General features: G+C 39.3%; 10 protein-coding genes across 10 annotated transcripts in view; 7 read left to right on the top strand and 3 right to left on the bottom strand.

The window, feature by feature from the left end:
- The window catches only part of LOC128360372 (tyrosine-protein kinase receptor UFO), a 26,584-nt gene extending 13,388 nt beyond the window's left edge, over positions 1 to 13,196 (bottom strand). The window contains exons 1-7 of the mRNA XM_053320786.1: positions 12,627 to 13,196; positions 9,035 to 9,245; positions 8,560 to 8,660; positions 8,262 to 8,444; positions 4,926 to 5,006; positions 4,640 to 4,755; positions 2,217 to 2,412 (exon numbers count right to left, since the gene is read on the bottom strand). Of these exons, the coding sequence (XP_053176761.1) occupies positions 2,217 to 2,412; positions 4,640 to 4,755; positions 4,926 to 5,006; positions 8,262 to 8,444; positions 8,560 to 8,660; positions 9,035 to 9,245; positions 12,627 to 12,786 (1,048 nt within the window). The 5' untranslated portion in view covers positions 12,787 to 13,196. The remainder of the gene's footprint in view (positions 1 to 2,216; positions 2,413 to 4,639; positions 4,756 to 4,925; positions 5,007 to 8,261; positions 8,445 to 8,559; positions 8,661 to 9,034; positions 9,246 to 12,626) is intronic.
- Positions 13,197 to 21,323: 8,127 nt separating this feature from the next.
- Positions 21,324 to 23,759, top strand: si:ch1073-83n3.2 (uncharacterized). Its single transcript, XM_053321250.1, has 3 exons — positions 21,324 to 21,408; positions 21,665 to 21,851; positions 23,247 to 23,759. The coding sequence occupies exons 2-3, from the start codon at positions 21,671 to 21,673 to the stop codon at positions 23,600 to 23,602; spliced, it is 537 nt and encodes a 178-aa protein (XP_053177225.1). The 5' UTR covers positions 21,324 to 21,408; positions 21,665 to 21,670; the 3' UTR covers positions 23,603 to 23,759.
- Positions 23,760 to 26,435: 2,676 nt separating this feature from the next.
- LOC128360846 (cytochrome P450 2G1-like) lies at positions 26,436 to 30,866 on the top strand. Its single transcript, XM_053321373.1, has 9 exons — positions 26,436 to 26,711; positions 27,276 to 27,438; positions 27,628 to 27,777; positions 28,385 to 28,545; positions 28,797 to 28,973; positions 29,264 to 29,405; positions 29,513 to 29,700; positions 30,174 to 30,315; positions 30,546 to 30,866. Exons 1-9 carry the CDS (start codon positions 26,541 to 26,543, stop codon positions 30,725 to 30,727), a joined length of 1,476 nt encoding a protein of 491 aa, XP_053177348.1. The 5' UTR covers positions 26,436 to 26,540; the 3' UTR covers positions 30,728 to 30,866.
- Positions 30,867 to 36,562: 5,696 nt separating this feature from the next.
- On the top strand, positions 36,563 to 41,772 carry LOC128360845 (cytochrome P450 2F5-like). The gene is made up of 9 exons (XM_053321371.1): positions 36,563 to 36,817; positions 37,189 to 37,351; positions 37,625 to 37,774; positions 38,766 to 38,926; positions 39,588 to 39,764; positions 40,026 to 40,167; positions 40,565 to 40,752; positions 40,878 to 41,019; positions 41,138 to 41,772. The coding sequence occupies exons 1-9, from the start codon at positions 36,647 to 36,649 to the stop codon at positions 41,320 to 41,322; spliced, it is 1,479 nt and encodes a 492-aa protein (XP_053177346.1). The 5' UTR covers positions 36,563 to 36,646; the 3' UTR covers positions 41,323 to 41,772.
- Positions 41,773 to 43,370: 1,598 nt separating this feature from the next.
- On the bottom strand, positions 43,371 to 46,726 carry LOC128360543 (cyclin-dependent kinase-like 1). The gene is made up of 5 exons (XM_053320988.1): positions 46,427 to 46,726; positions 45,676 to 45,758; positions 45,531 to 45,587; positions 44,975 to 45,127; positions 43,371 to 43,972 (listed from the first exon to the last, which is right to left on the bottom strand). Exons 1-5 carry the CDS (start codon positions 46,719 to 46,721, stop codon positions 43,877 to 43,879), a joined length of 684 nt encoding a protein of 227 aa, XP_053176963.1. The 5' UTR covers positions 46,722 to 46,726; the 3' UTR covers positions 43,371 to 43,876.
- A 772-nt stretch (positions 46,727 to 47,498) lies between these two features.
- Positions 47,499 to 52,919, top strand: LOC128360183 (cytochrome P450 2F5-like). The gene is made up of 9 exons (XM_053320553.1): positions 47,499 to 47,728; positions 48,059 to 48,221; positions 48,594 to 48,743; positions 49,672 to 49,832; positions 50,491 to 50,667; positions 50,929 to 51,070; positions 51,477 to 51,664; positions 51,790 to 51,931; positions 52,050 to 52,919. The coding sequence occupies exons 1-9, from the start codon at positions 47,558 to 47,560 to the stop codon at positions 52,232 to 52,234; spliced, it is 1,479 nt and encodes a 492-aa protein (XP_053176528.1). The 5' UTR covers positions 47,499 to 47,557; the 3' UTR covers positions 52,235 to 52,919.
- Positions 52,920 to 55,461: 2,542 nt separating this feature from the next.
- On the bottom strand, positions 55,462 to 62,681 carry LOC128360247 (cyclin-dependent kinase-like 1). Its single transcript, XM_053320640.1, has 10 exons — positions 62,321 to 62,681; positions 61,956 to 62,144; positions 61,559 to 61,680; positions 59,973 to 60,045; positions 58,829 to 58,919; positions 58,257 to 58,457; positions 57,485 to 57,567; positions 57,340 to 57,396; positions 56,784 to 56,936; positions 55,462 to 55,784 (listed from the first exon to the last, which is right to left on the bottom strand). The coding sequence occupies exons 1-10, from the start codon at positions 62,345 to 62,347 to the stop codon at positions 55,689 to 55,691; spliced, it is 1,092 nt and encodes a 363-aa protein (XP_053176615.1). The 5' UTR covers positions 62,348 to 62,681; the 3' UTR covers positions 55,462 to 55,688.
- A 3,608-nt stretch (positions 62,682 to 66,289) lies between these two features.
- tgfb1a (transforming growth factor, beta 1a) lies at positions 66,290 to 77,416 on the top strand. The gene is made up of 6 exons (XM_053320987.1): positions 66,290 to 67,960; positions 72,418 to 72,702; positions 72,833 to 73,058; positions 73,652 to 73,802; positions 75,907 to 76,017; positions 76,134 to 77,416. Exons 1-6 carry the CDS (start codon positions 67,630 to 67,632, stop codon positions 76,179 to 76,181), a joined length of 1,152 nt encoding a protein of 383 aa, XP_053176962.1. The 5' UTR covers positions 66,290 to 67,629; the 3' UTR covers positions 76,182 to 77,416.
- Positions 77,417 to 91,791: 14,375 nt separating this feature from the next.
- ppp5c (protein phosphatase 5, catalytic subunit) lies at positions 91,792 to 102,163 on the top strand. Its single transcript, XM_053321142.1, has 13 exons — positions 91,792 to 91,888; positions 93,841 to 94,082; positions 94,762 to 94,909; positions 95,139 to 95,260; positions 95,340 to 95,405; positions 95,499 to 95,597; positions 95,778 to 95,883; positions 96,110 to 96,252; positions 98,822 to 98,909; positions 99,024 to 99,064; positions 99,180 to 99,358; positions 99,448 to 99,529; positions 100,976 to 102,163. The coding sequence occupies exons 1-13, from the start codon at positions 91,792 to 91,794 to the stop codon at positions 101,036 to 101,038; spliced, it is 1,476 nt and encodes a 491-aa protein (XP_053177117.1). The 3' UTR covers positions 101,039 to 102,163.
- Positions 102,164 to 103,834: 1,671 nt separating this feature from the next.
- Positions 103,835 to 109,659, top strand: LOC128360162 (THAP domain-containing protein 5-like). Its single transcript, XM_053320527.1, has 5 exons — positions 103,835 to 103,994; positions 106,022 to 106,205; positions 107,088 to 107,905; positions 108,888 to 109,074; positions 109,296 to 109,659. Exons 1-5 carry the CDS (start codon positions 103,921 to 103,923, stop codon positions 109,416 to 109,418), a joined length of 1,386 nt encoding a protein of 461 aa, XP_053176502.1. The 5' UTR covers positions 103,835 to 103,920; the 3' UTR covers positions 109,419 to 109,659.
- Positions 109,660 to 110,667: the final 1,008 nt, after the last annotated feature.

Below are 110,667 nucleotides of genomic sequence, written 5' to 3'. Positions count from 1 at the left end.
AGTGCCTTGCTGTGTGCTCTGGAGGGACAAATCACAGGTCATCTGAGGGCAAAAAAAAAAAAAAAAAGAGGGGGAAAAGAAAGATGAAGGAATGAAGCTGACTGGATTCAGAAAAAAGAATCTTGTTCAGCTTGTTTGGAGATGCAGGAAAATAAACTCCTCAATAGTGTTTTTATTTTTTTAGGAAAGAGGTTGGAAAAGACCACTACAACTAAACGAGAAGAAGAGGTTAACCCAGTCTATTCAGAGGAAACTGAGGAAGAATATGAGAACAAAAAGAATTGGCAGGAGTATGTAATGAAGTGAACAAAAACTAAGAATTAGGGAGGACACTGAGGAGCAGCAAATGGGAATGTTTATGCCAGGATGACACATGTAACAGATACTGTATTCCAGCGAATATCCGCACAATTTATTAATAAAAAAAACAAAGGGAGCAGAAAGAGACTCAAGAAAAATTTTAAACAATGGCTTCTTTTGGGAGTTTTGTCACAGTCAGAGGCATGGAAAATAACCCTGAGCTGTTTTCAGTCTACCTCTCCTCTTCACTCTCTCACTCCCTTTGACCTTCGGTACCTCCTGAACTATGTGTGACCAGCAGCTGAATCGTATCTTTTTTTTCTTCTTCTTTTTTTCTTCTTCTGGCTCGTTAGGACAAGTGCAGAGAGAGCTGCCAGAGCAAGAAAGGAACAATATTGTCCAAAAGGAAGATACAAAATTCAGCAACAGTGGCTTTTTCCACTGAAACGAAACAGATCCTATAACTTTTTGAAATAAAGAACTGAAACTTGACAATCCTCTCCGTAGCTGGAGAATCTCACAACCACTTTTTTCTTCTTCTCCATTACTGTGGCATTTTTAAGGAGTGCTACTTCTCCCCTTTTTTCAGTTTATGAGAAATGTTGCATTGAAGTGTTTTTAGATTATAAGTAGCTTCCATTATGGAAAGCCCCCATCATTCCTCCCATGGCATATCTCTCCTCTTACGCTATTTCCATTGCTATTCATCCAAGGATAGAGACAGCATGAGCTGGCATGGAAAATCCCACCTCAGTTTAAACTCAAACACACAGCAGCCTAGCATTACAGTTTGGATAGAGTGCTGTGATCCTAACTGAGGCCTTTCAGGAGAATTTAACGTTCGCCCTCCCTCCTTCCCCCATTTCTGTCTCCACCCTATCCCGTCCCTTCAATACCAGCCCGCCCTCCATCTCAAGAGTTTACATTCAAAGCTGGCTTAACAGAGGCACAGTGACTTGTGTCTGGTATTCTTCATAAACACAGACTAAGTTAGAGCGGCACAAGGAGGAATATTATGACTAACAGTCCATTGTAACTTGAGTCGATGACTCGTTGTTATCATACAGAAGTTTCTCAGAAAGTCAAACTGAAAAACATTCGACAGAATTACAACTGCAGTGAATAATATTTGATCAGAAAAATGTGTCACGGGGCAAATGCTTTAAGAGCTCATGATACAAATTATAATAACCCTTTTGAGCATTTCACCTTCTTAAATAAAGCTCTCAAAAAGTCAGCATGAGGAGCTTATGACAGCTTGATTTGTAGGCAAGGCAGCAAACAATCAAACAAACACCTCAAGGCAATAGAAATCATTCCAAAACAGCTACAACACAAGATTGAAAGGACAAACACTCACATGCCTTTCACCACTGCATGAGCGAAAAGTAAAATAAAGTTAATATGAGCTCTATAGACTTGAGACTAGAATCAGACTTAAGTCACTCCCTTCCAAAGCCATAACCTTTAAAGTTATTTAAATTAATTAATTAACTTAATGTACACCTATGCATTAAAGGAACATGTCTCTGTGATGTAAAAACACACATGTTGAAATACTTGAAACTTGAAACTTGACTTGGACATGTCTCATTTAAACTGAGACATGCACATACAAGTTTGTCTTTATATCCTTGTGTGGGAAATCATTGACATAATGTATCCCCGAGCCCCTTACCATAAGCTTAACCAGCACAACTAAATGCCTAAACCTAACTCTTACCCTTAACTGAACCTCAACCCAAGTCATAACCCTCATATTGCCCTTTGAAGTTGTGAGGACTGACAAGAATGTCCTCATAACACAGAAATGTCTCTCAAAGATAGAAAAACATGCACACAGACTCTCTCTCTCTCTCATCAGACACACACATGCAGGTTGAAAACAAACATCTCTTCACTTGAAAGGCTCTCACCTCCTTCTAATGTTTGCAGCTCCACCCAGAGAGACCACTCAGACGGGCCCTGGCTGCTGTGACAGGCCACCCTGACAGCGTAGCGACTGTGGGGCTTCAGGTCCCCGATGAGGTGTGTGGCTGGTGGGATGTTCACATTTTGGTTGTGGATCATCTCATCTGGGCCTGCTGTGAAGGTCTCGCCCGCTCGTTTGGCCTGGAACATTCAAATTATAAACTTAAATATGCTGTACTCCAACTTTTTAAAATTTTATACATAAATATAACATGAAAACAACTACCGCTAATAAGATTTAGAGCCTCTTCCTGGGTTTCAGATTATAAGGTCAGGTTTGGTGGGTAATCTATTTTTATTGTTTTATGGCACAAACAGGAAGAAGACTCTGTTATTGTCTCTGCAGGCAGAGTTCAAGTCTTTGAAGTAATGTAGATGGATGAAGACGGAGCTATAGGCTTCCACATGTTTATCATTAGTAATGTCATGTTTGTATTTTTATCATTTTTATGTATGTAAATGAATTGTGTACAAGCGATTCTGGGTTGTTTCAAATTGCTCCTTGAGGGACAAATAAAGCAATTAAATCAATGTTTAAAATGGATTATTATATGTCAATACATGTGAATTTTGACTTTTAATTTGACTAATATTAATCTAACATCAGTATAATTTGTGGATTTGAGTCGGTCTGTAATATATGAATAAGCTTTAAGTTATTTGAAGTTATTAGCTTTAGAGGATAGATAGTAAAAATGTACCATTATGTCAAGGTTTGGTGGAAGAAACTTATAATTCCCATTTCCTTTTCTAAAGTTCCTTATTTTGCATTAATTTTAAAGCAGTAACTGCCTGTACTGGATAAGAGGTATTGTGGAAGAAAAAGCAAGAGGTTGGACTACAGTAAGTGTGTGATGGTGGTTGGGGGGAGGGTCATTAAGTGTAAATTTCCAAAACAGTGTAAAAGTGCATCATTGCTGTTTTGAACACGATCCAGACACAGCAAGGTGCACTGAAAGCAGAACTCCTTGACCAAAATTCACAGGCAGGAACCTGCTGTTCTTGCAAAAAAATTCAGTGGTAAACACATTTAAAGGGGAACACAAGACTGGAAAAATGCTTCATCGCAACAATCTTAAAACCACATTAAAGTTGCCACAATCATTGTTCTCTGCTGTTGTCCTCGTAATCAAGCTGATCCAGCAGGCTACTGACTGGACTTCACATGCTAGGCTTATAGTCTGAGCTGAAAACTTTTCAAAAACAAACCTAAAAATAAATAAGCAGCCACACAAAAAGGTTTAGGTGTGTGAGTGTGTGTGTATGAGCAGATGATTTTAGGCGCTGCTTTGACAATGACTTTTACTGTATTCAGAGGTTGCATAAGTAGCCTGGAGGCCTTATGGTGTGCTTCATGATTCCAAGGACTATTAAGCTGTATGAATGAGGAGCGTATGAACGTGTATGAGAAAAAGAGAACCAGATTGAGTCATTCCTGACTCAATGAATCAGCGTCCAGCCTGTAAACAAGTGTGTTTAATCTAATTGTACAGCTCAGCCCTGAGTCACAATTGAGCCTGCATTCTTTTCGCATGGCTCAGACCCACAATACCTGCTGTCACTGCCTTTTCCTGTTTTCTTTGACTGATTTTCTCCCTCTGTTTCTCAGTTTCTCCAGTTATCTCTCTCTCTCTCTCTCTCTCTCTCTCTCTCTCTCTCACTCTCTCTCTCTCAGTCTTTCTTTCTTTCTGCTCTTCATACTCCCATTTGTGGAGCACAGTAACATCTTTCTGTTCTCTTCACTGTAGCCTTTTTCATGTTTCTCTTTGCCACACAATGAACCGTTAAATTCAGATTTTTGCCCCATTCTGCTGAAGCCGGCCCCTTGCCTTGTTCCTCTGTGAGGGTGAGGGGTGAGGGAGGGGTGAAGGGAGGGGTGAAGGGATTGGGGGGAGGGTATGAGGGGCAGCTTTATTAGAACCAGACATTTAGGGGTGGTGCTGCACTGCTCTCTTCTCCAGGAGAAAATGTGCCTCCTCTCAGCTACGAGTTGCAATGGCCACAGAGCAGGATAGTGGCAGAGAGACTCCAGCGGACAGAGTGAGGGAGGGAGTGGTGCTACATAAGATTAGTCCAGGAGGCCACTTTCCCAGAGTGAAACTTGATCCACTGGTACACGAATAAAGCAGGGAGGGGTAGAGGATGAGTTAAGAGAAGAAAAGAAAAGCAAGCGCTTTTTTCTTTAAAACTAGGGGCTTGCAAAAGGTAAAGGCTCTGGTTTGTGGAAATCAGAGTCAAGCAAATAGAGGAAAGACTGATGTGTTTGTTTAACATGAAGGTCAAACAGTTGCAGGGATTTTTTTGGGACTTGTTTTCTCAGCCAGTTGTTGTGTTCTCCTCCTCTCACGTTTATGTCATGTTGTCTCACCTGAACAGAGCAACGGATTATTGGGTAGTCGCCTCCAAAACCAGGCTGCCATGACAAACGGAGAGAAGTCTGAGTGGTGTTTACAGCTCTCACATTCTGAGGCTGGGATGGGAGAACTAAAGAAACAAACAACAAACAAACAAAAACCAAACAAATAAAGAAACAAAAAAAAAAAAGAAAGAAAGCAGCCAATTAACATAATTCATAACATATTCAAAACATATCCAAAGTTAACAAAGATAGACTGACAGAAATGCTCTTCCACAGTACAAAGTACAACACCTACCAGTGATGGTACCAGATCCAGAGGTAGCCACACCCTTGCCATTATGGGCCTCACAAGAAAAAGTGCTGGTCCTGTTCAAACCTGGATGGAAAAATGAAATGACACATGCATGTGAAGTGGGGTCTTTTTGAAACCAGAAATCCTTGCTCAGCATGCTGAGTCCGACATAATTTTAATGTGTGCGATGGTGTGAAAGTTCACGCTGAAGTCAGAATAGTTGTCAGGGTAATAAGGTAATGTGATCACTCTTGTCAACAGTATTATGATGAGTTTTGGAGTTACTATGTGCTTGGTTGGAGTTTGGTCTGTAAAGTAAAAGTATTGCTTTTAGTGAGTCATTACTGTTAGCCTAACTCAAACAAATAAAACATGTTTGCCAGAAATGATGCAGGTCACCTTGCATCTTTCCACCACATTCCATCAAAATCAGACCGGCAGTCATAACCTCTTAAACGTAAATTTCAGCAACCCCTCAATCCAAGATATTCTTGATTAAACATTGCTCCCAGTGTTTCAGAGTTATCACACTCAATTTAAAACTCTTAAATTCTTCTACTGTCAGGAAAAAATACAGCGTGTGTAACCTTTTAATGTTAGAAGTTTGTACAAGCATGTAAAATCCCTCCATGTTTTGTCAAAATGAGACCAAAGAAAGTTTAATCTGACATCTCACAGATACACATCACTGTGGATTGGATTCTTGATCCATATATTTTCCTAGCTGTATCAACATTTGTTTTAACCTAGCTATGTTGTCTTGACTGATGTAGAAAATAATCAATATACACAGTAAGCACTGATTTGGTTGATTGATTTCCAGGTCAAAAGACACCTGGGATCTAAGATTACATACAATTGTTGCTTCAACAGCATTTTAAATATTACATTTAAATAGTTAATTATGGCTTGCTCCAAATTGAAATACAGTCATTGAGATACTGTTTAAACAATGTTATATGTAATCCAGTCTAGATTGCATTTTTATACATATCAGTTTTACACAAATTCCAACTTTAATGGGAAATCTAACTTAATTTGAACCACCAAAGAATTACTCTTAAACTTAAGCATCTTTAACCCGCACAGTCAAAGTCTAACAGGTTGTTGTTATTCATGCTTTCAGCTTACTGAAAATGAGAAGTGGAACATTTAGTTTTGAAAGCAAAAAAGGGTTCCAGGTGTAAAAAAAAAAAAGGCTGAGCTGCTGCCTTGAAGAGGCTGGGGCTCCTGTAAAGGGGGCAAATCACTGTGACAGACACTGACATTCAACAAAGAATGACTCCTCTCAGAAAGTGACTCACAGTATGCTCATGCACTCGAAGCATTCCACAACACAGGCTTACTCATACACACACACACTGAAACATGTGACATTCAAGTTTTATCACTGTTATCTAACACCCCAACATTGTCAATCAGCCACGAACTGCGACACGCACAGAATTACGCAGTGTGTTGCTCTGCGCCGACGGCACCATGCCTCCATTGTGTCGCGGCCGGAAAAAGAACAGAGGGTACAGGGAAAAGGAGGGAGGGAGGGAGAGTGCGAGGGAAGGAGGGGTGAGGGATGACCGCTGGCTGTGTGGGTAAATGAACTGCTCATCAGGCCATCTCGAGATTGCGCCACCTGCCCTTCTGTCTCCTTCCTTCCCCATAAGCAAACCACAGCACAACATCCCCCGATCAGCTGCAGGTGTCAAAATAGCTCACTCCTGCATTAGGACACCAGTACTGACCAACAGTGTTAATACCAGCCAGGAAATACAGTCCAGGCCTGGTGCTTCCTTTTCTGAACACATACAATGCAGACAGAACGCATGTCTACATGACTGTCTGTATGTATACTGTATTTCCATAGTTTTGTCTCTACTCTCCAGCATACTGGATTTAACATTAGGGGCGTCATTTGACTCTTCATTTGACTACTCCAATGTTGCAGCAACCACTACTAAATCAAGTGGCATCAATGACCTTCATAACAAGGTAAAATACCTAAGACTCCCCAACAGTTAGAAATCACTTCAAGTGTCTACAAACAAAGTCCATTTGCCCTTGTATGACCTTGATGACTTCACAGACATATTAGATTTGAGGCTACAACTACCAGTTATTTCCATTAATGATTAATCTAATCATTTTCTTGATTAATAAAATAAACATTAGTCCACAACATGACACATGACCAAAAACTATGGTTTAAACAAATATGGTCTGGCCTTTTGTGCATGATTAATAAGGGTGGTCTGACATGGAGAGGTTGCACACAGAAGGCTTCAGTTCTACACAATGGAAACCACCTCATATTTGAAGTTACTGAGACATGTCTTGCCCTCAATTCCTTAATGGTTAAATGTACTTCATGCCTTTCTCTTTATGGGCATATTGAAAGATGATTTGTGTTTGCCTCATTTTGGACCTGTGGTCTTGCCAGAGCAGCTGTCCATTCCAGAGATGTGAGTGTAGTTACTATCAAACAGGTCCTGGTCAACAACAGTCAGCCAGCTCCGATGAGTCAAACCAGATCTTTCAAACCGACCGCTGCCGCCTCTTCCTCCCTCCTTGTGTCTGACTCAGCCGGGCCTCCTACTACTGGACTTAACACAGGCCAGCTATCTGGCAGGCAGCTGTGGTTTGCATTCAAGCAGCAACCAGAACCCTCCTCCTTTCTCTCTGTCTTTCTTTTATCTCTCTATGTCTTCTGCACATCTATTTTCCTTCCCCCAATAGTCTCTCTTGTGCATGCTGCTTTGCCTTTACCCGTAAACCACACAACCACAAGACACATCCTCAATGGATCTGCTGGCACAGTGCCAGGCAGCCTGCTCTCTCCGGGGAGGGCAGTAATTTGGTGGTTGTGTTTAAGCCAAGAAGGGGGGATTTTAAAGTCTTTGAAACTATAGAGGAAAGTTACTGTGGAGCTTTTGAAGCGGTTATTATAATCAATCTAAATGGATTAAATTAAAATGTCGATTTTGAAGTTGTATTTTTTCTAGTAAGCTAAAAAACTTTGCTACCTGATTGCCAAAAGCTGCTGACAACCGCTTCTTACTTGACCAACTGAGTGCTGAAGTAAATTCATTAATTAGTTAAGACTGCGGGTAGAAATCATCAATAATAACTGATTACATGTTTAACTCATTTATGAGTTACAGCTTTTTGAATGGGTGTTTTCTGCTTGTTTGTGGGTGTTTAATAAAACTATAAACATACCATTGGGCTGGATCAGTACAAAGTGGGAACACTTGAGTTGATTGAGGCCGCATGTTTTAATGGATCTGACTAAGCTGTCTACATATGGTGTTGAGTGTTGAGGTATTACAGACTGAAAAATGATACCTGTGAGGTTTAGTGTGGAGGGCGACAGGGCCACCGGGTCTGTCAGGGAGTTTAGAGGAGCGCCATCCTGCAACCAGATGACCTTGACTGGCTCTGGAGGTCCGTGGGCCACACATCGCAGACTCAGGGAGACGTTGGCCACGACAGACATGTGCTGAGGCTCCGTGGAGAAGTGAGGAAGGCCTGAGAGAGAATGAGATCAATCAGGTTTTTTACCTTTTTAACAAGCCAAATAAAACTGTAGCACTTTTCTGTAGGTCTTTTTTGTGTCTATGACAGGAAGTTAAGATGAACTCACCCTCCAGCTGAATGCCCCCCTCATCGGAAAAAGTGTTGTGGCCTTCTGATAGAACAGCACATCGATAGGAGCCCATGTCTTGAAGCTGGACCTTCTCAATACTGTTATGTGTACAGAAAAAGGTCTAATTTAACAGATTTTACGAAGATCAAGCAATGAAAAACAACACAGATAAAACCAGGAGATATGGACACAAACCCTGATTACCCATCCAATCATACTGCGATTAAATACATTAAGCTACAGCAGGGGAGATATGAGCTTCTGCTTGGGTTTCATTATTTCTTTCAAACCTAATTTCAAACAGCTCCACATTAGCTGAAAGTTAATAGAGTGACACAATCCAGCAACAGTACCGGTTAAGCTAGTTGAAGGTGTAGAAACAGGAAATAAACAATCCGTAGGTGCCTAAGCAACATTTTTTCAGTCAGGTGTGGCTGCTTCATGTTCATGATATTCATCATTAAATGCCCACCTGAGCGTGCTCATGATCTTCCAACTGTTGCTGCCAGTGTGGCCTTGGAACTGGTTGGTGTCGGCATACGGAAGCACCACACCATCTCTCATCCAAATGACGTCAGGGGGGTCTTCTTCCTCGCCCCCTCTACCCTTCAGGGCGCAGTGCATCTTGACAGGTTTTCCCAGGGAAGAGATGACAGTAGTGGGACTCCGCTCAAACTCCAAATCTTTGATAAAGCAAGGGAAGAAGCAGGATTAGGTGTTAGTTTTTCTGTCATGTGTTAAAATCATGCATACATAAAATCATCAACATATAGTGCACATTTAGCAAAGTGACTGTTACAACAATAAGCATACTGTATGGCTCTAGACCTGAGGATATGTAAAAGTGATTAATAAATGTCTTAAATGATTAACTAATTATCAGAATGGCTGTTGACTTGTCTCTTAATCAAATAATTGTTCAACGACTAAAAACTTTCATTTGCTTGTGTGCTTGCTTTGATAAATGTGTTAATTTATGCTGGATGGGCTTGGTTTCGCCTTCAGTGAGATACGATTATAGCTGGTAAACCCAGAGTTTATCCACCACTACTCTGCCATTTGAACAACTCCAGTTATCTTGTGTCTCTCACTGATAGAGGGGCTGACCTGAGAAGGACAGAGCTGATAGTAGAACAAAGGCTCCTTGTTAGAGTACGGCTGCTCCTGCAGCTTTAACAGTGTCAAAGCGCAGAGAGTTCAACACAAACACTAAACATATTCAGGGTGTCTCAATGATAGGCCTGCACGTTCAATCAATCTCAATCAATTAATCAATCTTTATTTATATAGCGCCAAATAATAACAAAAGTCATCTCAAGGCACTTTACACATAGAGCAGGTCTAAACCATAATCTTTAAGATTTAATTTAAAGAGACCCCAAATTTAACCTAGCCTGCCAAGAAGTCTGCAAATCTGTTCAATATCCCAAAAATGACACGAAATAGTCATAAATATGATAAGTATAAACTTTTCTTGCTGTCTCTGCGTTTTCTTACATTGAAGACATTCATCAGAAATGACAGGTATTCCCATTCCTGTTGATGTTGAGTGCTAGGCAGGCATGCTGTCTCAAAGATAAAAGAAAAGTTTGAGCTACTCTAACACACTAAGCTGGCCAAGATGCATAAATATGATGGGCATGGATCTTTTCAAAGGATTCCTTTTCTTTTACACCATCAAATAAAAATGCCAAGGCATTTTTAGCTGGCCAAGGCGAGGCATAACTATGCCTTTTGTTGATAAAACAGAAGAAAGATAAAATAATATACAGAACTTGGCCTGTGGTCTTGAATTTCAGAAGAAGAATAAATCCAGCTTGTTTCACTGACTGATGCCTGTAAAGATTTTCTCAAGCTTGTCAACCCGCCTTCCCTTTCTGTTTCATGGCCAACCTTAAACCTTTGACCCCTTCACTTTGACCCGAGAGGACTCCACTGCAACCAATCCCATGGAAAAAAAACACACATAAACACCTATAATTGAACTGCTGAAAACATAGATTTCTAGTGCAAAAACTGCACTTTGGCAGCATTTATCTGAGTCATTAGTGAATCATAGCCTTGATTTATTTATTTTTGGTAAATGTGCATGTATTCCCCATACACTCACACAGATACACAACCCAGCTTTAAAAAAAGAAGATTGTTCTGGGAGCATGCAATAAATGAAGGGGCCTGCTGAGTCTCTGCTTCACCGCCTCTCTGTCTCTGTGTGCTTTTTGGCGTTAGCAGTCATTCCTCCCTTTATTTTTAAGCTTGGCTGAGCTCTTTCAGAAATCTGCGTGGCCTTGACTTTGTTTTGTTTTGTTTTTGTTTTTTTGTTCAGGGCCATATTGAACAAAAACAGCCCTACTTTCTTTCTCTGACTCTTGGTACTGCATTCATATAATGACAAGCCTCTAGACCTTTTAAGTGAATGCAGAGGTAGACAGACAGAGCAGGCTGAGGTTAAGCAGTGTGTGTGTGTGTGTGTGTGTGTGTGTGTGTGTGTGTGTGTGTGTGTGTGTGTGTGTGTCTGTGTGTGTGTGTGTGTGGGTGTGGGTGTGTGTGTGGCCTCCAGTGTTTCATTTGTGCGTAACTTCTCCATCTCCTCCCTTCTGTCCCCTGAATTCCCCCGAGGTCCCACACTTTTTTTAATATAATCTCTCTCTTTCTACCCACATCTACTCTTCTCCCTTGTGGAAAAATGCTAAAAGATGTTAAATGTCAGTGGACATGCACATACCAAAAATACTCAACACAGTACGTGCATTTATCTTCTGTTCACGCCCTCCTTTATCTTCCTGGCTTTTTAATACAGCATAACTCAGCCCCTCCATTCACAGCCTCGCCTTTGCCCTTCTCTCATTTAGCCCCCTTTTCATGCTATTCTTTGGATTCATCGCTACACATTTTGCCACCCCCCCCCTGACTCTTTCTCTGCCACTTTTGCCCCCTTACCCCATCCATCATTTCATTGCTTGAGTCTGAGTCAGACCTGCTCTGACTCACAAACCCAAGCACCCCCCCTAAAAAAAAAATCCTCCTCATCCTTCACATCCTCTCACTTCTGGGCCTGAGCCTGTTCCTACATCAGAATAGGAACTTAGACATCAGGAAAACTTCTCCTTTGAAGCTATCAGTCTAAACTAATAAATCACTGCAGTGTCAGTGTCCCTCTTGGTCATACATCTGCAGAGGGCAGAGGTACAGCGTGACCATAATGGTCAAAACACATGAGCTGACAGGTGGAGGCCTCCACAGGGACTCCATGTCATCCACAGGCTATGGTAATGGATTGCAAGTCTTAACCAGTTGATTTTTTATAGCAGATAAGGATTACTGAATGATTGTTAGAAGGATTTCCTCACTGGTGTTCCTCGTGTAAAAGGAACTGAAATGTAAACATTTTCCTAAAATTCCACCATCGGGTTTCCACCTATTTCTACACAGAGAGATGTACTGCATGTTGCTGCTGCCTTATGCTTGTGTAGTGGGTTGTGTGTTATGATTCTCTCAATTCCCAGCAGGATTTATTTTAAGTTACTGCCCCTTCTCTGTCTGGAATACATCTCTTAAAACTTTCCGGATACACCATGACTGTTGGGAATCCTGGTCTGGATACCTGGTTAAGATAACTTCTCAGCAATATTAAAAAGCAGAGGTGTTCGTGCAGCACTGGAAAACATGACTAGCTATTGAAAACACTGAACGAAAACAGCAGCCTATACCTGACAACTACTGCAGTCTACATTGTACCTGCTGATGAATGATCAACATCAGCTGAATACAACTAAAGTATTACAAATCTCAGCCTGATCAGACTAAATGAAGCAATAAAACTAATAGTTTATTTGTTTTCTTTGTTCACCTTGTTTTAAATTTTTTTTTAAGACTGAAGTGAATTCCTTCATGTTGGCCAGATGTTGACAAACTTGCAGCTGTGGTTGCTCTCCACCCCAAAGCAAATTAATTTAACGAGTTAGGAGGAGAAAAGCTGGCTGGGCTAATTGCTCATTACGATGTTTTTCCTCGCATTTAAGTAGATTAACAACAGTCCAGATGGATACATGCTTCTAACTTACCTGTCAGTGTGCCTGCGGTTATTGGCCAAGCAGATAAAATGACGATGAGGATCAAAAACGACCATTTAGACCCGTTTATGGTTTTTCTTGACAGGAGATCACATCTGAAAACGCGCTTGATGAGAGGAGCAGTCATCTTAGAAACATCACCGGACTCCATCACCGCATCCCAACAGCGCAAAGATTCAAAGTTGTGCGCAGAGAGAGAACGTTTTGCTGTGATTTGGGCAGATGCTGAAAATGAGATTATCCACAGATGGGGCCAAAGCAACGCAGATCCACTCGTTTCAGTTCCTCTTTAAAGAAAAAAAAGTGCTGCTCAAACGTCTTTTCTTTCTCCTTGTGTGCGGTTGTTTTGGTTGATCTCAATACTGGGTCCTGTCCTTTACGCAAAAAGCACACAAGCAATGGGTGCGCCAAACTTTTCTGCTGCTGATAAAGTTGTCCAAAAAACCGAGTCTATTTCTAGTAACCAAATGAGTATTTTTAACTCTGCGTTTCCTGCACCCTGTCTTCCAAACTCTCTCCTGCCCACCGGTTCTCTCAGACACCCTCAGACATTCCCCTGGCGCTTTCTTTTCCCCTCTCCCCCCTTGAACAGGATTCAAATTCCTCAACTCAAGTTCTTTCCACCCTGCTCCTCCTCCTCCTCCTCCTCCTCCCTCTCCCCCTCCTCCTCCTCCTCCTGAGTCCCCCTCCTTTTCTCAGAGGATGTAAGAAACCCCGCGGCATGCTGATTGTCTCAACACAATCCCCCCATTCGCTTTTTAATTACACGGATCCCCAAAGGTTGTAAATAGTAAATCACTCGTTTCCCGCTTGAAACAAAGTGTAAGTGTCCACTATGAACTGACCAACAACATGATGGACATCACTCTGTCCAGGCAGGATATGAATTAGTCTGTTTCCGTGTAAACAAACGAGACAATGAGCTTAACGTTTTTGATTATGTCTATTAAGGAAAAGTAACAATAGCTTTATCAGCACCATTATTAGTAAATGAATCCTAGAAAGCCACATTAATGTCAATTATAACCACATTTGTTTTAATCTTTGCAGGTGACCTGGTTTAATTTGTTTTGTTTTTTAATTTAATGTGAATGATAACTGGCTGCTTTTTATAGTTACTGCTGTATTACTTCACGATGTCTTGATACTTATTAGTAAAGGTTTATTACCTCTTTTTTGCACTACGTTTTATTACTGTGTTTTGTTCATGGTGTGTGCCTTGTAATTTCATAGTCAAAGTCCAGTCAATGGCAGAATTGACTTTGACCTCTTCCTCCCAGTGACTTTTAGTTGGAATGAAAGGTTAAGATGTGTTTAAAACACATAAAACTGTTTAAAATGTTTCTATAAACTTAATTTAGCCATACCAATGACCCATACCAATGAGGCTGTGGGAAAGAGAAATAATGGAAAGTAAAAAATATACTTATTCAACCTGTTAGTGTCTGTATTTATTGCTACTCCACATTACCAGGATTATGTCATCAAGATGTCTAGGAATTTGTTTGAACGCGCTGTCTCAGCCAAAACAGACTGAAGCATCATCAACCGTAGTCTAAATAAATTCGTCTCTCCCTGATGCCCATCAGGCATTCGGAGTTGTAGAGTGGGACTTTTTTGTGCCGTAGTAGACTCTGATGTCTTGTGATTGTGTGTGTTTGGATGGAAATGATGCTGGTGCTGCCTGTCCGGGAGAAGGACCCAAAGAGTTCACATAGCGTTCATAAATAATTGATTTGTAGCATATGTTGTTTTTTTTTCTTTTCCCATGAAAATGATGGGAGGTGCTGGAACTCAGGTTGCGAGGACCTGGGTCTCACTGGCCCTTTAAGAATGGCCCTGTGGACAGTGTTGTGTTCCCAGGGTCTTTAATGGAGACAGAGAGGGACTGAGAAAGACCCCATTGTATACACTCTCTTTTCAATAGGAGCTTGAGCAATGGTGCTCTCACTGCTCCCAGATAGAGGCACAGAGAGAGAGGCAAGGAGGGAGGGAAGAGGGTCACTGAGGGGGTCCTGTACAAGAAAGAGGGGTGTTCTACTCCAAAACACAAAGTTTTTGGGGCTGGATGGGTCTGGAAGGAGTGAATGTTTGGGTTTTGAGGGGGATGGGCATCAGATCTGAGGCTGTGTTAAGGTTTAAGTCACACCAAAATCCATAAAACCTGTTTCACCAAACACCAAGACTTTAAGACTTGGGGATTTTTAAGTGAAGCTAAAGTGGATTAAGAGAGTTGAGAGCGCATGCTTCCAGTTATAAAACCACCTTATCAGCAAAACAAGTTATATGGAAACCAGTTATTGTTTTATTGTGTTCTTCCTGGTGGACAAAACAACTTATTAGTTTCTGAGGACAGTCTCCACTGGCCATCAGACATGGGAAACACCTCACTTCTGCTCTCCTAGCTACAAGACCACCTGGAGTGATAATACTGAGCTAACCGCTTCTTCTTCTTCTTCTTCTACTTCTTCTTCTTCTTCTCCTCCTCCTCCTCCTCCTCCTTCTTTTCCTTCCTCTTCTCCTTCTTCTTCTTCTTACTGCAAACTGGATACATCCAAAGACAAACTACTTCCCCCAACCTGTTGATACATCACAGGGTCTGTAATGACACGTGACAGGACTGCCTGAAGTTTTTAGAGACTCTTCTGCCCCCTGTTGGTAAAAAAAAAGCAAAACCCTCATGCTGCACACACAGGTATCAGTAAACAAGTGCAAACACACACACACACACACACACACACACACACACACACACACACATACATATATAGTATAAGTATAAAAATAATAGATTATATGTACTTTTGATTACAAACACATAACATATATACTTCTTAACCTTCACTAGCTGTTCATATTCTGACTCGTAATTAGTCTCTACATCAATTCACATTCATAGATTTAGTCAGTCATTAATAAATATTTGATCAATCAAATGAAAAAGACATTCACAATCACCATTTTATGGTCCAGGTGAATATTTTTATAGTGTATGAATACAATGTGTTTGAATGCTGTTTTTTTATTTCTTTCTTTTTTGTAATAAACACAAATCAAATTTGTACATTTGCACATGTGAAAATGTGTATCAGCTGCACAACAACAACAAAAATGTGTTACCCAATGTTGGTAAATTTTATTTCCATTTTTGTATACTGTGGGTACATTTGGAAAAGTCTCGCTAAAAGAAATGTGTATATAATAATAATAATAATACATTTTATTTGTAATGCACTTTTCATAAAAGCAATCTCAAAGTGCTACAGAGTAAAAACGACACAATGTATGTATATATGGTGTTTTCAAAGCTCTCAAATGTAAAAAATGGTTCAAATTTGCCCCTGAACAGTATGTAAGGATTATATTATATGTATATTGTAATACTCTATTCTGAAAATACATGAAATGAATAGCACTGTATATATTCATAAATATAACTTTTCCAGCATTTCTTTAATGCATACAAATCCTGTATCTACTGCAGTCGCTGTGCAAGGAAACACTGAGTATAACATTTTCTGTATGGGGCCATTTGTCAACACCCATGCAACAATGTACCTGCAGTATGTACACAGATCCCCCCAAAATGGTTTAGTGTGAATAAGGTGTGTAATGATTTAATTAGATTCAACAGTCTAGACTGGCAAATGGAAAGTTGGAGTTAAGTAGTGTCTGTTGATGAGATGTGAGAATCAAATTAAGCAAAGAGAGATAGAGAGGGAGACTTTTTTTCAGGAGCTGGTGGACCAAAAAGAGCTTTAATATCAGCCACACAGCAGATGTCTGATGATCTGAGCCATAACTAAGAATTTGACCTGGGATTTTTAACATCTGATTTGTTTTAAAAGTGTATACAGTTCAGTTCACTTGATTGCACAGATCTGTCAGATGGAAAATGAACAGTCACTGTAGGGGAATAAGGCCTGGTTTTCAATCATTATTTGGCTTGTAATAACTAGCTCTGTTTTGGATTAATCATAAATACTGCCAATTATCACTGTGAATAAACTCCCAAAGTCACTGAAATGAGAAATTAGCTTTAAAACAAACATTTTGACATCATGAAGTACATTTCAGGTTTTTCCTAAGTATGTTGATTTTTAAAAAGTTTTAAAAATCAATGTTTTTCGTTGTTTTTTGTTTTTACAGACCTTTTCTGTGTATTTAAGTTATATTTATATGTTTCTTTCATATGATGATTTTGATGTCCTGTCAACACTTTCTTTCAGTTGTTTTTTCCTTTTTCTATTAGGTTGTCAAGAGTGCTTATTTGTATTTGTCACATAGGTGTGAACGCATTCAATTTGCATGTGTTATAATCCTCTTGACACCACGGGCACTCATTTCCCAGAAGAAGACCCCCAGATAAGTGCATATTAGGTCAGGGAGGCGTCTCTGTTCAATGAGTTTTCCCCCCTGAACTCACAGTTTAGAAGATTTTCACTTATAAATCTCCACAATGCACAGGAGAAGATGAGATTGGGAGGAAAAATGTAGTCAGAATTGCTAAGTAGAGATAATTTCGGCTTAATATAAGTGTATCTTAGCTTAGTTTATTGCGACCCTGCGTCCTCATATGGGGACATTACATTTTGGGTTTTCTGGACTTTATACTTCATTTTATTTAACTTTGACCTTGTTCATATTCAGTTATCTGTGCCACCTAGTGACCAGGTACAAAACCTTATCAAATTTATGGTTGAAACTTAACGAAACAGTTTTATACAGTGGGGAATCAATTGTGTTATACAGTAAAATAAATTCATTGTCCCCCATATGAGGACATTCTTTTTTTCAAAAACTACTTCCTGTTCAATGACAATGCTTAGTTTTTGAACTTATCAGGTCCTACTAATCCCAAATATCTTTGAAAGAGGACCCAAAGTCTCTTTAAGGAAGAGACCTTTGGGGCCAATCGGAAGATTACCATCTTACTGTAGACACCATTGTTTAATTGTCACGCCTGCTGAAGCATCCTTGAACAAATCATTGAGCTGGTTTTAGCTGCAGGGGGGCTCTTCTACTGTAAATGAATGTGACCTCTGACCTCCCTGAATGATGACAAAGTGAAAATGGACAATGTTTATATTCATGCAGCCATACATTTATTTATCTATCTGTTGAGTAAATGCTATTTGTCTTCTCTTGCTGAATTTAATTTCCTCACTGTGTCTCATCATCTTACAACCCATTTATCCCTGAACATTTGACCCGAGTGGAGTGGTTGTGGTATGTCCCTTCTTGATCCCTCCTGTTACATAATGTTATTCTAACTGTGATAAGTGAACACAGGCTGATACAATGAGTCACTTTTAATCCAGCTTGGATATATGACATTGAAAAACAGTTAATATCTTGGAGGTTGTCGCTTGGAAAGTGGGGCACACATCCCAGGTCTGAACAGATTAAATAATCTTGGTTGGGCCTATCCACAGCACTGCAACAACAGGCTTCCAGCTATGCAAGAATAATAATCCCTCTGTTTTAATCTGCCTGAGCAGGAGGTGATCCAAACCCTGGTTCTGAGGCACAGAGATACACCGGCAAACAGGTTTGATGGCACTTTAATGATAAGCTATTATGAATCTGCCATATGTTGCTTGCAGGACTTGAAATAGAGGCTTATATCTGTGCATGTTTTTTTCCTGAGAGGAGGAATGGGAAAGTCCAATATGACATCTGGTGATGGACGCAGTGACAATCATTGGATATTTTTTGGTAGGATTTATCCATCGTGTGCTATGATTATTTCGGCCTCTGAAGCTCATATGATGTTTATGTGTGCATAAGCGGGCATCGGCTCCAAATCCACTCGCAACAGTGCAGGTTTAAGGGAGGAAGGCCTAAATAGTGGGGATTACTCTCTCTCTCTCTCTCTCTCTCTCTCTCTCTCTCTCTCTCTCTCTCTCTCTCTCTCTCTCTCTCTCTCTCTCTCTCTCTCTCTTTCACTCACTCTCTCTCTCTCTCACTCACTCTCTCTCTCTTTCTCTAACCCTATTTTTCAGCATCAAATGCTCAGCCTCACATTGCAGTCCCTGTTGCTTTGATGACCACAGACATGAGCACGGCAGGCGTTCATCGAGGCTTCCTCCGGAAATATGGTAGGTCTGCTTTAATTCCTTCATCTGTGTGTGCAGTTGTCATGTAATGGGTGTATCTGTTTGTTGTTTCGACATGTTTGTGCCTTACAGCACAAACATGGCTTTTTTCTTGAAATTAAATCTGGGTTGCTTGATGTTACTCATGGAAAGTCGATTAAATGTTACTGCACCTTCTACCTGTATCGAGTGAGTCAAGTTATCTGTAGTGTTGCTTGTTGAGTTTTATACTGCAGGTGTTACAATCTGGTAAGCAGACAGTGGATGATCAGAGTCAATGATCTCAAATGAGCTACAGTACTTCCCATTAAAGAGATAAATACATCTTTTTAAAAAAGAGCCAAACATTTTAAAATGAATCATTTTTGAATGATCTCAGTTCTTCTATTCTTCTAAGGCCTATTGACTCATCAATTACTAAAGAGGAGTATTGTCTCAGATCAGCACTCCAGAGATGAGTGATATCAGTCTGAGAGTCACTCTGTCTGATATGATCACTCCCAGATGTGTTTTTACAGAATGACGAGATGTACATTTTCCGAGCCAAGTCATGATACAGAACTCAGCCAGTGTTTCATGCCTTTGTGCATATGTTACATCTGTTTTATATCTCCCTTGATTTCATTTGATAGAGGCGTTGTGGTGACTCAGGAGAGAGAGGCAGAGGATACTATACTTTATCAGCAATTTCAGGAGTTCAAATATTTTTCTTTTCTCTCCTGACTCTGTGGACTAATAATAGTAAAATCCCTAAATAATAATGCCTTATAATATAAAACCTCCAGCATCAAATCTAAACAATACCTCTATACCTCTCTCTCGCTCTCTTTTCTGCAAAATCCACCTGTTCATCTTTAATCCTCTGTATGGGGAACTAGAGCAGACCTTCCCTGTCCATCAACATGTGCTCTCCATCTATTATCATTATTAGAGGATGGACGGCTGTCTGGGACACTTACTATCAATTGCTGTGCATCCTGTTCCGAAATCTGTGTTCTAAAAACAGACACTTTTGTTTCAGCTAAAGGTTCACTTTAAGAAATAGATTTTACAATCAAATAGCTGCTCTGGATGGCTAACAGGAAGTTACATTTTATAATAATTTAACTGTAACATTCACACATTGGTGCTGCTTTCAGCTCTGAGATTGCAATTAAATTAAATCAAGTTAAATTGAATTGAATTGAATTGAATTGAATTGAATTGAATTGAATTGAATTAAATCAAATTAAGTTCAGCTCAGTTCGGTTCAATTCAGTTTAGTTCAATTCAATCTAATTCAATTCAATTCAATTCATTGCCTTTATTGTCATTGCACAGCAGTACAATGAAATTGGGTTGTTTGTCCAGTTATTTGGAATTTCAGGCCACATTCATTTCAATTTTCTTGTTTTAGTAATTGTTTAACATTTATATACAGGTTTGGAAAAGCCCTAACTTGAAATCAAATGCTCTGATAAATAAAACCCAACAAGAAGGGTTCAATTTGACAAAGACATAAAGCAACATTATGTTTTCAGCAGATTATATCTATTGAAATGTTCATGTATTATTTTTGCTGTTTTTGCTGATAAATTACTCTCTAAGAATTACATAATAGGAAAACAGAAGGTTTGTGTTTACTGTGATGTACAATGTAGCTCAGGCAAATCTCATGGGCCTTTTGGCTTAAAAAACAAAATAATAGCAGAAAATGGTTAAAAGGAAAACAAACACAGACTCTCCACTATCCGCAAAGATGACAGGCAGTCATACAATTGTGAGTAATTTCAACCATGATTGGTAGTATTGAAAAAAAAGAAACTTCATCTTTTCACATCTTGTCCTCTACAGGTTGTTATCTACAGTAGTTTAATGTTAATCTTCTAGTTATTCTTCAATCACACAAGATAACTGCAAATATAAATAGACTAACCCCACAAGGCTCCCTCTGTGATACTGTTTTTGCTGCAGGGGGCTTCATGTTTAAGCAGTGGAAGGAGAAGTACATTGTACTGACAATGGAAGGAAGTCTGCTGGTGTGTCGTGATGCAGAGTCCCCTCCAGACCAGGTGATAGCACTACACACCAACTGTGAGTCGATCGCAGAGGGACGAGAGATCCTTGATCTGCCTAAGTTGCCTCCAGGGGGCAGGAGGGACTGCTGCTTCGCCCTCATCCTGCCACAAAACAAGTTTCTGCTGCTGCTAACAGACAACCCAGATGACTGCAAGTGGGTCTCTTTCAAATAAGCTTATTGTTAAGTGTTTTAACTTTGGTTGTAGCAAGCTTTTTACATATTTTGCCACCAAAGAGCTATTTTGCTGCTTTCTCAGCTTTCTCGCCTTTCTCAGATAGGGAGGATTACTATTTCACCTCCATACACACTGGAACTCAAATATCCTTTGCCCCACTCGTTATCAGATATTGATGCACATGGTAACATATTGGCACACACACACACACACACACACACACACACACACACACACACACACACACACACACACACACACTCACACGCTGGAATGTAGGTCTCCTTTGTCCAACTTGTTATCATGAAAATGTTTTATCAGACTGGGAAAACACACTTGTTGATATGAAAGTCTACAAGCCTGGCTCCGGTTCAGTTGTAATGACTTGTCATATTTACCTTTCACAGTCTTTGGCTGAAGTTAATCAGGAAAGTGAGAGAGGTGAGTCAGCAGTTCTGACTGCAGTCTGGTCATGTTGCGTCATTCATTCAACCCTGTTTTTGTTTCTTCATTTCAAGATCTCAATTCTCATTTATACATGAGTGTATCTAACTATCTCAGTATCTCTTATTTCCTGATGATATCTGAGAACACACAAATCTACAACGATACAGTATATCATGATATATGTGAGGCTTCTGTGTGTTTGTAACCTAGTTTATCTCTGTGTTAATTATGTATTTGTGTCATCTTCTAGGGCGTCATGTCACCCATGACCCTTCAGAGACAGCGCAGCATCACTCCTTGCATCACCGACAGAGACCCCCTACCCGACTCCTCCAGTGATAAAGACCCTGTGTCGCCCAGGGTTTGTGAGGGCACCCCTCCTTTGCCTCGAGTCACTGAACGGGGAGGCTCCTTCAGGGACGTAGGCAAAAATCAAGGTTCGCTATCAGGTCATTTGTACTTATTTGACATATGATATGAAATAGTTCAAATGTTAACCCTGTGTTTGGGGTCATAGAGTGCTAGCTTAGAGAGCTCAGGGAAGTACAACTTCAGGAAAAAACAGTAAAAAAAAACATGAGAAAAAACTGCAATTTTGCAATTTGACGACACATCTGTGGCATTAGGAAAGGTGCTGTAATGCTTGCAATACAACAAAAGTGAGTGACAACTGAGGATTCTCTGAAAATGATACAGGTGTGTGATTTGTGGACCACTCGACAGCTTAGTATGGGCTCAAGCTCATCCGTTTTTAGTGTGTTTAGATAAACTTAATTGTTGTGTACAACTTGCAGCATTTCTATATTCTGTAATGTATTTTTTCAAGAAATGTAAGGGCTACTTTCAGATTTTCCTCTTCTTGCTGAGTTATTGAGACATCTGAACATTTTTGGGACATACTCCAAACAGTAAAGTCTGTATGGAGTTCGCTTAGTGTCATTAATATACAGCATATTTAAAATGAAATGTTGTTCTTAAGTTTTTCTGTTATTCAGTGATTGTGATTAAGTCAGAACCTCTGTAACTTCATTAGGTCACTGATTGTGTCTTACTATCAGGTGTGAGATTTTTATATAACACTGTGTCTGATGCTTTTTTCAAGTGTGGTCAAAATGTCATCTTCTCTTTAATATAAACCCAGGAGACACATATCAACATAGGCATCCCATTGGAGTCATACCATATATGTTTTCACCTGATAAATATATAGTCCAATATTCACATGCACTTTAAATATGTTTACATACATCTCTTTAAAAAATGCTTTCATTCTTTGCAGTGCTCCTTTTTAGTTTAACTTTCTTTTGTTTCATTGTGGGCAGATCGTTGACACTAGCAGCTTGCAGCCAGACAACCAAAACAATGAACAAAAAGAGGCTGAAAGCTGCAAAACTGTGGATTAGTGATTCATAAGTAATTTGATTCATTGTTATTGTCAAAAATATTGCTCAACTGGGCTTTAAAGGTATGAACAAAGAAATTAAATTGGCTCATTAGTTGTTGATGTGTTATCTGATGCACATAGTTAATATTAGTGTTCATACAGTTATCCGTCACATCATGTAAAAGTAGAGTTTGCTGCTACTTGACCTACACCCATCCAGGCATCCTGGAAGACTTTGGGATTTTGTAACAGCTCTGCTTAAAGCCAGGGTGAGCCAGGGTGACATCTGACTGCAGACAAAATAATCTCCAAAACCTAAACTACAGATTAAACAGTTCATTTGACAGCCAACCAATATTCCCTAATGTTTTGTGTAATCAATAAAAACAGTTACACACTTTATTTATTTTTATTTGCTGTTGATATTATTTTATCATTTCTCTTGCAGTCGGTGGACCACGGCGGCCTCTGCGCAGCGTTTCCATGGCCCCCCCTCATCGTGTGTCAGATTGTCTTCGCCATGGCAACAGCAGTGATGCTCGGGCTGTGAGGGCAGTGTGCCTGCTGATGGGAGGGGCAGCGGCCTCTTCTGCTATGGGTTACCTCAACTCCTGCTCTCCTTCCTCTCCACTTGCCAGCAGAGCCCCGGAGCTGGCCCATGGCGCTGGAGGCTTATCCGAGCTCACCGCAGGAAGCTCCTTTCACGCCTGCAGCCAAGACGTCGACTCCCCGCACTTCAACAGCTTTGACTTTGAAGGAGACTCCGACTTTGATGCATTTGACTGTGGAGGATTTGCTTTTTAATCATGGCCAGAAAAAGAGATAAACTGTTTGAAAAGACCTTTCAAAATCCCTGTGTTGGTATCCTTTTATAATATAAGGGCATTGTTATCAAGTAACCACTCACTGGGTTATCTACATGTCTGATTTATAAATTAATGAAGGTGTCCCTCCTGGATTTATGCCCATGCTCCTCAGGTGAATCATTCATGATCTTGACTCCTCTGAACACTGTCTGTCTCTGTTGTATCACTCTTTCCATGCTACAGGACAGCTTGAGTTTAACTGGGTAAACAGTATAAATGATTCCCACACAGCCACACAGGCATTTCTGAGGTAATTCTAATTATAATATTGTTTCACCAGTGTATGTCTCATCTCTTTAATTTATATATTTTTTTAAAAAATGTGAACACTGTAAATACTTCCTCCTCATTATTTTCATTCCATTGGTGCTTGATTTCCCTTTACCCTGCTTTCAGAAATCAACCCTTCACCCACTATCTACTAATGCCAGTATCTTACATGAAAGGTGAACTCAGAATAAATCCTGTCACCATGACCGAGCGTCTTTCTTGCATCTGTCTAGTGTTTGTTGGGTGGTATTAAGCAACGATGCAGACAGGCAGGCCATGGTTTGGAAAGGATGATGATGATGATGATGATGATGATGATGATGATGATGATGATGATGATGGAGCAGATTTGCACAACAGGGGGATATACAGAAAATTTGTGTCACATAAAAAACAATCTCTCTGTGTTGCAGTGGGCTCTATGAGGAGACAGGAGACAGTCACGGGGTATGCAGTGAGAGAAATCTGTTGAATAATGCAGAGATAGCAATAAGACCAAGTGTAAGGAGCATTTTCTGCAACAGTGATTTTTGTAGGGCTGATCTTAGCTCTGCTGCAGCTGATAGAAATGATAATTTGCCTCCATGGTTGACAAGACTCAGTCCTGTACACAAAGCCTGCCACAGCTGCACAAAAATGCTTCTTTCAAAAGCCTTTGCAAGGTGAGAGTTTGGCTATTAATTCATAGCATTATTCATAAAGGTTTAATGTGGTGGAATAAAGAACAGTACAATCTGGCTGGTCATACTGAACTTAACCTTTAACCTTTGACTTTTGTCAAGGTGGATTTTGTTTGCAAATGAGCAATTACATTTAGATTGAAAAATAGCTGTGTTCTGTTTTGCACCTGTTCAGAAAAACTAATGAGCCTGTGATGTCATTGAATGCAACACACGAAAATAGGCCCTGGTGGAAAATGCTTTCTAATCAAAGGCATCAATTATTTATTTTTCCTGCATTTATCTTTGGCTTCCTGAATGTCCACTGGTGTGTGGCTAAAGGGTATCGATCACATTGAACAGTGACCATTCAATCACATCTTCTTTGCTTCTTTGACTGCTTCCTTCACATTTAATCTAAAGTTTAAAGTTATCTAAAGTTGGTGGCATATGAAGTATTTCACAGTGGCAATGCTAAGATATTATATAAGATAGACTAATATTGATCTGAAGGTAATTTCACACGGATTTGATCAATCAATCAATTAATCAATCAATCTTTATTTATATAGTGCCAAATCACAAAAGTTATCTTAAGGTACTTTTCTCATAAAGCAGGTCTAGACTGTACACTTTAATTTAATTTAAAGAGACCCAACATTCCTCAATGAGCAAGCACTCGGCAAGGAAATGAGGAGATGTGAAATGAAACACCTTTACACGTAGCAAAACATCAATGAAGCTGAGGGGGGGAAATTTGTATTTATGGCCACACAAGTTAGTCATATACATGTCTGGTGCAAAGAGAAGCAGCCAAACAAAGAGTACATAGGTCTGAATATTCACCAAAAACACTTACTGAATGAACATGTTAATAGATGGATGATGCATGAAGCAATGTGTCTGCAGACAGTATCTGAGAAGAGAATGTGAAAGCTTTGTTGCACTGCTCAGCCATTTATCCTCGTCTCCTCAGCCACACTATTTAATCCTTATCTCTATCTGATTGCACTGTGTACAATGCAAAACATAAAATGTGTTACATAACCACACACTAAAGCTCCACTCATAGACTTCAGATATTAAGATTCAACATATATTATGCTTGAGTACATAACATGCATGGAAAATTCAACATCTAAAGCCTCTGTGAGGATTTTGTGTTAGATAATACGTACAGTACTACTCTACAATCCTTTTTTTCCTCATCATAATGCAAGTATGAGAGCATGTATTGGCAAGTCTCAGATTAAGCTTTTAATTGTCTAGGTGTCACCGCTGCAGTATGTTCCCTTTTCCTGCAATGCCTGTTTGGCATTGTGCTACTGTATGTGGGCCTTTGGCATATTAATAATTGCTAAGAACAAAGCTATTACAAATTTTTACTGCTTTTGCTGAAGAGGTTTGCAAGTTTGACCACACTTTAAAACATGTTCAAAGGAGTTTCTTGATCATCTATAGCCTGATAAACTATGTCATATAGGGAGCCTAAGATGTCATACTGTCCTCTCAGTAATGTTAACACAGCCATGACTACTTGCCTCTTGTTGACAGTGCAGAGTACTCACATTTAAACAACTTCAGCATGTCAAGTATATCTCAAAGTTCAAGTTTCTGGGGTTTAACATGAACCCAGCTTTTAAAAAAATACAGTAACTTAAAGTTTTAATAAAACTTCTGAATTTCTACTTTCCTGAGGAAAACAGACAAACAAGTGCATGTCAATGTAAGTCAAGTCAAACACTCTAACAAATTGCTTTGCCTCTGCTCATGCATGGCTGTTATCCAGTGAAAAGCAGGTGAGGGTGCACTGAAGTAAACAGAGAGTCACATGACTGAGCTATGGCGCAATTAAGCACCTGAAACCAGCTGCTTAAATCACAGGGAGGAAATCAGTATAATAGAGATCTGTTGACCAACAAGGAGACGAAAACTGCAACAAACATTATGGAGTTTTTTGCAACAGTGAGCATAGCAGGGGTTATCTTAGCTCTGCTTTGGTTACTTAGTGTGAAAAACAGCAGGAAGTATTGTTTACCTCCAGGACCTACAGCACTCCCTCTCATAGGAAACCTGCCACAACTGGACAAATATACACCTTTTAAAAGCTTTGTCAAGGTGAGTTTTTAGGAACAAATTTGTTTTGCATTATTGGTTTTGATGCTCTATCATAGGCTACGTTCAAACCGCAGAAACTTTTAAAAGTGACCTGAGTCCGATTTGTTCGCTCAAATGTGACCCATATCTGATTTGTTTTTGACAATGTGAACAGCACAAGTCTCATTGAATCTGACATTTCCAAATCTGATTCAGGCCATTGTGGTACTGAATCGGATACATATTGGATTTTTTTTTTAATGCGACCGCAATCTGAACAGTCGTCACATTTAATGCGACTTTGACGTCATTCTGGACCAACACACAGCTAATGCTCCGCATAAAGACATCATTAAAGTATTAATTTTCTTTCTCCTCTTTCTCCTTTTTAACATCACCCGCTCACAAATTTACCGGCTGCCGCCACACACTGTTTTTAACATTAGACCATAAATGAGACTACCAGTAACTTCACCAGCTATTGCTGTGTGTTATAGTGGGGAGATACCTAACACATGCTGGGCAGTAGCTCTCTAGGAACATGGTGTTTCTTCATCTAACAAGTATGTCTCTTTTTTTGTCTAGTTAAGTGAAAAATATGGTCCTGTGATGACAATGTACCTGGGTTGGCAACGGGCGGTTGTTCTAGTAGGATACTATGCAGTGAAGGAGGCCTTGGTGGATCAGGCAGATGAATTCACAGGGAGAGGGCCCTTTCCATTTCTGATCAAAGCTACTCGTGGCTATGGTAACACAAAACACTTCAAATCTGTCATCTCTGTCTTGGAATTTGTGTGTGTGTGTGTGTGTGTGTGTGTGTGTGTGTGTGTGTGTGTGTGTATTTTCATGCCTACATGTCTCTGTATCTGGTGGCCTTCTCCTGTCTGCCTCCACTAGATCAACAAGCATCACTTATTTTCCATATTGTGTATGTCAGGTTTGGGGGTCAGTAATGGAGAGCGCTGGCGTCAGTTGCGACGTTTCACCCTGACAACCCTGAGAGACTTTGGGATGGGACGCAAAGGGATGATGGAGTGGATCCAAGAAGAGAGCAAACACATGAGGGACCAGATAGATACATTTAAAGGTGTGTTTTCTGCTGTTGTTGTGAGAGCACATGAGGTTGATGTGAAAGAGAATTATTTTATAATCTCTCATGACAAGTTTAGTTTGTATGGTGCTACAGTTCCAGTGGGTTTGCCCAATGAAACTTATAGCCTACCTTTTTGCAACAAATACTCTAAACAAACAGGTAAAAAATGTAAAATACTTGAAGTAAAAATTAAGAAGTGTGTGAAAGTGAGTGTTATCTCTTCTTCTGTTGGCAGTCAATTCAAAGTAAAAATGGCATCTGTCAAATAAAAAAAATAAAAAAAGCCTTAAACTTTAAAAACTGCATTTTAATTTTAAAAGATATTAAAGTTAGGTCACGCGAGGTGTATGTGATTTTACTGTAAATTAGTGTTTCATTTGTTATTTTAAAATGTATATTTTGTTGGTTGAATTAAATTTCTAAAATTGGCCGAGATCATGAACAAATATCTAAATTCACCTTTGCCAATTGTGCTACCATACAAAACCAATGGTTGTGATGCAGGTTTTAGTTAAGTTGAGTAGATAATTTATTTAAACAAAATAGTTATAATTGTAGATTTTAATTGATTAGTCTAACATGTTTTTCCTGTCTCCTTCAGGTGCGCCCTTGGACCCGACTTTCTTGTTTAGCTGCTCTGTGTCCAATGTGATCTGCTGCCTGGTGTTTGGCCAACGGTTCAATTCTGATGACAAGCAGTTCATGCGCCTCCTCACCAACATTCCTGAAGTGATGAGATTTATAAGCAGCCCTCTGGGTCAGGTAAGTGGGGTTGGGGTGAGTCAAATAATCAGAGGCTAATGTCCTATAAGTACAAATCATGTACATGTTTTTTTTGTTTTTTTGGTCCAATTGTCATATGGTGTCCAAAACATCTTACATAAGACTATTCTGTGATACTTTCCTACATTTTATGCCAAACATATTGGATTGAATGTCCCAACCTGCTGAACACAATGTTATTATGTCCTGTGAAACAAAGCTGCAGTCTGCTGTGTGCTTTCCTCCCACAGATGTACAATCTCTTTCCCTGGCTCATGGAGCGTCTGCCCGGCCGCCAACATACAGCTTTTGCCTATGTTGAAGAGGTGAGAGCGTTTATCAAGACAAAGATCCAAGAGCACGAAGAAACACTAGACCCCAGCTGCCCTAGAGACTACATCGACTGCTACCTCATCCGAATGAATCAGGTTAGAAAGAACTTGAGGATAATTAGATTTTGTTTTGAGTACATAAACCAAACAATTTCATCCTGAGGGTTTCAACCTAAAGCTCCTTTTGTATCCATTAAAATAATCCCTGACTATTACAATCGGGCACTTAAAATTGTCTTTATTTGGAATGAAATATTTCATAAAAATGAATTATTCAAATACATAATATTGTTTAGGGAAACAAAAGCTCATCTGCCACCTGCTGAATATTTTATAATTTTGACTATTGTGCATCTTACAGCACTTTTACCACTTTGTCCCCGCAGGAAAAGGACAATCACATGTCTGAGTTCCACTATGACAACTTGGTGTCTACAGTGTTGAATCTGTTCATGGCAGGAACAGAAACCACCAGCACAACACTCAGATATGCTCTAGCTGTGTTGATCAAATACCCCGACATGCAGGGTAGGTCCCTTTTTTACAGAAGAGAGTTTTTATTTTTCATCTTTTCAATACATTGCACCTGTCTGATAACATGCATAGCAACACTTTTTGCTTTATATCTCTTACAGAGAAAATGCAGCAAGAGATCAACACTGTGATTGGACAAGAGCGTAGTCCCAATATGGAGGACAGGAAGTCCCTCCCTTTCACAGATGCAGTAATCCATGAGGTGCAGCGTTTTCTGGACATTGTCCCATTTAGCCTCCCTCACTACGCACTCAAGGATATCTCTTTCAGAGGTTACACAATCCCCAAGGTATCCTTCCACAATGGCATTAAAGGATAGGTTCAGTCTGTCTTGTCTTAGAGACAATAAATAAGCTTCATTGGCATGACAAATTAGAAACCTATATTGCCAAAGCCATACAGAAAATTATTAACATTGACATATGGTTACCAAAAAATATGGAAATATCAAATGCAATAAGACAAAAAGAAAAAAAGCCTGTTTGTCTTGGGGTTTGATCATATTTAATATATTTTGCAGCTATAATAACTACACATACATAGGGTAGTTTCTGAGGATTGGGGGGATGGATAAACTTGGTACATTATTAACTTTCTTTCTAATTCTTTATATTTCTCTGTTTCAATGTTCACTTGGGTTCCTGGCTCTTATTTTAAGACAGATTTGAAAAAATGTAAACCTGTCCTTTTTGTTGGAGTGTACCTTGCAATATAATGTTCAGTGCAAAAAAAGGCATATGACATGATATCTTGTCTCAATAGGACACTGTCATCATTCCTCTGTTACACTCTGTGCTGAAAGAGGAAAAGCAATGGGCAACTCCCTCCTCTTTCAACCCACAGCACTTCTTGGACCAGAATGGCAACTTTAAGAAAAATCCAGCATTTGTGCCATTCTCCGCAGGTATATCACACAAGTAGTTAGTTGATTAAAAATCAATGAATATGAATGTAACTATTAGATGCTGGCATCTAAAAAGTTATTTTTGGAACATTAGATGTTAGGTGTGCTAACATGCTAACAACCTCATTAATCACAGTACAGTGTAATATCTCACATTTTTCTTCTTTTTAACATCCCAAGCAATTTTCTTTTTTAATCATGCAGCTCCTTGTTTTTGATTGTTTCCTCAGGTAAAAGAGCCTGTGTCGGAGAATCACTGGCTCGAATGGAGCTTTTCATCTTCTTAGTGTCACTGTTGCAGCATTTTACATTTTCCTGCCCCGGAGGCCCTGACAGTATAAACCTCATCCCAGAGTACAGCAGCTTTGCCAATTTGCCACGTAGGTATGAGGTCATTGCCACGCCACGGTGAAACGCACGGTTTACCATTGCTTGAAGCTCTGAGACACTCACCACAACCTCTATACAACACGCACTGCTGTATAGAGACTCAAAATTTAAGCAAACTGTGTCTCTTATCCATTAGGATGAATCCTCTTTTCTTTTTTCTTTTTTTAAATAACAAAACTTAGAGTGTATTTTAATCAATTGTTGCTTCCTGTGTTAATTGCCAACATGTATTTGTTGTACACAACAAAAATAAATGTATTTTCATAAATATATTGCTGCTATAAAAGTAACATGTCTTTTTATACAGATGGCAATAATCACTTCCTACCGAGGAATAAAGTTGTGTATCCCTGTTAAGAAGTTGTTTTTCTTTATAATGTATGTGTTGTATTTCTACATAGAATTTGATTGGAAGAATAGCCATTAAACATTTTTAATGTATCCACTTAGAAATGACATATAAACTAAAACTTGGGTTTATTTCATATATTTAATTTTGTACCCTTATTTTGTACAATTTCCCACAAACCATTACTTGTTCTAAGTACCAAGACCTCAAATTCATCACCTCTGTTAAAAAAATAAACTGTATAAAAATGTCAAGTACCCATGAAATGACCTCACATGACTCGCATATCTTAAAAGGTGACATCATCCTGCATTATTGTGCATACATTCAAATTTAAACCAATAAAACTTTCATAAATCTTTGAATCTCTTGTCTACCTTTCCCTTAAAATAAACATATTTTTCTCTCCCAAACTGATCTCTTATTAGTTTACACTTGTGAATGATCCTTCCATGCACTGTAGCACCCCGACATCCTGTTTGAGTGTCACACATGGACAAACTCACAGAAGATGTGTCAAGGTGAGATCTACAGCTAAAACTTTTGCTGCAATGGTAGGATCTCACCATAAAAATGAAAGCACATTGTAATTTACACTCACATTTTCAAGACATTTATCAACAATAATAATGATAGTATGTATAATATTATGTATGTAGCAGTCCTGTATTTACAGAGCAAAAGAAACTGCTGCAACTGTAAAATGAATTGAGGACAAGATTACAAACAAACCATCCAAATAATCAAAGTCCATTGTATTTAATATGTTTACTACTACTACTAATGATTATAATAATGATAAAATAATAGGTGCCATCATCACAGTTTGTGAAGCATGACTACAAAAAGACTCACTATCCCAAATCATGTGAATCTTGGAGAATGTTTAGTTGATTAAAATGGGGTTGGCATGGTTTCCTCAAACCATGAAGGTGACTTTTCCTTAACTTTAATAAAGTTTATTAAGGTTTTTGTTATCCACTCTTCATCATACCTTTACCAGAATTCATTTGAAAATTATTCTATAAACTGTAAACACTCATAGGAGATGGTATTCAAACAAAACAATCATCATCAGATGGCAGCTGTAGCTCAGGTGGTAGAATGTGTTGTTCACTAACCAGAAGGCCGATGGTTTGATACCCAGCTCCTCCAGTCCGCACTTCGAATTGTCCTTGAACAACAAATTGCTCTGCCATCAGTGTATGTGTGGATGAATTTAATGTATTATAAAGTGCTTTGAGTGGTTGGAAGACTAGAAAGGTGCTACATTAATGGAGTCCATTTTTTTCTAGAGAGATGGCAGATTTGCAAATGCTCATATGAGTGTTTCTGAAGTGTGCCACAGTTCAACCTACATATTTTCAGTCAGTTATCTTTAAAAAAACATGTTGGCTGCAGGTATCTAAGGTGGTCTGATAAAATCTTCTGCACCCTGAATACAGCCAGTGACACTTATCAGTAAACACAGCGAATTGAGCCAGGAGCACATGCCCTTATCAAAGGATTAAGATTTATATCCATGGCTTTGATAAAAAAAATATGCATAAAGAATCACTAACTAATTAAAAAAGCATTGTAGATGTCTATTCTATGTCCCCTAACCTACATCATGCTAGCCTGATGAAGAGCTGTGATGGTTGAATAAAAACCTGCCATCATTACTGGTCCTATTTATTGTAAAATTGAGTAGGTTTTGATTCATATTGTGAGAAGCAAGACTCCTCCTTCCTTTTATTCATGCATTTATGATCTACTGTAGATCAATGTGCAGGGAATTACAAACCAACCTGTCCAGGATAACATAAAATAACAAAATATGTTACATAATCTTATCATAAATCAGTTTATGAGACTGGCATGACATTTCGCCTGATAACAGCACAGTGATCTTTACCATACTGCTCTTTCTACTGACAGAAGAAAATAAACAGATGACTGTGATTCTCTGCTTACACCTGGGGCCTGTTCAGTTTATATTTAAGAAAAAAAGCAATACAGTAGCAGCAGCAAAAGAACATCAGCTGGTGTGGCAGAAAATTACCAACCGAGTCAATGTGTGAGTATTAATGAAAAAAAAGAAACATTTTGTCTCGAGTGGTCCACACTGTGTGTGTGTGTGTGTGTGTGTGCGTGCGCATGGCACATTTAATATTCATGCAGACCCCAACAGGTACAAAACGTAGGCCTAGTTGGCAGCAACTGAAGATGAAATATAAAAATATAGCTCAAACAAGTAAGGTATAATTCCATTACAAGCAATTGTGATGTTGTTCAGCCTGCCCTAATTAAACAGCATTTAGTGGCTTCATTCAACATGCGATATATGTCAGTAGTTAGTGAAATCTCCTAAGCAAAAAAAGAAATTTCAGCCATCCCAACACTGCCAGTATTTAATACTGTATATTTGAAAGCAACACCTAAATGCCTTTGTACACACAACACTACAAACATGTAAACGTTTCAGTGCAAGAGTCAAATTCCTTTTGTTTTAAAGATTTATGTTTGTGCACTTTAACCTTAATTTAACAGTAACTGGGATAGAGGCCGACAGGAAATAGAGAGAGAGAGAGAGAGAGAGAGAGAGAGAGAGAGAGAGAGAGAGAGAGAGAGAGAGAGAGAGAGAGAGAGAGAGAGAGAGACCTGCAGCAAAATTTCCTCATTGGAATCAAACCAGCGACACAATCACTATGAGACATGCGCTATAACCACTTGGCTACCAAGACCGTGATACATGTCAGACAGACGGTTGCCTTGGAAACATGCTCAGCGTAAACAACAAAACAAAGTACAACACAAAGAAGTGTCGTACAGACGATACGAAGCTGAGAATCTGAAGTAAATGATCGATTGTACAGAAAAACGGAAACACTCAAACAGAACATCATCAGAGAATGATAAAACATCCCAGCAGGTCTGATCACAATCACCCTCTGATGGAGATTTGTGCTTCGTATTTGTGCTTCAATATTAACTGACACACCATGTCTGACACCTCCTTCAGTCTGTTAAAAGGAAGAGAAACTCAGGGTTAGTTGAAGAAAACCTGCCAGCGAGCAGGTTAGGTTCACGGAGTATGTTGCCTTGGTATTTGACTCAGAGTTAAGCTGAACTGGCTTTGTGAAACCGAAAAGCCAGAGTCTCCCTCATCTCAGGGTTAACTAACTCAGAGTTTTCACTAAACCTGCTTTCTGAAACAGGCCCCCTGGGGGGTATTCCAGAAAGCGGGTTATGTGGACAACTCAGAGTAAGTTAAACCTGAGATGAGGGAAACTCTGTGTTATCAGTTCCAGAAAGAGAGGTAACTGAAACTCTGAGTCAGTCACCATGGTAACTGACTCTGTGAACATAACCTGCTCGCTGGCAGGTTTTCTTTAAGAAACTCTGAGTTTCTACCTGTCTCCTCCTACCTGAAACAAGCTACCAGACATGGGTTGTTGTCCGTTTCTTCGCAATCTGATAGATATCGAGGCAGAATTAATTCACAATGCCTTACGTCCAGAGATCCATTCAGGGCTCAATTGGATGTGCTTTTATTCTGAGATGAATATCTGTTAGAACGGTATCACTGTTCATTACACTCAATCATTTCTTAACATTCTCCGGCCATATCTGCCTTCTTGTTAATCTTATTTTTAGGAAGTATTTTATTTAATATTATGTAGCTACACATTGTCACATTTCAGTCTTAAAATCAATTACTCCAATATGTATAATAAGTAAAATTGTGTTAAATAAAAGTGTTAAAATAGTGTAAAATGTGTGTGTTAAACAGCTTTCTGTTGGTGGCTTAAAGTAGGGGAGAACGGGGTTGGTAGTCACACTTTTTACTTTCCTTTGAATTCCTCATAATCCATAAACTGAATAAATTCCCTTTTAATTTGTGATGAAAGCCTAAAGTGTCAGGTAGGAATAGAGCGTTCTTACTCTCCTTCAGCTGATTCTGTTCAAAAGATATGGGACGTCAAATATGTCTTGTAAATGTATTATAAACACTGACACTGATTGGAAGAATTAATGCTGTGAAAATTAATATCTTGCCCAAGTTCCTTTTTTTGTTTCAATGTATTATATTAACAAAAAAAATCTTTAAAACTATTGATGAGGTCCTTTCAAATCCTGTGCTACTTCTCTTTTTCCAAACTACCCCCTGATATAGATTGTTAAAATGGGGCCCTCAGAGTTTCCCATCTCAGAGTAAATCAACTCAGAGTTCAGGGTTAGACTCAGAGTTTGTTGAACCTCCTATCTGGAATATCCCCCTGAACTGCAACTTTAAAACCAGTCCTGCACTCATGTGATTATCTGCAGGTAACATAAGTGTAACATAAGTTGCAGCAAAGTTGACTGCTACTATTCTAATGCACACCTGATGATAGCAGATGATAAAAAAAGCTCTGTTTAGTGACCAAACATGAGCAGGAGAATGTGTTTCAGAATCTCAGTATCAATGGTTGCCTGTTTTTACTTTTCTCATTGTAAAGTTGCATGAGTTGGGGGTGTGATGACCCCTGGTGTCATCTGTGTGCCTACTGTGTACTGTGCAGCTGAGGAGGTTCTGGCTCCCTCCTCTGACTGATTGTTACTGCTGTTATATCTGTTTTTGGTTTGATTTAGTTATATTTAGTTATTTACTTTGCTTTCATGCACCTTAAAACACACACACACATTTACCATGCACGCAGACTGACATCCTCATCCCATACTGTTAATATTTGGTTATTTAGTTTAATTTGATTCAATAAATTATTTATTAACTCTTCATCATGGTGTACCTCCACTTTGTTGTGAACACTTAAGCCAGATCATAACAGGGGTAAAATACTTTGTACTACAGGTGGAACTCAATACATACTATATCTTACATCAGTGATATCCTTACAAAATTATAACTTGTACAATAACCTGACATATTAATTTAATTACATTTTTAACAACTGTGGGTATTAAGAGTCTTACAGCTTGCACCTTTTATATTTTCTAATGTTCTGAACTTGTGGTTGGAAAAAAAAAGGTCTCTAGGGGAATTTTTGGAACAGGAAAATCTGAACACTTTACATATCCAGCTATTTTTTGGCAGCTTTTGGTGATCACACCAGTTGTAGTTTTGACTTGCAAAGTAGGTTCACTCTTGCTACTACTAAATTGATTCAAACTTTTACAGGTGGGTTCATTTAAAACCTAAGTCCTCCTTTTCTCTGTTTATGCAAAATGTCCTCACAGTCTTTGTGTATTTTCTAAGTGGTTTTCTTTCTGATTTAGATTTTCTTGATTAGGTCTGTACAGTTGGATTTGTAACAAGTGGAATACATTATTTGATCTGTGTCAAGGTGCTCTGGCAAAGTGCTCTCAGCGAAAGCCTCGGCCTGTGGAAAAACATGCTGCTGCAGCGACACTGACCTCTCACTTCCTCCCGGCTTGGCTGCATGCCAAAGCTCAGCATGAAAATCAGGTGAAAGGGTTGTCTACCTAAACAAGTGATGACTATAAAAGCTGCGCATACTCGCATAACCTGGTTATCTCCTTGACAGATTGCACCTTTAGTCAACTGCAGAGGACAAAAGTAGAATATTTCCTTTCTTTTGGAGCATTATGGAGTTTTCTGGAACATTAGTTTTAGCAGTGCTGATCATTACGTTGCTGTGGCTGTTGAGACTGAAGAGTCGTAGACAGTATTATTTACCTCCTGGACCTCCTGCCCTGCCTATCATAGGAAACCTGCTGCAGCTGGACAAAATAGCTCCATTTAAAACTCTGCTTAAGGTGAGTGTGGGTGAGAATGATAGCTTGTTATAGCTTGTTAGATATTTGTTCTTGGCACTGTGTGTATGTATTTCAAAGCAAATCACAACCAGATTCATACAAATCAAACCATATATGCCCATGTGATTGACTAAAGCTCATTCTGATTGAAGTGCAGAAAACCTTGTAGGAGAAACACTTTTGCTTTTGTTGCAAAGCCAGGTTTTGTGTTTGTAACCTATACATCCATCATTTTTGCTGCATTTATGGGTTCAATCCTGCTTTTATGAGTCACTGCTTTATTCTGGCTGTGTCTTCATTTGTTTTGTTTTTTCTCCTGGCATGTCAGGACAAGAATAAAATGTTTCTCTATTCACCTGTTTAATCTCCAGCTCAGTGAAACCTATGGCCCTGTGATAACTGTGTACCTGGGCTCTAAGCGAGCTGTGGTTCTGGTGGGATACGATGCTGTAAAGGAAGCACTGGTTGATCAAGGAGATGACTTCACTGGCAGAGGACAGCTTCCTTTCGCGGTCAAAGCTACCAAAGGCTATGGTAATGTGGACATTTGTTATGATGTGTGTAACATTTGAACATGTCTGTGTCCTAGCACTTGGCTGCAAATCCAAGTGTCATATTTCTCTTCTGTTGCACCTATAATGTATTGCTGCCAAAACTCTTCAAAATGGTACTGAGTTTTTCTTTATTTTAAAGGTTTGTGTTCTTGTTAAAAAAAATTATGGGCAGAATACAAGCTTTTCTTTTGCTTTAGGAGAACAGTGTTTTAAGAGTTTCTTTTTTAAAACTATCATGTCTATGTCCTCAAAGGTTTGGGGATCAGTAATGGAGATCGCTGGCGTCAGTTGAGACGTTTCACCCTGACAACGCTAAGAGACTTTGGGATGGGACGTAAAGGGATGGAGGAGTGGATCCAGGAGGAGAGCAAACACCTGATCGCCCGCATAAATAGTACCAAAGGTATGTGTTTGCAAGAGTGACTGTGCTTGCTTTGTTTGTGTTTTAAAAATCATGAGGAGGTGATCTTTGTCTTGTTCCAGTTAAACCAGAATTTATGGGCTGTAAACTTGCTCAAATAAGATTTTAAAGACAAATGCACAAATGTGTTCTTCAGTTTGTAAAGCTGAGAGGAAAAAATACATGATTGCAAAGAAACATGCAGTTGTGTGTGTGTGTGTGTGTGTGTGTGTGTGTGTGTGTGTATTCCTCACAGTGTTGTGCTAGAGTGTGAAATGTTTTGAGCTTTTAACAGTGTACCGTTATTTATAAGTTATTTGCCTTCATTTTCCTGCAAAAAACAAAACTACAAGAAGTTTTATTAATAGTAGTTTGTTACTTTGTGTTTGACAAATTGGTTGAAAAATCTGAACTGCAATCTATGTATATTCAAAATGTCAGGCGGAGACAGATTTAAATGAGCAGGGACAAATGAGGTCTGACTTTATGCACTCTCTGCTCTCAATGCCAAAATTCTGCTTTGAAGACTCAATCTATGTGACCCACATTTTGCACAATCATCCAAGACAGACTTAATTACATTATCTATGTGTCTATCTATGATTTATGTGGACGTCTGCACACTGAAATACTACTTCCTCTTTGAGGTTACTGATAACACAATAGATTAACTTTAGAAATATATTTACTTATTCATCTAATAACATTGTATTCAAAATGGAAAATATATAAACTTGTAAACATGATAAAGGCTCACTTTCATTTTATAATTACTGTGATTTATGTGAATATTCAAAATACCACAATTGCATACTTCTCATGGATAAGCAATGATGAAAAATATGTATTTGTACTTGGGGGATACTGATTATGGGAGTTTTTTAAGGATTAGTCCACGGCAGTCATATTAGTCATTAATGATTAATATCTACTTTATCGCCCTCAAATTTTTAAGGCAAAGTTGTATTAAGGGCTCTCTCTTTTTTCCTTTTAGCTGCACCTTTTGATACCACATACTTCTTGAGCAGCACCGTGTCCAACGTGATTTGCTGCTTAGTGTTCGGTCAACGCTTCAGCTATGACGACGAGCACTTCCTCTCCCTTCTGCAGATCATCTCAGATTTGCCGCAATTTGGCAGCAGACCCAGCGGTCAGGTAGGAGAAGAAGGTGCACAGAAAGTGACGCTTGATGGGTGGGTGAGTGGTTTGGAGGACCACTGCACTCCAACCACTCTGTAGGGACTCTGCTCATCTCATTACTATTAATCAGGAATGCACAGGTGATAATTGATATTTCAAAGGCTCCCATTTAAACTCACTATTTAACCTCACTATTAATTAATTTCGTAAGCTATGTATAGGACTGTTACTGCCTCGAAAGCTTTTTGATACCAGTTAATTATCATTTTGTGATTTGTATACATTAACCTAATACTTAACAAGATGTGTTGATAGTCAGAAAGATCAGAAATGATAAGACCCCCCCCCCCCCCCCTTATTATCAACATGTACAATATATACAGTGTATTCTACGATGGCTGACAGGGCAACTCATAGCAAGTGAAGAAAATCTACAGATGGACAAAGAACAAGGAAATAAAGAAAGTCTTAAGTCTAACCCACGCATAGTTTTAGGTGTGTTTCTCCAGTTAAGTTGGCTGAATGTACTGTATAGTGCTTTAGGGAGTTATTTGAGGTTTGTGTGCAGGGAGCGTTTTATTTGAGAGGCACCTCAAAGGTTTCCAGATTCTCTCTACTCTGCTAAAACTGGTTGTGAGACATATTTTTCATGAGCCCTATCCATTCCCCATTACAGTTGTATAATATCTTCCCCTGGTTGATGGAACTGCTGCCGGGTCAACACCACACCGTTTTTGCCAAAGTTGAAAAGCTGAGAGGATTCATCATGAAAAAGATCCAGGAGCACCACAACACGTTGGACCCGAGCTGCCCAAGAGATTACATCGACTGCTTCCTCACCAAATTAAATCAGGTATGAAAGAATCAGTTCATGAGCCAGAATGAACTACTGTGGACAAAAGTAATAATATTTGTTCGATTTACTTTTAGCATTTTTGGCATTCTTACTAAGTTCTTACCCGGTTTTACATGTGAACAGTACTGTAGTTACTGAGCACTTTGAAACATTAAGTGCACCAATGAGGTCCCTCAAGTACATGTTAACATCTTGAATTTTGATCCTTCAGGTTTTTATTGTCAAATCGGTGAGCTGGTTCTCGTTTTGTTTTTGCAGGAAAAGCACATTCCCACAACAGAGTTCCACTATGAAAACTTGGTGTCAACAGTGTTCAACCTGTTCCTGGCAGGAACAGAAACCACCAGCTCCACTCTCAGATTTGCAATAAATGTTCTGGTTAGATACCCCAAAATACAAGGTAGGACACACAAAAGATTGTAAAAGAAAAGCCGTACACACTAATCTAATTACTTTTACATCAAGTGATTTATTAACTTATTAACACGTGTTTTACATGATCATTGTAACGTCACAGATTTACTTTAGTAGACTCAAGGCACTATCGCTCTTAATCTAGCACCTTGTCACTGGTTGCATGATGATCTGGGCATCCTCTCCTGTTACATTCCTTGTACTCTGATTTATACTTTAAAGTCTATTGTACTTGTATTCTTGACATGATTGTCAGGAAAGTCTAAAAAAAAGAAAAGCTGAGAAATCAGAGTATCAGATCCTCACAAATGAAGAGGCTGGAAGAAGCGATTTGATTTTATGTTGATTTACTGATTGATTAATTGACCACTTTCATTCTGCAGAGAAAATCCAGCAGGAGATCGACACTGTGATTGGACGGGAACGTTGTCCTTTCATGGAAGACAGGAAGTCCCTTTCGTTCACAGATGCAGTCATTCATGAAATTCAGCGTTTTATGGATCTTGTCCCCATGAATGTCCCCCACCATGCACTAGAGGACATTTCTTTCAGGGGTTACACAATTCCTGAGGTATCCTGGTTTTAGTTTCTGGTATCAGCAACAGCATTGATGAAAAAACAAAAAAAACAAAACACTGCATAATATTTACAGGTGATATAAAATGCTCTGTTTGATACAATGTTTCACCTCAACAGGATACAATCATTATACCTTTGTTGCACTCTGTGCTAAAAGAGGAAAAGCATTGGGAAACTCCCTGGTCCTTCAACCCCCAGCACTTCTTGGACCAGAATGGCAACTTTAAGAAAAATCCAGCATTTCTGCCATTCTCTGCAGGTAGATTATTAAGTAAATATGTGGCTGTTGTCATGCTTATCTCAGCTATGATGTGTAGAATAGGCCAAAGACAAGAGTAAAATTAATCTCAAGTCTATTTCTTCTGGTTATCTCTCAGGAAAGAGATCTTGTGTGGGAGAGTCCCTCGCTCGCATGGAGATTTTCATCTTCCTGGTGTCACTTCTGCAGCAATTCACCTTTTCTTGCACCGGAGGACCCGACAGCATAGACATCAGTCCTGAGTACAGCAGCTTTGCTAATGTGCCTCGCAGGTACCACGTCATCGCCACACCACGGTGCTAACAGATATTTTACAGCATATGCCTGTGTCTTCAACCCTTATTGTGTTTTTACGGGGTCCCAAAGAGGGCACACGTTGTCACATAATTTCAAAATGTAGAAACCAAATGGCTATCTGTGATACTGTAGGTCCCTGGACTGCTCTAATGATCATAATTGAGTGAAATTACAAACAAATAAGCCTGATCTATGCTTACCAGCACAGCACAGTCAACTCTGCTGTCATTTCTTTAAATGGTGTTACTGGTTCTACAGCTCATGTGCTTAGGATTGAGCTCCTTTAAAGCACTTTAAATTTAAATTTTTCATTTGCACTGTATGTTCTATTAACAATTTTAATGCTAATCATTATTTTGTGCTGCACTCATATTTTATATTCTATAGAGCTTTTTATTTTCTTTCTCTCTTTCTATTTTTCTGTACTTTGTTTTATTTTTTATTATAATTGGATTCTTTTTTTTAAAGTATGTTTTAATGTTTCCAATTTTTACTGTTCAATGGTACTTTTTTTCTTTTTATTATAATCAGAGTTTTTTTTTGTTTCCAATTCTTACTGTTAAATCATCTGATATTTTGTTTTTATGTGAAGCACATTGAATTGACCCTGTCTATGAAATGAGCTATATATAGAAAGTTACCTTGACTTGCCTTACTGGTACTCCCAATAAAAGACCTTATGAAAATCAACACTTTGTGAAGTGTACATTTACTTTGTGTGTCAGCCTTATAGTAGCTGCAGTAAGAATGAAACATTCACATCCAACATGCAATGGTTGATTCTACGGTTGACTATAAAGATGACCAAATGTTAAAAAGGGTTTTATCAAAGCTGTCCCATCTCACAATGGTTTACTTTTTTCAAAATATTTTGAGTTGAGAATACAAAGTGCAGATAAAGATCTTTTAATAATCTTGTGAATGATGCCTGGAAGCAAAATGAGTCCCGACTGTCTTATTTCTGCCTAATTTCTATAAACCACCTGTCAATGCATGGATACCTAAATGCAGGAAGATTGGCTTATTCTGCATTACGAGACCATCAAAAGGACCAAGATATGATATCATACAGTAATTATGTGTGTGCATTTTTCATCAGTGATTGCACTCTGTATATCTTACTAACATCATCTTACTACTGTAATCTGAATTTATAGGTTTAAAGGTTTAAGTAAATTTTGTTTATTGTCCAGTCTCTATATACATGTTTGTGAAAAAAATACATTAATCACACCATAAAACATGAACATAATTGTATACTTGTTTTATTTTTTATTGGTGAAAAAGTGCTGAGAGTTTGTCCATATTCATCAATTCATGGTGTGACCACCTGTAGGATTCTTAACGGAGCAGAAGGAGCGGCTATAATGAAGAACAATGAGTCACGTCTGTAATTTGATGAGTTCGAGGTCAGGTGATCAATCAAGCTGTGTGTCAAGCTGTAAGTATGTTGATGCATGCTCCTGTGTATTACTGTCTTGTGTCTGAGCAACGGACTGGATGTCCATGTTAGGCTCAATGTCAATACAAGGGTTGCAATATGTTAAGAACCCATCAAATTACTCTCAGAGAGTCTCAGCTGTCATGGTAGCTTTTATTAAACCCTAAAGGGAAACATCTTTTTGTGTCTAAAGTGAGTAATATGGACAATTATATCTCTGTATGGTTACTTTCCATAAAGTTATCAGACACATAATACCAATATGAGCCTTTTAATGGACGTACATTGATGGCATGATATTGTCCCGTCAGATTATACTGCAGCCCGTTATGCAGCTGCTGCTCACTCAGTACTGACCAGTTTTAAAAACCTTTGTCCCCATTAGTCATTTACACACAAAAAGATGGGAGAACAGCGCCCAGGTTGAAAGATACCAAAGTTTCCTTTTAACAAGACTCAGGCAAGAACTAACACAAATGTTTAGTACTGTATATTGAACTCTATTATATATTCACCTCTTTCAGTTTTATAATACAAAATGTAAATGCTTAATAAGCCTAAAGCTGTGTAATGTGTTAATTTGAATTCTTTAGAAAAAATTATTTCCTGAAAATAAATACAATTAAAATATTGTTAATAATAATAATAATGATGTGTCTTATCTTGCTCATCAGATTAATTTCAATTGTACTATATAGTACATATTGTCTAGCCTGTATTTACCTATATGGGGATGTTTTGTTGTCATTGAGTGCACCAGGAAACTCAATTCACTTTCACCAAGTGATGATGGCACACTGGTGACTTTTATCAGTTATTTTATACCATTAAATTGACCTTTGAAAATGCAGAACGCACATATTATACATTCTTTGGCTATTCTTTTGCCTAACCTGCATCTGTAAACACCTTAACTATAGTTTGTTTTGTCACCAGTATTAAATAAGTCTGTGGTCAAGTGAAAGTGATGGAATTAAAATATACTTTCCAACTCTCACACCAATACACATCTTTAAATTGGACTGTATTCAAATGATTGCACAGAGCAGAAAACGAGTCCTGCATGTCTCCGTTCTGCCACGATGTGTCACTCTTCAGTCAGTTCAAACCTTGCTTTTATTAGATGTTGGGCAGGTGATATTTGTGCTTCACCTGTTTCTTGACGTCTGGTGCTGGTGAGATGTTGCTGTTTGGTAACTGAGGCAGGTACTGAGCCTGGAGAAAAAGAGCAGGAAAAAGAGAAAGAGTGAGAGAGAAGGAAAAAAAATGTACATGAACTCTCTCCTGTGCATGTCTCTAACATGTTTTTTTCTTTAATAGCGAGATAATATTTAAGCATGGTGCAACTGATGTAAAAACAGAGAGAGGAACTATCCTTTAAAAATCTTCTACGCTTGAAAAGTGGCTGTTAAAAGTTGGTACTTTCTTACTTCAGAGAACCGCAGATGCTGTCTGTTTGAATCAGTCGTGATGTTTGGCAGAGGAAAAGACGTACCTCATACATCTGTGATTAATAGGTATAAGGTGTGTAACATATTTTCACTGTCTGGAATATACTAAGCATATAAATGTAGATACCAACTCTACATAGCATCTTTCAAGCATTAAAGGGGGTGAAACTGTTATACTAAAAGTAGGTCTAGGTATATTTTTTTTAAAAATGACCCTTAAAGTGATACTGACACCAGTGGAGTACTTCATATGATCCCATTTTTTTTCATTTGATATTTCAAGCATCTTGGCACACTGAACCGCCAACTCCAACAACCACCACAGTCTTTATGGATTGTAGCTGCTGTGGTGGAGGGCCAATCACACGTCACATTCAATCGACGCTTGCAGTGATTGGCTGAGGCTGAGGACCATACAATTAGTCTTTTTTTTTAATAGACTTGAGTACAAAAAGAATTGAATGCAGGTACTGTTTCACTGGAGAAGTTTTGATATTATTTGGTACGGTTATCCCTCTCAATAATGTTTATGTATCGAGTAGTACCATGCCCTAACTAAAATATAGATTTTGGCCTGTGCATCTGTGACACTGAATTTCGCCTAGCTTTTATTTTATCTGTGGCTCTCTGCTATCGCTCCAGTGACTTAGCAACTAAAAAGTGACAAACTCAAGGACATGCATGGCTGTAGCGGGGACACAGTCAGTACATTTTGTGTATCGGGGATGGTTTCTCACACCATTAAGCCACTGTGTTGCATTCATACCCCTGCCTGTCTGCGTCGGGAGCCTTTGTCGTGTCGTCTTCCTGGGCGCTCGCCCTCTCGGCCCCAGTTGGCACCTACTTCCTCCTGGAAGTAAGGCAGCTCCAGCAGCTCCTCACAGGACAGCCTGAGGGAGGGGTCCATCACCAGGCATGACTGCTCACACATAGAGACACACAGAGGTGACAGTTCAGAGCTTGTTTGTCATCAGATACTGGGCTTTGAGGTTGATCAATGTATTTGAAAGTTTAGAAAAATCTGATAATTATGTCAACCAACTTAAGTGTTTCTATTGTATTGTGTATATTGTATTATATTGTGATCAAAATATGTACTTAAATAAATATTTTACTGTTGAAAAATGAATGTGCCAGTGCCCCCAATGGACAAACTATGTAATAGCAACACTATTTAAGAATGACCTCAAACATATAGCAGGTTTAGCTTTTCTGTACAGCAACTTCTTTTGTACTTTCTTGTACCAACATATACACTGATACTGATTCATGTGCTAAGCTAATATATCAGTCCAACTCTATGACATGTAAACATAACGGACCTTCATGACCTGGAGAGCATGAGGTGACACTTCATGGTAACGCTTTTCCAAAGGCTCCTAAGAGGGAAAAAAAGGAAATAATCACCAACCATACTTATTGGTGTCCTTTGACAACATGCAGTCTCAATGATAACAGGATTCATACCATCGTGTCAGGTTCAGGAATACAAACTCCACTGAAGAAAACATTGGAGCGGAAGACCTGCTGGTGACGAGGGATCAGGTCACCTGAGGTCAGAAATTAAATAATCAGAATCTGCACTTGGTATTGGATGTTTTGGGAAATGTTTTGCAACCTATCTAAAACTGAGCTAATATTGACAGTACATGTGAGCTTTTGGTGTTATCTCCTCAAAAAAAAGAGCAAAGCCTTCTCTCTAACAATTCTTTTATACATTAAACAATCCAACAAGAGAAAAAGTCCATCACACAGGAGGTTTCCCTTTAAGTTTCCCTTTAAGTACATTTTCCCCAAATATGGAATTGTTTCTCAAAGGCACCTTTACACTTAACCTGCCCGGTTTGGTACTGATTAACTCTGGTGTGTTTCCTCATCATGTTCAGCTCATTTAGGCTATTGTGAGAGCTGTCAAAGGAGCTCAAGTGTGGACAAAACAACTGGACCAAAATAGCTTGAAAAGGTAGATTTCGTATAGTGCAAATCATTTGTGGAGTGAATGCAAAGCAGAACAACCACAAGGCTGTGTGTTACTGTATAAGATATGTGACTTGTGCATGTATTCAAATGCTGTGATCTGTATATACAATCTAGATAACTATGCAATTGAGTTTGAGTTTGATGAACAATGACTACACCAAGAATACAACCCTCCATCGTGAAAAGTCTAACAGTGCATCTTTTAAGCACCTACTGATACGACCTCTTGTTAGTGTACCTAGAGTTTTTCGGATGAGGTAGAGCTGGTCAACGTCAGATTTCCCGGGCCAGAGTGGATTCCCGTGGAGCAGCTCAGCGAAGACACATCCCAGCGCCCACACGTCCACAGGGGGACCGTACTGTGTGTCCCCAACCAGTAGCTCAGGGGCCCGGTACCAGCGAGTCGCAACGTAGTCTGTGTAGTCATCCTCTGGTCCCGCTGAGTATACCGATACACAGACAGATGGAGATGAACTTGTAGGGACACACATCCACTTGGACAATGAATAATGAACATTAAATAACATGTACATTGTAGAGGAAGGGATTACAAGGCATGGTGAATGACCACATGATGTTAATATATGGTAACAAAACACCGTCCGGAGGTGGAACTCAATACATACTATATTTTACATCAGTGATATCCTTACAAAATTATAACTTGTACAATAACCTGACATATTAATTTAATTACATTTTTTTTAACAACTGTGGGTATTAAGAGTCTTACAGCTTGCACCTTTTATATTTTCTAATGTTCTGAACTTGTGGTTGGAAAAAAAAAGGTCTCTAGGGGAATTTTTGGAACAGGAAAATCTGAACACTTTACATATCCAGCTATTTTTTGGCAGCTTTTGGTGATCACACCAGTTGTAGTTTTGACTTGCAAAGTAGGTTCACTCTTGCTACTACTAAATTGATTCAAACTTTTACAGGTGGGTTAATTTAAAACCTAAGTCCTCCTTTTATCTGTTTATGCTAAATGTCCTCACACTCTTTGTGTATTTTCTAAGCGGTTTTCTTTCTGATTTTGATTTTCTTGATTAGGTCTGTACAGTTGGATTTGTAACAAGTGGAATACATTATTTGATCTGTGTCAGGGTGCTCTGGCAAAGTGCTCTCAGCGAAAGCCTCGGCCTGTGGAAAAACATGCTGCTGCAGTGACTCTGACCTCTCCCTTCCTCCCGGCTTGGCTGTATTCCAAAGCTCAGCATGAAAATCAGGTGAAAGGGTTGTCTACCTAAACAAGTGATGACTATAAAAGCTGCATGTAGGCTACTCGCATAACCTGCTCATCTCCTTGACAGATTGCACCTTTAGTCAACTGCAGAGGACAAAAGTAGAATATTTCCTTTCTTGGAGCATTATGGAGTTTTCTGGAACATTAGTTTTAGCAGTGCTGATCTTTACGTTGCTGTGGCTGTTGAGACTTAAGAGTCGTAGACAGTATTGTTTACCTCCTGGACCCCCTGCCTTCCCTATCATAGGAAACCTGCTGCAGCTGGACAAAAGAGCTCCATTTAAAACTCTGCTTAAGGTGAGTGTGGGTGAGAATGATAACTTGTTTCCCCCCTACTTATGTGACTGTACATAAAAGTTAAAAAGTTTCTTTACTTTTGACTGTAGTGTATTTTTGTATATTTGTTCTTGGCACTGTGTGTAAGTATTACAAAGCAAATCACAACCAGACTCATACAAATCAAACCTTATATGCCCATGTGATTGGCTAAAGCTCATTCTGATTGGTTCAATCCTGCATTTATGAGTCACTGCTTTATTCTGTTTGTGTCTTCATTTGTTTTGTTTTTTCTCCTAGCATGTCAGGACAAGAATAAAATGTTTCTCTATTCACCTGTTTAATCTCCAGCTCAGTGAAACCTATGGCCCTGTGATAACTGTGTACCTGGGCTATAAGCGAGCTGTGGTTCTGGTGGGATACGATGCTGTAAAGGAAGCACTGGTGGATCAAGGAGATGACTTCACTGGCAGAGCACAGATACCTCTCTTGGTCAAAGCTACCAAAGGCTATGGTAATGTGGACATTTGTTATGATGTGTGTAACATTTGAACATGTCTGTGTCCTAGCACTTGGCTGCAAATCGAAGTGTCATATTTCTCTTCTTCGTTGCACCTATAATGCTAAAGAAATATGGAAGAGACTTAAATACACAGTAAAATGTATTAATGTATTGTCTTTATATAAATATGTTACAAAATCACAAGGTTGGAAAAATAGATTACATTTGCTGCCAACATTCTTCAAAATTGAGTTTTTCTTTATTTTAAAGGTTTGTGTTCTTGTTGGAAAAAATTATGGGCAGAATACAAGCTTTTCTTTTGCTTTAGGAGAACAGTGTTTTAAGAGTTTCTTTTTTAAAACTATCATGTCTATGTCCTCAAAGGTTTGGGGATCAGTAATGGAGATCGCTGGCGTCAGTTGAGACGTTTCACCCTGACAACGCTAAGAGACTTTGGGATGGGACGTAAAGGGATGGAGGAGTGGATCCAGGAGGAGAGCAAACACCTGATCGCCCGCATAAATAGTACCAAAGGTATGTGTTTGCAAGAGTGACTGTGCTTGCTTTGTTTGTGTTTTAAAAATCATGAGGAGGTGATCTTTGTCTTGTTCCAGTTAAACCAGAATTTATGGCCTTTAAACTTGCTCAAATAAGATTTTAACATGACTTTAAAAAATGCACAAATGTGTTCTTCAGTTTGTAAAGGTGAGAGGAAAAAATACATGATTGCAATGAAACATGCAGTTGTGTGTGTGTGTGTGTGTGTGTATTCCTCACAGTGTTGTGTACCGTTAATGTTAAGTTATTTGCCTTAATTTTCCTGCAAAAAACAAAACTACAAGAAGTTTTATTAATAGTAGTTTGTTACTTTGTGTTTGACAAATTGGTTGAAAAATCTGAACTGCAATCTATGTATATTCAAAATGTCAGGCAGGACAAATGAGGTCTGACTTTATGCACTCTCTGCTCTCAATGCCAAAATTCTGCTTTGAAGACTCAATCTATGTGACCCACATTTTGCACAATCATCCAAGGCAGACTTAATTACATTATCTATGTGTCTATCTATGATTTATGTGGACGTCTGCACACTGAAATACTACTTCCTCTTTGAGGTTACTGATAACACAATAGATTCACTTTAGAAATATATTTACTTATTCATCTAATAACATTGTATTCAAAATGGAAAATATATAAACTTGTAAAAATAATAAAGGCTCACTTTCATTTTATAATTACTGTGATTTATGTGAATATTTAAAATACCACAATTGCATACTTCTCATGGATAAGCAATGATGAAAAATATGTATTTGTACTTGGGGGATACTGATTATGGGAGTTTTTTAAGGATTAGTCCACGGCAGTCATATTAGTCATTAATGATTAAAATCTACTTTATCGCCCTCAAATTTTTAAGGCAAAGTTGTATTAAGGGCTCTCTCTTTTTTCCTTTTAGCTGCACCTTTTGATACCACATACTTCTTGAGCAGCACCGTGTCCAACGTGATCTGCTGCTTAGTGTTCGGTCAACGCTTCAGCTATGACGACGAGCACTTCCTCTCCCTTCTGCAGATCATCTCAGATTTGCCGCAATTTGCCAGCAGACCCAGCGGTCAGGTAGGAGAAGAAGGTGCACAGAAAGTGACGCTTGATGGGTGGGTGAGTGGTTTGGAAGACCACTGCACTCCAACTGCTGTGTAGGGACTCTGCTCATCTCATTACTATTAATCAGGAATGCACAGGTGATAATTGATATTTCAAAGGCTCCCATTTGAACTCACTATTTAACCTCACTATTAATTAATTTTGTAAGCTATGTATAGGACTGTTACTGCCTCGAAAGCTTTTTGATACCAGTTAATTATCATTTTGTGGTTTGTATACATTAACCTAATACTTAACAAGATGTGTTGATAGTCAGAAAGATCAGAAATGATAAGAACCCCCCCCCCCCTTATTATCAACATGTACAATATATACAGTGTATTCTACGATGGCTGACAGGGCAACTCATAGCAAGTGAAGAAAATCTACAGATGGACAAAGAACAAGGAAATAAAGAAAGTCTTAAGTCTAACCCATGCATAGTTTTAGGTGTGTTTCTCCAGTTAAGTTGGCTGAATGTACTGTATAGTGCTTTAGGGAGTTATTTGAGGTTTGTGTGAAGGGAGCGTTTTATTTGAGAGGCACCTTAAAGGTTTCCAGATTCTCTCTACTCTGCTAAAACTGGTTGTGAGACATTTTTTTCATGAGCCCTATCCATTCCCCATTACAGTTGTATAATATCTTCCCCTGGTTGATGGAACTGCTGCCAGGTCAACACCATACCTTTTTTGCCAAAGTTGAAAAGGTGAGAGGATTCATCATGAAAAAGATCCAGGAGCACCACAACACGTTGGACCCGAGCTGCCCAAGAGATTACATCGACTGCTTCCTCACCAAATTAAATCAGGTATGAAAGAATCAGTTCATGAGCCAGAATGAACTTCTGTGGACAAAAGTAATAATATTTGTTTGATTTACTTTTAGCATTTTTGGCATTCTTACTAAGTTCTTACCCGGTTTTACATGTGAACAGTACTGTAGTTACTGAGCACTTTGAAACATTAAGTGTACCAATGAGGTCCCTCAAGTACATGTTAACATCTTGAATTTTGATCCTTCAGGTTTTTATTGTCAAATCGGTGAGCTGGTTCTCGTTTTGTTTTTGCAGGAAAAGCACATTCCCACAACAGAGTTCCACTATGAAAACTTGGTGTCAACAGTGCTGAACCTGTTCCTGGTAGGAACAGAAACCACCAGCTCCACTCTCAGATTTGCAATAAATGTTCTGGTTAGATACCCCAAAATACAAGGTAGGACACACAAAAGAGTGTAAAAGAAAAGCCGTACACACTAATCTAATTACTTTTACATCAAGTGATTTATTAACTTATTAACAAGTGTTTTACATGATCATTGTAACGTCACAGATTTACTTTAGTAGACTCAAGGCACTATCGCTCTTAATCTAGCACCTTGTCACTGGTTGCATGATGATCTGGGCATTTTGTGCTTCCTCTCCTGTTACATTCCTTGTACTCTGATTTATACTTTAAAGTCTATTGTACTTGTATTCTTGACATGATTGTCAGGAAAGTCTAAAAAAAAGAAAAGCTGAGAAATCAGAGTATCAGATCCTCACAAATGAAGAGGCTGGAAGAAGCGATTTGATTTTATGTTGATTTACTGATTGATTAATTGACCACTTTCATTCTGCAGAGAAAATCCAGCAGGAGATCGACACTGTGATTGGACGGGAACGTTGTCCTTTCATGGAAGACAGGAAGTCCCTTTCGTTCACAGATGCAGTCATTCATGAAATTCAGCGTTTTATGGATCTTGTCCCCATGAATGTCCCCCACCATGCACTAGAGGACATTTCTTTCAGGGGTTACACAATTCCTGAGGTATCCTGGTTTTAGTTTCTGGTATCAGCAACAGCATTGATGAAAAAACAAAAAAAACAAAACACTGCAGAATATTTACAGGTGATATAAAATGCTCTGTTTGATACAATGTTTCACCTCAACAGGATACAATAATTATACCTTTGTTGCACTCTGTGCTAAAAGGGGAAAAGCATTGGGAAACTCCCTGGTCCTTCAACCCCCAGCATTTCTTGGACCAGAATGGCAACTTTAAGAAAAATCCAGCATTTCTGCCGTTCTCTGCAGGTAGATTATTAAGTAAATATGTGGCTGTTGTCATGCTTATCTCAGCTATGATGTGTAGAATAGGCCAAAGACAAGAGTAAAATTAATCTCAGGTCTATTTCTTCTGGTTATCTCTCAGGAAAGAGATCTTGTGTGGGAGAGTCCCTCGCTCGCATAGAGATTTTCATCTTCCTGGTGTCACTTCTGCAGCAGTTCACCTTTTCTTGCACCGGAGGACCCGACAGCATAGACATCAGTCCTGAGTACAGCAGCTTTCTTAATGTGCCTCGCAGGTACCACGTCATCGCCACACCACGGTGCTAACAGATATTTTACAGCATATGCCTGTGTCTTCAACCCTTATTGCGTTTTTACGGGGTCCCAAAGAGGGCACACGTTGTCACACAATTTCAAAATGTAGAAACCAAATGGCTATCTGTGATACTGTAGGTCCCTGGACTGCTCTAATGATCATAATTGAGTGAAATTACAAACAAATAAGCCTGATCTATGCTTACCAGCACAGCACAGTCAACTCTGCTGTCATTCCTTTAAATGGTGTTACTGGTTCTACAGCTCATGTGCTTAGGATTGAGCTCCTTTAAAGCACTTTAAATTTAAATTTTTCATTTGCACTGTATGTTCTATTAACAATTTTAATGCTAATCATTATTTTGTGCTGCACTCATATTTTATATTCTATAGAGCTTTTTATTTTCTTTCTCTCTTTCTATTTTTCTGTACTTTGTTTTATTTTTTATTATAATTGGATTCTTTTTTTTAACAGTATGTTTTAATGTTTCCAATTTTTACTGTTCAATGGTACTTTTTTTCTTTTTATTATAATCAGGGTTTTTTTTTGTTTCCAATTCTTACTGTTAAATCATCTGATATTTTGTTTTTATGTAAAGCACATTGAATTGACCCTGTGTATGAAATGAGCTATATATAGAAAGTTACCTTGACTTGCCTTACTGGTACTCCCAATAAAAGACCTTATGAAAATCAACACTTTGTGAAGTGTACATTTACTTTGTGTGTCAGCCTTATAGTAGCTGCAGTAAGCAGGGACGTGCACATGATTATAGAGGGGCAGGGGCTCAAACTCAGAAAAGGGTAGCATGTGTGCGTGCAGAGCGCACACCGAAATGTATTTCCAGTCCTTTACACAGTATGGAAATGAATGTAAAATTAAAAACTAAAGTGCTAATAGGAAGCTAACTACTTAGCTGTGTGTCCTGTGTAGGTGAAAGTGATGCATTTGCTCTTTCTTTTGTGTCAACAAATTAATGTCAACATGAGTTCATTCACATTATCAAAGTCACAATAAACTTTATATCTAAACCTCTGATACCCGTCTATATACCCCCCTATATACCCACCTATATAACCTCTGACCTGTACTTCAGACCTGTAGTGAGGGAAATATGATCCACCGTAAACACAGTGCATTTTATTTTGAAAGTTAACTCAGTGTTTTATTTTCTATTTTGTACACGATTTCCTGTCCCGCACGATCTGCTCTGTGCTAAATTGACGTCCGGCAAAAAAAGAAGCTGACACATTGACTAAAATAGAGCATTTTTCTGAAATATTAAACATATTTAAGACTAGTTAGACCATAACTCACAGGTTCAAGTTGCTCCACTGTCACGTCTCCTCAGTTATCCATGGGGCAGCTGCCTCTCTCTCTCTCTCTCTCTCTCTCTCTCCAACACACACAACAACCCCGTATTACAAGAAAATGGGTACGGTAGAATACCGTGGAGTTTTTGTACCGCCGCCGTTTGTTTGTTTTTTTACATCCCTAACAGGTATGAATTAATGTTATTTTTTTTAAAAAACAAAAAACACACACACACACACACACACACACACACACACACACACACAGGGCACTTTTTAATACGAGGCAAAAAGGGCAGGGGCTCAAGCACCCCTACGGCCCTATGTGTGCACGTGCCTGGCAGTAAGAATGAAACATTCACATCCAACATGCAATGGTTGATTCTACGGTTGACTATAAAGATGACCTAATGTTAAAAAGGGTTTTATCAAAGCTGTCCCATCTCACAATGGTTTACTTTTTTCAAAATATTTTGAGTTGAGAATACAAAGTGCAGATAAAGATCTTTTAATAATCTTGTGAATGATGCCTGGAAGCAAAATGAGTCCCGACTGTCTTATTTCTGCCTAATTTCTATAAACCACCTGTCAATGCATGGATACCTAAATGCAGGAAGATTGGCTTATTCTGCATTACGAGACCATCAAAAGGACCAAGATATGATATCATACAGTAATTATGTGTGTGCATTTTTCATCAGTGATTGCACTCTGTATATCTTACTAACATCATCTTACTACTGTAATCTGAATTTATAGGTTTAAAGGTTTAAGTAAATTTTGTTTATTGTCCAGTCTCTATATACATGTTTGTGAAAAAATACATTAATCACACCATAAAACATGAACATAATTGTATACTTGTTTATTTTATTGGTGAAAAAGTGCTGAGAGTTTGTCCATATTCATCAATTCATGGTGTGACCACCTGTAGGATTTTTAACGGAGCAGAAGGAGCGGCTATGATGAAGAACAATGAGTCACGTCTGTAATTTGATGAGTTCGAGGTCAGGTGATCAATCAAGCTGTGTGTCAAGCTGTAAGTATGTTGATGCATGCTCCTGTGTATTACTGTCTTGTGTCTGAGCAACGGACTGGATGTCCATGTTAGGCTCAATGTCAATACAAGGGTTGCAATATGTTAAGAACCCATCAAATTACTCTCAGAGAGTCTCAGCTGTCATGGTAGCTTTTATTAAACCCTGAAGGGAAACATCTTTTTGTGTCTAAAGTGAGTAATATGGACAATTATATCTCTGTATGGTTACTTTCCATAAAGTTATCAGACACATAACAATATGAGCCTTTTAATGGATGTACATTGATGGCATGATATTGTCCCGTCAGATTATACTGCAGCCCGTTATGCAGCTGCTGCTCACTCAGTACTGACCAGTTTTAAAAACCTTTGTCCCCATTAGTCATTTACACACAAAAAGATGGGAGAACAGCGCCCAGGTTGAAAGATACCAAAGTTTCCTTTTAACAAGACTCAGGCAAGAACTAACACAAATGTTAAGTACTGTATATTGAACTCTATTATATATTCACCTCTTTCAGTTTTATAATACAAAATGTAAATGCTTAATAAGCCTAAAGCTGTGTAATGTGTTAATTTGAATTCTTTAGAAAAAATTATTTCCTGAAAATAAATACAATTAAAATATTGTTAATAATAATAATAATGTGTCTTATCTTGCTCATCAGATTAATTTCAATTGTACTATATAGTACATATTGTCTAGCCTGTATTTACCTATATGGGGATGTTTTGTTGTCATTGAGTGCACCAGGAAACTCAATTCACTTTCACCAAGTGATGATGGCACACTGGTGACTTTTATCAGTTATTTTATGCCATTAAATTGACCTTTGAAAATGCAGAACGCACATATTATACATTCTTTGGCTATTTTTTTGCCTAACCTGCATCTGTAAACACCTTAACTATAGTTTGTTTTGTCACCAGTATTAAATAAGTCTGTGGTCAAGTGAAAGTGATGGAATTAAAATATACTTTCCAACTCTCACACCAATACACATCTTTAAATTGGACTGTATTCAAATGATTGCACAGAGCAGAAAACGAGTCCTGCATGTCTCCGTTCTGCCACGATGTGTCACTCTTCAGTCAGTTCAAACCTTGCTTTTATTAGATGTTGGGCAGGTGATATTTGTGCTTCACCTGTTTCTTGACGTCTGGTGCTGGTGAGATGTTGCTGTTTGGTAACTGAGGCAGGTACTGAGCCTGGAGAAAAAGAGCAGGAAAGAGGAAGAGTGAGAGAGAAGGAAAAAAAATGTACATGAACTCTCTCCTGTGCATGTCTCTAACATGTTTTTTTCTTTAATAGCGAGATAATATTTAAGCATGGTGCAACTGATGTAAAAACAGTGAGAGGAACAATCCTTTAAAAATCTTCTACGCTTGAAAAGTGGCTGTTAAAAGTTGGTACTTTCTTACTTCAGAGAACCGCAGATGTTGTCTGTTTGAATCAGTCGTGATGTTTGGCAGAGGAAAAGACGTACCTCATACATCTGTGATTAATAGGTATAAGGTGTGTAACATATTTTCACTGTCTGGAATATACTAAGCATATAAATGTAGATACCAACTCTACATAGCATCTTTCAAGCATTAAAGGGGGTGAAACTGTTATACTAAAAGTAGGTCTGGGTATAATTTAAAAAAAATGACCCTTAAAGTGATACTGACACCAGTGGAGTACTTCATATGATCCCATTTTTTTTCATTTGATATTTCAAGCATCTTGGCACACTGAACCGCCAACTCCAACAACCACCACAGTTTTTATGGATTGTAGCTGCTGTGGTGGAGGGCCAATCACACGTCACATTCAATCGACGCTTGCAGTGATTGGCTGAGGCTGAGGACCATACAATTAGTCTTTTTTTTTAATAGACTTGAGTACAAAAAGAATTGAATGCAGGTACTGTTTCACTGGAGAAGTTTTGATACTATTTGGTACGGTTATTCCGCTCAATAATGTTTATGTATCGAGTAGTACCATGCCCTAACTAAAATATAGATTTTGGCCTGTGCATCTGTGACACTGAATTTCGCCTAGCTTTTATTTTATCTGTGGCTCTCTGCTATCGCTCCAGTGACTTAGCAACTAAAAAATGACAAACTCAAGGACATGCATGGCTGTAGCGGGGACACAGTCAGTACATTTTGTGTATCGGGGATGGTTTCTCACACCATTAAGCCACTGTGTTGCATTCATACCCCTGCCTGTCTGCGTCGGGAGCCTTTGTCGTGTCGTCTTCCTGGGCGCTCGCCCTCTCGGCCCCAGTTGGCACCTACTTCCTCCTGGAAGTAAGGCAGCTCCAGCAGCTCCTCACAGGACAGCCTGAGGGAGGGGTCCATCACCAGGCATGACTGCTCACACATAGAGACACACAGAGGTGACAGTTCAGAGCTTGTTTGTCATCAGATACTGGGCTTTGAGGTTGATCAATGTATTTGAAAGTTTAGAAAAATCTGATAATTATGTCAACCAACTTAAGTGTTTCTATTGTATTGTGTATATTGTATTATATTGTGATCAAAATATGTACTTAAATAAATATTTTACTGTTGAAAAATGAATGTGCCAGTGCCCCCAATGGACAAACTATGTAATAGCAACACTATTTAAGAATGACCTCAAACATATAGCAGGTTTAGCTTTTCTGTACAGCAACTTCTTTTGTACTTTCTTGTACCAACATATACACTGATACTGATTCATGTGCTAAGCTAATATATCAGTCCAACTCTATGACATGTAAACATAACGAACCTTCATGACCTGGAGAGCATGAGGTGACACTTCATGGTAACGCTTTTCCAAAGGCTCCTAAGAGGGAAAAAAAGGAAATAATCACCAACCATACTTATTGGTGTCCTTTGACAACATGCAGTTTCAATGATAACAGGATTCATACCATCGTGTCAGGTTCAGGAATACAAACTCCACTGAAGAAAACATTGGAGCGGAAGACCTGCTGGTGACGAGGGATCAGGTCACCTGAGGTCAGAAATTAAATAATCAGAATCTGCACTTGGTATTGGATGTTTTGGGAAATGTTTTGCAACCTATCTAAAACTGAGCTAATATTGACAGTACATGTGAGCTTTTGGTGTTATCTCCTCAAAAAAAAGAGCAAAGCCTTCTCTCTAACAATTCTTTTATACATTAAACAATCCAACAAGAGAAAAAGTCCATCACACAGGAGGTTTCCCTTTAAGTTTCCCTTTAAGTACATTTTCCCCAAATATGGAATTGTTTCTCAAAGGCACCTTTACACTTAACCTGCCGGGTTTGGTACTGATTAACTCTGGTGTGTTTCCTCATCATGTTCAGCTCATTTAGGCTATTGTGAGAGCTGTCAAAGGAGCTCAAGTGTGGACAAAACAACTGGACCAAAATAGCTTGAAAAGGTAGATTTCGATCTGCTTTTATAGTGCAGATTATAGTGCAAATCATTTGTGGAGTGAATGCAAAGCAGAACAACCACAAGGCTGTGTGTTACTGTATAAGATATGTGACTTGCGCATGTATTCAAATGCTGTGATCTGTATATACAATCTAGATAACTATGCAATTGAGTTTGAGTTTGATGAACAATGACTACACCAAGAATACAACCCTCCATCGTGAAAAGTCTAACAGTGCATCTTTTAAGCACCTACTGATACGACCTCTTGTTAGTGTACCTAGAGTTTTTCGGATGAGGTAGAGCTGGTCAACGTCAGATTTCCCGGGCCAGAGTGGATTCCCGTGGAGCAGCTCAGCGAAGACACATCCCAGCGCCCACACGTCCACAGGGGGACCGTACTGTGTGTCCCCAACCAGTAGCTCAGGGGCCCGGTACCAGCGGGTCGCAACGTAGTCTGTGTAGTCATCCTCTGGTCCCGCTGAGTATACCGACACACAGACAGATGGAGATGAACTTGTAGGGACACACATCCACTTGGACAATGAATAATGAACATTAAATAACATGTACATTGTAGAGGAAGGGATTACAAGGCATGGTGAATGACCACATGTTAATATATGGTAACAAAACACCGTCCGAAACCTAAGGCAGGAAGGGTAAACAGAGACATACCGCAGAGAGAGAGGCACTAACTGGCTGAATGGTCTTCCTATGCAATGCATTATTTGAAACACTGAAAGTGAGGAGGCCATCGGCAGGAGCTGATATAGGCTCCGTGCTGAATAAGTCATTAAAGGCACAATAGCGCTAAACGCATGTAAACACACTCTGGCTCTCTGGACCTACTCAGGATGCGGGCGAAGCCAAAGTCGCAGAGCTTGATGACTCCGGTTTTAGTGAGGAGGATGTTCTCTGGCTTCACGTCACGGTGGATGCACTGCAACAAGCGCCCAGCATCAAGGATTTAGGCAACATGGAAGAAAGAGGCTTATATTAAGGCTGACAGATTAGGAATCAGAAACATATACACATTTTAATATTGAAACTGTATACTGCGTAACAGTCACGACGGATAATTCCCACTGGAGGAATTTGAACCTCAACAAAGTCAGACTGTGGCCTGGAAACATGATTGATTTTTAGATAAAAAGTATGAGTTGTTCACATGGTTTGTGTTATGAAGCAGTACAGATTACTAACTGAAAACACAGTCATACTCGTGAGAAAAACCATCTGATCAAGAGCTTCAGTCAATTCTAAGAAAATGTTAATTTAGTGTAAAATAAGCTTGTCAGATTTAAGCTAGATCAAAACAAGACACATATATTCTACACTTTAACGACATATTTCAAGTAAAGCTATGAGTAAATTAGCACTAAGCAGTAAGTGATTTAACTACACTGGAATAAAACTGCTTTTGGAAGTTTTTAACTGGTATAATATTCAATCAATTTGATAGGATCACTTCACAGCCAGTATGGAGAGGAGGAATGATTAATGTGAGTATTGTTTTTAACCCTTACATACTGTTCATATTCTGACTCATAATTAGTCTCTACACCAATTCACATTCATAAATTTACCGTCAGGCATCAATACATGATTAATCCTTCTGTTTCATTAATCTACTGGAAAAAAGACATTCACAATCACTATTTTATGATACGGTAGAACATTTTATAGAATATCATGAATACAACATGTTTGAATGCATATTTTGTATATTAGCATATATTAAAATGTGTTTCAGCTGCACAAAAATGTAAAAAATGAAGCTGTTTATTTCAATGTTTGTACACTGTGGGTCATATTAGGAAAAGTCCAGCTAAAATAAATGATATTTTTACAGCTCCCAAATGTAAAAATTGATCAAATTTGACCCTGAACAGTATGTAAGGGTTAAATTAAACAGAAATCAGGAAAAAAAGTGGGAATAAATCAAAGGTTAAGTACAAGAGAAAACATTCATACCAGATATAAATATACTGACATTGTGCTTATGACAGAAGTTGACGGCCTGTAGAGTCTGCCACACTATACTCTTCAGTTGAGCCTCAGGTACCCTGCGGAGAACACGAGACAGATGAATATTGATTGTTGTAAGAGCAACACAACAAGCGCAAACCTATTTGCTCGTCATGTTTTCTCATCTATTATTCCAGCGATTTCTCAAAAGAAGTGGTGCTTTACACGGCCCTCTTGTCGCCTGGGTAACCTTAGGCCTGTCTCTAACGGCAACAGTGCCTTTGTTTTCAGGAGCAGCTAGAGTTTCTGCTCAGCGGCCTTATGGGAAAAGTAAAAATAGTCAGACAGCAACTAACTATTGGTACAGGTCTAAAATCTTATGTTGTGACCATAGATTGTATGAGGAGTGCTCAAATCATGGAGCAGAGAGAAGAATCTGAGTTATCTTCTACTTTAGACTCGGCTGTTCCTTCCTCACTCCACTGCCACTACTCTGCGTTTTTGGCAACAGTCTTGACTTCCTGTTTTTGATTTACTCAGTTTCCCTCTGTTGCCCGTCTCTCATCGGCAGTACTCTTAAAGGACAGGTTCACAATTTCTCACGTCTGTCCTAAAACAACAGTCAGGAGCCAAAATGAACACTGACACATGTTTTTTCTTGCTGCCTGGTCACACTGGCCATTAAGAGATCCCTTCATAATGAACTTTCAGTGTAAGTTACCAGGGACAGAATCAACAGTTCTCCTTCTGTGCATAAATGTTTTTTTGATGCTAATATGAGAGTTGTTTTTTTTTTTCAAACTTAAGTCATTTTAGTACCAAATTCTCTCTTTGTTAAACGATCCTTCCACTGCTGCTGAACAGGAAAACACTGTGAGAGACACAAAGAGGACATTTTTTAGATTTCCACTTTATTTGAGAACCTCAGACAGGACTGGAAACAAGAACTGTGGATTTTGGCCCCCATCACTTGCACTGTAAGCACTTATTGAAAAGGGATCTTCTTATGGCCAGCATGAACAGGACCAAGTAAGAACTCTTTCACTGTTCACATGGGCATTGTGAACCCATCATTTAACAAATTTTAAAAAAAGAGTTGTATGGTCAACCAAATAGATGACTCCTTAAAAAGATGTTGTGAACCCATCATTTAACAAATTTTAAAAAAAGAGTTGTATGGTCAACCAAACAGATGACTCCGTAAAAAGAGAAGTCATTCATTAAAGAAGAAGAAAAGAGAAGTCAATCATTGATAGAGAAGGGCAAGCAAAACAGATCCTTCAAGTTAAAGATTATCTCCTATTTTTGTATGTTGTATTTGTGTCGTATATGTTTTGCATGTGGCCCTTTGCTATCTAACATATCTCACTTCTCTAATTCATACTCCCAGAGTGTAAAAAGGTTTGTCTACATGACCTCTACATGTATCTCACAAGTGTTACCTTTATTATGATACCAATATTATTCATATAGACCTTGTAGTTACAGAGATATACCATATTCATTTTGCGTATGTAATTTTCGAGCAGGACCCTGAGCTAGAGGCCTAGGGAGGAAGAGGTTAACAGATCATATGGCTTGGTCTGAACCCCTGTGTGTCCCCTAACCTACCCTCGAGGGTGTTTGTCCAGCTCGTTGAGGACAGTCTGCTCACAGAACTCAAACACCAGGTGGAGCCGTCTTTTCCTCCTGAAGACCTCCAGCAGGTTGACCAGATTCACATGTTTCAGCTGCTGCATAATCAACAGAGGACATGGACACCGTATCAGCACTATAAAGCACCCGGTGGATGAAATGTTTAATTAAAGATACTTCTACTGTTACAGTCCCAATTACAACAGCTAAAGAATAATGATAGCAAACTGCATGACACGTGCCTCACAAAGACACAAAAGCTGCAGAAGATCAGACTCAGTGAGTGCATGGACCTGTGTGAGTGCACGTGTCCATGTGTGGCAGTAGATGTGAGCAAACTTGATACTATTAGGTGATACTCATGTCTGCTCACCTTCAGCATACGTATTTCTCGCAAGGCTATCTTCTTAATGACAGGGTCGTCTTCAGACTCCACAAACTTCTTGATGGCGACTATCTGGCCGGTGTCTCTGTGTCTGCATTTAAATACCACGCCATAGGAACCCTCACCAATTTTGGCCAGTTTTTCATATTTCTCCATTGGGCAGTTGGTAGCTGTCACCTGTCAAAAGGCAAAATATACTGATGACTACTTAGAACTGCTGATGTATAATAATCTAGAAGATGTTGTGTGTGCTGTTTGTTACCAAAACTAAGTCAGGTACACTTATAACTACAGGGGTGTCTTTGTAGTGTCACATCCTGCATGTGCACGGTGTAAAGGTGTAGCCTACTCACCTGTCCAGAATCTGAAAGGCTCCTCATCGACAAGTCAGCAGTGAGCTTGTGGATGATTTAAGTCCATCAAAAGTCCGCACAAAGCTGCAAATATATGTGGGCAGCTACTCCTCCTTAACGCTGTTTTTACAGTAATTATTTCAGAGGTCTCTCTCCCTCTCTGCTCCCTCTCTCTCTTTCTGTGATGTCTCCACGTCCTGCTGTGCGTCGTCTGCACCTTGGTTACCCTGTCCCCTTATTTACCTTCAAAACAATTCACTGAGTCAAGGTTAAATCTTCATCTTAATCCTTTTTTTAATGCTGTGCCCTGTATCTATATTCATGAAAACAGAAGTAGTGACCCTGCTCACTCATTACGACGTTTAACTTGCCCCAGACTGAAAGAAAAAAAAAGCAATAATAGTGCGGCAGCGGCACGATACAGGATAGCAATTCACAAAGCTGCCTACGTACGTTAAAACACGCATGCGTTGTTACTAGGGACAGGTGTTACAACGTGAGGTGGATGACCGTTGATAAAATGAGCCTGGATCACTATATTTCTTCTTCTTTTTCACATCAAGGATCCCCCAAACTGACACAAATTAGACCACGGACCCCCACCTGGTAAAATGTATGCTTTTAGATGCATTATTACAGGAAGTGTATGAAACATATGATCGAAGTAGTCATACATTATGTAATTGTGTTGTTTTTAGAATAATTTATGCAATTATAGGCTAATGAAAATAAATGATGTTGCGTTTGTTACTGAGGACCCCCTTAAGGACCCCTGAACTAGACCATTTTCCTGATCAATAGAATAAATAAATAAATAATAAATTCTGCAATTACTGATGATACTTTTCGTTCGTTTTAAAAAGCAGGTAGTAGTAAAATACTATAAACAGAATAATTAACATAGTGGATAATGAAAATATAGCCAATAAAGATGCATAGGCTAATCTACTAAATTGAAGCAAATTCATCCTCTATAGTAATCTATAGCCTAATCACTAATTGGACACATCATGTAAAGACAGAGGAGAAGTATTTTGGCATTAAATAATCTGTTTATAACTTTTCAGTCACATTACTAATAATATCTAATGCAATATCTATCTAATCTAATAATAACATTAGCCATCTAGAGGGATAATGTGTAGGCCTACTTTTACTTACTTACTGATACTTTAATTTTGCTGATAATACTTCTACACTTCTACTTCAGTAAGATTTTGAAGACAGGTATTATTAGTTTTGTTTCTACTTTTATTTGAGTGAAAGTCTGAGTCCTTTCTTTTACTCCTGCTTGTAATGTACCGAATATTGTGTACTTGAACTGCTTTTATATAATGTCAAAACTGTAAAAACAGGCCATCAGTATATAAGGTGTCCAAACAAATTCCAGTAATAGTCTCATCCCACTTCCAATATTCTCACCAGTTGCAAAGAAGCTGACATCATGTTACTCTGTCACAGATGTGATATATGGAGGAACAACTCTGATGTGGTTCTATGATTTGTGGACTATGTGTTCTGTCTGTTGACTGTGAATTTTCCCCCCTCAGCGCCCTACCTTGGCTTGCCTGACTCAGAGACATCAGGGTTTGCCGCAGCTCTTTGGGATTATTGCCGATTCACAAGAAGAATCGCTTAGGACTGCAAAGTGAATGATGGGAAAAGCAGACACCATGTTGCACTCTTGTGATCAGAGACACACAGACACCTCGAGGCACTGGCACTGAAATGCTGTGGTGAAGGGTATGAAATGCCCCATGGCAGACTGGTAAGACATGCTGGTGACACAGGGTCAATAAGGCATAGATGTTGTGTTCAGAGGACCATGCAGAGAAAATAGACCAGAGTGTTTACTTTGGATTGTGAATCAGGTTTTATTTGCATGCCAGGAACACTTGAATTGCTCTCATTATATAAAGACTAAATGTTAAATTTGTTATATAAATAATCACAAGCATGCATTAAACAATATACTGAGCCAAAATACCTCATTTAGATCTGTGGTTTTACATTTTCTGTATCATTGTATTTTATATTTAACAGGCCTGGAGTTTCACAATGTAATATGCAAACTGTAGCTCAATTTCGTATACAGATTTAATATTTTTCTTTGTATATCAGAGCTAAGAAGCAATTCATTTTTATCACAATAAATACTTCTTATCTTTGATTTGATGAAATGCATGCCTGCTATGATAATCAGATTTTTTAAAACAATATGATACAGGAAGAAGATGTAATAAGGACTGAAGTTATTGGCGTGTCACGGAGAAGAGGACATGATTGTTGAGGGCCTGAGGGCTGAAACGTCATCTGAATAAAAGAGGATATTAAGCCACAGTTTGCAACACTTTCCTTCCTACTCTCAAGTCCTCCTCCAGTGATCAGCTCCTCATCACAACCATTGGTGTGCGTTACTTCTCCATATCGCCAAGAGGCCAATCATCAGCTCTAAGAGCTCCTACAGATAATGTACCATCTTTAACCACCAGATGGCAATGCATCACACCTATCAAAGCTCCTACACACCCATAGACCAGGACAAGTTACAGATATACTTGTTGACACTTGATAGTCACACTCATTTTACTTTCAACCTCTTATCATTAATAGTAATCAGAGATACTTTGCTGTTGACGCTATGAGGAAAGTTTCCGTCTTTTCTTTGTTTGAGAGGTCGTTGCTTTCTGTTTGTATCCTCATTGGTATTTCAGGGGATTTTCTCTCTGTCAAATGTCATATTATATTTCCAGTGTTTGATGAATAGCTTCTTCTTCGTAACTGTTCCATTGAATTGAAAGACAATAGGCACCTATAGGTAACATAATTGGATGAAACCTTTAAAAGACAATCCAAGATCATAGACTGTATTATAGCAATTAACTATCTTTACTTCCCTGATGAATCACCCTTCAGACAGAGACAAAATGATTTAAACCATCACCAGTTTGTTTTAGTCTAGCCCTCCTTTTGAAAATACACAATCCAACCTCTAAAAAGCACCCAGACCTGGGGCAGCACACCACAAGGTCCAGCCCTGTTGGCTCTCCATTCCTTGAAGTCCACTATTCTACTTTTAGACTTGCTAGTTACAAGTGTCTCAGTTCTTTGGCCTGGCAGCCCTTCACATTCACAGCCAACAGGTAAAATGTGGTCAATTGAGACACTAGTGCCATGCAAGGCTTGCTGACATGCCAGTCATCACTGCCTCAGTGGCATACAGGCCAGAGAGTATGAGAGAGCTGGAGCCTCACAGTCATTCAGCTCCTGGCTTCCTGATGTGGACAGAAGGCAGGCAGCGAAGCTCTGTTAAACAGCAGATGTTTTACACTGCGGCCGTTACCCTCATTTCCTGGGCGGAGAGCTCTTCGCTCTATTAGACGAGTAACAGGAACCACACAAAAAAAGTTAGAGGGAGAGAGAGAGAGAGTGAGAGAAAGAGGCAGAGCGAGTGAGTGCAAGAGAAAAGTTAGCTCGGCTCACAGCTCCCACAAATCACATTGTCACCAGCAAGCTCTGACAAGCACTGTGAGAGAGGGGAGTGCACAGGGAGAAAGGGAGAGAGACAGGGAGTTAAATAGAGGTGTGAATAGGGAGTTGTGTCAGAGGAGACCCAGGAGGGAAGGTGTGAAGGAGCTGCAAAAGGGCATGAATGAGGTGATCTCGATGGATGGATAGAGGGAGGAGAGGACAGAGACGAGACTCCGATTCACAAAACAATGTGAGCTGAGAGGGACTGTTACTACCACTACTGCTGTCGTGTTTGGATGGTACACTCATGTAAGAGAAGGTGTGTAACACTTAAGATTTTGTTATAGGAGGACAGTGTTTCACTGACAGACAGAGAGTTTTGCTGTGTTTTTATAGATACATATATATATAAATATATATATATATATATATATATACACACACACATATATATATATATATATATATACATATATATATGTATGTATATAGTATATCTTCATCCATTCATATCTAGCATCCTTGAACTTGAACTGTTTACATCTGAGGCTTTGTACACAGGGAGCCGTACACAATCATATTATTGTGTTTGAGGATGAAGACACAGTTAAGGAGACAGCTGCGCTATGTGTGAAGTAGGCATGAGTCGGAGGCGTTGAAAGCAATTTCTGGTAAACTGCAGCTGTACACAGATCACATGCTGTTATTGCTTTAAAAAAAAAGGGTAGTCAGAGCAGAGAGCGATAAAGTTTGTCAGATGTTTGTTTTTTTCTACAGGAACCTTTTTCTTCATGGCTTCACTGCTTAGGTTTGTGACTGGAATAGAATAGGTTTGTGAATGTGAGATTGTACTCTCTTTTCACCGTGGATATTTGATTAACTCTGGGCTGACTGACACAAAGCCCCTGAGAGTGTTTATCAGGGCTGTAAAGGAAGCCCGAGGTCATCTGATCAAACTTAAAAAAACAGAGCCATATGAAGCCCATTTTTATTTAAACACAGGACGTAACAATACTGTTTTCACTTCCCTATAGAGACATTTGAGAGGACGTGTTTGATTTCATGTTTATGTAAAGAATAAACCTGAATGATCTGTGAAGAGACTGTGTAGGTCAGGGAGGACAGGAAGTAGTGTCAGCTGAAAACCGTTAGAGTCAAATAGTGAGTAAGTGTCACACAGTTTCTCTCGCAGTCGCTCGGCTGGTCTCTGAGGACATGTAAAGAGAAACTGCCCGGTGAGCCGTACACCACTGAGCTGACACGTGGAGGTGTATTTATTTGCTTCAACTAAAACAGGATTCAGTTTGATTACAAGTTACGAGTGTGAGAACTGGATTTGTTGAGTTTATGTTGTTGAGTGTTGATAGATTGTTTTGGACTGATAGGTCCTGTATAAGTCCTCTAAGTGTTTGGAACACTGTCTGTGTACATGTTTGGCTGGGCTCTGTTAGCATTTGACAGCTCCGCTCTGGGCTCACTTCAGTGTCTGAGACGTCATTGTGTTACCTGTGTGGGTGAGTCAGAAGCTGGCTCATCACTCTGCTGTCTGTCTGCCCACACGGATTCTCCACCTGCTCCTGTGCAAAGAAGACACAAGTGTTAGGTGCTTTCACAGCGGTGACACCAGTAAACCTGAACTTTCATAAGTCTTCCACACTGCTGTAATTGTTCTGCTGTGTGTAAACACCTTGCGTCAGGCACACCTTTCCCTTGAGTGATTCACTGCTCCGTAAGCATCCCAGGATTGGAGGCGGGCAGTGAAGAAAGAGGTGAGAGAGGACTTGCTAATAACCGGAGTTCATCAGTGGTTGCAGAGCTGCAACAGTGAGGGTGGCATCATGAAGCTGGCACTCTTGATTGCCATGGTTGTGTACATGGTGGGCAGAGCATGCAGTATGTCTACGTGTAAGACGTTGGACTTGGAGATGGTAAAGAAAAAGCGCATTGAGGCCATCAGGAGCCAGATCCTCAGCAAACTGCGTCTGCCAAAGGAGCCTGAGCCAGATCAGGCTGGAGATGAGGAGGTGATCCCTCCCCCGCTGATGTCCCTCTACAACAGCACGAAGGAGATGCTGAAGGAACAGCAGACCCAGGTCCAGACAGACATCTCAACAGAACAAGAGGAGGAGGAGTACTTTGCCAAAGTGCTACACAAGTTCAACATGACCAGTGAGTACCAGATAACTCAGAATACATTTTACAATAAATTGGTCAATGTATTAGTCCTGTACAGTGCACACATGGACAGCCATTGCAGGTAACTATTAACTACAGCAAGAGGGTCAAATAATAGTATGATTGATATTTATGTTACAGGATAGCATATGTTAAGGCACATTGTGCAAGACCCACACAGATCCTGATAGATAATTTTGACACTTTTAACACTATATTAGCAGCTGGGAAAGTACACAAAAATACCCAACAATTAGGTTGATGGACTAAAAGTGAAAGTGAAAAAAAACCCTGTTAGAGGTGCTACTTCAGAAATGGGAACAAGTATATATAAATGTACTAAACAACAAAGATGCTTTGAAGCACTTTTTTTGTTCCGAGCCAATGTTTCACAGTATTATTTTGTTAAAGTTGCCCATTAGATTTCAGCATACCCAAAACTTCAGTAGATATATTTAGATTTACTGGCTAGAGCTCAAATTAATCAGCATCAAATTAAATAGCTGGTATCACGTCCAATTTGGGCCATAAATTCCCTCCACATGTGTACCCCTTCTGATCTCCACCCAACATCTTTAGGCAGCTTGAAGAGTTCAGAGATCACAGGCGTTACAAGTTAGCAGGACTGTGTGTTGCATCTGGTCTGATGCTCTGTGCTGCTTTCGTGGTATCTATGGCATTTTTACTGCTTTATTAGCACTGTTTGTTTGGCTAGCCGGCATATATTTGTTCAGCCAAATGGCTTTTGGCTGTAATTGTGCAATAACTCCCTAGCTGTTATGATAAACATTTTTTATTTTGTTTTTTTTCTTCCTTCCATTGTTCTCTACATGTCTATACTCCTCACCCTATCAGGCAGGCATCCACACTATCCCTACTTTATCCGCAACTTCAAAAGAAAGACTTGAGTGGATGGACCATGCTTAGGAGTGTGCAAACCAAAAGAGGAGAACAAAGGGACTTTCAAAATGAATAGCATTATTTTGTTCTGCTCAGACGAAAACCTAAGAACAGGCGACGAGAGAAGCTCTGAAATGCACTCTTTCACCCTCACCCTGTCTCATTCTCTATTTAGTTTTTTTTCTCCTCTCTCTCTCTCTCTCTCTCTCTCTCTCTCTCTCTCTCTCTCTCTCTCTCTCTCTCTCCCTCTCTCTCTCCCTGTCCCTCAGGGATTGGGGGTTTCCTGTAACTTGAGTATTGGGTTCTCCCTTGCCTATCCTGTCACTTGTTCACGATATCTTTATTTCTTAATTCCATCTCTATCTTACATGGCTATTCCTTCTGTTTCTTCCTTTGTCTGTCTTGCTCTTTTCTTTGCTGGGTTTCCTGAGAATATTATCAGTGTGTTTGCGTGTTCGTGTTTGTGACAGGGCAGCTTGGCAGGAAGGAAGGCAGGCTGATGGCCACTGAGATCTTGAGTGACTCAGGTCCGGTGTAAGCGGTGCCCATGGGGAGCATGTGTTTCCTACCTCTGTGGAATGCCAGAGAACACCCATCCACTGTCCTAAACCCTCAGCACAACTTCCTTTAAACAGAGTAAAACCTCCACACACACACTGGGGGAGGGTGAACCCAAGTATATGAGTGTTCGTGTGTAGACCTAGCAAGAAATGTCTTGCATTTATTATCACCCCCCCCCCCCCCAAAAAAAAAAAAACAACCTCACATGCACTAGGGTGTGGGAGTGAATGCAGTTTCTGCTCTTAAAAAGTAGAGAATGAACAAAGTTTGACAACGCAATTAAAATAAAATCCAACACGACAACAACGTTGTTTATAATATGCATTAACAATCCTGTTCGTCATTTCAATTTGTGGTTCTTTTTATGGGACTAACACTTTCCTGATACGCCAAAACAGCCAACAGGGATGCATATTTGGGTGCATTTAATAACTTAATAGTTTTGTTCTCCATCATGGTAATTGTGTGGTGGATTGGGGCTAAATTCCTTCAGCCAGTTAGCATAGTAAATGGTCCAAATGTAACTCAGCATATTTACAGAGGGAACTCTTTTGCCTTTGGAGAACAGTCACATTGCATTTGCAGTTATAATATTTAAGAGTAAATTAAGCTGCTACTATCCTACGATGGGCAAGAGTAGCAACAGGGGTCGCACGACGGAGTGATTTGGGTAACGAAGCACATCAATGAGTGGGCTGTGGGAGGGTGGAGCCGAGCGTATGAAGGAGGCAGGTATTTAGCCTGTTGCTGGAATTTGGTTCCTCCCACTTGTAATTACAGAGCTGTCTCTCTACCTGTCACAACAGCTGTCCCCGGCTTACCTGTGGATAGGCCCTGATTCAACACACAAATCCCCCCACACCCATATTTGTATGCAGGCTAGGGTGTTATCTTTACACCTATCTGGAAGAGCAGGGCTCTTTTCTCAGCCGAGCATGGAGGAGAAATGTCATACTTTGTTCCCTCAAAGATGTATTTTGATCTCATGAACAGTTCAGTCATATGCCCTTAGAGACAATGCAAGCTGTGTTAATTGGAAAGTAGAAGCAAGGATAAAGCTTCACTATAATTACAGCACTGCAGCCAATATGCTTCTTAGGGGAAGTGACCTAATTTCCTGTTTCGTAAACACTTCTCTAACCCTTAACACATTTATCTCAGTTTACTCAAACTCGCTGGAGACGGTGACTTTCCATGCTGAGCGTTTCTTGGTCCATCACTGCCATTTCACTGCTGTCCACATACTGTGCAGTGTTGTGACGCTCTGTGTTTCCATTCATGCACTTACAACTAAACATTTGACTCTTCTCTGGGTGGGACCAGTAAAATGTCATCTCATTTCCCTTTACACTCCACACCAGCTCGTTTCAGTTTCAGTTTGGCTTCACTAAAAAGGGGTGAAACACTACCTAAGCAGCGGCACAGATGGTGATACTGGTAAATGATACACAGGCAGCCGTGACATGCGGGACTGTGGTACAGCCTGGACTGTCTAGGCACAGCAAATATGCAAGGCTGGGTTGTAGCTGCTGTCAAAGAGTAATTCCCGGACTTGAGAGCAAAGAATCACGGCTTTGGCAGGCTGAGGCAAAGTAGAAAGTTTGGGCCTGGGCCAGACCCCAGGCTCCATTGATACACATCTCCAATTTCCCTGCACCCCCCCACACACACTTCTATCTGTCCCTGTTATATTCATATGAGAGCATACTTCACTCTGCTGTTTTCTTTGCATTTATGGTATTATAACCCCCCCCCCCCCTCCCGCCCCCTCCGCACCTCCTCTCACTTCTCTCCTTCTATGCTGTCGTTCAGTCTTGTGTATCTTTGCATGTCTCCGTCTGACTTAATCCTGTGCAATGTATCGCAGGTAGATTTATGGTGTTAAAGCCTTCAGTAGCTTGGCTCTGTTTTCTATCAGGCTCTGTGTGGGGAATGTTCTTGCTGTCATGATATGAGCAGGCTCTGGGATACAATTTGCAAATATGGTCAGGAATACATTAAGAAGACAAAACACTCTTTATGTCTACTTTACAGCAGCTGGAACAGATAGGTGTTTTATCTGTAGTCAAATTTATTGACTAACACTGTGGACCCATTTTAGTGATGGGTGTAAAAACAATGGTTAAAAACATTTATTATGATAAAAAATATATATATATTTATGAAAAAAACAGACATCTTTCCATGTAGTACATTCCAGCATGTATGCAACACGCCAGCAAGTGTAATACAATACTAATATTAAGTTTGAATGTTTGTAGTGTAATGCAGCAAAAAGTTCATAGATAAAATAATCTGAGTTTGCAAATTTTAAGGACCTACAGTAATTATTAGTAAGTATTTGAACCACATGTCCATTAACTGTTCCCAAAGAGCACCCATTTCTCCCATCGCCATGCTCCATTAATTAAAAAAATATACTTTTCCATACCAAAAGATATTGCAAATTGTATTGTAAAGTGTATTACTGTATAGATTATAATTATGGTCAGCAAACAATCTAAATCCATTAAAAGAGGTCCCGAAAAACTCACAATCCCTCCACAACCACAAAATGCATTTGTCTCTACTCTTCCTTAGTAAATCTGGTCTTTGACCCATATGTAAGTGTTTTAATATATAGTGTATGTAGATAGCGACTCCTAATTAATCTACATTATATAGCTCCAGATTGCTAATTTTCTTAAAATTTTGAACACAATAACAAATTCTGCAAGACTAAGAAATATCATAGGTAACTTTTGCTTAACAGAAAAGCATTTTCATTACAATTACACTTCAAAGTGGTTCCCCTTGTTTATGGAGGAGGATGGTTTAAGACGCCAGATTATATGAAAGCTCTTGTGAAATCAAATAATCAGAACAAACATTTAAAATATGCCTTGATCAGCTGTGATAATCAGGCGGATTATCACCTTGCCTGAACTTGCATGTCTTAAATAGCTGTATGAAGTCTCCAAATAAGTAAATGTCCATTTTAAATCACACAGAAAAAAATGACACCGACAGGCCCAAGAACACCAACATAATATCAATGTCCTTCAACATCGCCGAGATACGGGCAAGTGTGGGAGATTACCGCCTGCTGACCAGTGCAGAGCTGCGGATGCTCATCAAGAATACGGTGATACAAACTGAGCAGCGGGTGGAGCTGTATCAGGTTCAGGGGACAAAGCCTGTTTACCTTGCTTCCCGTTTGATCACTAACGAGTGGAAAGACAAGTGGCTGTCCATTGATGTCACAAAGACCTTGCAGGACTGGCTCAAAGGGACTGGTGAGTTAAACAAGCAGTTTATCCAGTGATCTGTTTATCCCAGTTGGGCCCATGTGCAATCTCATGCAAACACAATGACGCAACCAACCACTTTTAGATTGCTGATTTTTGTACATTTCTCTCTTATCAGATGATGAGCAGGAGTTCCAACTTCAGCTGCACTGTCAATGCAGTGACACAAATGGCCTCGGTTTTGAAGTTTCTGGAATTCAAAATGGAAGGGGAGACACAGGAACGATGCAGCAGTTGACACAGCAACCGCCCTACATCCTGACCATGTCTATCCCTCAAAATGTCAGCAGTCACCTGTCCTCACGCAGTAAACGTTCCACTGAAACAAAGGATACCTGTACAGCGTAAGCAATTCTACATATCTGACATCCTTTTTTGGTTGGGTTTTATTATATTTGTTTTTCATGCTTCACTGGGCAAACTTAAACCTCTGGCAGATTTGGAATGAAGTGTTGAAACTTTAACTACACTTGTTGAGCCACCTGACAAGCCTATACATGACAAGTCATTAAATGCTTTATGGTAAATGGATGCTTTACATTGTGCCACCCATTCACCTACACACGCTCACACAAGACAGCGTTCGCAGTGCGAGGCATCTGACTAGGAGCCATTGCTCAAGGACACTTTAACATGTGGACAGGAAGAGCCGGGGTTCCTCATGAGCCAATAGAGTGCTAGTCACTTCCTTTGGGTGGAGAAGTGACTACAGCGTATCACACATAACTTAATTCAGGAAACGAGAGTGAAGGTTCTTGTTTAGGATGGAAAATACCTCTGAAAAGACATATTATTACATTAAAACTGTCCTTATTCAAGGATTAACACCTACATTAAAACCCAGACATCTCAATATATAGCAGCTACGCTCTAAAAACATCTATGCTGCATGACACACTTCACTTAAAAGATGTTTCCCTGATCTCTTCACATGCAGCCAGACTGAGACCTGCTGCGTGCGGAGCTTGTACATCGACTTCAGGAAAGATCTGGGCTGGAAGTGGATACACAAGCCGACGGGCTACTTTGCTAACTACTGCATGGGGTCCTGCACCTACATCTGGAATGCCGAAAACAAATATTCTCAGGTAGGGTGCAACACCTTGCTGTGTGTGTGCAATCCACATCTGATTACATGGTGGCATACGTTACGGTGGTTTGGCAGCTCAGACTGGTGCTTTTCTCCCTCTGTGGTTATTGAAGGACTGTTTTGACTCTCCGGGCTGAAGCCGATTGACAGAAATGAAAAATAATGATGATTCTGATACATTTTAACAAACATTGCCAAAACATTCTTTGGTTTGCAGCTTCTCAAATGTGAGATTTTGCTGCAGATGGTAAGAAAGCATTGGGTTCATTGAGCTTGGGCTCAGGGAAATTGTGATGGTTTTGCACAAATTTTTTTGACATTTTAAAGGCAAATTGTTAAACTTAACTGACTGTATTGGCAATTGGGGGCGGTGGAAACATGCTATGAAGAGAATACTGGCCTATCATCATCTTTTAAGTTTATATGTTAAACTTGCCAGCGAGCAGTTGCTTATTTACACATCCAGCAATTACAGAGCAACACTGTACATGTAACTCCAATATTTACTCTCTTTTAGCTCTGTTTTTGCTCTCAACCATCTCCTGAGGGAAATATCTGGCTCTTGCTGCTAAATGCTCCATTATGTTCACCAGCTAGTCTACAGCTAACTGTCTGTTTGCTATTTGGTGCTGAGGGCTGTTTTAAAGCTTTTTCTTTAGACACATCTTAAAACGACACTATGAGAGTGCTGAGAGTCAACCAAAACAGTAAAATTGCAACTGAACAACTAAACAATGAGTTTAAACTCATTGTAAAGCTCTCTAAAGCTGAGAGGAACTGCAGTCAGTTAAAGTACATAGGTTCATCAGGACAAGGGACACTTCTCACATCACAGTCATTTGATAGATTTGATAGATGTCCATTGTAGTTGCTTTAATGGCAGTAGTCATATGTTAGAGGCCTAACTCAAATAATATAAGATTTTGACTAACCCTAACCCTAACCTTTAGCTATGCTCTAGAGATGGTAGTGTCAGTCATTCTGTTGGTTGGTCGATCTATCGATCCAAAACTTTGGTCCACACCGAACTATCTCAACACCTAGATTTTATTTATTTGGATAATCATGGTACCCAGAAGATTAAGCATACTGACTTTGGTGATCCCTTGACCTTACTTTTTGTACCACCAAGAGCTTTACATTTTGAATAAGTGAAACGTCTTCACAATTATTAAATGGGTGTCCATGAAATCTGGTACAGATAGGCTGTTCATGGTGCCCAGAGAATTCATTATTGTGCCAAGAGAAGTGAAGTCAGGGCACTGGGGGTTAAACTAGAAGCCAAAATTTTTACTTTTTCCAGAAAATATTTAATTATCTGCTGGATAGCTGAGCATTTTTGCACACACATTCATGCTGTGACTTTTCCTCTGGCACCAACATGAGGATCACATTTGTGGTTTTGAGCGACACATCTCATCAACTCTTGGATGCACTGCCATCAAATGTGGTACAGACATTCATGCCCCTCTCAGGATTAACTGTAATAACGTTCACGATTCCCTGATTTTTCATTAAGCTCCATCATCTAGTCAGTGTTTTCATTTGTCCAATACTTTTGGTTTATAACTAATGATCTGTGCTGAGTGCAACTTACCAAATGTTAGTGTACTATTACACAAAACTAACATTGTAAATGTTGTACACATAAACATTGGTGCGTTAACATTAAATGAACATCAAGCTCAAAGCACAACTGCTAGCATCACCATAGACAGTTAGTCGTGTTAAAATGACACGCAGCTAACAGTTAACAGTTAATCACAAAATGTTGTATTGATCTTATTTCAATTATTCTAATAAATTATTTTAATTACTAATTATTTGCAACAAAAAATAATTTAATGGAATATACTAAGATTGTTCAATAAACAAGACTTTATAGCTGCTGTCTGGATTTAAAAAAGTTAGATATCCTTGTTTTGGTGTTACCTCGCCATGAAGCAGGCACTAAGTCATTGGGACCCATGTATCTCTGGGCAAACTTATACAACTCTACAATTTGGTCCTTTTGTGTTACAGTTGCTTTGGCACATGCCATGTCAGTGATGAAACTCTGAGCTGAGTTCTCTGTTTTCATGTCTTTCCCTAATTGTTTACAGATTTTGGCCCTGTACAAGCATCACAACCCGGGAGCCTCGGCCCAGCCCTGCTGCGTTCCCCAGGCGCTGGAACCACTTCCAATCCTCTACTACGTGGGCAGGCAACACAAGGTACCCATACCGCAACTGAGTAACATTCACTCTGAGGTGAAATGTTTACAGAGCATTTTAGGCGAAAGCAACACTTACAGATGATTCATCACATTATTGTTGATTTTCACTTTCAGGTGGAGCAGCTGTCCAATATGATTGTGAAATCCTGCAAGTGCAGCTAAAAATACACAGCTGTGCCTCCCCTCAAACACAAATTGAGATGGAAGAAGTCGTGTTTGAGACCACAGACGAGAATATCTTGCTGAGAGTGAGAGAAAGAGAATAATGTAAGGAGCAGACAACGGGAACAAATGTTTGAATTCATCAGGATTTTTGTTGTCTGGCTTTCCTCCTGCGAGTCCTGCCATTATCATGTTGGAAGCACATCAAACCATGGATTCTTAATATAGATATCATAGGTGATTTTCTTTTTCTATGTGAATATACTTTTTCCTTGCAGTAGTAAAAAATATCTGTCTTGAAATGAATTAATTTATTTGTTGGCTGGACGGATCTGCTAAGAAGTGATACCTGGTTAAGGTATTAAAAAATGATTTATTACACACACAAAAAGGTGTATAAAGGATACCAAAAGACATGAGGACCAAAAATGACCTCGATGGAAGAACACTTTTCTTTTCACAGGTGGTTGTCTGGGACATTTTTGTTTGCCACGTCATCCCCCTAAAGAGGTCATAGTTAAAGGTGCTAAATCCCAGGTATGGGAAACAGTGACTGTTGGTGTTTCCCTGGAAGATATTGCTGCAGGTGTTTTTGGAGAGAGCAACACCATAAAGGACAGCAGACAACCACAGGGACAGTCCAACCTGGGGAAACTCCCTCTAACTGAGAGGCTGGAGTTTTTCAGTCAACCAAGCAACATTTCACATCAACCGTCCATCAGGTTTTTGTTTGCTTTTTCAACCCACATGATTTTTACAATGCTTTTTTTGTCACTCTGTTTGTGTTCATGATTGAATGTCAGCTTGTCCTTATAACGGCTCCTGAGATGTCAAAGCCATGAGTTATATCAGTGGTTGCAAGCGTGGTGACACCATGTTTTTCTTCCCTGCGGCATTTACAGCCAACTTGTTTTCTTTAGATGGTGAGGGTCAGGCATGTGGTTGTGTTGCTGGTTTTAGGGAGGAGTCATTCAGGCACAATACATACATTTGCTGTTTTTTAGTAAATTAGGGGCGATTTATTGCCTTTTTTATTTCCGGACAATTTCTTACTCTCATCTGAAGTGTGATGCTTTTTGCACAACTCAGTAATTTCCAAAGAATTCAACTTTAGTGATTTGTTTTAGAAATAAAGCAACACATTTTTTCTGTTTACCTTATTTTTATAATGCACTTAACATTTGAAATTGTGTAAATACAAAAAAAACCCTGAAATAAACATTGATGTTAAATTATCACGTTGGAGTGGAAAATTTTTGTGAGCTGTCAGAAGGCTGTGTATGTGTTGCACTTGTCAGAGCATGCAAATGATGCGTTTTAATTAAGTCAGGGAGTCACAGAGAGAGCATTTTATGAAGCAAACGAAATCACATGTAGCATTTAGACTTGCAGCTTTGTCTTGTTAATCACATGAAAGCACGCATGCCCTTTGTGGTTAAACAAGTTTTGATCTATGATAAGTAGCAACAACAAGGTTATGCTTCGGTAAAAATAATTTTCTAAAAATATACACTTTCCAGAAAACTGTGACTTGAAATGAAAACTGAGAGTGGGTTTATGTTCGTGAGTGCAGTTCAAACACAGATGTAAAAGGCTCACACCCCCACATTCCTCCTGTTCTTCCTACACTTTTTCAGTATAACATCACTCTTCTACTCATATCTCTCTCATGTAGTACTTTGATGATTGGGGATATACCTCTCTGTGCATGCAAAGAACATACACCTTGGTTTTTCAGCAAATTTTATAAAACCAGGTTGTGCATTGACTGTCAGAGGTCAGGAGAGAGATCCACCGGTGGAAAAGCGTGGCGTATGCCAGGTGTGTGTGGTCTATTTCTGGGCAACCACTAGGTGCCTGTTTACTCTGGACTGACTGAAGAAGAGCAGCGAGAACTGCCGGGCTTCATCCACGGCTAACATCAGAATTCCCGTACGTGCAGGCCTGTTCTTGGCACTGCCTTTAACTGTATGGATGCATGCCATACCAACATTTTTTTTACTATCTCCATACACCCCGTCCATCCCAACCCCCACCCTACCAGCCCCACCCCTCTGTCTCAGTACTCATGGGATTACTGGCAGCCCATGAGGCTGAATTGGGAATGAGGAGAGCAGGTCCAGACCCGTTGGTAAGTCCCAGACTTAAGGGCAGTGACAACATGGAAAATTAAACACACATACTGTACACATGCACATGAAAACACTGAACCCACTGACACACAGCCACGGCTCAGGCACATCAATGTCAAAATGCCTTACATAAGCTTTGTGTGAGTGAGTGGTGGAGGATGCTTGTGCTGCTAACAAGGTGACAGTGATCTGTGCTATCTTGTTCCAAAGCTGGTCATGTTACCCAGGGTTCCTCTGGAAAGCACAGAAATTTTCCTCCTGCGAGCTAACACAGAGAGTGCCTGTTTGGAAATGCTCTCTGAAGGCAGATAAACAAAGTAAAATGAAACATGATCAACATAATTGAATCCCCTTTTGTCTCACCTCTCAAAATGATTCAGACTGATCTGTTGCCAGGTCTTGATTTTAATGGTGCCGAGGCACATTATGTACAGTGTTATCTTGGCAGGGCAAATGTAATTGGAATGCTAAAAGGTTTTTTTTCTTCTTCTTCTAGAAAACAGGATAATTACCAAACATAAAAAAGCAAAACACAAGTTCTTTTGGAGGAGACAAGATCATTAAAATTAGTTTCTTAAAATGCCAACAGTTCCACCTGTTTTACTTTCCCTGTAATGACCAAACAAAGGGTATGAATGTCAAGAGGCTCATAAATCTATCATGGTGTTAATGGAATGGTCCCAGAGGGAAGTCAAACTCAAGTAGGCTTGTCCTTCTAACCAATGTTCATTTCTCAGCAGCTGCTTCCTCTCGAGCCCTCAGGCTTTTTATGGCACGAAACAACTGCTGACACCTCCTGCCACAAAGCGAAATACATCCCCGAACACGCTCTATATCCCCAGAGAAAAAAAAACAAAAAGAAAAGATGGGGCACCGCTTGAATCCATCCCACCATGTATGAGTGTTACACAAGAGAAACAAGTGAGGAATGTGTGCTGCATTTCAGAATCAAGCAGGTGTTCTTTTACCACTAACACGATCCACGTGCCGAGTTTATATGACCAAATGAGTAACCAGAAAATTGTTCTGTTGTTGCACTTCATCAGAGTGAACAACTCATTCACTTTTGACATAATTGGCTCTTTAACGGCATCAACATCGTCTTTTATCCGCAGAGAAAATGAAAAGGCTCTGTTTGGTGTAACGCTTAAAACCTTTTGTCTTTGTGGCGTTTTACGAGTTAACAATAAAAACCGATCTCGCTTAAATGTAAGAGTGATCTGCTGTGCCGCTGGTCTTGAAAGTGCTATTTTGGGTTCTGTCTTATTACAACATCTATGACATTTGCAATTATACGTCCACTGATCTTTTGCCACAACTGGTCATTAAAAAGTGGAGCAGTAAAGCGGCCTGGTATAATTCCTGCGGACTCAGACAGAGCTGACTGTGACCTTAATAACACACCCTGGTGTCCTGCTGCTGCTCAGCTTGGCTTCACAAACACACAGCTGTTCAAAAGCCATTGTTGCTCCAGGTGCTGTATCTATATACATACACACATCACATCAGCAAACATGTCTGCCACACACTCATAGTTATACTTGTTATGTTAGTTACTTTATTATCATTTTCATTTCAGTGTTGGTTACAGGCACTCCTTTTAGTTTGCTTTAATCTAATTTGGGTTGCTTCAGTATTTATATCATTAAAATACCATTTAACTAATTTACGACTGCTATAACTTGTGTTCACTGTGATATTGTGTTGCTGGTATTGTTGAAATATATCTATTGAATAAACTTGAGCAAATACTGACTTCTATTTTAAACATTTTTTAGCTTTTCTCTTCTGTGTAATGTGATATTTGTTTATTTAGTTTAATCTGTTTTCTTTATTCATTTATTTAGGTTTACCTAACGTTATTCAATCACATTTTAAATGATTTGACGTCATCCAAAGGACATATTATAGCCTCTGTAGAATAAAATTACAGTAATTGTAGTGTTTTACTTTTGCTTCACTTTAATTGAAGGATTTGAAACAGCTGTTACATAATTTCTTAATTGTAATTAACCTCAATTACTACACTGCATCCTCCTCCAGTTGACGTATTTTGGCACACACAAACACACACATGTGCCAACACACACACACACAGATTTTTTAATTTTTTTCCCATAAATGGAACAAATTTACATAATACAAACAAAATATTTGCAAGTCCTTGAAATTTTACCACAGTGTCTACAGACTAAATATTTAGATGTTTTCAGCCTTGCTAAATATGCAGAAGCTGCACAATTGCTGCTGACAGGTTTTCCCCCCTCTCCACCTGTCTTGTCTTTACCACCATTCCCTCGCTTCGCTTCACACCTGCACTTTAAATCCAGATGATTATCAAAGTCTGAGTCACCATATCTCTTGTGCGCCGTCTCCTCTTTTTCTCAGTTTTCCTCTCTCATCTTTTTCTTAACCCCTTCCAACTCTTTGAAGACACTCCCTGACCATTTTGAGTTATCACCTGAACAAAACATTGCAAGTGATAGGGGGAAAAAACAGATGTAAGGGGGAGTGAAGTAAATGAATGAGGGAGAGACGGAACAAAGGACCACACACACCTTTGCTTTCTGGACATTTAGCTAAAAAGGTTTTTAACATTAACGTCTGTAAAACAAATGAGCTGAAGGATAAAAAAAAAAACAACCCCATTTGCAAATGAAAATCTCCCGTTTCTTTTTCGACAGATGGTGGCTGTGCTCTCTTTTGTCATGCACATAACCAGTAGCTAACATCATAGCTTAATTCACAGTGGATCAAAGACAGGAGAAACTCAAACCCTCTTCAAAGTGAAAACTACAAAGGGAAAGTATGTCTGAGTGTGGTTATAAAACATGCTGCGCCCTGACTCATTTGCTGGACCTCAGTAAGTAAGAAATGTTTTCTAAAAAAGGAAAGGTACCAATTACATCTCCGGACTGGCTCCTTCTCACGGTACCGCCCCTCCGTTTCCTTCCTTCTCTTACTCTCTCTTGCTCTCTGTCCCCGGACACAGAGGGACAGATCAGCCCCTATAAACAGCTACCATCTCCCTTGGTAATTGGAGGAAAGGATCTGACTCTGGGGTCTGAAAAGAAAACAATGTCCAACCATGAACACCCAGAGGAGAGGAGAGGCAGCCCCTAAATAGCAGTTTAATCTCATAAACATGACAGAGCGACATACTCCAGCAAAAGAGAGGGGGGGTTGATGGGGGGGTTGATGGGGCTTGAGGGTCCCATAATTCCCCCAAGTATCCCCCTGGCTCCACTCTGCTCTGACACACTAATGTCTGTAACGATAAGATTTTTAAAGCAATGTTTCTTTTATCTGTATTTATAAAAAAATTGAACATCTTTCTCTGGTTTTCCATCCATCTTAAAAGGTAAATGCTTATCTAATGCTGTACTAGCTTGTTAAAATTGAACACCCATCATCTTGAATATGTAATGGACTTAATTGTTGTTTGGGGTTTTTTTTTTGGTGGGAACGGAATAACTCAAAAACAAGCTGACAAGGTGACTTATAAAGTCTTAATAGCAAACCATAATACTCAACTCTCCCAATACTCACTCTCCTGTTAGCTCCAGGCTGACCTGCTAATGCTGGTGTGACACAATAATCATGTGAGTACGTGCACAGCCTCATTTCCCAGATAGTAATGTTGACTAGTAGTGCTTTATTTATTCATTTGCTGACAGCTTTACTTTAACTTAGGTCTGTCTAATGGTTGTGCTTGCTTAGAATCATTGATTTATGTGCCCTTCAACACTCATATTGTACATAGAGAACTGTGTTACCAGAAAAAAATAATAAAAACACTACTTAGGTCTCTCTTTTCATTTGGCTGTCCAAAGAAAACTTTTCCTTCTGTTTGTGAATTGCAAAATGGTAGATAAATCCTTCTTCACGACCATTGTTTGACACTTCTTTAAAAATCTCACTAGATATTCAGACAAGACCACAAAATAGCACAGTAGTGCACTAAAGAGTGAATGGTGAATGATTTTGGAGTTACAGAAGCTCATGAAACGAGGGCTTGCTGGGAGAGGGGGCGTTGCTTCAGCTCACCAGGAACCCCTGAGGCAGTGACCCTTACTAGTGGGAATAAACTTCAGTTCAATCACACTCTATTACTCATCCCATACCCTCCTACGTCCACTCAAAGACACACACGCACACGTAGACTCAAAAACACTCTTACTCGGACATGCACACATACTAAAGTAGGGGAAAGGCTGCTGACTCCAATTAAAGAGAAGTGTGACTAAAGCTACAAATCATTCACACTGGTGTTAAACTGACGCAGTGGACAGGAAGAAATATCATCTTCCTCTTCATTGCCTGTATCTCATGGTAACCTGACTCTTCTAATTGAATAAATAGGAGGTTAGGGAGGTGTTAAGTTTTTCAGTGCAGTTTGGTGGTGTAGGGTCTGTTTTAGATTAGTCAGCTGCGCTCTGCGGCCTCCTGGGGCTTACATCTGTATTGATGGGCACACAAGGATTATGACAGCGGAGAGAAAGGCTCGGTGGCGTGTTCCTCCATTGCCTTAGGTCAGTGTGCCCCCACCCCTCCTTCCTCTCCTCACTGGCTCTGAATTCCCCAATGAACAACACATTCCTCCTTCCCAGTCTCTCTGTTTATGACACGCCATCCTTTGAAGCAGCATGTGTGTGTGTTTGCGTATGTGCATGGTTGCACAAATGTGTGTGTTTATGTGTAAGCCTTGAGCAACTGAGCCCGACTGCATGGACGTGTCGGCGTGACGCTATAGCAAAGTTGAATCATATGTTTGAGTGTGTTGTGAGTATTCTGCAAATCGGACACACCTGAACAGATAACAGCGTGTACTGTATCTGTGCAGCAGCTGTTTTTTACATTTCTGCACCAAAGAGGGAATCTAGGCCAATTGAATTACACAGAGAGAAAGAGGGAGAGTGCATGAGAGCGATGGGTGGAGGAGAATGCTATGAGTCATCACCAAAGTTGGGATGCGCTCTTTTTAAAAGGCATGGAGTGAGAGGGGCAGACTGGGTGTTGAGACGAAGAAAAACAAACGAGTTTCTTTTCTAATTAAAGCAGCCCTGAAGGAGAGGGTGGGGGTGTTAGGGAGTTAGGGATGTGTGTGTGTGTTTGTGTGTGTGTGTGTGTGTGTGGGGGGGGGGGGGGGTCAAAGCCAGCTGAGTCACTCCTTTACACCCATTTCCTGTGATCGAGGCACTTTGGGAGCGGGCAGCAGGGTGAAATTAAGTGTTTGGTTTATTCAATCCTTCCTCATTCCCCCTCCCATTCAACACACTCACACAGCAATGATTTTATACATGAACACATGAGAACATACAAATAGACTCATGCATACACGTGCAGTGCATGTGTGTATGAACAAAAGTGCTCACACAAGTACATGATCACATACCTATACAGACAACATCATGCACAATAAAGATACTTTATGTACTTTTTATGCTTTAAGTTTGAGTAACACTACAGTTTTGGACTCCCTGGATCATATTAAACATGCACCGACCAACGCAGCCCCATGCATCACTTTTAATGCAGGGCTGTTTTCGATCTGAATGCTGAATTACAGTCTTGGCATGCACATTCAAACACACAGACAAAAAAAATACACATGTGCACAACACACGGACAAAAAGGGAAAAAAGGTGTGTGCAGGTATAAAAGAACACAGACTTGAAATGTGGGCATGAATTCGGGCCAGTTTAGCAGCGGCACCACAGCTTGTCCCTCTGGCACTGCTGAATGATAAAGGCTTAATACGCTGGGATGGCCAAGAGCTGACACAAACAGCTCTGCACGCAGATCAACTTCCCCTGTGGTAACCAAGTGAATTTGAGGTGACCAGCTATGATGATGATGAAGAGGAGAATCATAAAGTCTATTGAATTCCTCTGTGGTCCAGTGAGAGTGTCTGTGTTTAATTAGTTGTTTTTTTCAGTTCACACCACCTGATGAACACATGTGACTGCACCACTGAGTGTGGTCCTCATTTGCTTTATGATATACCTGCTGAGCTCTGCTCTAAAGAAGTAGGCGCAAAAAAGAAAAAAGCTGCAGAGAGTGCCTAGATCTGATGCTGCTTCCTCTGCCTGGCCACCCAAGTGTACAGGATGTAAACTAATACTTCACAGTAAGGAATCATACTCCCTAGAGATAAAAAAAAAAAAAAAAGACTCAGGGATGAGTCTGGAAGGCACCCAAAGGTCTGTCAGTAGTTAATGCTAACTGACAGGAAAGTCCAACGGTAACAGCAACAGGAAGAGGAAACTCTCCCCCACAACATCCTGGATGGCCTGTCTCTGTGTGACGGGATATTTTCAGACTCTACACAGGGTTTGTGCTTCGCAGCTGGTATTGACATGGCAAAGTTTCTCATTAGCAGCTCAAGAAAGCATCTGTGCTCCAGTTGTCCTCATGATTGAATGCTGTGCTTGGGAAAGTAATGTTCTTCTACTGACAGATATTTACTGTTTGTCTTGAACTCCTGCGACATGCTTGTCTGTCTGTCTGCCGATTTGCTTATTTGTTATTGCTGTCTCACCACATCAGATTGCAGTTATTCACACCACTTGAGACAATTCAGCCCCGACGGAGAAGCCGGGGTGATTTCGCTCTCAACAACCCTGTCTCCCTTTCCACCTTGTTTGCAGAGTCCTATTGAAGACTTCCTTCCCTTTTAAGTCCTGTAGTCATCTAATGGTCAGAGTGTGTGCACCCAGACATCCTGAGTCACTTATGATGCGGGTTCCTTTCTGTGGGAACATTTGACCATGTGTGCTGTGATCGGTTGTTCATTGCTCATAAACAGTAGGAGCAGCCTGCTATGTAAAATAAACTACCCGCCACAACATGTCGCCGCTACCGTTAACTGGCGTGAAAACAACAACCACACTGCCAGATGAAAGGGCTGCAGTGGGGGGGGGGCTCACACACAACTGCTCTGTGCATGTGTGTGTGTGTGAGTGTGCCACTGTCGCTTTGATAGATAATCCTAGGACTCTTTGCAAAAGGGGTTGCCATCTAGCACATTAGTACAACTGTGGGGTGTGGGTGCGATGCAGAGCCTGTTCACAAAGCTGGTGTTATCTTCAGATGAAATAAGCAAACAGAAATGCTGCCCAGTCTGACTCCCAAGTGAACTGTTGGTGTCCTCCGCAGCCTGAAATAGACACTGAGAAGCTTCTGTTGAGAAAAATAAGATGCGATGTGAACTGAGAGCTGTGAGACTGTGTGACATGTACAGTTAAATGGGAGTTTACTGTCACTCTGTACAGCTCCGTAGGATGGGTGATGTCATTGGGCGATGCAGAGCAGCGTCTGGGGTGGTCATCGTCTATAAATATCATACCCGGGGTGTTCCTCCTCTCTGTTTTCTCTCACTCGCATACAGTATACAACAACCTTTTCACCTCAAGCATTCACCACGCTCTTGATTACGTGTGGTGTGTCTATTTCACATCCTCCACTGTCTGCCCTTGCTCTATCTATCTGCATTCCTCCTTGTGAGTTTCTTTCTTTTCTCTGCAAGGCACTGAGACATGGGTCTATTTGCTTGAATTTCTCATTTCCTGTTTGGGGTGTGTATCCAATCCCTTGTTCTCGTGCCCAGCACACATCAAACACTCGAGCTGCTCAAAATAAGAAAAAGAGACAGAAAAGGGGGGACAAGCGTATAAATGAGGGAATGATGGCTAATGTGAATGGGAGAAGTGTATGTGCGGTGGAGAATCATAATGAACATGAGTGGAAGGGAAAGTCCTGACTGATGACACAGACACATTGAAAAACAGAGAAAAATGAAAAAAAAAGGAAATGGTTAATTATTGTTATATCCCTGAATATGGCCAAAAAAGGCCAGACTCGAACCAACCGGTGAGTTCATACTGCCAGATCGTTTTTCATCCTAATCTAATTTTTAAGGAATCTGGGCCGCTTTTCGCTTCCCATAACAATTTGTTTTTATTTATTCTAATTATGTGTTTAAGTCAGTCATTTTCTAAATTTGCTTTAACAAGGCAGTGGTGCCAGTCGATCAGGAGGAGGTTGCTGGATATGAGCCATTTATGAAAAAACAAAAAACAAAACAAAACCCTTACCCTGAAACTAACAGCTAACAGTCTGCTTCACATTTCCACAGTTAAGAATTTATTCCATTCAGGCTGTGTGTGGGCTTACACTCAGGTATGGAGCTGTGGTTTCAGTGGCTAATGCAACTACTCTTACTGTATAACTTATAACAAATCAAACGGGTTTGTTTGATAGGTTGAAATGAGTGAGAATGAGTCGCAGTCATGCTCATGGTCTGTCTCACCGGCAAATATGATGTAAAACCAAACACCAAACTGCTTTTTCTTAGCAAAGTTACAGCGCTGAAATAAAAGTTAATGATGGAGGATGTGAGAGTCAACTGGACAAATGCGAGAAAGTTCATTCTTTTAAAAAGTTCTGTTTTGTTCTGTTTTCAATTGAAAAAAGCTTTTTTATTACAATCGAGTCTTTGTTTGTGGAAAGAAGTGTTTTTACAGCGGAAAAAAGGAGCAAATTGTTGACAGAAACTTCTCAAACCTCAGCCGCATAACCCACTTCTAGTAAATTCTGTTTGTCATTTAATCAAAACATGGATAAATCGAGCCAATAAAACTGGTATTCAGTCATTATAATCAAGTGTAGAAATTAAGAGAGCATCAGTCCCTATCTTTATAAAGTTACAACATAGAACTTTCATTTTATGTTGAATTTAGCACCCCCTGTGGACAAACGCAGTAGTGTTTGTTTCCTGAAATAACAATCACATTTCCCATGAGCACCATCTCCATCTTGTGTCATAAAGATCTTGGCTAGCATGTGCATTTGTTTTGGAAGTGAGTCAAAGAAAGAGGCAATTTATTTTTAAAGGCTTTTTTTCTTTTGTAAACACAGCTGTTTACAGGATGCATAGAGACGAGATGATGTATCTGTAGCTATGTAAGATTAATAATTGTGATATGATGATGGTGAAGCAAAGCTAACTTTGTTTTAGTACCGTTCATACACTGAGGTTACATGTAAGACTGCTTTCACACCAAATCCAGCAATGTGACACCTTCCTGCAGGGTTGTGCAGAGGTTTTTATTTGTGCTTTAGAACATAACCCCTGTGAAACAACATTGAATTTATCAGATTCACTCCTATGTTCTCGCCAGCGCCACTCGCTCTCTTCATTCGCTCTCTAGCTGCCTCAACCACTGCTGCTCTCTCTCACTGGTGTTCTCAGCTTGTTCGCACTCTTTCTTTTAAGCACGTCTTTTTTTTACTGAGTCAGGAAGCCGACAACAAGTCTAACTTTACTTTTAACATTATTAAAGGAAGAGAAATGTCCTCCTCTTTTCCAATGAATGTCTTTGTACTCTCTCATGCGACATAATGTAAAATGTAATGTAGACAAAGGTCTGCGTGCTGTAAAAAATTTCGTAGGATGCTATATCCAAAATCTAAGACTTTATCTAGTCTTATATCTCGATTTCGATATATCAATATACTGCTCATCTCTACATCAGAGGCCCTTGAGACCAGTTAAAAGTTCCTTATAGTAACTTTAACTATTGAATAACTTTGTAGTTGTCTAAAAGTTTCATATAAATGTACAAAACAGTATTTTCATTCAAATATTGTTAATCTGGATTGAGATTCTTATAAATTCACATATGCTCACAAGGATTTATACACTACAACTGATTTCTTTGGAGGCACTGACGGTAACAACCTTACTTAATACTTAAAACAGCCCTACAAGAAATGTAAACAGACTCCCAGCAAAATATAAACACAATTGCGTTCTATACTCTTCTCCAGTCCGCACCCCTACCCACCCTGTCTGCAATTCCAAGAAACACAGAAGCACACAGAGGAGGGTTTTTAAAGGCAGCAGCATTCTTTCTAGACAGGTATGCATCACATTTCTTTTTCCAATTACATGATATTTCCAACTCCTAACTCCCCTGCAATGCAAATAACTTCAGTGAACATGCACTGTGTCATTGCAGGATGTCGATTTACAAGCTAGCTGATGGGGGCATTCGTCAACACGGGGTTCCACCGGAGGGGGGGGGGGGGGGGATTGGAGATCCCTTTTGTAAGGCTGCTGTAAAATGTGAGCAATCCACGCGATTTGTGTATGACTCAAAGAAAGTGTTAGCAAAAAAAACAACTGTGGTTTCAAAGAGGAACCAAATGTCTCCCCAGCAAGCACTATCAAGATAGGGGGGGGGGGGGGGGATAAGAAATAGGAGGAAGGGTGGCGCTTCAGAGGATGAGTTTTCTTCCAATTTATCTTTAATTTAGCTTGAAGTTCTCTGCCCTGCCCGCTAGAAAAACATATGGTTCAAATAAGTACGACCCCCCACAGACCCTTGAAGCCAAACTTCTCTCATTAGTGAATTATTTGGACAGAGCAGAGCAAAGGAGGGGGAAACAGGACTCAAGTTGCAACTTCTACAGTATACTGGGTAGAGTCTGACATGAAAGTTAAGAGAGAGGTGGAGAGTTAAAGTAAAAAGTGGAGCGGGGGGGTGCTCAAAACACTCGCTATGCAACGGTTTTACATGCTACCAAATAATAAATAGTACGAAGGTCGGATCGGGCCTATGTAACATATACTCCACTCGCTCTGAGGCCTCATCATTCATTGGCTCCAGGCCCTGGAATGTCACTCACATTCCCTGTGACCTTCATCTGTCTCTTTCTCTGGTTGCTCATATATCTCCGCGCTCGTCCATTTGTGTTTGTTTTAACTTTCTCAGGACCCCTCAAAAGCCCACGCTCATGCATCGTACACCCAGGAGGACAGCAATTTCCCTCCACTATCCACCACGGCTTGCCAGATTTTCTCTACCTCTCTTCCTCCCACACTGTCTCTCCCACTCACTGTCTGCGTTTACTCTCATGTGGGGCTGAGGCCGTAACGTCAGCTGGTTCTCAGTCAGCCTCGTTGTGTGTTTTTTGTGTTTTTTCCCTTTTCTTCCTTTTAGCAGCTACTAGTAAAACTATCACAGCACCAGACAAGTTATGGCTCAGAGAAAGAGACGAGTCATAGGTAATCTTACTAAGGGAAAGTGAACTCACACTGTGGGGTTAGTAAGTGCTAGACCGGGGTCGTGGTGAGTCACCCAACTGTTTGGCCTCTTACTCTTGACTGCGGGATGTCGTTTGTGAGTCAGAGCAACAGACTGGACTGGGTTGTATCCTCTGTTTCACAAGCCTCTCTTAAATGTCTCTCTTTCTGTTGAACTTCTAACCCTAACTAAAACCCAAACCACAAACATATATCTCAAAAGGCTGCCCTTTTCCTCCTCTGGTACTGATGACAGACGTCCCTCTGGCCTCTCCTGACTCCACTGACCACATTGTGACCGTCAGCGCAGGGAGCGGAAAGGTGGCCGGCTCGGATGTGCTTCTGCTTAAGGTTTGCGTGATGTTTTTGCAAACCAGTTATTTGAAGGCTGGGTGCGTCAGATGCCATGTGTGAGTGAGTAAAGTTGTATACACAAGCACCTGTGCCATATTTGTCCCTTCATTGCCATGCCTGTGGTGGCCAGGGAGACCAACTGCTGCGTTCAGATGGCACGAAACATCCACTGCAGCATCCTTAAGTTTTGAGGTATCTGGAAGAAGACCAAAAGGAATCATGATCGCAGCTGTACTTTTATGTTAAACTGACTTACGTTTGAACTATTTTATTGAACTTCAAATTCTTAAAGATTAAATCCCATTTCCAGATAAAACCTGGAAAACTACACATGAATCAGTTGTCCTAATCTTTCACTAATGATTGGATTGTAACATATTACTCACCTTATAAACATTTTTCTTGGTTAACCTCATCGGCAGTCTAATGGTTGCCTGCAAACCCAAGCACTTATGCTGCTCAATTTCATGAGTGTTTCATGGGTATTTCAGTGAAGGTCTGTGTTGACCCCTGCTGGTTAATGAAGTGAAATCATTTTTCCTACTTGTTTTTTTTTTGGTACCATTTGCACTGAAATGTCATTATCAGTGTCTGTCTAGCTCATACATTATAAACACTAATCTCAAGTAACCAAATAAACAATCACATTTTATTTCAGTGTACAAATGGTGGAATTTTACAAGTAAAAGCCTATTTTAACAACGCTTACTGTTCAAATAATTAACTTTAAGTACAGTTGTCTTGGGGTTGTGGTTAGAATTTTCCTTGTTGATATTTTGAAGCGTTTGCACGAATTTGAGAGCAAAATATCCCTCTCGAAATATGTTTTAAGATCCAATTAAAAGTCATCCCAAATATATCAATGGGAGGATTCATACTTTTCAGCAGAAATGGAAGAAACCATTGGAACATCTTAGAGTTAAATTTGGAACTGAACTAACTGGGCACACGCTTGAAATATGACATTACGGGAATCTGACCTGTGTATGTGTTTCACTAGATGGTCTTTCATATTGTTTGAGTGCTGTGCTTCTCTCTTTACACTTATGGACCAGTCTTGTAAACTTGTGATTTTTTTTGTATGTTTTTGGAAAATTGAATAAAAAGTTTAAAAAAAAAGTCATCCTAAAACATTGTTACATAAACACACAGCATAAAAACATGTTCTAGAGATTCTATGTCATTATTACAAAAAAGAGCATTTGTTATCTATACTGGGAATAAATCTGCAAATAATGGAGTTGACAGGGTAATACCTATGTGTGACTCCTTTGATTTAGTCAGACAACACATATTTGTATGGGAGAGTAAATACCAGTGTTGGGGAGTAACAAGTTACAGTTACAGTTACTGAGAAAAAATGTGTAATTAAATGATAGTGTTGATGATTACAAAGGGGGTTACTGAAGTTTGACCTTTAAGATTTTGCTCAGCAGGGTTTTTTCCTCATTTTCTAATATTTAACATATTACTGAATACATATATTGCTGTTTTTAATTATTTAAAAAAATGTTTTTGGTAAATGAATGATGTGGGCTTATTTGGAGCACACATGGGCTTAAATGGTGTCACACTACCAATTAGGCCCATGCCAGACTTTTGGCTTTTTTCATCAAATATATTTATCTTATATTCCAAAATCTAAATGAACTAATGAATACATTTTCAAATTTGAGATAAATCTTGCTTTATAAGAAATGATCTCCCTTATAAATGAACTTAGATTTTGGTGCTTAATGGGAGCACTTACACTATACCAATTGAAAATATTTGTTAGAAAATTTGAAAAGTAATCAAATGTAATAAGTTACATTACTTTTATTAAGTAATTGAAATAGTTGCATTACTTATTACATTTTAAATAGAGTAACTTGATCTGTCCATTTATATTTAACAGGATTTATTATTTTTGAAGTGAGTGAGGGACTGATAAAACTGTGGCTGTAGTGTTTTTATATATAAAAACTCCATTCAGGAGAGAAGGGAGAAAGAAAAAAAACAAAAAAACTTTTTGCGACCTTTGCGACATCCGCCAATGGCGAAACAACTGGAAAACGGCAGTGAGAAGAAGATGGCGGAGGGAGGTAATGATGCAGAGCTATTCAAGGAGAAGGCGAATAAGTACTTTAAAGGTAAGCTGGCAACTCTGTCAAGGAAATGGCTTTTAGTCGACGGTTTTAAAATAGACAACCGTGTTACCATTGATCGCAGCGAGCAACATCAAGCCGTTGCTTGGCGCTTCAGTTGCTGAGCCGGTCGCTAAATGCATGCTAGGCTAATGTAGCAGCGAGCTAACTTCATTCATTGGATTACTGCATTGAATTAACAGCGGCGAGCTAACGAGGCTAAAACGGAGCTAGCAACAGCAGCGGTATTATCGCATGCCGTCACGCGTGTCAGTTATAGTGTCCTGCAGAATTTGCTCTAATTTTGGTTGTTTATTTGGATTATAACTCATTATTAATCTGACCCTGTGTTTTATTCAAACCTGTCTGTAGTTATTTTAGTGTAAGTTTACAAGTGAGGCGTGTGAGAAGCAGCCTCATTTTAACAGCACACACCTAACAGTCACTGTAATATTGGCTGTTTTACTAATATTTCTTATGCATTTACATCATTCTATTCGATGTGTGTTGCTGTATCTTGTTGGATGTTTGCCTATTTTTTAAATGAAGTCAGAAATCATTCAACATGACATTATAAAAAACCGTCAATAACGAAAGTAAAGTTTCCTGCGTATGTCCACTGTGTAAATTCTGCTTTTGAAGGCTTCTTAGTTTATTTAGAACTGCCATTAACCCACATGCTCTATCTAATGTTAAATACTGTCTATTTTGTCATGTCATAATACTTTTTAATGTTCTTGTTTACCACCATTTTACTTTTTATGTCCTAGTATATTGCATGCGTATTTCCTGTAAAATACCAACCCCTCATGTTCCCCCACATACTCATGCTTTATTCCACTTCAAATAAAGAAAGGCATCTTTCTATCTATCTATCCATCTGTCTATCTATCGATCATGGCAGCGATATTGGCAAGTGTTGCATCCCATGTGGCAGTGCAAGCCTTGTATGACTACACGCGGTTAGCATCGGCTATCTCCGTACAGTGTGCACACTTAATGGGATTAAAGGTAGTTTATAACTGTGTCTCATAACTTAATTTTCCACACTGAGCAAACTGTGCAGTGTCATGCATGCATAAGACAGATATTAGCGTGTGTGTGTGTGTAGCCTGGAGCTGACATGTTATATATATGTTAAAATTGTCAATATAGTAACATGAACCCAAATGTCATGAGGGGTTTTCATTATTGTAAAATTATTGTAAGTTTTCTCTCTAATACCAGCTTGCAATGACTCTTCTCAGAGGCCGTATCACACAACCTTACTGTGTAAACATGACTAAAACAACCAACTTATACAGAACTTGTCACGCTCTTTTTGAGATACTGAATGAGGCAAATTGCTGTTGTTATTTATTTGGGGATAGGATTATCTTAGGTGGTTCAAATACTTTGAATTCATAAAATATATAGTGTGTCCAGTTAATATTAGTTGAGCCTAAAGGGATGTTTTCCACTATATCATTTTATCAAATGTATTTAAGTTGCTGTGATTATAACATTTGGAGATAAAGTTAAGTTAATCTTTTAAAGAGGCTGTTAATCTATACATTGGCCAATAATGTTATAATATGTACTTAAAAAGCACATTTTTTACTATGTGGTTATCAAACACTTGATATGTATTAGAGGCAAGATATTTTACAGTTTAACTATATGTACGCATTAAACTTTAATTAAGAAAAAGGACACATATATATAAAATGCTGCCTATATAACTTCATCCGATAATATCAGTTAACCAATATATTGGTCTGGCTCTACTGGAAAATGTTTTGTGTGTTAACTTGAAGCAAGACTTAAACAATTAATTGATGGTTGTTATAAAGCTCCAGTATCACTCCAATAGGACATAAGTAATAAACCTTTGCTGTTTTCTATTTGAAATTTTATAAAACTGCTGATGGTCCTTGTCCAGTGAACATGTGACATGTTTTTTTGTGTGTTTTTTTCAGAGAAAGACTATGAAAATGCAATCAAGTACTACTCAGAGGCCGTGGAGCTCAATCCATCCAATGCCATCTACTACAGCAACCGAAGCCTGGCATACCTACGCACAGAGTGCTATGGCTATGCCCTGGCTGATGCTACAAAGGCCCTGGAGATAGACAAGAACTACATCAAGGGTTATTACCGCCGTGCCACCTCCAACATGGCACTGGGCAAGTTCAAAGCTGCACTGAAGGACTACGAGACGGTAAGAAATACAGCCTCTAGAACTGTAGGACATGAGAAATGTGCACAGTAGAGCTGATTTGTCCTGATTTTCTCAAAAAAACTAAAGAATGAGCTCTCCAGTTATCCATCTGTCACTGTGAGTTAGGCTCTTCATGTTGCCTTAACAGTCCAACGCAGGGATTATCCTTTAATCTAGTCACGATCATGCCAATTAGTCAAGTCTGAAGGCACTCATACCACCAGTAATTTGGTGTCTATTGTTCATCCTGTTCTCATATTAAGTAACATAAATATATCAGGGCTCTGGCAACAAAGACCTCTAAAGCTTTAGCTGTAGTCGCTGCAGTTTGTTGCACAAACCAAATCAAGCACCATGACAACAGAACATGAGACTTAATCCTTTTATGAAGCTATAGGAGGTTAAAAGAAGATTCATATGTATTTATAGATGTCTGAAATGTGTAGGACAGAGCAGTGTATGATTGTCAATAAGTCAGATTTAGATCATTTACAGCACACAGATACAACCAGATTATTTTTAATTCACTTGAAACTGTTTACATGATAAACTGAACCCCTAACATATTTTTTATTACTATTCACATGTTCTTTGCAGCTACAGTGGGTTTGCATTGCTGCCAGTTGATGATTAACCATTGTGTTTCATTTATGTGTAATTTCCCTGTTCTGGTTGATAGGTAGTGAGGGTTCGACCAAATGACAAGGATGCAAGGATGAAGTATCAGGAATGTAACAAGATTGTGAAACAGAAGGCTTTTGAGAGAGCCATCGCCAGCGACGAGATAAAGAAATCTGTTGTTGACTCTTTGGACATTGAAAGCATGAGTAAGTTTTCCCTGTTATCTGACACAAGCCCTATAAAACTAAAATCTATTGTAAAGCAATAAAAATGTGCCTTACAACAGACTTTAACTTTTTGCTGATTGGGTTAAACATTGTGTGACTCGTAAAACAGAAAGTAATGATAATGAAATGTACTCATTTGAAGTATTTGATTGTTCCTTCCCTGTACTTCTAATCTTTTATCTGATATTAAGATGATCTTATATTGCAGCGATCGAGGATGACTACGTAGGCCCTAAACTTGAAGATGGCAAGGTCACATTGAAGTTCATGAAGGAGATGATGGATTGGTTCAAAGACCAGAAGAAACTGCACAGAAAGTGTGCCTATCAGGTAAACATATTAGTTTAAGACACCTGTTGAAGGAAATGTACCTGAAATTAAACTCCCTTTTTTTTTGGTACTCTTTCAGATTTTGGTGCAAGTCAAAGATGTCCTATCGAAACTACCGAGTCTTGTTGAAATCTCAATAAAAGAGGTAAGGACTTATTAAAATGATCCTTATTTTATGTTCATATTTTAAACAGTCAATATGGTTAACTTGTGTTTGTGCTCTGTTTCTTTTCCACAGACAGAAAAAATAACAATTTGCGGTGACACCCACGGGCAATACTACGACCTTCTCAACATCTTCAACTTGAATGGCCTACCTTCAGAGACAAACCCCTATGTATCCTTTGTGCTTAAAGTCATTAAGTTAGTCAATTCACAACAGCTTATGAATACATGTTCAGTGCAGTGCTTGTTTCCTGTTTTGTATCTTCCGGTTATCAAAAAACAAAAAAAAACAACAGCGAAAAGCTTCAAACCCAGAATGTGTGCGGCATAGCACTTAACCACAGAAATGCAGCTGTTCAATGGGGACTTTGTCGATCGTGGTTCTTTCTCTCTTGAGGTCATTCTCACCCTCTTTGGCTTCAAGCTGCTCTTCCCCGACAACTTTCACTTGCTTAGAGGTGAGAACGCTCACTGTGTGCATGTGCTGTATCTGCAAATGTGAACTGAAATATATTATTATAAACATATTATTGTGTCACACTTTTCAAACTTAACACAACACCAATCTCATTTATCAGCCTTTGCATGTTCATCTTTTATGTGGTTTCTGCTGTTGAATTATAGACTTTGTATTTGTTTGTTGAGTTATTGAAATCATGCAGTAACTTACATTTATACCTGCAGGTAACCACGAGACAGACAACATGAACCAGATGTACGGATTTGAAGGGGAGGTCAAGGCCAAGTACACAGCCCAGATGTTCCAGCTGTTCAGCGAGGTCTTTCAGTGGCTGCCTCTCGCACAGTGTATGAACAACAAAGTACTGGTAAGCAGCAGCGGCGGCATTGTGAGCTTAAAGCAGTTATGAGGCTATGCAACTAATAGTGTCTAAGGTGCTGTTTACACTTGGTTTTAAAATGCTTCTGGATCAAAAGTGGACAGGGCTAAATACAAGTGTAAACCACCTGATCCGTACCATACCCGAGCACTATTGAAGAGGTGTGATTGTGCACAGTTCAGTTGGACTCAGGCGGTGTGTGCTAACCGTGATGTCATTGATGCAACTGATTCCAAATAAGCCACAAAGTAAGTAAAATTATGATCTCCATTGTGCTGTGCAAGAGCACTTTCTGCAACACATAAAAATTGCACTGCAATGACGTAAGCGCGCTCAGGCCTGGATCGTTATTGTTGCACAGGCCAGCGGAGGAGAGGGGAGGGGGGACAATCGTGCTCTGGCCTAGTGTGAGTATGCCCTTACACACATTCTGATCTGATCACCTACACCGCTTGCTGAGGTGATCTGGGACACATTTGACCACATATCTCTTGTAGTGTAAACACTAACATGTCCTGATGTGTCCTCAACAAGGACATAACAGGAAAATACATCATCAATCCAGCATGTGGTTGTGGTTTTGGTGACTGCATTACAATTCTTGAAAAAAATGAAAAAACCCTAATCTCAACACTTGGATTAGCCCATACATGTGCATTACTTCTTGAAACATTTTTATTTTCTTTGCTAGCTTGAGTGAAACAAATCTGGCACTTGTCTTGGGGACATACTGATATAATCACTGTGCACAGGACCCTTTCACCATCTAGCAGAAGTGATGTAGGCAGTAATGAAATCTGAACACAAGTGATCACAAGTGATGGACTCTTTGTGTACTCATGATAGACACAGGTGTGAACGGCGATGTCTCGGCTGTCCGCTCGTGTTCGGATCACCAAAACACTTTTTTAAAACAGTGTGAACAGGGTCTAATTGATGCCTTGTTTTTGCAGCTAGTTTTACCAGTGTTATATGTTTGGAATAGAGTAGAACCTCCTTAAATTTAATCTGTTGAATAAACTGAAAAAGAGACACAGAGACACAAAGAGATGTGTTACAGGTGAGAGGAAGGCACACAGTGTCTTTCAAGAGACCTTTACTAGACAGTTCAATTTCTGATAGATTATCAATCAATCGAACTTTATCTACGTAGCACCTTTCATACAGACTAGTGTAGTTCAAAGTGCTTAACAGTTTGACAAGTGACACAATTAAAAAAAAAAAAGAAAAGAAAACGTAATAATAATAATTTTAAAAGACAAAACTGGAGACCAATGCATGCAAAAGGAAATAAGAATGATTAAAATGCTTAACAATGTAAATGAAATAAGTAAAAATAAATAATTAAATAGATAAAAAATAATTAAATAAGCAGAATAAGACAAAAAAGCTAGACTAAAACTAGGTTAAGAGAGACTAAAAGACAAAAGAAATAGACAAATAAAATTGGTAAGAAGATAAAACGAGAGTTACGGATGTAACTGCAGTTCTATGAATCCTGGATGACCGCCAGAGGTGGTGCTCAAAGCACTGGATATCTCGTGCATGCATGGGTCAAGTACATATACCAACAAAAGTCACCTGTGACCCTCACGTGATCCGACAGGTAATAAATTCCGGTGTCACCTGAGGATCTGTTCCACTGGAATCTTTTCGCAAACCCACCAAAATTTCGAGTGACTGAATGCTCTGGTGGTCATCCAGGATAGAACCGTAGTTACATTCGTAACTCTTGTTCTATTTCATCCCTCATGACCGGCAAAAACAACACAACACAAAACTACAGAACTAGCTGCGTCTAATAAACGGCTAGCAATACACAGACACAAAAAAAAGACGTATCTCGCAGCAAAAACAGTAGCTGTGGCCACAAACACGAAGCCGAACGCTGACGCGAGCACTGCTGCCAACACCTCGGCTCGTTACTTAGGCTCAGATACCTGCTAATCCCGCGTTGTTCTGGACGAACAGCTCATCACAGCCTGTGGAGGGCGAATGAAGTGTCTGCGGCACGGATCACCGGGGTCGCGAGGCTGCCAGCGACGACTGTCCAACACTGCAAGAACAACGATCAGATGCGACCATACGTGCAAGCGAGAAGATGAAAAGGAACAGATCCTCAGGTGACAGCGGAATTTATTACCTGTCGGATCACATGAGGGTCACAGGTGACTTTGTTGGTATATGTACTCGACCCGTGCATGCACAAGATGGAGATATTCAGTGCTTTAAGCACCGGTCAGGAGGGATGAAATAGAACTATAGAATGATAATAATAAAGTTGACCAAAAAAATTATTAATTAATTAATTTTAAAAAACTGAAAACATCAAAAACAAGCACAATAGAATAAAATAGAATAAGACTATAAACTATTAAATGATTAATCAAAAGCCAAGATGAATAGGTTCTCTTTAGATTATTTGATTATGATTATAATTTATGTGCATCTTGTTATTGTGTGTTATTAATGGGATATTTTGCAGCCTTTAATGTCACAGGAAGTTAAATATTTTCTATTATACACACGCACATCCTAATCAGATTCTCTATCTCAGGTAATGCACGGGGGACTGTTCAGTGAAGATGGCGTCACATTGGAAGACCTCAGGAAGATTGAAAGGAACAGACAGCCTCCAGACTCAGGTAGGGGTTAGGTCAGACTCTGTGTTTCTCCATCTGTATAAAACTGCTCTCTAAGCAACCATCTGCCGAAAAGAAGACGGGAACATTTTAACACCTTCCTCCGCTCTTTCACAGGTCCCATGTGTGACCTCCTCTGGTCAGATCCACAGCCTCAGGTCAGCTAACACCCACCCAACCCCATTTTTAGTTTGTGTTAGATGAACATTTAGTCAATTTCTCTTCTGAATTTATAATGAATTAATTAGTCTATCTTTATATCCTCATCAACAGAATGGCCGGTCAATCAGCAAGCGAGGGGTGAGCTGCCAGTTTGGGCCAGACGTGACAGAGCGCTTCCTGGAACAGAACAAGCTGGACTTCATCATTCGTAGTCATGAGGTCAAAGCTGAGGGATATGAGGTCACTCACTCAGGGAAGTGCATCACCGTGTTCTCAGCACCCAACTACTGGTAAATCGCATCTGCTAACTTAAAAAACGTTGAGTCAGCTGTTACTAAGACTGGTCCACTTTAACTTGTTGTGTTCTGTCCTCCACCAGTGATCAGATGGGAAACAAAGGAGCTTATATCCACCTCAGGGGATCTGACCTCAAGCCAGAATTTCACCAGTTCACTGCTGTGGTGAGTATGCTGTACTCTGAAGTGGCAACTAGGTTGTGTGTTAGTGGAGTTTTATTGAAAGTAATGGATGTGTAGTCATTGTAAGTGTTTTGGGGAATACTCATTAATTATAAATATTAATGACAAGTTTTGGAATTGGTCTTTTTAGTTTAAAGATGTTCTTTTTTGTATGAAATGTTTTTATTATAATTTTTGTCATCATGACTGTTGATTTTGGTAATAATTGATTCAAGAGCTGTAAGGGTTACATTGTGTTTCCTCTATGCACAAGCTATCTTTGGCTTTTATCCTGATCTGAGTCATTTAATCCAGAGTCTGATCTGATACTACTAAATCTAATACTACCTATATTTACCTAAATGTAGTTTTGTTTAAAATGTATCCTAAATATTAAGTTAATAGGTGTACCTACATTCATGAAACCATATTTTTCACAGAATAACTTGATCCAAATACTGAAGGTCCTCTTTCAAAATTATTAAGTTTTTAAGTCTACATTTTTTGCTATGATATGAATGAAGGTAGGTATATTTGTTGAGCATATTTCTCCCTAAAAATATTTTTTACCAGAGAAGACTTATCACGGTTTGAATTTTAGGAGCTACAAAAACAGTCGGCTCATGATTGCACATTAGTGTCTTTCACAGCTACAGAGAGAGCAGCCATGTTTAATTTAGCCTTTTTCATCAAGTTACCCACAGAATTTATGTGAATGAGTGACAGCTCATATTATAATATAATAATAATAATATAATTATAAACTTTGTTTATAAAGCACCTTTCATACAAGGGATGTGGCTCAAAGTGCTTTACAGAGATAGTAAAAATACAAAACTATTAAACAGCAAATATACAGATTAAAGTAAACATAGATGATATGTAAAAAAAAAAACAACACATTTATTAAAAATAAGTTGAAATGACATGAATTAAAAGCCTTATTAAATGTGTTTTCGGCTGTTGTTAAAACATGTTCACAGAGCTCACATCTCTTATAGCTTTAGGTGGAGTATTGCATAATGTAGGAGCATAATTAAATAAAGCTACATATAGTTTTAAAAAAGGTTTTATAACAAAAGTAGATATACACAGATATATCATGTTCAAGCAGAGATGAGAAGCTACAGAAGTCTGCTAACCTCACTTCTTTCTAACTCCACACTCCCTTCTTTTTTAAACTTGAAGTCTTCAGCCCCAAGTGGTGACATTTGAAGCACCCTCTGGTAAAATCTTTGTAGTTCCTCTTAATGTAAAAAGTTATCATAAATAACTGCCATGATGACAGAAACAATTAACAGGGGTTGTAAAAAGTACTACTCCAGCTATTAGTTGGGGAAGTAAACTTTGTTTAAGTTTGATTTAATTGGGCTGGTCATCTTGCAAAGCTTTTAAGAAGCTTGTTGAAGTGTAATCTAATGTTTATTTTCCTCTCACCCTTGTTTACAGCCTCATCCGAATGTCAAGCCCATGGCGTATGCCAACACGCTAATGCAGTTGGGGATGATGTAGAAGCCACACTAGTCTGTCTGCGACACTGACGACCTCCCATCTGACCTGAACCATCCCAGTCACCTCACTCCCTCCAGTGCTCGGACATGCTCTCATTCATGCTTAGCCTAAGGAATCCCTCTCCCCGACAAACTTCCGCTAGTTGTTTGCAGATCATACGTGTAGTTCAGATGGGAAGAGATCACTTAGACCAACCCAGTCCAGAACTGGGTACATTCTTTTCATGTTACCAGTTAAAACTGGAAAATCCCAATTCACGTTCCACTTTGCCCCATCAATGTATTGCATCACTGGGAAAAAGAAACCAATCCCTGAGTCTCCTTGGAGCTGCTTGGTTTTTAAATATTTGATATACTCAGCAGATGGGATCGACTAGCTGGTATGTACCAAAGATCTGTAATAAAAAAAAGATTGTTCAGTTTTTACAAGGAGCGACTTGTGACTCTGAAACCTAACATTGTACTGTTGTTGGCCTGTGTACACAGCTTAAAGCATTGTGAAATGGGTAGAGCAGCATGTCTATCAGTGTTTCTCAAACCATCCTACAGTATGTTTTTTCTCCTTTTTTTATTTTACAGGAATACAAAAAATAATTACATGTATGATCCCAGTCTCCAAAAAAAAAAGAAAAAAGAAAAAAAAGAGAGATTGGCTCTTGGTACACTCTGAAAGGTGCTGTTTGCCATTAGTGGTGTATTTAGGTAGTCCAGTCATGTAGATGGTAACATGTATTTTGCACTGCTGCACTGCTTCCCGCTGAGGAAGATACTGCTGCTCTCCATATTTTCATCCTCGACAGTCATTGTGCCACTCACCCGGCAGCTCCCGCACAGTCTCCTTTCCAAACTCGCTTTGGTGTAAGGCAAACACTGATGGCACTCGAGTCTCCAATACATGTTCAATTATCGGTGACCCCCATCCCCTACTTCCCCCATATGTGGATTTCTTCAGTACACAAACGTCCAAGATGCAATCCTGTCTTGAAACGCACAGCTGCATTGTCCAGTGACCCTCAACTTTTTAGATAAAATACACTGATGTGTATGTATATATACTGTATCATTTATCGAGATTCCGTGTAATGTTTGGAGAAAAATTATTGAATAAAAAAATCCAGTCCAGTGATTTTAGAAAGAAGTTTTTATCTTTATTTATGTCACTGATGGTGTCCTCTTGTTGGGGGAATTTTGACATTTTGGCTATCTATAAAAGACAATTATTTACTTATTCACAAAAAGACAAAAAAAAAGCCTCCCTCCGGTCAAAAATATGCTTTCCTTGTACCTATGAAGAATGATGTATGTGCAGAGTTTGACACCAGAAGGCTGCTCTGTGCTTATTGAACATCATATTTTAAAAGGGATATTTCTAATGAGCATGATTTGTGTCATCACAACTCATTTGAAGACGATCCTGACCCAATATTCAATTTAAAGAAGTGTGATGTGAAAACTTAAAACCTCTTTAAATCACAAACACTGAGAATGAATTTAAAAGTGTATTAGGAGACAATTGGTGTCAAACTTCTGAAATCACATATTTGCATGTTCACAGGTTCTGGAGGTTTTAACAATGGAGGAAGATTAGATGTTTAATAATTGTAGTAGATTTGAAGAATTTTAACAAAATAATTGAACCTTTTTTGTGTGGTTAAATCATATCATATATTAAAATGATATTATGGTTCAAATTATTAGAGGAGATAGATTATATTGGGACAATAATTCAAGCTGGGAATTTGACTCCATTCCAGGCCACCCTTGTTTTACACACCACCAGACCTCTAATTTTGTAGGCTAACACTATTTGTTGATCTAACAGTTAAAAGAATAGTTATAAATTTGGCACTGTGCAGTCAACAATTGCACATAGCACACTCTACATGTTCAGCTTTGTGCTTTTAAGTGGTATTTGAAAGTTCCTGCTCTGTGTCTGACTCTGAACTGTTCTCCAGTTCTGCAGGAGCAACTGTAGCATTAGTGCTTCTGCTTCCTTCTCCATGTTTGCAAGGGAAAACCCAAGCATAGGTCATATTTCTCAGTTCGGCCAACAATTGCTGTTTTTTCTATTCTAGAGATTTATTTATTAGCTGTCACTATCCTCCACACCATAACAACAATAAGCAGTATTGGTGAATAACTAGTTACATGTAATGGTGTTATGTAATTTGATTGCAAAATAAATGTAACTGTAATCTGTTACAATAACTGAGAAACAAGTGTAATTAAACTACACTGAAAATGTTGGGGGTTACAAAGGAAGTTACATCTGAAAGCAGACCTTTAAGATTTAGCTCAGGAGGGTTTTTTTTCTCATTTTTTAATATTGAACATGTTACTGAATACATATATTGGCGTTTTTTAATTATTTGAAATCAATATATTTTTATATTTTGTAAATTAATCATGAAATGAGCTTATTTAGAGAATACATGGACTTAAATGGTGTCACAGTACCAGTGAAATAGTTACATCACTTATTACATTTTGAATAGGATAACTAGTAATCTAAAATATTTCCAAAGTAACCTTCCCAACCCTGAAAATAAGAGACAGCAACTTCAAATCACACAGTATCAATAAAACAAGAAAACGAAATATATCTAAGCCATATCATAATCAGCTTTATAAGCCACATAGCTGTAATGTCTTTTATTATTGTGCACTACGGAAGAGAAACAGAGAAATCCAGCATGACAGTCGCATCTATTTGACATCACACAGTCTGAACAGCTGATCGTCTTTCGTCAGCTATGCGCCACGCGTTGACAACACACAGCACGAGTTTCACCTTGTTGTTGGAGCAGCCAGCTGCACACACACGGAGACAGATAACAAACAGTAACAACAAGCCCTGAGACTCTACCTGAGGACTCACCTGAGATGCCAAAATACTGTTCAGCCCCGAACTGTAAGAGCGACTCCGGCAGCGGCAGCGACAGGAGGAGCTTTTACAAGTAAGCTGCTTTTTATTGAACAAGTGTTTTAGCTGATTCATTAATGCTGCTGCTGGGATGAGCGTCATCTCACTTTAAGCAACATCTTTTACATATGTGCCTACTCAAATAAGTCGAAGCAGTCATTAAATATCAGTATCTGTTGTTTTTTTTGACGATTCACACATTCTCGACTTATTTTGACCTTTGAAACTGTCTCATTTCTTCTGATTAGATCATCATTTGTGGTAGAACGTCCTTAAATTGAGTTTTTATAGAGAAGCAAGCATTTATTTAAGTATATGCATAAATATAATTGTTACTATTTCTGAGAGAGGTGCACTTCTCAGTTGTAATACGTGGATTTGTCGAGCAATACAGGAAGCTGGACTGTAATGATGATGTCATCTTAACACCGGCGTAGCTGATTCACAGGACAGGAATAACAGCTCTCAACATGAGTCAGTGTGTGTGTGTGTGTGTGTGTGTGTGTGGGGGGGTTATCTTTAAAAAAGATAAGTTTACATTAAGATTAAACGCAATACACACAGTGCTAAGAACGCCTGTCTACTATATTAAACTGCTTTATTGGGAACACCTGTGCTATGTGATGCAATGTAATACGCAGCTCTGCCATACATCCTGCTTTTATGAAGCTTATACATTGCCAGAAAAGTAATGATTCCACTTTTATGTGTATTTTTGAGGTCATATTGGCTAGTGCACGTACAACAGGGTGCATACAGTCATTGGCCACTTCATTAGGTACTTCTGTGCCACACAAAAAAAGTGAAATGATCTTGTTAAAATCCTTTTTAAAAGTCTACTACAGTCAATCAATCATTATAGAGAGTCTATAAATATGCAAATATACAGTCACTGGTCTCTTTATTAGGTACATTTGTGTAATCTAATTCATATCAATACAACACACAATACTCTGCCTATAAATTCTACATTTATTCATTTTAATTTTTTTGTTGAAGAAAGGTGATCATTTACTTAATGTTGTCGTACTAAGTGATGATGGTGTAGTACTGGGGTGCATTGTATTGAAAAATGACCCTAATATTTTCCTCCTCATGTATGTTTATGTAGTGGACAAAATATTAGACAAGATAATAAGATAATCTTTTTTTAGTCCCACAATGGGGAAATGTAAAGCATTATAGCAGCAAGTGGATAGTAAAAATAGAAAAATAAAGGACGTATAACAAGCAATATGAACAATAGGAAATAAAAATAGTAACAGTATGTTGGCACACCATTCAATATACACTCACTTGCTTCTTTATTAGATACACCTGTGTAATCTAATTCAATCCAGTACAACAGCTCTGCTTTAAATTCTACATTTTTGAAGTTTATACATTTCTAGTTTTTATTGACATTGTCAAAAAAGTGATTTTTACTATTTGTTCATATTGCTTGTTATACTTGTTATTCATTGTTCTTTATTTTTTTATTTTTGCTATTCACTTTGCTGCTGTAACACTTTAAATTGAACCATCATGGGTCTAAAAAAGGATCATTATCTTATGTTATGTAATATTTTGTCCACTCCATTAGTATGAGGAGGGCGAAATATTGGGGTTACTTTTCAATATAATGCACTCCGCTACAACCTCAATCATCAACATAAAGTTAAAAAAAAAATCAACTTTTTGACATTGTCAACAAAAAATGAAGATGTATTATCTTTGTAAATGTATAATTACTGACAGAGCTGTTGTACTGGATTGTATTACATTGCACAAGTGTTCCCAATAAAATGGGCGGTGAGAGTAAACAGACCAGCTATGCAAAGTATTAGAAACACGTCTCTACATGAATGCCAGCTCATAAAACACTCTAGCTGGATCACATTACATTTAACAGCGTTTAATTACTCAAGCCAAAATGTGATGAGTCTACAGTGTCATGAATAAGCAGCACAGTGTACATTCTGCTTTATGGTTATTTTTTCCTTCTTCTAATTAAATTGTATACACATTTTACATTTGGAGGAAGTGCGACCAGTGTCTCACATCTGGAGTCTTTTCTCCCAGGTTCCCTCTACAGGAACCGGACCGGCTGCAGCAGTGGCTCAGGAACATGGGACGTGAGAACTGGATCCCGTCTCGACACCAGTACATCTGCCACGAGCATTTTGCGCCTTCGTGCTTTAAAGTGCGATGGGGCATTCGTTACCTCGAGAGCGATGCAGTGCCCACTGTCTTCCAGAAGGCTGAGGTAAAGCAAAAAGGAGCTTAATGCTGTCTGATTCTGATTCAGAAAGTTTGACTCCTCACAACATGAGACATTTTGAAGGAGTTATGGGTGTAGGATGGGTTAGTGGTCTTTGTACAGTTTACCCACAGAATATCCCTTTTTCAAGACCCCGTAGTTCTTGAATATTTGTGTGTGAATGTTTGAATACATCTTGTGTAATTTTTCCAGTATTAAATTACTTTCAATTGATTAATTGGACAAACATTTGTATTTGTGACACAATCATTATGAGGAGTTTGTTAATATTTGCAGATTCATCGATTCAACATGGATGTAGAAGACTAAAGACTAAAACGTTACAATATTTCTCGTCGAAGTGAATATTGTCTTGCGAAGCTATAATTAAGGGGCGCACCAAAAAACCCCAAAACCTTTCAAATAATGTACGGTAATTACATTTCTGAACAAATAACCTATTATCACGTTATTGGTCGTTATTCATTATCAGCTCCTGTTATTACATTTGTAAAGGATTTTTTTTATTCCTAGCCAATGATGTAATAACTTCTTACATTATTGGCAAAAAGTTATAAAGTTATTGGTTCAGAAATTGTATTACGTCATCGGCTTTATTACATTAAAAACAGGCAAAATGATTACGCTACCGGTCGTTATTACCTTATTGGCTGCTACATTCTCCTTTAGTAAATTGTGCAGATCTTACATCAGACAGCAAAGAGTTACTGAAATGTTAAAAATCATATTCGTACCAGAGCGCAATTCAAACATTTCTTTGCTTCTTTTACTCTTTAAACTGCTCAAAGTTGACCTGTGGACACAAATCATGTTACTTGTGTTTTGATGAACTCACACTTCACCTGCTTTTTTTTTTTTTCTTTCTAGAAACGGAAAGCCACGGATCTCACTGAGAAGAAACCAAAAGTGCTTCGAGCCAACAACAGTAATCAAAGCGTAACAGTGTTGGATGACAGGACGGTGACTAATGACGCCGTAGATGCAGAAAGCGTGTTGCATACGGTGCACCTGTATGAGATCACTGTCGACTCAGCGCAGCAGGGTGAAACCAGCCCAGTGGAGTCGAGCGACGTTGAAGAACCTGATAGATCTCTGCAGACAGACATGAATCATCAATGGGCTTCTGTAAATGGTTTCAACGCTGGGGCAAACTTCCCGTTAACTTTGATCCAGTCAGTAGATGATCTAAGTGACAACGGTGAGAACACAGAGGTGGTGGTGATGTCTGAATGTTCTGCTGGTGAGAGCCAAGAGGAGCTCATGAATGGGATCACCGCTGCCATTTTAACGCAGGGCCAGCGGCTGGTGATGAATGACTCCACACTCGGCTGCACAGATGCGACCTCTCTCTGCGTTGAAGATATAACTTACACAACGGAGGATTTCTCCGACATCCTAGAAGGCCACGAAACGCAAGTCATCGCCTACTTTGAGAAAATACCAAACGTTTTTCCCTCCGAAACCTCTCAGTTCACGCTCTCCCCAGAGACCGTGCTGTCGTCGGCTCTGAGCTCAAAGCCCATTACGTCTACTCTGCCTATAGTGTCCAAACATGTGTCACCGTCGCCCACGTCCCTGGTCCTCACTGTGGAAAGGCTTGACACGGAGGGGGAGGAGGGAGACAGCTACTGCATGCCAGAGGAGGACGGCACAGAGAGACAGGACCACCAGCTGGAGGAGCACTGGTGAGCGTCGACTCTCAATTTCAAACACGTGTCCGTTTTTATATAAATCCAAACATTTATGGAGAATCTTCTTTTTTTTATGCAAGGTTGAAGATGATGCTGGGTTAAATATTAGATAGAGAGTTAATTAAGCAGCCTATGAAGATGCAGCACACAGTCAATACTTAAAAATCAATATTAGACATTTGACTTTAAATTACTAAGGTGCACTTAAATAGTCATGCTTTCTTTCTCATATCCGTCATTCTGTTTTCCTCACATACAGGCTGCATGATAATAACTGAAACAATAGTCTTATTTTTTTTTAAAGAATTTTAAATCATGATATTCATCCATCCTTTGTGTTTTAATAAGTTTTAATGCACTTTTAACTTTTCAACAAAATCTGCCTCAATAACACTGAATTCAATAAGCCAACAACAGTGTAAATAAAAGTGTAAATTACGCCTGATAGTTTAATTTGAGGGACAAACTTATTGGGGTTGGACTGCTGTACAATTAGTTATACACCTCTGCCCCACACACACTTTTTCCTCATCAGGAATCTTACTAACCACTTGTTATCCCAAAACATCATTCAATTCCATTTTTGGTTAAAGGCAGAATGAGAAGGATTTCCCTAACACAAACAATGTATAGATCAGGGTTATTATATAAAACCTATGGTCATGAGTTTTGGGTAGTGACCGAAAGAACAAGGTTGCGGGTACAAGCGGCCGAAATGAGCTTCCTCCGTAGGGTGGCTGGGCTCTCTCTTAGAGATAGGGTGAGAAGCTCAGTTATCTGGAGGGAGTTCGGAGTAGACCCGCTGCTCCTCCGCACCGAGAGGTAGGAGACCCCGGGGAAGACCCAGAACACGCTGGAGAGACTATGTCTCTCGGCTGGCCTGGGAACGCCTCGGGAAGAGCTGGACGAAGTGACTGACTTCTTATTGATGCTTTAGTACAGCATTCACCTTTTTTTACCATTTCCCCATAAACAGCTACCATAAGAACAGTCTGAGTAAGGAGCAGCTGGAAGCGATCGTGGCCGAGCTGCAGAAAAAGGTGAAAGTGCTGCAGCAGCGACACCGCCGCCACCTGGAGAAGCTTCTGGGCCTGGAGAACACAGTGAGCCAGCTGAGACAAAACAACCTGCTGAACGAAGAGCGACTGCAGCTGTTGGAGAGGGTGAGGAGCTAGAGGGGGTTGACGTGAATCAAGTCCAGATTTATGTTGAAATAAATCTTCTAGCTGCTTTTACTCAAGTTTCTTTTAGATGTGGGTGTTACTCTACATATATTTGGGAAATCATTTGTTTTGTGCGTCTTCTGTAAATCATCTAATTTAAAAAAAGAATTATTCCCTGCATTCACTCTTTCCTGTCTCATCCTCCTCCTCATCCTCCTCAGGCTTACATACAGACCAGTGCAGCAGTGTCAGATGCCGATGAGACTGTGGCCATCATCTATGAGGAAGATGACGGTGCATATTTGTACACTCCACTGCTGAATGAGGCAGAGGAAATGCTGTGAGGTGTCTAAAAAAATCTATAGATATGTGTCTAATACTGTTGAAAACAAAATGCTACCTAATTTAGTTTTTTTTTCCTTTTTCTAATAACTGAATGAAATCTGTGTATAAAATGCAGGAGTTTGGTGGTTGATATGCTGTTTAACTTTGCACAAATACTGAGGAGTAATTTAGGACAATGTTGAATGTGTTTTTTTAAGGTTTTCACTCTTCTTCTTTCCTCCAACCACTTTTCATTTGACTTACTGAAGTATTTTTTAGTTTGTAAGAATGTACATATGAAATTAAAAATAACTTCTATATGGGCTTTGGGCTGAATTTCTAAAGTTACCAAAGATTATTGAGCCAGCAGTAATATAAGAAAGAGTTTGAGTTAATCTCCTTATTGTTTGTCTCATTAGCGCCCATTTTTGCTACTACCCCCTCCTTGATATGTTAAATTACTGAAGCAACACCTACCAACCTAAAATCTACTGAAAGTAATCTAATGGTTTTGGGAAATATTTATGAATGACCTGCATAGCATGTAGCTACCATAGACTGTATAAGGAAAGCAGAAGAAAAATGATTGAGCCAGCAGTGATATAGGAGTTTGATTTAATCGTCTTCGCTGACAGTTTTTGACCTTCGCTCCTTCAGTAGCAACAAAGAAAATAAGTCATTAGACTCTGGTTTATCTCTTGGCTCACAGTTAGGGGGTTGCAGGTCTGATTCATGGACGTTTCAGCTCTTATTTCCAAGTCACACTGACCATGTTGCTGCACAGTGATAATTCAACAGTGACAGAAAGCAGCTGAATCAAGCTCAACAGTTTGTTCAGCTCACGTCTCCAAAAGTAGGTTTACTACTACGGTTTCTGCCCTATAGATTAATCAAATGTAAAAAAACAACAACTATATAAATAGTAATTGTGATTATACAGTAGTTGTGAAGACCAATATTTTTTCTACGTAGTGAATTATCGAAGAAATCCAGGAAATCTAACTACGCGTCATGGCAACGCGGACCGTAAGGGCTGTGATTGGTCAAAGCGCCTGTTCCTCTGGCAGTTGCTTTATTTATTAATAATGAACAAAAAGTATTTGTTTTCTGTTATTAGCGTACATAGCGCAATGCTACACGCTACTGTGACCGGGAGATAAACAAGGATACACATAGAGACTCCTCTGAAACCACATACACACACACACACACACACACACACACCCTAGCTGCTAGCAACACGTTCCCTCGACGCAGAACTTCGAAAGG

This window comes from Scomber japonicus, chromosome 6 (genome assembly GCF_027409825.1).
Source record: "Scomber japonicus isolate fScoJap1 chromosome 6, fScoJap1.pri, whole genome shotgun sequence".
Classification (NCBI taxonomy): Eukaryota; Metazoa; Chordata; class Actinopteri; order Scombriformes; family Scombridae; genus Scomber; species Scomber japonicus.
Note: the sequence above shows the minus strand (reverse complement) of the source record. Positions and strands in the feature narration are given on the sequence as shown.

What these genes read in the sequence shown, in the direction of transcription:
- si:ch1073-83n3.2 (XM_053321250.1), top strand. Translation starts at nt 21,671, where the DNA reads ATGTCACCCATGACCCTTCAGAGACAGCGCAGCATCACTCCTTGCATC. An exon ending in GGACGTAGGCAAAAATCAAG is followed by an intron (nt 21,852 to 23,246) that starts GTTCGCTATCAG and finishes TTTCTCTTGCAG; the next exon opens with TCGGTGGACCACGGCGGCCT.
- LOC128360846 (XM_053321373.1), top strand. Translation starts at nt 26,541, where the DNA reads ATGGAGTTTTTTGCAACAGTGAGCATAGCAGGGGTTATCTTAGCTCTG. An exon ending in ACCTCATCCGAATGAATCAG is followed by an intron (nt 28,974 to 29,263) that starts GTTAGAAAGAAC and finishes TTGTCCCCGCAG; the next exon opens with GAAAAGGACAATCACATGTC. An exon ending in GAGGTTACACAATCCCCAAG is followed by an intron (nt 29,701 to 30,173) that starts GTATCCTTCCAC and finishes TTGTCTCAATAG; the next exon opens with GACACTGTCATCATTCCTCT.
- LOC128360845 (XM_053321371.1), top strand. Translation starts at nt 36,647, where the DNA reads ATGGAGTTTTCTGGAACATTAGTTTTAGCAGTGCTGATCATTACGTTG. An exon ending in CATTTAAAACTCTGCTTAAG is followed by an intron (nt 36,818 to 37,188) that starts GTGAGTGTGGGT and finishes TTTAATCTCCAG; the next exon opens with CTCAGTGAAACCTATGGCCC. An exon ending in GCAGCAGACCCAGCGGTCAG is followed by an intron (nt 38,927 to 39,587) that starts GTAGGAGAAGAA and finishes TCCCCATTACAG; the next exon opens with TTGTATAATATCTTCCCCTG.
- LOC128360543 (XM_053320988.1), bottom strand. Translation starts at nt 46,721, where the DNA reads ATGTACATGTTATTTAATGTTCATTATTCATTGTCCAAGTGGATGTGT. An exon ending in CCTCATCCGAAAAACTCTAG is followed by an intron (nt 45,759 to 46,426) that starts GTACACTAACAA and finishes TTCTGACCTCAG; the next exon opens with GTGACCTGATCCCTCGTCAC. An exon ending in ATGCTCTCCAGGTCATGAAG is followed by an intron (nt 45,128 to 45,530) that starts GTCCGTTATGTT and finishes ATGTGTGAGCAG; the next exon opens with TCATGCCTGGTGATGGACCC.
- LOC128360183 (XM_053320553.1), top strand. Translation starts at nt 47,558, where the DNA reads ATGGAGTTTTCTGGAACATTAGTTTTAGCAGTGCTGATCTTTACGTTG. An exon ending in TCCTCACCAAATTAAATCAG is followed by an intron (nt 50,668 to 50,928) that starts GTATGAAAGAAT and finishes TTGTTTTTGCAG; the next exon opens with GAAAAGCACATTCCCACAAC. An exon ending in ATTTCTGCCGTTCTCTGCAG is followed by an intron (nt 51,932 to 52,049) that starts GTAGATTATTAA and finishes GTTATCTCTCAG; the next exon opens with GAAAGAGATCTTGTGTGGGA.
- LOC128360247 (XM_053320640.1), bottom strand. Translation starts at nt 62,347, where the DNA reads ATGAGGAGCCTTTCAGATTCTGGACAG. An exon ending in GCCTTTCAGATTCTGGACAG is followed by an intron (nt 62,145 to 62,320) that starts GTGAGTAGGCTA and finishes GCCTTTTGACAG; the next exon opens with GTGACAGCTACCAACTGCCC. An exon ending in CCCGACGCAGACAGGCAGGG is followed by an intron (nt 55,785 to 56,783) that starts GTATGAATGCAA and finishes CTTTTTCTCCAG; the next exon opens with GCTCAGTACCTGCCTCAGTT.
- tgfb1a (XM_053320987.1), top strand. Translation starts at nt 67,630, where the DNA reads ATGAAGCTGGCACTCTTGATTGCCATGGTTGTGTACATGGTGGGCAGA. An exon ending in ACAAAGGATACCTGTACAGC is followed by an intron (nt 73,059 to 73,651) that starts GTAAGCAATTCT and finishes CTTCACATGCAG; the next exon opens with CCAGACTGAGACCTGCTGCG. An exon ending in ACGTGGGCAGGCAACACAAG is followed by an intron (nt 76,018 to 76,133) that starts GTACCCATACCG and finishes TTTCACTTTCAG; the next exon opens with GTGGAGCAGCTGTCCAATAT.
- ppp5c (XM_053321142.1), top strand. Translation starts at nt 91,792, where the DNA reads ATGGCGAAACAACTGGAAAACGGCAGTGAGAAGAAGATGGCGGAGGGA. An exon ending in CACTGAAGGACTACGAGACG is followed by an intron (nt 94,083 to 94,761) that starts GTAAGAAATACA and finishes TCTGGTTGATAG; the next exon opens with GTAGTGAGGGTTCGACCAAA. An exon ending in CAGACAGCCTCCAGACTCAG is followed by an intron (nt 98,910 to 99,023) that starts GTAGGGGTTAGG and finishes GCTCTTTCACAG; the next exon opens with GTCCCATGTGTGACCTCCTC.
- LOC128360162 (XM_053320527.1), top strand. Translation starts at nt 103,921, where the DNA reads ATGCCAAAATACTGTTCAGCCCCGAACTGTAAGAGCGACTCCGGCAGC. An exon ending in GACAGGAGGAGCTTTTACAA is followed by an intron (nt 103,995 to 106,021) that starts GTAAGCTGCTTT and finishes CTTTTCTCCCAG; the next exon opens with GTTCCCTCTACAGGAACCGG. An exon ending in GACTGCAGCTGTTGGAGAGG is followed by an intron (nt 109,075 to 109,295) that starts GTGAGGAGCTAG and finishes CATCCTCCTCAG; the next exon opens with GCTTACATACAGACCAGTGC.